The sequence below is a fragment of the Pyrus communis genome, chromosome 16 (assembly GCF_963583255.1).
Source record: "Pyrus communis chromosome 16, drPyrComm1.1, whole genome shotgun sequence".
Classification (NCBI taxonomy): Eukaryota; Viridiplantae; Streptophyta; class Magnoliopsida; order Rosales; family Rosaceae; genus Pyrus; species Pyrus communis.
In genome coordinates this window covers 2,526,153-2,662,726 of record NC_084818.1, presented here as the reverse complement: position 1 = coordinate 2,662,726, position 136,574 = coordinate 2,526,153, and the positions used below count along the sequence as shown (strand labels likewise).

General features: G+C 38.0%; 22 protein-coding genes, 1 non-coding gene and 2 pseudogenes across 39 annotated transcripts; 12 read left to right on the top strand and 13 right to left on the bottom strand.

Moving 5' to 3' along the window:
* Positions 1 to 5,013: 5,013 nt before the first annotated feature.
* Positions 5,014 to 7,183, bottom strand: LOC137720749 (BAG family molecular chaperone regulator 1-like). Its single transcript, XM_068459864.1, has 4 exons — positions 6,407 to 7,183; positions 5,994 to 6,250; positions 5,759 to 5,905; positions 5,014 to 5,676 (listed from the first exon to the last, which is right to left on the bottom strand). The coding sequence occupies exons 1-4, from the start codon at positions 6,642 to 6,644 to the stop codon at positions 5,302 to 5,304; spliced, it is 1,017 nt and encodes a 338-aa protein (XP_068315965.1). The 5' UTR covers positions 6,645 to 7,183; the 3' UTR covers positions 5,014 to 5,301.
* A 6,818-nt stretch (positions 7,184 to 14,001) lies between these two features.
* On the top strand, positions 14,002 to 15,967 carry LOC137719616 (dihydrodipicolinate reductase-like protein CRR1, chloroplastic; annotated as a pseudogene).
* A 7,350-nt stretch (positions 15,968 to 23,317) lies between these two features.
* LOC137719439 (F-box protein PP2-A13-like) lies at positions 23,318 to 25,158 on the top strand. Of its 2 annotated transcripts, XM_068458477.1 has the most exons (3): positions 23,318 to 23,821; positions 23,949 to 24,067; positions 24,651 to 25,158. In XM_068458477.1, exons 1-3 carry the CDS (start codon positions 23,510 to 23,512, stop codon positions 25,075 to 25,077), a joined length of 858 nt encoding a protein of 285 aa, XP_068314578.1. In that variant the 5' UTR covers positions 23,318 to 23,509; the 3' UTR covers positions 25,078 to 25,158. The 2 variants fall into 2 exon arrangements, 1 of the variants encoding a protein (XP_068314578.1); XR_011066395.1 differs by lacking the exon at positions 24,651 to 25,158 and having other exon boundaries at positions 23,599 to 23,720; positions 23,949 to 24,041.
* An 805-nt stretch (positions 25,159 to 25,963) lies between these two features.
* On the bottom strand, positions 25,964 to 32,104 carry LOC137720042 (probable transcriptional regulator SLK2). 4 transcript variants are annotated; one of them, XM_068459042.1, is made up of 10 exons: positions 31,993 to 32,104; positions 30,096 to 31,349; positions 29,716 to 29,847; positions 29,498 to 29,546; positions 28,922 to 29,136; positions 28,766 to 28,834; positions 28,154 to 28,254; positions 27,955 to 28,048; positions 27,776 to 27,845; positions 25,964 to 27,153 (listed from the first exon to the last, which is right to left on the bottom strand). In XM_068459042.1, the coding sequence occupies exons 2-10, from the start codon at positions 31,041 to 31,043 to the stop codon at positions 26,255 to 26,257; spliced, it is 2,577 nt and encodes an 858-aa protein (XP_068315143.1). In that variant the 5' UTR covers positions 31,044 to 31,349; positions 31,993 to 32,104; the 3' UTR covers positions 25,964 to 26,254. The 4 variants fall into 4 exon arrangements, with proteins under 4 accessions (XP_068315143.1, XP_068315145.1, XP_068315146.1 ...); XM_068459044.1 differs by having other exon boundaries at positions 30,096 to 31,096; positions 31,993 to 32,103; XM_068459045.1 differs by having other exon boundaries at positions 30,096 to 30,850; positions 31,993 to 32,102.
* A 12,261-nt stretch (positions 32,105 to 44,365) lies between these two features.
* LOC137721441 (probable methyltransferase PMT15) lies at positions 44,366 to 48,584 on the top strand. The gene is made up of 6 exons (XM_068460535.1): positions 44,366 to 45,146; positions 46,695 to 46,905; positions 47,114 to 47,411; positions 47,584 to 47,976; positions 48,068 to 48,145; positions 48,241 to 48,584. Exons 1-6 carry the CDS (start codon positions 44,421 to 44,423, stop codon positions 48,476 to 48,478), a joined length of 1,944 nt encoding a protein of 647 aa, XP_068316636.1. The 5' UTR covers positions 44,366 to 44,420; the 3' UTR covers positions 48,479 to 48,584.
* A 988-nt stretch (positions 48,585 to 49,572) lies between these two features.
* On the top strand, positions 49,573 to 49,974 carry LOC137719608 (protein MEN-8-like). The gene has a single exon (XM_068458644.1). The coding sequence runs from the start codon at positions 49,663 to 49,665 to the stop codon at positions 49,972 to 49,974; it is 312 nt and encodes a 103-aa protein (XP_068314745.1). The 5' UTR covers positions 49,573 to 49,662.
* Positions 49,975 to 52,814: 2,840 nt separating this feature from the next.
* On the top strand, positions 52,815 to 56,976 carry LOC137720660 (protein FAR1-RELATED SEQUENCE 5-like). 2 transcript variants are annotated; one of them, XM_068459749.1, is made up of 5 exons: positions 52,815 to 53,230; positions 53,665 to 55,987; positions 56,154 to 56,291; positions 56,377 to 56,436; positions 56,550 to 56,976. In XM_068459749.1, the coding sequence occupies exons 2-5, from the start codon at positions 53,669 to 53,671 to the stop codon at positions 56,604 to 56,606; spliced, it is 2,574 nt and encodes an 857-aa protein (XP_068315850.1). In that variant the 5' UTR covers positions 52,815 to 53,230; positions 53,665 to 53,668; the 3' UTR covers positions 56,607 to 56,976. The 2 variants fall into 2 exon arrangements, with proteins under 2 accessions (XP_068315850.1, XP_068315851.1); XM_068459750.1 differs by having other exon boundaries at positions 53,657 to 55,987.
* Positions 56,977 to 57,681: 705 nt separating this feature from the next.
* On the top strand, positions 57,682 to 61,735 carry LOC137720564 (protein IQ-DOMAIN 23-like). Its single transcript, XM_068459646.1, has 4 exons — positions 57,682 to 58,264; positions 60,139 to 60,339; positions 60,556 to 60,630; positions 60,860 to 61,735. The coding sequence occupies exons 1-4, from the start codon at positions 57,878 to 57,880 to the stop codon at positions 61,613 to 61,615; spliced, it is 1,419 nt and encodes a 472-aa protein (XP_068315747.1). The 5' UTR covers positions 57,682 to 57,877; the 3' UTR covers positions 61,616 to 61,735.
* A 1,673-nt stretch (positions 61,736 to 63,408) lies between these two features.
* Positions 63,409 to 63,759, bottom strand: LOC137721117 (putative non-specific lipid-transfer protein 14). The gene has a single exon (XM_068460229.1). The coding sequence runs from the start codon at positions 63,757 to 63,759 to the stop codon at positions 63,409 to 63,411; it is 351 nt and encodes a 116-aa protein (XP_068316330.1).
* Positions 63,760 to 63,982: 223 nt separating this feature from the next.
* TRNAV-AAC (transfer RNA valine (anticodon AAC)) lies at positions 63,983 to 64,056 on the top strand. Its single transcript has one exon. It is a non-coding gene; the product is annotated as a tRNA-Val (tRNA).
* Positions 64,057 to 65,508: 1,452 nt separating this feature from the next.
* LOC137720999 (RHOMBOID-like protein 2) lies at positions 65,509 to 67,994 on the bottom strand. Its single transcript, XM_068460129.1, has 4 exons — positions 67,520 to 67,994; positions 66,333 to 66,496; positions 66,051 to 66,214; positions 65,509 to 65,978 (listed from the first exon to the last, which is right to left on the bottom strand). Exons 1-4 carry the CDS (start codon positions 67,804 to 67,806, stop codon positions 65,610 to 65,612), a joined length of 984 nt encoding a protein of 327 aa, XP_068316230.1. The 5' UTR covers positions 67,807 to 67,994; the 3' UTR covers positions 65,509 to 65,609.
* A 1,334-nt stretch (positions 67,995 to 69,328) lies between these two features.
* On the bottom strand, positions 69,329 to 70,827 carry LOC137721115 (large ribosomal subunit protein eL24-like; annotated as a pseudogene).
* A 2,322-nt stretch (positions 70,828 to 73,149) lies between these two features.
* Positions 73,150 to 79,530, top strand: LOC137720344 (homeobox-leucine zipper protein ANTHOCYANINLESS 2-like). 5 transcript variants are annotated; one of them, XM_068459401.1, is made up of 9 exons: positions 73,150 to 73,367; positions 74,989 to 75,209; positions 75,361 to 75,478; positions 75,597 to 76,259; positions 76,488 to 76,589; positions 76,673 to 76,885; positions 77,959 to 78,133; positions 78,220 to 78,587; positions 78,673 to 79,529. In XM_068459401.1, the coding sequence occupies exons 2-9, from the start codon at positions 74,995 to 74,997 to the stop codon at positions 79,042 to 79,044; spliced, it is 2,226 nt and encodes a 741-aa protein (XP_068315502.1). In that variant the 5' UTR covers positions 73,150 to 73,367; positions 74,989 to 74,994; the 3' UTR covers positions 79,045 to 79,529. The 5 variants fall into 5 exon arrangements, with proteins under 5 accessions (XP_068315502.1, XP_068315504.1, XP_068315503.1 ...); XM_068459403.1 differs by lacking the exon at positions 73,150 to 73,367 and adding an exon at positions 73,955 to 74,090; XM_068459402.1 differs by lacking the exon at positions 73,150 to 73,367 and adding an exon at positions 74,109 to 74,446.
* Positions 79,531 to 80,275: 745 nt separating this feature from the next.
* LOC137721434 (protein ROOT PRIMORDIUM DEFECTIVE 1-like) lies at positions 80,276 to 82,208 on the top strand. The gene has a single exon (XM_068460529.1). It carries the CDS (start codon positions 80,343 to 80,345, stop codon positions 81,687 to 81,689), a length of 1,347 nt encoding a protein of 448 aa, XP_068316630.1. The 5' UTR covers positions 80,276 to 80,342; the 3' UTR covers positions 81,690 to 82,208.
* Positions 82,209 to 84,183: 1,975 nt separating this feature from the next.
* On the top strand, positions 84,184 to 87,781 carry LOC137720504 (E3 ubiquitin-protein ligase XBAT33-like). 2 transcript variants are annotated; one of them, XM_068459580.1, is made up of 10 exons: positions 84,184 to 84,539; positions 84,645 to 84,704; positions 85,039 to 85,110; positions 85,275 to 85,459; positions 85,827 to 85,987; positions 86,080 to 86,138; positions 86,221 to 86,267; positions 86,341 to 86,484; positions 86,677 to 86,768; positions 86,937 to 87,781. In XM_068459580.1, the coding sequence occupies exons 1-10, from the start codon at positions 84,363 to 84,365 to the stop codon at positions 87,476 to 87,478; spliced, it is 1,539 nt and encodes a 512-aa protein (XP_068315681.1). In that variant the 5' UTR covers positions 84,184 to 84,362; the 3' UTR covers positions 87,479 to 87,781. The 2 variants fall into 2 exon arrangements, with proteins under 2 accessions (XP_068315681.1, XP_068315682.1); XM_068459581.1 differs by having other exon boundaries at positions 84,468 to 84,539; positions 85,043 to 85,110.
* Positions 87,782 to 88,555: 774 nt separating this feature from the next.
* Positions 88,556 to 89,759, bottom strand: LOC137721243 (CEN-like protein 1). The gene is made up of 4 exons (XM_068460345.1): positions 89,559 to 89,759; positions 89,369 to 89,430; positions 89,231 to 89,271; positions 88,556 to 89,086 (listed from the first exon to the last, which is right to left on the bottom strand). The coding sequence occupies exons 1-4, from the start codon at positions 89,757 to 89,759 to the stop codon at positions 88,869 to 88,871; spliced, it is 522 nt and encodes a 173-aa protein (XP_068316446.1). The 3' UTR covers positions 88,556 to 88,868.
* Positions 89,760 to 99,128: 9,369 nt separating this feature from the next.
* LOC137721145 (leucine-rich repeat receptor protein kinase EMS1-like) lies at positions 99,129 to 103,288 on the top strand. The gene has a single exon (XM_068460256.1). The coding sequence runs from the start codon at positions 99,273 to 99,275 to the stop codon at positions 103,173 to 103,175; it is 3,903 nt and encodes a 1,300-aa protein (XP_068316357.1). The 5' UTR covers positions 99,129 to 99,272; the 3' UTR covers positions 103,176 to 103,288.
* Positions 103,289 to 104,321: 1,033 nt separating this feature from the next.
* LOC137721328 (heat stress transcription factor B-2a-like) lies at positions 104,322 to 111,304 on the bottom strand. The gene is made up of 3 exons (XM_068460427.1): positions 110,947 to 111,304; positions 110,795 to 110,855; positions 104,322 to 105,062 (listed from the first exon to the last, which is right to left on the bottom strand). Exons 1-3 carry the CDS (start codon positions 111,196 to 111,198, stop codon positions 104,482 to 104,484), a joined length of 894 nt encoding a protein of 297 aa, XP_068316528.1. The 5' UTR covers positions 111,199 to 111,304; the 3' UTR covers positions 104,322 to 104,481.
* Positions 111,305 to 113,316: 2,012 nt separating this feature from the next.
* On the bottom strand, positions 113,317 to 114,589 carry LOC137721114 (uncharacterized). Its single transcript, XM_068460227.1, has 2 exons — positions 114,569 to 114,589; positions 113,317 to 114,111 (listed from the first exon to the last, which is right to left on the bottom strand). The coding sequence occupies exons 1-2, from the start codon at positions 114,587 to 114,589 to the stop codon at positions 113,317 to 113,319; spliced, it is 816 nt and encodes a 271-aa protein (XP_068316328.1).
* Positions 114,590 to 115,694: 1,105 nt separating this feature from the next.
* LOC137719587 (uncharacterized) lies at positions 115,695 to 118,369 on the bottom strand. The gene is made up of 3 exons (XM_068458626.1): positions 118,078 to 118,369; positions 116,162 to 116,238; positions 115,695 to 115,981 (listed from the first exon to the last, which is right to left on the bottom strand). Exons 1-3 carry the CDS (start codon positions 118,286 to 118,288, stop codon positions 115,895 to 115,897), a joined length of 375 nt encoding a protein of 124 aa, XP_068314727.1. The 5' UTR covers positions 118,289 to 118,369; the 3' UTR covers positions 115,695 to 115,894.
* Positions 118,370 to 121,375: 3,006 nt separating this feature from the next.
* On the bottom strand, positions 121,376 to 122,105 carry LOC137720473 (uncharacterized). The gene has a single exon (XM_068459543.1). It carries the CDS (start codon positions 122,101 to 122,103, stop codon positions 121,507 to 121,509), a length of 597 nt encoding a protein of 198 aa, XP_068315644.1. The 5' UTR covers positions 122,104 to 122,105; the 3' UTR covers positions 121,376 to 121,506.
* Positions 122,106 to 122,232: 127 nt separating this feature from the next.
* On the bottom strand, positions 122,233 to 124,378 carry LOC137720474 (protein phosphatase inhibitor 2-like). 4 transcript variants are annotated; one of them, XM_068459546.1, is made up of 5 exons: positions 124,317 to 124,378; positions 123,815 to 123,883; positions 123,500 to 123,618; positions 123,125 to 123,304; positions 122,233 to 122,644 (listed from the first exon to the last, which is right to left on the bottom strand). In XM_068459546.1, the coding sequence occupies exons 2-5, from the start codon at positions 123,817 to 123,819 to the stop codon at positions 122,385 to 122,387; spliced, it is 564 nt and encodes a 187-aa protein (XP_068315647.1). In that variant the 5' UTR covers positions 123,820 to 123,883; positions 124,317 to 124,378; the 3' UTR covers positions 122,233 to 122,384. The 4 variants fall into 4 exon arrangements, with proteins under 4 accessions (XP_068315647.1, XP_068315645.1, XP_068315648.1 ...); XM_068459544.1 differs by having other exon boundaries at positions 123,500 to 123,624; positions 124,317 to 124,335; XM_068459547.1 differs by lacking the exon at positions 124,317 to 124,378 and adding an exon at positions 124,163 to 124,236.
* Positions 124,379 to 125,112: 734 nt separating this feature from the next.
* On the top strand, positions 125,113 to 128,101 carry LOC137720930 (uncharacterized). The gene is made up of 7 exons (XM_068460050.1): positions 125,113 to 125,228; positions 125,950 to 126,147; positions 126,304 to 126,444; positions 126,720 to 126,828; positions 126,974 to 127,035; positions 127,480 to 127,583; positions 127,774 to 128,101. The coding sequence occupies exons 2-7, from the start codon at positions 126,055 to 126,057 to the stop codon at positions 127,871 to 127,873; spliced, it is 609 nt and encodes a 202-aa protein (XP_068316151.1). The 5' UTR covers positions 125,113 to 125,228; positions 125,950 to 126,054; the 3' UTR covers positions 127,874 to 128,101.
* A 1,525-nt stretch (positions 128,102 to 129,626) lies between these two features.
* Positions 129,627 to 133,943, bottom strand: LOC137720709 (methyl-CpG-binding domain-containing protein 13-like). 4 transcript variants are annotated; one of them, XM_068459811.1, is made up of 7 exons: positions 133,756 to 133,943; positions 132,990 to 133,121; positions 132,792 to 132,887; positions 132,483 to 132,623; positions 132,231 to 132,348; positions 131,624 to 131,998; positions 129,627 to 131,380 (listed from the first exon to the last, which is right to left on the bottom strand). In XM_068459811.1, exons 1-7 carry the CDS (start codon positions 133,837 to 133,839, stop codon positions 130,233 to 130,235), a joined length of 2,094 nt encoding a protein of 697 aa, XP_068315912.1. In that variant the 5' UTR covers positions 133,840 to 133,943; the 3' UTR covers positions 129,627 to 130,232. The 4 variants fall into 4 exon arrangements, with proteins under 4 accessions (XP_068315912.1, XP_068315913.1, XP_068315914.1 ...); XM_068459812.1 differs by having other exon boundaries at positions 132,231 to 132,342; XM_068459813.1 differs by lacking the exon at positions 133,756 to 133,943 and having other exon boundaries at positions 132,792 to 132,894; positions 132,990 to 133,118.
* A 764-nt stretch (positions 133,944 to 134,707) lies between these two features.
* Positions 134,708 to 135,634, bottom strand: LOC137721111 (F-box protein At2g17036-like). Its single transcript, XM_068460224.1, has one exon. It carries the CDS (start codon positions 135,632 to 135,634, stop codon positions 134,708 to 134,710), a length of 927 nt encoding a protein of 308 aa, XP_068316325.1.
* Between the last annotated feature and the right edge of the window lie 940 nt (positions 135,635 to 136,574).

Genomic DNA, 136,574 nt, shown 5'->3' with positions numbered 1-136,574 from the left:
GACGTCAGAGAGTGGACTAAGTTAATAAAGCACCCAAAAAAGACGACACCAAAAAGATAAAGCAAGGAAGAATATAATTAATTAGGGTTAATTTAGTGCTTAGCAACGGGGAAACTGGCAACATCGGAGGTCGTGGCACCCTCCATGGAGACAATTGAAGAACACCGTACGGAACGAGCGCGTAGGGCTCAGCACACGGAGCAACCCGATCCCGAGGCTCCGAGATCCAGGCTGAGGCTCGGTCGCTATTCATTTAATCCCAGGCAAATTCAGCTCTCCAGGCCCATCATTCCCTCTCAACTTGCATTGGAGTTGGAGCTAGGGCTTCTGCCTCTGTTAGACTTACCCTAAATTATAAGAAGTTCCGTTTTGATCTCTATATTTTAAATGTTGGATTTGTAGATAAAAAAATAAAAATGTAGATTACAATTTAACAGATATTGAGATGAGAAAATCTACTTTAAGGATTACAGTCTTATCTTCATTGTATTTTATCACAACAACTAAGGATTTGTTTAGAAAATATTTTTAAATGATTAAAAGCATTTTGAAAATATTATTTTTGAGTTCTAAATGCACTTAAAATGATTTTCCATGATTAATTTGTATTTTTATTAAGTATTAGTTTCAAAAACATTTTTTTCAAAAACACTTTTAATCATTTGAACTACAAAAAAAAATAATAATAATAAAGGAATGATTTAAATCACGACAATTAAAAATACACAACCAAAACGGAACTTCGCCCAAACTACAAGAAGGACAAGGATTGTCTGTCCTCCCACTTCCGGTGCCCTTCCGTGCCCTCCTGTTTGTGTGGTCATGGTTAAGCCACGTCAACATTTTATATTACTATTCATTTTTGTCTTATTATCTCTATAAAAAACAAACAATATAAAATGTTGACGTGGTTTAACCGTGACCATACAAAACAGGAGGGCACGGGAGGGCACCGGAAGTGGGAGGGCAGACAATCCTTGTCCCTACAAGAACCATACTCTGGCCTAATCAATATGTCACTTTCAAATAATCATTACGATAAATGTAGTATACTATCTTATTAGAAAGCTAAATACTAAACCCTAATTTAGTTTGCTTCATTATTTTAAAGACAGCAAGTATGTTTGAACTTTGAACCAATTTAATTGTCAGTCATATACAGAATTTGAAGTTGTACAAAAGAGAGGGAGAATCTGGATTTGCATGGAGATTTGGGGACATACAAATACAATTGTCAATATATGTTTGCATTCAGTGAGATAAGTTGATTCACTTTCCGTTAAATTTTACTGGATCAACTGCGCATGCATAAATGCATATATTATGTAGGTTCAACGTCATTGTTGCCGGCTACTGACAAAACCACCATCTTAAACGGAATGGAGAGATAATGTATGGATCTATCAAATTCTACCACGATCGGATTAATTTAATTTAAACATTTGCAAGTTAAACAACAATTAGCTTGGCTTGCAATGTGCACGAGGTTGATTTTGAAATGTTTAAAAAAAGTATAATTTGACTGTGAATTAAAGCCATAGCTTCATGCACGCTTAAAGTCCAAAAATGGACACCCACCAATTAAAATATCCTCTCTCTCTCTCTCTCTCTCTCTCTCTCTCTCTCTCTCTCACGCCATGGGTTTAGAACATTTTCACCGTTTTATGTTTTTCCTGTCAAACGCTAATCAAGAATTTGGCCAACGTTAATTAACAAAAGAATTAAGGCTTACCTACTACAGAAATATTGGAGTTTACCTGCCCCAAAAGCAGTCAATAGTTAAAAACTAAAAATATAGCACTCTTCAACTAAGAATTAGACCTGCATATATTATGTGCCGGCTAGGACTTTAACTTCATGAAAAAAGTTTGTGAGCAATGCAGTCAGTGCATACGTTTTACAAGCAAAATGAAGCTCGCCTTCTAATTATTATTAATTATTCAAAGACCCGGAATCCGGCCGGAATAACAACAGTTCCCATGGTTCTTTAATTGTCTTTGGGGAGACTTTTTTTTTTATACAACGATATATTTATATTAAGGAGGCGGGGAAATAAATTGGTTGCGAATTCGCCACTTACAGAATTCAAATATAAGACATCTCATTTACAAGTAAAGATGAATATCATTAAACCATAGTACTAAACGACAAGTAGAGTTGTTTGATTAAAAAGAAAAGCATTAGAGGACTGGTCGATGGAAGTACATTCTTTCCCGAACTATGTTACATTTCTTTTTGTCCTAAAAAAGAGAGAACATTATATGTGAAGAAATATGTTATGGCCATGAAAGGACTTCACAAGGGATGGGTTATTTTTAGGGAACTTTAACGAAAAACTCCCGATATTGTTCACTTTAACGAAAAATCACATTTTTACACTAAAAAGTCAATCCCGGTACTATTCACCTTACCTTTTATTTTGTCCTTATCTCAAATTTTTCAAACCATTTTCATTAGTTTTCTTTTATTTTTATCCTTTCTTCATGTTGATGCAAGAGTTGGGCTTATTTACCTGAATAGATATGGAAAACCCTTAACAATTGAAGTAACTCATAGCCGCCTTGGGAATTGCTTTTGAAGGAGTTGAAAGTGCTTCTGGTAAATGAAAAACTCTTATGATGATACGTAGGCCAAAATAACTCAAAAAATCACTTTTAACTAGTTTTTTTTTTTCAAGAAGCACTTGGACCTGTTTGGGTAAAGTTTTGCTAAGTGTTTATAAAATAGACATGCTAGAATTTGGAAATGTTACTTAAAAAGCATCTGATAGACGCTTTTCCAGAAAACGATTCGAATAAGGCAGAAATATTTTTAAGTTTTGTTGTCAAACTTAGATAGAAGCGCTTTTATCTACCAAAAATGATTTTATCCAAGCAATTACACATGTCAGCATATTCCTAGTAAACATGTTTATAAACATAGTACTTCTTATGAAAACAATCTCAAACGAGCTCTGTTGGACTGTGAGTCTACGAGGCAGTGTCGGAATTTTCCAATTAAGGCCCAAGTGTCCAAGACACTTTTGCAGATCAACTGAACTATATGCTTAATAAAACTGGGCCTAACTGATACAGACTTCTTTTCTGACTTCTGTCTCTAGTTGGCAGATTGACACGAAACATCATTACCTGACTGAGCCCAAACACACACAGCCCGAGTCCAAGCACTTATGGGAACTCAATTTTTGGGAGAATTTGAATTCTGTAATATGTCAGTTACTCTATCCTCCGCAGAAAATGATGGAGAACCCCATGCCTATGCCTTACACGTTTTACATTCATTCAACCTCCTCCCTCCCATACGATCCGAAACGCTCTCTCCCTCCCCCTCCGTTGCATACGAGGCCAACCAAATCAACTGAGAAATCTCAATGCCTTTTTTTCACTACTCCATCGGTGCCTTCAAAATTCAGGTAAAGTGATAAAGCTTACTTCCCATCTTAGAGAGAACAGAATTGTTCTTGGCTTGATGTCAACTACTCTGGTAAAACCTGAGCGTCGAATACATGCATGTTCTTTTGTTCCTTCATTTGGATAATTTTTATACAAGTTACTACTAGAATTTATACGAACTGAATGAAGCATGTGCCCTTTTATCAACTTGGCGAAGTGATTCTTCTCGTTGTGGTTAAAAAGTGATCCTTTGGACTCGGGTGAAGGAGGCATGCACACTGCCCTAGTCAAGTTAACCAATTGGTTTAACCCGCATTTTGTTTATAGTGTAGAGTTGATTATTGTTCTACTTGGACAATTGTATCTCGGAGTTCTCTTGCAACGTTTATGTTATTTTAATTGGATGAAAAACCGCCAATCCTTTTTTCCTTTTGTACGACTTGCAACTAAAGTGAATCAACAGGGGGTGACCCCAAAAGCAAAACAAAGAGAATCCACTGCAAAGTGATTGATACGATATATTGAATTTATTTTTCGAACTCCCAACATTCACAAATTCTTGGTGTCCATTTTAGTTGCAGGAGAGGTTCCGGTGCAAAGTGGAGCTGCTGCATTAGCTTGGTTTGAAAGCACAGGTTGACATGTATGTATTTTTTTCATATCGAGCGATATTATAATCTAATCAAAAATATAATGCAAGGAGATTCGCACTTCACTATTAGAAGACCTCCGTAGGTTTTTATTTTTATTTTTTCCCTTGTTGTGATAACTTAATTGCATTACAAAGGAGACTAAATTGAAATCGAAATTGATTTATTTATCATTGACTTTGCCCAGGCTATATGTAGTGGGTGCCGTAGCCACCAAGTTTAATTGAATTTGGGGGTAAAAAAACATGAATTCTGAGATTGGAAAAGGTGAAGTGTGTTAAATAATCATAACAAAGGGGACATCTTCTCTTAATTATTATAGTTATTTACTGAAATCATGACATCTCTCTCGATTTTTTATTTTATTTTTTGAACAAACGATAGTATTTACACTAAGGGAAGGGAGTGGATTTAGCCTCACAATAGGCTAGACATAATGTGGTTAAGATTCGCCTTTGGCAAAAATCGAACTTAAGACCTTTCGTTTATAAGTGAAGAGAAATACCACTAAACCGTAACACTAAATGGCAACTCTCCCGATTTTATTGAGACTTAATTTTCATTGGATGGGTTGGTTGGTTAGTTCTCATTATATATAGATATATAGCCTTCATCAATACCTTAACCTTTCTCTTTGTCAGTTTGTAGCCCCTGCAGGAAGCAAGGTATGATTCATCATCAACTACCACATTTTCATATAGAAAATGAAACCCCCTCAAATTTATGATTGAGCTGCTTTACCCTGTCAGGGAAAATAACTTCCTTTCAACCCTCAAACCAATCACATCACAGTGCATGATAGGTTTGAGATATTGTCGCGGAGGCATCAGAAGTGTAGGTTAGTTTCTCTGCCATTGGGGGGATGGGGAGGGAGAGTGAAGTTTTGAGAGACAAATTTAAATCATTGGATTTAAGAGAGAGAGAGAGAGAGAGAGAGAGATGTAGATCTGAAAGTTTGGACACTAAATTCCTCTAGTAACAAATATACAGATAGCCAACTTTATAGAGTATAAGAAAAACCAGAACCACAGAAAATGGAAAACGAATTCAAGGACAACAGAATTCGAGAAACAACATATTGATAATAAATCCCTATCGTAATAAGCCCCATTTATTTCTGATGACCTAAATGGCAGATTGAAAGGGGTTGAAAATATTTTCTAAGTACAGAAAAGAATGTAGAAGATATAGCAAACCCATCGGAGACGACAATATCAAAACACATCCACACACACAAACAATACATTGTATATGGCGGCTTACTCGAACGATTCCCAATTAAACTTAGGGTACGGAGATTGATTGGCGGCTTTGGATGTTGAAGAGGTTGGGATCAATGCCGGGGCAGAATCGAATGTCTCCCACTGTGTGGTCACAACTACCGGCCCTGATGCCGAATGCCTTGATGGTTGTTCTTGCTGTTGCACTTGCTGATTATGTGTAGGTGGATAGTCAACCGAATTCCTCGGTTGATGCTCTTGAATTGGTGCTAGTCTATGTCCATTCCCATTGGAATGACCATCTGAATGCCTCTGCTGAACCCGCTTTGGAATCTGACTTCCATTGCTGCTAGGCGAGGAGTTCTTAGCTTTCAATACATCTAGAGTTTCGACATACTTCTGCACGCGTTTTACCTTCAAAACAAATTATGATCACATCTTAAAGCTGTACTTGAAGATGTCAAGCAAAATTCAGGACCATAGTAATCAAATGTACCTGCATCTTCCTCTGCAGTTTCACATCTCCGTCGCCCATGATTCCATCTAATTTAAGCAACTGGTTCATCAACTGCTCAATTAAAACAAGCACATCTTGCTCTGCAACTTTTTTACCTTTCGTGATTATTGATTCAAGAGCCGACACCTGCAATTCCGAAAACCAAATTTCAATTTCCAAAACACAAATTATATATATCATGTACAAATCTTTGCATACGCTTCTTTGACAATACCAGGCCAGCAAGCCTGTCTACTTCCAAGCTGATTTCAGAAATCGATTTCGAAGCCTTCTCCATCTTTGCATTGCGTCGCATCTCAAGATATCGCTTTTCTTGGCTAATAGGGTCCTCAACTAACACCATTTTCGACCGGTCCTTCACCCCGGACATGTCAAGAAACGCCTTCGAGTCCCTCTCCTTGTCTTTGAATATCAATTTCTGATCTTCATGGTGCAAACCTGTCGGTCCAACCAGCATTTTCTTCAAATCCCCTGCACAACAAAAGTTACACAATTTTACACACCACAAGTTATTAACAAGCATTAAAACATAAATTTCTCAATTCCAATTCAAAAATGTAATTTGCACAATGCTAAAAATACCATTTTCGAACACAATAAAGTTACAAAATTGAGAATAAAATTTACCAAAAGAAGACTGAGCACTGATGCTCATTTCATGGTAAATGGACCCATATTTGACCCGAACTCTAATTGTCGGTGGAGGCGCCGAGTTCCGATCAGAGTCCGGATTTCGCTTCTGAACCAGCATTCCTCCCGGTCTGAGCTCCCACTCTCCCTGCCCCGACTCAGCTCCTCCGCCGCCCGAACTTCCATTCAACTCGGCCAATGACACCCCTGTAGTCTTCGTCTTCATCCTCATCATTTTTACTCTCTAGTTTTCCACGAGAGATCTCTCAGATTTTTATCTGCTTCAAAAATTAGAAACAACCCAATTGAGAGAAAGGCTTGCAGATGAAAACCCTGGTTTCAGACTTCTCACGCTCTGACCCCAGCAGCATCACACCAACCGCTGAAAAGCCACAGCTTTAAAGGCGTCTTGAGAAAGAAATAAACGCAACAACTCATACACTTCTAAAGTTCAAGCCTTGAGGTTGAAGAAAAACATGGAAAGATTCACCGAACCGGGTCCGACCCAGGAAACACAACACCCACAAGGACTCAGATCTTCAGCCAAAAAATGCAGCCTAAGTCAAACAGAGGAGAAAACAAAACTAACCCAGTAAGCTGAAACCCGAGATTATCCCAAATTGGCTGCCGGAAAAATCAATGCAAAATCAGAATCTGATAGTTTTGTTTCTCTTCTGGTTCTTGAGAACTCGCGGAGGAAGAGGGAGAGGAAGAAAAATAAAAATAAAATAAAAAGAGTATAAGAAACAAGTGGCCAGCCAGCTAGCTAACTGAGCTGTTGGAACCCCATTTATATATATGAATTAATGATTAAATTATAGCTATAATTATGCATAAATAATTATATACTTAATTATTTTATGAAAATCATTGTAAGAAAATAAAATACAGAAAAATAAAATGAAAAAAGCCGCCAAGGTTCGCTTTAAAAAACGCGGAAACGAAAATTTTTGGGGTCATACAGCGAACTGGGTAGGGGTCCTGTACTTGCAGGCTTAAAAATATTAGCCGTACTTTGTTTGCTCTTTTGACACGTGCCCGATTCAGGGTACTTTATCATTTGTCTGGCTAATTAGGGAGGGTTTTAAGTCCAACACGTGGGAGATTAACGGAGGGTCGGCGCTAAACTTCGGGGTTAAACCGTGGCTAGGTGGTAAGTCGTCGCGAACGTGTCTCAGCTTTTACTATATTTTTGGCTGTGCAATTGTAAAAATATGCTTTTCAAGATTCGTTGTTCTAGCTATTATTTTTTAATAAACGATGTTATTTATATTAAAAAAATAAATTGATTTAATCTAATAATGAATTAAGTAATAAAGTAGTTCAAACTCATTCTTGATGATAATTGAACTTAAAACCTCTCACTTACAAATGAAGAAAAATATCACTTGACCGTACTAAGTAGCTGCTTTAGCTATTATTTACTTTATTTCAGATCACAGCAGCGTTGCATGACCAATTTGTGAATTTTTCCACCGTCAGACTGGTCATGGAGGACTCAAAAGCTTTGCTCTAAAGGATCATTGAAGTTTTTGTTATCAAGTAAATTTTGGGTTAATTTTGATTTCATAACTTTATTTTCGAGAGCATTAACTTCAAATCACAGCAGCGTTGCAGGACCAATTTGTGAATCTTTCCGCCAGACTAGTTGTGGAGGACTCCAAAGCTTTGCTTTGAAGGATCACTGAGGTTTCTGTTTCTAACACTCGCCGCCAGCTAATGAAGCAGCCTATTTGTACTTGCCCTAAGTTTCCTCTTACTATTGTTAATTTGTTAGTGACTTGTTGCTGTAGGAGATATTGTGACCTCTTTTGGAGGTCCTTCCAATCATTGTACTCGTTTATTATCTGGTTTCAATGATTATTATCGCTTTATCGCGCAGATTACTTGTTTTCTTATTGATTATACAAAACTATATATAGATTTTTATTAATACTATATGCATGACTAATCACATAAAGGGACAAACATATACAACTCATGTGGATAACAAAGTTGAAGATGCCAAAACAAGGGAAAGTTTCTTTGCAATCCCATCATAGTTTTGGGCATTTCTTTTTTCCACTTTTTATTTTGTGACCAATAAAACACCTAATTGCACATGACTTTATAAGAAAATAGACAAAGAATAATCCCCATAAAATAATAAACCAGACCAAGTCAAACTCTTTTTCTAAAATTGGATATTAATTTTTTTATAATTTAAAAGTAACAAACAAAAAATTAGTAAAACCTAGAAAAACAAATAGGAACATGAACTGTTTACGTCACAGGATAAACTATTACAAGGACGCACCGACACTCCCATACGTGCAGCCAACACGAGGGAGCTTCCAACCACGTGGCGAACTGTAAGCCATACAAAGAGTCGCAGCCAAGCATGAGCCGTGCGATTTGTTAAAGTTGGAAGTCTATGCGTTGCGTAGCTCGATGGGGACGGTGCAACCTTTTGAACATACGACATATTAAACTGGCCTCCCTCTAATAATTCTGATAACTAATGTTAAGTAGATTAATATTTTAAATTATATTTGTAAATTATATGATTTATGAATAATAGTAATTAAACACGTTAGTAATAATAACTAAACACGTTAATTGATATTTAGGTAATAATTTAATAATTAGGAACCATGTTATATGATTATAAAATATGTTTTAAATAGATAGAGAAATGCAATAGGGATTTTCTTTAAAGTGAAACTCTTATTATACTCTATGCCACCTCATATGTTTTGCACAATATTTCATAATGTTGGCACGAAAATTAACTAAACTATGAGATGACAAACTCTATGGAGAGTCTCATTCTAAAAAATCTCTCAGCACTTCCCATAAATAGTTTCTTTAGCATTATCCAATTACGATGCTCTTAAACATTTTCTCATTAACTAATATGTCTGCCCCTAATTTGAAATAATTAATAATTAGTTAGGTTATTTGCAATTTGCTTATATATATATATATATATATTTTTTTTTTTTTTTTTGGTTTTGGAAGTAGTTTCCAATAAGGAGTAATTTTAATTTTTAGTTAATTATATTTTAATCCATAGGTCTTGTCTTTGATTGGGGACAGGATACCGACCATTCGATGTGTATAGAATTTGGGTCATCGTGGGGACTGCCTTTGCATTGCATCGCAGTGGTTTTACATAATTCTGTGGGACTGATTTCAAATTGCGAGGCACGTGACATCCAGACAGACACACACTTCTTGTTTTTGTTCTTGTTCTTGTTCTTGTTGCTTGTGTTTGTTTTAAAACAAGGATGAATTATATTTTTAACGTGCATGGCTTCGTTGGAAAAAGATTTTATGTCCACTAATTTGAGAAAGTTTACATAAGAAGAATATAATTGCGTGAGATTTGAAAGAAAAAAAAAAGGTTTTTTAAATTGATTATACAAAATACATGTTTACACTCCAACTCGTACTATAACAATTGTTTTATTGTTGATGCACTATATCTTAAAATATAAACACATAAATTATTAATACCAAGTAACCACACTGGTCACATTGGAGCATTTCTTTATTGAAATCAATTGAAGTTTTCATATGTTGCTATAAAAGAAAATTGTATATAACAGGTAATACTGTTTTATATTGATTTATTTTAACAAACGATATCATTAGTGGGTTAAACTTTTAAATGTTAGGGAAGAGGAGGATCGATGAGGATTTAACACCACCGATATACATACGTATTATTACTTTTCGCCAATACAAAAAAAGTGTTATCTAACCATTTTATATTGTTTAAGAATAAAAGTAGGGTGAGAATTTGTTTTCAAGGTGTTCTTTACTTTTTTTTTTTTTTTTTTTTTTTGTGCCCGATGGTGATTTTCGCATTGAGGGGAATATTTTAATCAAGATTACGATTTTTTTTCTTTATTTTTACGTTTGAGTTTGAATGACTCTTTGGCTATTAATTATACTATCTTATGGTGTTTAAATAAAATATTTAATTTTAGAAAGAAAAAAAAATCTGAATGAAACATAATCATTTATATCTTGAGTTGTTAATACTTTGCTACCTCATAAATTTATGAATTAGATTATTTTGAGATAAAGAGGGTTATATTGACAATTAACTTTTTGGTCAAAAGGGTTATATTAACAATTGACCAAATGGACAATTAGTAAGGAACAAAAGCAAAAGAACAAAAATCCTACCCCAAATTGTGACAAAGTAAAAAAAAAAAAGGTTAAAAAGTATAGACCACGCTGTTACATGCGTAACCAGCAGCCAAATCCACACAAGAGCATGACGTACCAGACAGTCATACGTAGTAGGGTTAATATTTGTTCTGCTAGCTAGAAGCTAACCCTATAATAATTCGTTATAGATAAATGATAAGAAGACTTACTCAAAAAACTAATGAAAAGAACTTGAAAATTTTGAGTTTTAACTATAAGGACAAAATAAAGGATAAAGTGAATAGTACAATAATCAACTTTTTAGTGTAAAAATATGATTTTTCGTTAAAGTAAACAGTATCATGAGCTTTTCGTTGAAGTTTCCTTTTCTACCACTTATAGTTTAATGTTAATTTCGTACGAATTATTTGTCACCTCATGTTTTAAGCACAATATTCATAAAGAGTTCTCTTAACATTTCTCTTCAGTAAATGGGGAGGACTCATTTGGTAGTTGGTCAGCATGTAAAATAAGTATGAACCAATGATAAATTACTTGTTACCTAAATTTTTCATTTATACAACCAATTACTTTAATATTTTACTTAGTTACGAAGCCAAAGCTGCAACTAATGAGTTATAGTCTTGGATCTCGATGACTTTTTGCAACATATAAAGTAGCTATATATATTTCGACCCTTATAAACTGGGAGGCTTGGATGACATGGCAAAGTAATCATTGACTGTTCATACATGTACTTACCGGAGTTAGCAGAATAATAGGAAGCTTTTAGGTCCCTCATGAAACCTTAGGTTGTTGTTGGTGTTCCAAATTAGATGGAGGCACGTGGAAAGTGCATGTCTAAGGTCTAAACTCTCATCATTTTAGCTAATTGGAATGATTTGGGTTTTCATAAAACCCTACTGATACGAAAAGTTGAAGTAAATCTTACGATTTACATATTTGTCCATTTCTTAAACCCTACTACCAGAAAAGAGTCCATTTTCATAATATAAAACATGGTTTTTGTATAAATTAAGAGCATCTGAACCCTAATTGTGTTTTAGGAAATAAAAGGATGGTGGAAGGTATCTTTATTGGTTGGTTAGGGTTTAATTTGAAAACGAAAGTCCAACAACTGAGAAATAAAAAATTGGATGCCAGGTTTGTTTCTATATTGACTGCTCGAAACGGAGTCGTTTCAAAATTTCAATGAGGAAAATTCTTTGTTTTTGGTTGCGGAAAATGGCATTGCGTTGGAAAATGATGGGGCACTGGATTTGCACCTCACTCGCAACTCGCAAGCAAGCAAGCAAAAGGTCTGGCAATGGCATCCCCTAAAATGCTTGCTACACAAGGCAATCTCGCCTTCTCATGCGTGGCACCTTATACACGCAATGGGTTGCAAAGTCTGGCTGATTTTCTTTGCAATATTTGCCTGATTATGACGTTGTGAAAGTTAAGTTTTGTGGTAAGCTATCAAATTCTGACACCTCAAAACTCAAGATTACATTTTTATTTTTTGTAACTTTTTCTTGTTTTTTTTCAATTTGACGATATATTTACATTGAGAAGTTTGATATTTGGGTCAAGCCACGTAATGGGTTAGTCATAATATTTGGTATCAACTTGCTATCTAGAAAATTGAACTTAATAACTCTCACTTATAACTTATAAATGAAGATAAATATCAATAAACTCTAATTTTATGTTACTTTTTTTGGTGTCTTGATATAAAAAAAACTGTAAGGAGGGAGATATTCATGTTGGTATAATGTCATGTTTTTGGAAGGGACATCATCATTGAAGAATCAAAAGTGTAACTGGGCTATGGCCTTGTGTCCCTTATTAGACCTCTTTTAGGATAATTAATCATTTGATTCTTTCTTTAATTGGGTTGAATATTAAGTTAATTATGCTGGATCTTTGATCCACACGACCCAATTCAATTCAACGTGTTAATTCCTTGTTCAAACGTTAAAACATTAAAATATAAAAAGTGAAAATAAAGAAAGAATTACTGGTCAATAATCTTATTGTCTTCTTCTTAATTGTTCTGAACTGTTGATTCCAGATGTATCTTAGGTAAATACCAAATGAGCCTATTATCTTTTCTTTAATCAATTACAGTTGGTCACACGAATTTCTAGCAATATATAGAACTTAGTCCTACGCTACTAAATTAATTAGGAAGTCTAGGTTAATATTTTTAAGGCCATCTCCAACCGATGGTTGGCCAGATGGCTCGTTTTAGCCCTTTGGCCCTCCAAGATTCTTCAAGATATTAATATTTTAATGAACAGTACAGGACCATATTTGCATCGGTCTCCAACCAAGGGCCAAAGGGCCAGAGGGCTCGTTTTAACCCTGCTACAAAAAACCGTCTCCAACCGAGGGCCAAACATAATTTATTATTAAATGTTTTCTTTTATGTTCTATAATTTGTATGTTGGTTAATGTTATTTAATGTTATTTCATATTGTTTAATGTTGTTTTATGTTACTTAATTTAATTTGATGTTGTATAACGACTTAGGAAGTTATAGGATAATATAAATGTATTCCTGTCGGTTTTAACCGATAGGATTCCTAGTATTTCTGGACAACCCCGGGCTGCTAGCCCTCCAGCCCTCTTCGATTTTGTGGGGTCCTCTCAGATTCCAGAGCCTTCTGGCCTAGCCCTCGGTTGGAGATGGTTTTCGGGCTATTTTCGGCCCTCTGGCCCTCTGGACCCTTCGGTTGGAGATGACCTAAGGAAACAAACATGCAAAGCAAGGGTAAGCTTTTTTACAACCATCATACTGTCATAGTGTTATTAATTTACCAATGTTGTCACACACATACCTATTTATTAAAAAATATATATATCCTAAGTTCATAAAGCATCAACATTATTTTTTGTTTACAGTATAATACGTAAATTAATAACACAGTGCGTGAAAGCTTAATGTTTAATTATTTTATTCAAGTTAAATCAAATCAATTCAACCTACAAATTTATAATTTTGTTTGACAATGACGTGGTTGTATAGGGACATCTTTGACCCTATGGTTGCATTATTAGTTTATTACAGATCAGCACTCAGCATCCAATATATTCATCATAAGGTAGTGGGAGCAATGGGAAATACTCAAGTACACATAATAATAGGTGGAAAAAATTTGACAAATATATAGCAAATGTGCAGATAAAACGGAAGCATGTGGAAACCACAAAAATAATATGTTGCTTGGTTCCCAGAGACACATGCGCAAACATGCATGGCCCCAAAAGTAAGACACAAATTGAAACATGCATACCTGTCAATGTGGCAATTTTTGTCACACATTTCCCTCCAAACAAAACCAATCCAACTTAACGAAAACCTTATCTTTGAGAGAGACCAAAGAAAGTGGCTACAGGCCAAAATCCTTATCTCTTACTGTGGAAATTGCTGAACTGACTAAATAGCCATGGCAGCACTGAGCTGCAAATTTCATCACCGTATGGTCTGCAAAAATTAAAGACATGCCAAAGCGAAACCTTCCATCTGTTGCTCAATGCAGCCGTCACAAAACAGCATCAAGGTGTTTATATAATGTGAACTATTGAAAATTAAACTAAAATTTGTTGCTAAACGTGATCCTATGTCTTGAGATAGGTAATTATAAACGGAGCAGCGAAGGAAATTGGAAGGGCGGCTGTAACTGCAGTGACCAGAGCTAGAGGAATGGAGGTGGCTGGTGCAGTGGACTCTTATCTCGTAGGAGAAGATATTGGGAGAGTATTTTCACATTTCTTAATACATTTTCATTTTCTGTTAGTATTGTCATCAACACTCTCAGCATCTACTCATCACGAGAGTTGTTAACAGCGATCCCTATTTATACATTGTACTTTTTTAAGTAGCATGTTAACATATGGGGATAATTTGATCTTTCCTTCTAACAAATTTTAGGTGTGTGACATGGAAGAGCCTTTGGAAATACAGATAACAAATGATCTCACAATGGTCTTAGGTTCCATTTCACAGGTAACCAATTCAATGGTTGAACATTAATAAATAGATACACGTATGTGTTTATTCTGTTGATACTTCTCATTCCTCTGTGACAATTGGCAGTCTAAAGCATTAGGAGTAGTTGTTGATTTCACTGAGCCTTCCAAAGTCTACGACATGTAATTACACAAATACTATTTATGAAACATTAAAAACCCTGATTCCGTTTTCTCATTTGATTGATTATTTCTCTACTAGGCAACAGCATTTGGCATGAGAATTGAAGTGTGGTTTATGTGCCGAAAATTAAATTACATACAGTATCAACATTATCTGCATTATGTGACAAAGCCAGCATAGTGAGCACAGGGTGAGACGTACTTCATACAATAAGTTTTAAGAGATTTTTTTTTAAGTTTTAAGAGATTTTTTTTTTTCTCCCTCTTTTATCACATAATTAAACCATACATTTGTCACTGATATGGAGCTGCAACTGTGTATAGGGTTGTCTCGTTGCACCGACTTTGTCCATTGGATCGATACTTCTCCAACAAGCTGCAATTTCAGCTTCCTTCCATTACAATAATATAGAAATTATGGAATCAAGAGCATCTGCAACGGTAAATTTGGTTACTCATTCGTAAAAATGGCAAACTCTCACTTTGTTATATGTATGAAACCATATAATTGTATGTCCTATGTAACTCGTAACACATATTTTAATGTCCCCTATAGCTGTTTGCCCTTGAATATGTAACATCAGAAGCCTAGTTATCCTACACATGAAGATCATATGCTAAAGTTGAATTTGGGGTACAGGATTTTCCATCATCAGATGCAACCCAAATGCCAACAACCTGTCTAACCTTGACCAAATCTACAACAGAGAAGATATTTCAACCGATGTTCTAGTAAGCACAAGTACAAATTGTTGTTTATTGGTTCAAGTTTTATGCCTTGGATTGGAACTAATTACTACACTTTTATCGTATGTGCATAAGGTAAGGGGCCAAGTTCTGGGAGATGGAGTTCGAGTGCATAGCTTAGTCCTTCCAGGGCTTCCGGCTAGTACAACAGTTCATTTTTCTCGTCTCGGAGAGGTTTACTCTCTGAAACATGACATCACAGATGTTCAATGTCTCATGCCAAGCCTTCTCTTAGCAATCAGAAAGATTGTGCGCATAAAGGTAACCAATTAATACATTTGTATCGCATCGCATCTTTTATAATTTTCAAGCATATCCTGCTTCAACCGATAATATATCTTCTGTCTTTGTTTCTTTATTGCAGAACCTGGTGTATGGCTTGGAGAAATTTTTATGAACCTTCAGTCTCACTGATCTTAAACCCAACCACATAATTTCGACTTCCATGTAACTTAGAAAAGAATGAAGATTTTGTTAACTAACTTTATTGTGTTATGCTCCATTGCTCATAGAAATTGGGACTATCTCAAAATTTGTCTGACCTGGTCTTACTCTTGCCAAGTCACTATTTTGAGAAAAGGCTCTTTGACCATGGACTAGAAAAACACTATTGGATGAAAGGCCCGCTGACTCGCACTCCATTAGAAGACCTTTTGGCTATTTGACCAAGATTAGATATTTGTTGATATTTAGATATTTATTTAATAGATAGAAAGAGGCCGATTCACCACTCCATATATATGGACCACATACTTGACCTTCCTTGAGAAGGCTTGGCTGCCTACAAAAGGAAGGCATGAGCACCATTGTATGATCTTCCATGGCAGCCCTACCCACATTATCACAGAGACAATATAGCCTAATTACCCCAACCAAAATTGCAATCTACAAACCCTCCACCCTGTTTTTGGCAAACATGGACTTCGTGCTTTTGGAGACTGGACCCGTGCATTTCTTGTTGTTGCATAGCTTGTATGATTTCTTTTGCCTGTTATTGTAGTGCTGCTCCAAAGCTGCCCAATGCCTAAAGTACATGCCGGTGCATATGTTGCAGTTGATCTTCTTACCCGAACCAATGTGTTTGTCATCTTTGTGAGCCACCAAAAACAGTTGAGTTGGATGAAGTGAGCCACACAATTCACAAGCAAATTCCTCAGCAGCCTTTTCCATTTCCTTTTCGCAAGTTGCAGCCCTTTCCATTTTCTTTTGGCAAGTTCTTAGATGAAAGAAGATTAATTTGGGGAAAGCCTTATCAAAGACAGTAGAATTAGTAAATACCCCAACCAGTTCATTGATTGAAGAGGTATACATGCGACAACCATCAGGTTTTGTGGATTCTCAAAAGGGTCGTCTCTGACAGTTTGGGGGCTTATGTGAATTTCATAAAAAGACCCTCCTAATTATTTAAAAATAATAATTTCTTAGACAATATATTCATACAAAGTTCAACTATCAATATTGAAACTTAATTGAAATCAGGATCTCACTCTTACTAATTGAATAATCTCCAATTACCATGAAATCATGATTTAGGTTCATCTCTGAAAAAATGGAGCACAACTGAAAGAGAGATATGAAAATACGTTTGTGGTGGAATAAAGTAATAATCACAAATTAGTTTTTTGTTGCTTAAGAAAAGTAGAAGAAAGTAATACACAAGTTTTTTATTGTTAGAGAAGAGTAGAAAATTAATATATTAAGTATAAGCTCCACTTAATCAATTGTAAAATCATATGGTGATATTTTTTCTTTTAAGTTAAAATTTTTATTATTATAAATTAATACTCATATGTAATATATATAGGAGAATAAAAAGTTTTGGGGCCTGTCAAAAATTCGGGGCCTTGTGCCTTTTGCACACTCCCAAAGCTCCTTTTGATTCTCAATATCCTTCACATGTCTGTAAATTATGTCGGTCTCTTTATGGCCTTAAGCATGCTCCAAGAGCTTGGTTCATTGTCTTTCATATCATCTTGAAGACTTGGGTTTTGTGGCCTCACAAGTAGATTTATCATAGTTTACATACTGTAATGGTCCTATAGTTATCTATTTACTTATATATGTTGATGACATTTTGGCCACATGCAACAATAGTCAACAAATTTCAAGTTTTATAATGCAGTTAGGCAAACTCTTCTCTATGAAGGATCTCGACCCCTTTGCATTATTTTTGGGAGTGGAACTCACTCGCACATCTGCACTTTTGCTTCTAACTCAACCCAAATAAATTTTGGATCTTCTGAAACGAACCAAAGTGAGTGATTGCAAACCCCTTTCTACACCATCCCTATCTAGTTGCCGCCTCAGTTTGCATGAGGGTGACCCTTTCTCGGATGCAGTGAATTTCAAAGTGTTGTGGGTGCTCTCAAGTATCTACTCTTTACCAAACATAAAATTGCATTCGTGGTGAATCAAGTATGTTAGTGCATGCTGTTAGTGCTCTCCAATATCTACTCTTTACCAAACCTAACATTGCATTCGCAGTGAACCAAGTATGTTAGTACATACATTAGTAATGGATCAACTATGTCAATACATATATTCGCAATGAATCAAGTATGTCAATACATGCATTCTCCTACAACTTCACATGCATTGGGCTGTTGTAAAATGGATATTCAGATATTTAAAAGGTGTTGCTGATCAAGGTATTGTTTACACATCGAGTCCTCTCACTCATACTACATATGCTAATGCGGACCTGAAGAAAGTTGAGGTTCTGTTTCTCCTTTCACTTATGTTAGGGCTATTTAACCTTCATATCCTTACACGTCCCCTCACATATGGTGAATTTTCAAGCCAAACATATGGACAACATGATTTGGGTTACATGGAGCACGTGTAGCCGTTGGGCTTCACACATAGGCCAACATGCTTTGATACCATGAAGAAAGTTAAGGTTTCATTCCACAATAAAACTAATTGACTATATAGGGAGTAGCCAACCTCTTATAAGCCCTTGCAAGGTTTCTCCTTTCACTAATGTGAGACTCTTTAACCTTCCCATCATTATAGGACTATATGCTGGCCATCTTGATGATTACCGAATATCGCCAACTTGCCTACTCTTCTGCTGCCTTGCTTTGGTTCAGAAATTTATTTCGTGACTTGCGCCATTCTCTCGCACCTCTACAATTATGGTGTGACAATATTAGTGCTATTGTCGTTGCCTTCAATCCACTACGTCAGGGAGAAAGTAACCAGACATGAACTCGTTGTTGGCTATTTTGCTTCAACTGATCAAATTGCAGACTTGCTAACCAAGGGTTTGTCTTCCTCGTTTTGCATTCCTATTGTTCAAGCTTTCCATTCGCCAACGTCCTCTCAGGTCGTGGAGGAGTGATCAGGGCCGTCTCTGAGATTTTGGGAGCCTGAACAAAATTTGTAAAAGAGGCCTTCCTTAAGATAGTTTTAAGTTTTAAAATAAGTATGACAATGTATTGATACTAGAAAACAATTACTTAAATCAAAACCAAGCTACTTAGTACTACGATTTAGTGGTATTTCTCTTCACTTGGAAGTAAAAGGTCTTAGGATCAATTATCGTCAAAGACGAATTTGAACCACATTATTGTTAGCCCATTGTGAGGCTTAGCCCACTCCCCCACCCCCTTAGTGTATATAATATCGCTTGTTCAAAGAAAATACAAACAAACAAACAAATTTTAGCACTCACTGATTGCATGTTTACAAGTGTCCTTAATGATAAGTAAAAAGATCTACAAACATAACATTCACTAAATAATCAAAAGCAATTTTATCTTAACAATCAAACATGAAAAAAATAATAAAAAAAAAAAAAAAAAAAACTTCAAACCTCTAACTTTAAAGTTTTACTTGAATATATATTGTTGTTATATAATAAAATTAAGAAACTATTGTTTTTTTAGGGTGTTATTAGACACTCAAAATATCTCATTATACTCCAAGTTTTTATATTTAGAAAAAAAAAAGAAAAAAAAATCTCTAATAAGGAGTGCACAATGCGGTTTTAAAGTGCTAACAAAAGCAATTTTTTTTAAATATAGAACATTATTAAATGATGTTAGATGGCAAAAATTTAGAGGCCCCTTCAAATTTAGGACCCTGTGCGACTGCACCTTTCGCTCCCCCGTCAACGCCTCCTCTAGACGTGATAAGCCAAGACTGTCCGAAATTGAAAACTCCATCTCTATCTATAACTCCTCCACAGTCCATCTCTATCTACAACTCCTCCACAGCAGTTAACTTCTCTCTGTTATTTTGTCTTGTGTATATTTGAATTATTTGTAATCGGAGATAAGTATCTCATGTGACAACCTGGTCGATCACTTGTTCTATATTCATTGAGTTGATAAGCCAAGGCTGTTTAAACCTCACTCAAGTATTCAATGAATTGATTTTAGGCTACAATCCAAAAACCTTAAACATGATTTACAATTCAAAACCCTAGTCTGATACCTTCAACCTTTTGGCACCCCTGCTCTCTCTCTCTCTCTCTCTCTCATATTTTGTAGAGTTCAATTTTATATTCTACCCTCGTAGCTTATATTTCACAGCCGTGGTGATGGAAAATTGGAATCCAATTGCCATAGAGAGAGAGAAAGAGATTGTCCTTGTTAATTGGTGGGGGATAAATGACTTATTGTTGGCTAAAAAAAACTGGAAGGGGATGAAGAAGATGCATAGGGTTTTTCGTTTTTTGTTTTTTCACGTGTAATGCAATTTTTTTATTTATATTTTTAAAGGCTCTTATTTTTATGTTTATAAGTAATTAATTATAAGGGCCAATTTTTCCCTTTGCATCAAAACATTGCCTGACGAATTTTTTTGTCCTGCAAAATATTTTTGTTGCAAAGCCTTTGATAAAATTCTAAATGTTGACTAGGTTTGCCTGACCAATGTTTTTTTATCTGATAAAGTCATTTCACCCCATGAATTATGGTGCATCCGGCAAAATATGATTGGGTAAATTTTAATTTCCAGTAGTAAATGGTACTTTTTTAGAGTTTTGGTTAACAAATAAGATTCTACAATAAAAAGTTTAGGTAATATATAGACAATCCCCAATATATTTGTGTTAGGAACCACGAGCTAGTGATCTAGTAATAAAGGACGAATTGCGAGGCTTCCTTCAAATTAAAAAATGGAGGTCTTGGGTTCGAAATCCAATGCTAGTTTGCAAGCCAGACTTGTGGTCAGGGAGATGCTGAAATACCTATGTGAGTCTTCCTAGTCTCCAGAAGGGCTGGATAACCATGACTTCCTACCAATTGTCCTATTAAAAAAAAATAAAAAAAATAATATATATATATATATATATATATATATTTGTGTTAGGAGTTGAAGTTTCTTGAATTAGTGCCAAGTCGCACCTAGTTTGGGTGAGAGTGCTACTGTATACACATGATTCATGTGAAGTTGTGAACAAGTGGACAATGTCTTGGTGATTTAGATCATAATTAAAAATTATTGATAATATATATGTATATGGGGCAGATGACACGACGTTTGACACAAATTTTGACACCACTCCTAATCCATTATGTTAATGTTGAGATTTAATTATCTTTAATATGCAATCCTTTGTATTTCAAAAAGACAATAAAAAAATAAGATGTCGCAAATTCGTCCGATATAATTTAAAACTTATGTTAAAAATATCATGTCACAAATTCACTCGACATATTTGTATTAAGCCTCTTGGAACTTATTAATCATATATATTTGTTACTCATTTTTAGCAGTGAAACACAAATTTTTATATGATATCATGTGTTTGGCACATCACTAGAATATTAATAAACGATGTAACTAAAATATGGGAGCGGGGACCCTGGTTTCCTTTGACTTTAGAATCTCTTTAACCTAACAATATTACGACCATGGTTTCTTCAAAGCATATGGTAATTAACGTTGGAATGTGTCAAAGGTTTGGAAAAACAAATCTTTGTCGAAGGTTTACTAAACCAATAGGTTTAACCTATAAAACGGGAAAAATATTTTCCTACTAAAGCTATAAGCATGGTGTGGATTCTTACCCAGCTATTAGGATTCTGCAACGATGGGTAATGCATCTCTCTTTTGCACTAGAGATAGGCCCGCGGAGATGAAGAAGATGAGTACCTATGGAGTTGGTTGATAAAGGAAACCAAGAAGATGGAGACCACTCACGTAAAAAACAAGAAGATGACGATGATATGGATGACTTTTTGGACATCTTCATTCCAAATATATAAATATAATTTTCCATAAATCATGTTAATTAAAGTCTTGTACCAAACAAAACAAATCTCTAATTGAAAAATTAGAAGCGTAAATTATGGAGCTACCACTTTGAGTACAAATGAATGAAAAGTTCAGCAATATTTAGTGGCTGACTAATATATATGGGAGAATAAAGAAAATTTCCGGAGATGGAAATATAGTCAACTAGTCTAAAGATTTTATTTAAAATATGCTTTTGCTTCTTGGTTTAAATGTAATTTATTGACAAACTGTTTTTTAAAATGATAGATGCATGCCATGAGTGTGTATATATACTAATCATATAGAATTGACATGTGAAAGATTTCATAAAACCCAACATCAATAAACTTGTTTCAAATTGGAAGACTGCTAGGTTGTATATTAGCTCACGGAAACATCTTTTTCTTTGATTTTTTTTCAATCTAAAAGATATCAATAAACAAAAGTATAGATTAAAAAAATAAGTGAAAATTCATTTTTCTCGTATAATTAAACAAAATTCCTTGTGTCACAAGACTTCATAGTTCAATACAGGAACAAAAGCAAGTAGCCGCGAATTAAAGGAAAAACACAAGCCTTAATTAATAATTGAAACATATATAAACAATTATCAAAGTCGAACAGCATAAAAATCTTACCATGTGGGAACATTTTGCATCCTCTTGAGGTGTCCATAAATATAATATTATCAAATAACATGCGAATTAGCCACGCGAAATTCTGATTAGGAGATCACATTCACACCTTATGAATAAAAACATGAATTAATTCATCAGCGTGAGAAAATAAATGAGTATGCTAATCATTTTGTTAGTGGTACGAGAGCACCACTTTGATATTTAGTTTACTTTAATTTTTGGCCATGTGCAACTTGCGAACTTCCTGACAAATATAAACAGATTTTGCTCCACTCTTCATACCAACTAAATCTAATTAGTTGATAATGGATTATAATAATCTCAGTGTATATAAGACAATCAACTAAGCTAAAAAATTTCCATTATATCCAGATTGTCCCACTACATCTTTGTATCCCAACCCTACTTAAAAAGAACGAATTTTCTCTTCTCATAGCAAAGATTTAGGTTTTAAAATCATTCTTAATTCACAATTTGTTTTCTTTTCTCGTTGATGTAACACGGTCATGTGTGTGCGCGCATTAATATAGGAGAATATCTCACCCCACATTGGTTTGGTGACTGATTAATTTTCTTTTTCATGCAACCTTAGTATTGTATGAGGCGGCATAATATTTTTGATCCTCAGATCAACAGATACATCAAAATAAAGCTAGTGACCCTAAAAATTACATTTGTGGGAGTTCAAACTCGATTTGAGAACTTCTAACTCTTTGATGCCCTTGCTTTCCACGAGGAATTTGTGTGTGTGTGTGTGTGTGTGTGTATTCGATGTACGTAATATAATATATCATCCATGTCTCTCATCTGTAGGATTGGATGCTCTACTGGCACTACGTACCATGAACTAGGCGATGTTTGTCTACACGCTCACAGCTATAAACATGTGGGAATATACATAATACTGTATTAAATAACATTATCAAATATAATTCTGACAAAAAGATTTATATTCCTTTTAATTCCGTGTAGTCTGTCTCATTTGTCACAACAGCCTTTCGCATTTCTTAAAACCCATGGCAACGACTTTATCTCCACCGTATACATGAAGAATATGGTGACTCCAATATCATCAATCTCTCCTCCTCTTCCTCATCAACATCTCCTCTATCACCTCCTTCTCTACCTCTCCGTACCATACACATAAATTTGGTTATATAACATATATATACATACACATATATGTATTATGGGGACTGGTTTCTCCTTCTTTTCTAGGGATATTCCCAGTTCTTCTCCTCCAACAAAACCTGGTCTTGGGGACTTACCAGAGAGTTGTGTTTCGTCCATTCTTATGTCCTTGGATCCACTTGAGATTTGTAAATCGGCTCAGATTAACAAGGCTTTTCGTGCCGCTTCTTTGGCTGATTTTGTATGGGAGTCAAAGCTGCCTTCAAACTGTAAGTTTCTCGTCGACAAAGTTCTTGATCTTGAAAGTTTGCCCAAGAAAGAGTTATACGCTAGGTTGTGCCAGCCCAATCGTTTTGATGGTGGCACCAAGGTACCCTCAAACCCTTTTGTTTGATCTATTAAAAATAAATATTTAAGATGTATTTAGTGCTGCTGCTACCAAATAATTAGTCAGTTATTATTTGTATATGTAAATGGTTGTTTTGTTTCCCTCACAGGAAGCTTGGTTGGATAAGAGTTGTGGACAACTTTTCTTGTCCATTTCATCAAGGGCTTTGCGGATAACAGGAATAGACGATCGAAGATATTGGAGTCAAATCTCAACTGAGGAATCGAGGTGATCAAAGTTTCAATTTGAGTAATTTTTTTCTTCAAAAAATGAAATGACCCCTTTTTATTCACTAACCATGATTAATAAGCACTATTGTATTAATCTTGGTATACCTCCAACTAATAGGATCTCAATGGTTAGGTGAATGTAACCATCTCCTTGCACAAATTATATATAAATTCCCCTTTTTGTAAATTCAAAATATTTGAGAATATCGCTCTGTTAAAAAACAAAAAAATTGGTATGTAGCACCAAAGAATAATGACTATATCTCAAGGTGGGCTCCTTGGAATTAGATTTCTCTCTATTCATCCTTCATATCTAAGCTTACAAGATTTGATTCTTAATCAATAACTTGCCATGCATTTTGGTGGCATCATCCTTGAGAACAAGCCAAAATATGATAGTACGAACCTTATGGAATCTGCCTTCCAATAGCTTGAAAACTTGTATAATTTGCATGCTTACGCAAAGAACCCTATATTACACGTCTTGATTAACCCTCTTATACATCAAACATGCCCTATAAATCTGATTAAATAATTAATTAAATGGGTTTTAGTTTGTTTTCTGACATGTAATATCATAGGTTCCACACAGTTGCATATCTTCAAAAATTTTGGTGGGTTGAAGCCCTAGGTGAACTGGAGTTTGAGTTCCCCCCAGGGAGCTACAGCCTGTACTTCCGGCTTCAGCTAGGCAAAACTTGTACGAAAAGATTTGGCCGGCGAGTATGCACTGTTGATCAAGTCCACGGGTGGCAGATCAAGCCGGTCCGATTCCAGTTATCGACCTCCGAGGGCCAGCACGCTTTATCCGAATGTTATTTGCATGAAGTAGGCAGCTGGGTTCATTACCATGTGGGTGACTTTGTTGTCAACAAGCCTAACATGCCAGTCAAGATCAATTTTTCAATGGTCCAAATTGATTGTACACACACCAAAGGTGGTCTCTGCTTAGACTCTGTGTTAATAACCCCAAGTAAGTTTAGAGAAAAGTTAACAAAATGTACGTAGTACGTCTGTACGTAGAGATATATATATATATATATATATATATGTATGTATGTATGTATGTATGTAATTAATTATTATTTAGAGAAGCAACCCTAACCGAAAGCATGCAATTTGTTCTGTTTGGCATCTGAATTTAGTGAGGGGGTGGCTCAGATAACATGTTTAAATTTGAACCAAAGTAATGTGCATATGTCTTTTGCCATATTCTTATTCTTTTGTGTTTCAATGTGAATGGCTTCCCCAAACCAACGCGTGGGAATGGCTTTTTCATATTCTTTGGTACTTTGGAAGAAAAAAATAATAAATTAACTCTATAATTTCATGATCACAAGGAACTTTCATAGAATAGATACACCGTTATCAGACATTTTAAAGTAAACTACATAATTTCATGTAAGGACTGACTGACTAACGCATGATAAGTCATTGAAACTAGATATTATAGTAGCAGTGAACTTATGAAACTTATTTCATATAGGTTGTCCAATCTTGTGGTTTCATGGCAATGTAGAGACACTGACACGATTATTTGGCCCACTGAGCGACGTCGCATAAATTACTGGTTTACTGCACAATCTGCCGAGTCATTTGTAAATATTCATCATACCTGATCCGTGCACGGTTAATGTATATACACCAGAAAAACTGCTTCAGTATAATTTAAAAGGAAAACTAATAAAAAAATTTGAAAACTTTGAGTTTTAACGATAAGGACAAAATAAAAGATAAAATGAATAGTACTAAACTTGCCTTTTTAGTATAAAAATATGATTTTTCATTAAAGTGAATAGTACCGCAAGCTTTTCGTTAAAACTCCCTAATTTAAACGGATGAAGACTTCAGAAAGGAGAACACTTGAAATTGTATAATTTGCAGAAACCAGAAGTGAAATATGTAAAATATCATATAACTGGGAAATTTAAAGCTGTTCTCAAGAGTTGTTTTTGATCCAATAGATTACACTTGCAAGACATGAAGACACATAAACACCTTCAGAAAACACAAAAAATTCCTACTCAACTGAACTACCCAAGTACAAGTGCACGATGTCACAACAATACTGAGACCAAATCGAAACGAAAGGGGGTGGAAAACTGCTATTTTAAATTGTCCTGTACAAAGATATATGCCGGCCACATACCCAATGGGAGCGAATTGAGGCCAAATTATGTTAGCATCACGCCTTCCAGCCATACATGGTATCGTCAAGATCGCTGTTAAAGAAACCATTTTCTGTGAATTCACGGGCAATGTCTTGTACCAGATCCTCCTGCAAGTGAAGGTTTGAGGGTAAATCCGGGGCTCTCTGGTTGTAGGCATTGTTACCACCACCGCCTCCTGCGGAAGAGTCACTGTTTGCAGTGGCTTTGAAGCTGTTACTCCTGCTTGGAGCAGGGCCGTGACTACCAGACACATTGGAGGTGGATGGAGCTGCCGCTGGATTGTTGCCTCCAAAACTCAATCCATTCCTTCCCACACTCCCATTTGTGCTGGGACTGGGAAGAGATTGTTGTCCTCCCCCGCTGTTATTGGACATCTCCTGTAGCAGTTGCTGGATCATCTGTTGCTGCAAGGTCTGGTTGCCTTGGGAGCCAGTTGAATGATTTTGTTGTAGCAAGCTATTGGAACTAAGTGACCGCTGCTGCAGCTGCTGCGGCTGTCGCGAGGGTAGATGGGGACTTGACAAGGCACTACCAGGTAAGCTCTGCATGGATCCCGGTATTAAAGCAGCGGCACCTTGGAATGTTGAAGATGGGCTGTGATTGGAATTATTGAAGGAAGAAGATGCCTCCTGTTGAAGAGAGTTCGTATTTGAATTCATTGAGTTCTGCCTCAAGAGCAGATTCTGGTAATTTAGTGCCAGAGCAGCTTGTGCTGAACCGCTCATAGCTCCACGACCAGCCATCTGGTGGTTGTTCATTTGGTTATTCAGTCCAGGATGCAATGCCATTATCTTATTGAGTGTGTTCCTGTCGGTGGGCAAACCCTGAGCACTTGCTAACTGCTCCATTTCCTGCATCTTTTGCATCTGGAGCTTGGCCGCGGTGGCATGCCGAGGATAAACCTTCAAGCCCTCTGCAATTATCAACATAAGTTACTAAGAAAATAAATCATTATAAAAAATGTCAGTCATAATTGTTGCTAGACAATTTAATAATTGTTGCTAGACAATTTAATACGCAACTGATTCAACCAACCAACAGACTACGTCAATGGACCACTGTAAAAGGGGTGAAAGGAAAACAGAAACACAGGAGAAAACAAAAAACTAAGCAACCAAGTACCAAATTCTTCACCGCATTAAAGATTGACTTGAACTAAGGCCAATACTGAACTAAAGAAACAATGACAAAACTACTTCCTACAGGAAAATAGGTTGGAGATGACAGGTCTGGTGACGGGAGAATGTTAAGAGGCCAAATCTCCATTTATATAATCAGACATAATACTCAAGATGTATATTTAGCTCAAAATTGAAGATTCCACAAGATAATGCTTATCGCAGTATGACTCAATAAAGCTACAAATAGTAGCAAGTAGAGTATCAGTTGTGTAATCATGTCATGGTTTGTTTAAGAAGCTCGCTAAGATAGTGCTGTGCATGCATGTAAAGCCAAGATGGTACTAACAATCAGTATCCATGCAAAGCAGCAGCAGAGATTTACAACATGGCAATATGGGGTCAAGGGAAACTAACCAATTGGCCCAACTTTGTTCTCCCTGCAGAAGTCAACCAAGTCCTTCATGCTATTGACAACCTCTGAGATCTGTCAACAGCTTTCAGTAAGCAATTAAGACAAAACTCGGAATAAGAAAATATAACGTAAGTTTATTTCTTAAATCAGAACTCATGTCCATAAATGCAATAGCATATACCTGCAAACACCTCACATATCTTTTGGAAAAACCTAAGTCATTTAACGACTGCAACTCCAAACTCTTTGCAAGCTGCCGTCCAGCTGTCAGTACCCTGAAGAAAACAATCAACATCAGAGCAGCCCTTCTGAAAGGAATCAAAATCTAATACCCAAGTACTGAAAAAAAAAGGCATTCACTGATCCATTCATAAACTCACATATTGCTGTTTGTTTGTAGATCCTGCTGAGAGATCCCGTCAGATCCACTTTCAGCTATTGTGCTTTGACATTTCTGAGCAACTTGAACCAACTGATTCACCTGAAGAAAAAAGCATGCTTCATAAGTGCGAGATATAGAGTCTGCCCAATTTTATCTACTTTTATTTTCTGCTAACATTGTGATGTATTTAATTATAATGAATCACTGAACAGAAAATACAAAAATTAGAAAAATATTCCCAGCCCAACTAAAATCAAACTAAGATGGATCATAGGAATACAACCATATCAAGGAATAACAACACTATACCAATTTAACATTTCTTAATAGATTCCCAAAAGACCTTTACACATGCATTACAGTCTAAGAGTTAAAAATGTCATTACAGGTTCCAGAATTGCACATTTCTCATAACACATGAGCTAAATCACTGGATATCACTACCGATCATCATATTCTCACCATCACCAAACTCAAAACTGAGAAGTACCAATAAAAAATAACGATTACAATGAAAAAAGTGCTTCTAGCTAACGCATACATAAAGTATAATGCATGTCAACCATCCAAATAAGAAAAAAACTTAAATAAGGCAAACATAGACCAGTACCTGCGGAGCAACCAACCTACGAGGAAGAAGTTCTTCATGTCTTCTTGCACAGAATTCCCAAGACAATATCTGATAAAGCATAAAGTAGAAGGTTTGAAGCAGGTTATTTTCCAAGTCACAGAAACCAACAGTCAAAATTAAGAATTCTTTTCTTACCTTTAAATCTTGCGTAAATATAATACGAAGCTGACCCTCCCGAACAACACGAAGTTGCTCATATACACTCTCTTGAACTGCTTTCCCATACTCCAACATCATGACACCAGAAGGAAATCTACGTTCACGTGGCAAGTCCAAGAACAAAAGCTCATCGATGACTCCACTGCCAAATTTGATTTCATTAAGTCTAGGAAGCACTTCAAATGTCGCCTCTGTAACCATGACATGAAACTAGTTGGTTAGTTTCAGTTTAAAATACTATAAATACTTTAAATATTTCAAAGAGGTGATGCCATATGAGATCTCTATACATTTCTAAGTTACTTGGCCACAGAAATGTTTTTCAGGAGACTAGTGAAAGAAAATGGTCGACTGTAAGGGGCATCAGAGCAGAAACTTAAAAAGACAATGAGGGTAGTGTCCATCTATGCAAAAAGCATAAAAAGTGGAGCAAGAAGTACCTCAAGACAAATAAGAAGCAAGAACTAATTGTTTACCCAAAATCATTGTTCTTGTTTTGTAAAACCCTTGGCAAGGTCCCAATAAACTAACATAAAACTTCAGATTTCTTACCAAAACCCCTTCCAGATTTAGAACCACAAATGTCACATTGCCACGCGTCCTGACCAAAAAGAAAGAGAATATTCACATGTGAGAACAGTTGACGTTAGGCGTTAACTATGCAATTATATAGATAAGGGTATCACTTGTAGATACAGACACGGTCACTTATGATTATAGAAGAAACAAATCACATGACTGGACAGGAGTTAACTAACGCATATACTGACCATAGCAGCCTGAGGGAAAACACCGAGTGCGTGATGCCCAACATTATCATATAATGACAAGCACCATCTTTTCTTTGCACGCGGAGAGTAATACTCTGTAACAAACTTCCTCCAATAAGCAATACTATTGTCCTGTCAACAAAATCCACACATAATTAGATAAACCTAAGAGTTTTATAAAACTTTCTTGATGTAAAAAAATGTCAATAAAAGATCCCACTGAACTGAAATTGGACCATGAATCTAAGAAATAGTATGAATGTATAAATAACATATTTATAACAAAAAGGAAGACATGTCTATAATATAAACCCATCTAAAATGGAACTGAAGAGGGAAAAACAGTTGCACAATGGAGTGCATTAAACAGGGGAACTCACAGCAGGACGTTGCCGCTGGTGGTATAGATATTGCATCAGCCTACGAGCACATACGCCACCATCATAGGGGCGCTTAATGGAAGATACTGGCTGCATTGCTTGTTGTTGAAATTGCTGTTGTCTCAACTGTTGTTGTTGTTGCTGCTGCTGCTGCTGCTGCAACTGGGCCCTCTGCAGTTGAGGCATTGACTGCAAAATCTGTTGCTGTTGCCGTAATCTCTGCTGCTGAAGCATGGCTTGTAACTGGGGATTTCGACCTTGGAGTTGCATTGGATCCTGTCTTTGCAGTAACTGTTGTATCACCTGTTGCTGTAGAATATCTTCCTGCTTGATATCCAGACGGGGTTTTTTCTCGACATGGGCCAAATTGTTTGGATCCTGAATAAAGGTTCCAGGTACTCGCGCTCCCATGGGAAGGGAAACCTGACCAGTTTGGGATGTTGGTAAGGAAGTAGCACTAGAAGGCCCTTGCTGCCGTTGGTTCTGGTGTTGCTGATTCTGCTGAATTTGTTGAGAATTCTGGTCATGCTGAGAACTCTGTTGCACTACGGAAGACCCATCCACAATCGATGACCCTGACATGCTAATATTGTTGGAAGAGAAGGACATGGGTGATGCTGGTAAGCGCATGTATGACTCGTTATTGATGCTTGCACTTCTTTGCAAATGGGGACCTCCAGAAAGTACAGAGTTTGCATCTGTGACCAAAGAACTTGCCCCAACACTTAGACCTGAATTCGCCACACCGCTCAAAACTGCATTATTCATGTCCCCAGAAACCGGACCGAGATTTGAACGCCCAGTTCCGGGAATGGAATTAGAAGAGTTCCCGAAAGATGAACTCAAGTGTGAGTTAACTACAAGCTGAGACTGCCCATCCCCTTGGAAGAAAATTCCAGAACTTGGTGAAGACTGAGCTAATCCTCCAGCCACCCGAGAAGGCACCATAGGAGGCACCGCCCTTTGGTGGCCAGAGTCTAAGTAGCTCTCCAGAGCCAGGCCTGACTTAGTATTTTTACAATAATTAATATGCTCAGCCCACTCAATAGATACAAAAACAAAAGAAACAAGCAACCCCTCTAAGAAAAAGGCTCACAAATACAATCTGGGCACTCTCACCAGTATAAATACAAACAATTTCAGACACCCCACCTCACTGTCACTAATTTCACCAGTTATTCGATAAATATGCTACCCAAGATGGTGCACAATATTTATTTTCTGTATGAGCTTTCAACAATTTCTCATGGGGATCTAAGATAAACAAGAGGAAACAACACTATCAGCAGTAGGACCAGGAAAAAAAACTAAAAATAGAAACTAAACTATATTCCAAACCAATACCGGCCAGATAAGTAAATTTCAGCAACGAGGCAAGAAACACGAAATCCGACTCAAACCCAAAGCCCCCCTAGGGTTCCAAACGTTGATTCTCTACTGAGCCCACAAAAACCCTAATTTCCAACCAAGCTACCCTTGAAACTATGACATTAGCTTATCAGCCCTGAACCCCGTAATTTCTAGAGGATCTAAACCCAACCCAGTTCAACCGAATCAAAAATTAACAAAATATAATTGGAATAATCAATTGTTTAGCTCAATCTTTATCAATTAAACTGATAATTACAGACTAAAGACGAACTTAAAGCAGCTCCAGCTCAAATTTTGAACAAAATTAAACTAGTAAAAATCGTAATCAAGCAGAAAAACAAGAAGATCGAGCAGCGGAAACGAAATTTCGAAGACTAAGTAGAACAAAAAATCAGTAAGCTTTTTGCAGTCCAGAGATCGATCAGAGCACAATTTAATTAACCAAATTAGATAACTTGAAATAGCAGCAAAAATCGAAGCAAAAAACAGAAAAATTAATCGAGATAAATGTACGGCAGCTACTGACCTCAGGAATCGGGAGCTCTAAAAAGCCGAAACGTTGCCTTAATTTGAAAAAAAAAAAAAAAAAACAAAAGCCGAAATTTGCAGAGAAGTTTTGGAGAGAGAGAGAGAGAGAGAGAGAGAGAAACGGAGAGAAGAAAGAAGTTGGAGGGGCGCTGCTTATATACTACCGCGAATCGCAGAGGGGGACTGACCGGCTGCATCGGTGCCCTACCCTATATCACCGGCTTCAATCGGTGAAAGTAGGGACACGTGTCCTCTCATCGGTTGAAGATAATAGTCGGTGGTAGATCGCGCGATGGCGACACGAAGACTAGAGACACGTGGTGGAATGTGATTAGCTGATCTCTAGGTTACTTATTATGGGCTATGAGGGTCGTACCTGGATTAGCCTGTACAAGCTGCGATCGAGTGCATCCGGTTGTAACTGAATAGGTCTGCAGTCTTTCCCCTTCTCGGTAACGGAATCGAGGACAAATATGACAATTCGCAAGGTAATTAAAGAATATTGGACACGTGTGGTTATCCTGCTGGATGGTTTTTCCGTTCCCAACTGTGTTCGATTTTTTATTGTAAAGTAATGTTATTCACTCACCATTTTTTTTTCTTTGCACCCATTATCTCAATTTTTAACTGTCAAATTAAATAAATTGCAAAAGATTAATGACAGAAAATTAACGAGAAGTGTGTACGAAAAAAATGAGTGTGAGAATATAACTGTCTTCACCATATAGGGTTAGCGGATAGAGACAGACTACCGTCTGATTTTCCCACGTGTGGCTTCTGTTCTGTTTAATTTCGTTAAAGATTGCCAATTGACTAATTTAACCCCAAGGACAGAAACACAGACAATGGCGATCTTAGGATGTTTCAAGATGATGTTTCTGTTACCCAACAAAGTCCAACAAATGCAGGCGCGATGTCGTTTTCTTTAAGGCCCAACAAAGTCAAGATTCACACCCAATTGTAATAGGCCCAACAAACTTCGCTTTTTCAATTTTTTATTTTTATTTTTTTGTTTTTTTTTTTTATCATCAATACTACAATAGGCCCAATCCGATTTAAGGAGAAAATATCCAGAACAAAAGTATCAGACGATATATTTTTCTGTATCTATATTATGACATGTATCCGTTCGTCTTCTGAGCATGTTGAAAAATCTCACCCTATTCAAGAGTTTTTTATAAATAAATGGAGCATGTTGACACCCGACTTCAAATTTGTTTTGAACCAATTTTTTTTTGGTAAATAAATAATTTACCGATGATATTTCTTTTCTATGGTCCATAATGACTAAATTACAAAAAATAATAATAATAATAATGACTAAATTACAACGTGAAATTTGTAAATTGTATGCCTTGCACAAATAAATGAGGAAAGCATAACAATTTACCAATGATATTTATTTTCTGTGGTCCAAAAAGATTTTTTTATGACTATATATAGAAGAGTAATATAACATGAATTTAATTTCAATTTTAAATCACAGAAAATTCATACAAATATTTATGGAGCTAGCTGCTGGCGACTGTAATTTTCTCTTCCATGGCTCAAGGCATTACCTCCTTTTTGCAGATGCAGCATTTCTGAAAGAGGGAGAAATAATTATTAACAAAATTAAAATATTTTTTTCCATCGTCTAATCATCTCTCAGAATTAATAAAAAAATCTTAAACATTTTAAATACCTTATCATTCTCCAACCATTTTTTAATGCACTTTTCATGATACCGGTGCGAACACGGCAAAGTGGTCATCGCATCGCCCCTTTTATAGTCCATCATACATATAGAGCACCTACAAAATGATATAATATTATTCATCCAATTAAGCCAAAGTAATCTCTTTTTTATCACAGTTTAGCATCAAGAGCGATCACATGTTAATAAGGCGTCTCATTTTATGAGGGTCAGGACGGGGGTGTTAATTATAACAGACAAGCTAATCTGTTTACATATCTTTACTTTGTAAACGGATTTATACAGTTTCAAACTCGTGACCTTTTGGTCACAAAAGAACGACATATCCGTCGCACCAAGGTTCAGCGCTCACAGTTTTGCATAAAATAAAAAAAAACAAAAATTAAGATCACAGAGAACTGGTCTGTCTTACTCTTTGTTACTATCATCTGTCGAACCGACTTTTCTCTTTGGTGGCTTGTACTTGTGAGATGGCAATATAGAAAGAATCTCTTCACATAGTCCTTGGTCAACACTGCCGTTGGTTTCTTCTAAAGCTTGCAATTCCTGGTACGTAGTACTGATTAACACTAATTGGGTTCTTATTTAAGTAATTAAAATCTTCAATACAAGAGAGAATTCGACTATGCCACTAGAACTATAGGTCTTATGCAACAACAAAAAAAAAGTGTCAATGCGTCACCTCAATTGAAACTTTGTCGCAATGATATGATCTCATACTAAATACATGCAATTTTTTGAATGCAAAATGAAATATATTGCTTTTATTAATTTTTCAGGTTGAATATATTTTACGGAAAACTCAAAATATCCTCTAAATAGAATAACATCATAACTCATAAAAATATAATGTTCATATATTATTGAATTTACCTCATAATTCATGTTATCTACATCGACATTATCTTGGATTTCATCCTGCAGTTTTAGCGAATTGAAAAAAATGTAGGCCAATTAATCAAAGGTGGATTTGTCCGGTCGATGGAGTATTTAGAGAAGGAATAGCGTTTGTAATATAAAAAACATAGAACTCTATATACCCTATAGTGTTCTGCATGGAAAAATGCTGATAGTCGTTCTCCAATTCCTGCATCTGCAACGCGTGAGCTAACGCTTCATCTTCAAGCAACTGTCGATTAAAACTTCTGCTGGGATATGAGGAGGACCCCAAGTGACTGCTTTGTGCAACACCAAAGGGTTGAAACCTGTTTGCACCGCTGCTTCTATTTGGTGGAGCTAAAATCACTACCGGTACAGGCTACATAACATGTTTTATATAATCGAACAAAGATTAGTAGATAATTACTTTCCGCCGGCCGGCCATAACAAATTAATTAAGCTGCATTACGCTTAATCTTGACTTAAGTACCTGATGTGGAGGAGGACCTGTGGCTAGGGGAGTGTTGCAGTGATCACCAAAAATGTACCTGGAAAATTCTACGGCTTCGGGTGGGTATTCGTGTTCATCTGAACGGCGAGTTGGAATTCGATTTCCCATCCCGACAGTGTAAATTATTAGAAAATTACCCCAAAAAAGTACGAGATTTCTCAAAAATCATATGTCGGGATATTCCAGTCAATTAATCTCCATGGATGAACTTGGCATATATATTTAGCAGTTGGGTCTCTTAATCATCAGCATGGGTTAATCTTTAGCCATAATGCAAAGGGATATGTCGTGAAAAGTTATTAATTAGATCATGCATGGTATTAAGAGACATGATAAAGATTTGGTGCACAAACAATGTACACGTACACACTAGGACTAAGGTACTTTTTTTTGGGTTATCCTACAAACTTGATCAAAATTTATTTACACTAAGAAAGTGCGGGAGTAAATTGGTTGTCTTTACTTACAAGTGAAGAGAAATATCACTAAACTGTAATACTAAGTAACAACTCGATCAAAACTAGTAGGTGACCTATTTAGGATTTGTTGGAAATTCAAATCAAAATAGGTTGCTATTGTTGAAAATCAATGTCAAAGTTAGGCATTGAAAGTTAGGCAATGTTAGGTATGGTTGAATAAAAATTATTAGGTGCAATTAATGTGTTTTGTGTGGTAATAAATAATCTTAGTTTAATCATTTGGTTTGCTATAAATACCCAAGTTCTCAAGCATTGTAAATCATCCCATCCAAATCCCACTTCCAATTGTGAAGAAGCTTGTAAGCTTTCTTATTCCAACAATTTGTAAACCTTTTTCATATATCAAAGTCCAAGTGTTTTGCCAAAGCTTGTTGCTTCCCTCCTTTCTCTATTTCTTTCTTTGTCCAATTTTATTTGAGAGTGCAAAGTGAAAGAGGTGTGATAGAGTTTGTAAACTTATCACCCACATATTTTGGTATTGAGTTAGTAAACTGTCAAATACCAACAATTGGTATCAGAGCCAGAATACCATTCTGGCAGGTGCAGCAGTTATGGCGTCCAACTTAGTGCAACTCCAAGTTCCCACATTGAAGAAAGAAAATTATGAAAGATGGTGCATCCAATTCAAAGCATTGTTTGGATCACAGGAGCTATGGGAAGTTGTCAGTAGTGGGTATGTTGTACCCACTGCCGAGCAAGAAGCCGTATATACTGCGGATCAAAGGAACACTCTCAAGAACTTACGAAAGAAGGACCAAAAGGCGATGTATCTTCTATACCAGGGTTTGGAAGATTCAACGTTCGAGAAGGTTGTAGAAGCAACAACGAGCAAGCAAGTATGGGATACACTCAGTACAATCTACAAAGGAGTAGATCGAGTCAAGAAAGTGAGGTTACAATCACTTCGAGCAGATTTTGAAATTGCTCATATGAATGAAGGGGAGAGCATCTCCGACTATCACTCAAGGCTCATTGTGATAGTAAATCAGATGAGGAGAAATGGCGAGAGACTCGATGAAGTACGAGTTGTTGAGAAGATACTCCGGTCACTCACATCTAAGTTTGAGCATGTGGTGACTGCCATTGAGGAATCCAAGGATTTGGAGGTGATGAGCGCAGAAGAGCTACTAGGATCCCTCCTAGTTCACGAGCAACGCATTCAGAAAAATGCAAGCCCCACAACGCTAGAGCAAGCTTTGGAGTCAAAGTTGAATATTGACAAACCAAATAAAGGTCGTGGGCAGTGGAACTCACGTCGTGGGAGCTCATCCAACCGTAGCCGAGGACGAGCCCGAGGAAGAGGTCGAGGCTATGCACAAAATCAAGGTCAGTCTCAGGAGTGGAGATCTACTCGAGGAAAGGCGCATATCCAGTGTCACAACTGTAAGCAATATGGACATTATGCCAATGAATGTTCACATAAAAATGGTGAGCATGTCAACATGGCAAAATCAAGTGGAAATACTGATGAAGAACTTACAGTCTTACTAGCACACCATGATTCCAGTAGCCAACAAGATGTTTGGTATTTGGACTCTGGTGCAAGCAATCACATGTGTGGAAAGAAGGAGTTTTTTGCCGAACTCAAAGAAGGGGCCTATGGATCTGTAAGTCTTGGTGACTCCTCAAAGTTGCCAGTTGAAGGCAAAGGGAAGATCAAGATCATCCAGAAGGATGGAAGAGAAGAATACATCTCCGATACCTACTACATACCAGGTATGAAAAGCAACATTTTGAGCATTGGTCAACTGCTCCAGAAAGGGTACATTATACATATGGAGAACATGCTTCTCACTCTCACAAATGCAAGGAGAAAGCTTATTGCACGTGTTCGAATGTCAAAGAACCGGATGTTTCCGTTGAATTTGAACACAAAGATTGGAAGCTGCAACATCGGTGTAATGGAAGATGAGTCATGGAAATGGCATCTTCGATTTGGCCATCTTAATTTCAATGGCCTAAAGTTGCTGTCAAGTGGAGGAATGGTTCGTGGTCTACCCCAGATTGAAGCCACACGCCAAGTATGTGAAGGTTGTGTGCTTGGCAAGCAAGCACGACTATCGTTCCCTGTTGGTGATACATGGAGAGCAAAGGCACCACTGCAGTTGGTGCACACAGATATATGTGGTCCATTGGATCCCATGTCTTATGGAGGTAATAGGTATTTTATTACCTTCATTGATGATTTCAGTAGAAAGACTTGGGTCTATTTTCTCAAGGAGAAGTCAGCTGCCCTAAAAATTTTCAAGGAGTTCAAGGCACTCACAGAGGCAGAAAGTAACCACAAGCTTGTGGCTGTGAGATCAGATAGAGGTGGAGAGTACACCTCCAATGCTTTCCAAGCATACTGCAAGGAGCAAGGAATTAGGCATCAACTTACTGCTGCCTATACCCCACAGCAAAATGGGATAGCCGAAAGAAAGAATCGAACCATCCTTGACATGACAAGGTTCATGCTTAAGGAGAAGAATTTGCCAAAAGAGTTATGGGCAGAAGCTGTAGCTTGTTCGATTTATTTGTTGAATCGATGTCCAACAAAGAGTGTCAAGAGGATGACACCACAAGAGGCTTGGAGTGGATACAAGCCGAATGTTACACACCTAAGAATTTTTGGGTGTGTTGCATATGCTCAAGTTCCAGAAGCCAAGAGGAGGAAACTTGATGATAGAGGTGAGAAGTGTGTGTTTATGGGCTATAGTGAAGAGTCCAAGGCATACAAGCTCTACAACCCACTAACTGGCAAACTAGTGGTTAGTAGAGATGTCATCTTCAGTGAGGAAGAGACATGGACGTGGAACAACAAAGAAGTCAGTAAAGAGAAGATCGTCTCCACTGATTTTGAAGAACCAGAAGTTGTACCACCGATTGAGCAACAGCCTGCTCAAACAATCACAACAACTCCAGTGCACAGAATTGCAAGGAATGGTCCTACATCTAGTGAGGAAAGCAGCTCCTCAACTCCAGTGAGGTTAAGGAGTCTCACAGAGATTTATGGACAAGAAGAAGAAGAAGAAACCAACCTTTTCTGCTTGTATGCAGACCACGAGCCTTTCTCATTCAATGAAGCTGTGGAAGAAGATTGTTGGAAGAAAGCCATGGAAGAAGAGATCCATGCCATCGAGAAGAATGACACTTGGGAGCTGACAAAGCTCCCACCAAATCAGAAGGCTATTGGTGTCAAGTGGGTTTACAAGATCAAACGCACTGCAGATGGGAGTGTGGATCGATACAAATCAAGGCTTGTAGCAAAGGGCTACAAACAGAAGTATGGAGTGGACTATGATGAAGTCTATGCTCCAGTTGCGAGACTTGACACGGTAAGATTGCTAATCTCTCTTGCCGCACATCATAAATGGAAAATTTATCAACTAGATGTCAAGTCAGCCTTCCTTAATGGAGTACTTGAGGAAGAAGTGTACGTGGAACAACCGGAAGGCTTCCAAGTACAAGGAGAAGAAGATAAGGTGTATCGTTTGAAGAAGGCTTTGTACGGCCTCAAGCAAGCACCACGAGCTTGGAACTCAAGGATCGACAACTACCTTCACCAAAATGGATTTCAGAAATGTCCATACGAGCATTCAGTTTACATGAAGAATGGTGAAAAAGGGGAGTTCTTAATTATTTGTCTCTATGTAGATGATTTATTGTTTACAGGAAACAATGAGGCAATGTTCCATGAGTTCAAGCAATCCATGTTCAGTGAATTCGAGATGACTGACAATGGATTAATGTCATACTTTCTTGGCATAGAAGTGAAGCAAGAAAGTGATGGTATCTACATCTCTCAACAAAGGTACATGAGAGACATATTGAAGAAGTTCAATATGGACAAGTGCAACACTGTCAATACCCCAGTCGCAACTGGATTAAAGCTGTCCAAAGGAGGAGAGGGTGAGTTTGTAAACTCAACAATGTACAAAAGCCTCGTTGGAAGCCTAAGGTACCTTACAATCACAAGACCTGATATAGTTTATGGTGTTGGACTCGTGAGTCGATACATGGAAACACCAAGGGAGTCTCATTGGCTGGCCGCCAAGAGAATTTTGAGGTACATAAGAGGTACTCTAAACTATGGTCTATTTTATAATTTTGGTGAAGATGCAAAATTATTTGGTTATTCAGATAGTGATTGGGGAGGTGACCAAGATGAAAGGAAAAGCACAACTGGCTATGTGTTTTTTCTAGGATCAACAGCTTTCTCATGGACTTCAAAGAAGCAATCAATTGTTGCTTTGTCATCATGTGAAGCCGAGTATGTTGCTGTAGCCTCAACCGTGTGTGAGGCAATTTGGTTAAGAAATCTGTTGAAGTCAATGTGTCATCCACAAGTGGAATCGACTGTGATTCATGTAGATAACGTGTCTGCAATCAAACTTGCAAAGAATCCTGTTCAACATGGAAGGAGCAAGCACATTGATACCAGGTTCCATTTTCTAAGGGACCATGTGAAGCAAAAGACAATTGAACTTGTCTACTGTCACACCAAGGAACAAGTGGCAGACATCTTCACAAAGCCATTGCCAATTGAAACATTCCGGCTACTGCGTGAAATGCTAGGAATGAAGGCGTTTTGATTTGAGGAGGTGTGTTGGAAATTCAAATCAAAATAGGTTGCTATTGTTGAAAATCAATGTCAAAGTTAGGCATTGAAAGTTAGGCAATGTTAGGTATGGTTGAATAAAAATTATTAGGTGCAATTAATGTGTTTTGTGTGGTAATAAATAATCTTAGTTTAATCATTTGGTTTGCTATAAATACCCAAGTTCTCAAGCATTGTAAATCATCCCATCCAAATCCCACTTCCAATTGTGAAGAAGCTTGTAAGCTTTCTTATTCCAACAATTTGTAAACCTTTTTCATATATCAAAGTCCAAGTGTTTTGCCAAAGCTTGTTGCTTCCCTCCTTTCTCTATTTCTTTCTTTGTCCAATTTTATTTGAGAGTGCAAAGTGAAAGAGGTGTGATAGAGTTTGTAAACTTATCACCCACATATTTTGGTATTGAGTTAGTAAACTGTCAAATACCAACAGGATTTACATGTTAGTGTCCTTGGCTATATTGGTTTACTTTGTTTTCTTATTCCCCAAGCTTCTATTCTTAAGTTTGTGGAATGACATTCATGATTTTTTTTAATTTATACGACTACATTACTTATAATAACGGTTGAGAATTTGAGCAAAACCAGACAATAGGTATGTCATAATAATTTCATATTAAACTCGTCATCTATTGAAGTCAAACTTAAAATTTCTCACTTTTAAATGGAAAAAAATATTACTAAACTATAATATTAAGCGGCTACATTCAACATCTTTGAACAAGCATTTTCAGGTGGTCAAATTGAAACACAAATTTCAATTGCCCAATGATACTACTCCTGCTTCAGTATTACTCGTATTTTCTTTGTAGATTTATTCACGTCCAATTATCATGATATCCTAAGTCTGCATAAATCAAATTGCATATACATATATTTTGAAATTCTGGGTTTTTTTATATTATGGTTGCATATCATATGTATATAATGGTTTTTCATAATTATCGAATTGAAGTTTTGGGTGCACTAGCCACAAGTTATACACAGATAGGGTGAAGGTGTTTTTTTATCGTTAAAGATGAATTTCATTTACAACAACAAAAAAGTAACATACACATAAAATACAAATCAAGGAGAGAAGGAAAATATGATAAGCATGGACTTTTAAAAAAATCTTTTGGCTTGAAGACCCCCGATGTGGAGGCACAATCCACCAAAAGGAAATTTGCCATCACAAACAATCATTGACTCTGTAACTCCGATTCCGCCTCCAAAAATGGCGTCAGCCACGGAGGAGAAGTAACATGATTGAAACCCAACTTAGACGCAAGCAGAAGTCCTTCCCTCGCTGCAATCAATAATTCCACAGCTGGAGAGTAAAAGGACTTTGTTTTGATCAAATTATACAGCAGACTCGCAGAGTTAAGTATAAAGTCAATAATCGATGTGAGTGCCACGAGCTTCTGGACCTGGCCATTTTTAATCCAAATTTTTTTTATCCAAATTTACGAAGGATGCATTTCGTTATTTTGTAGTTTGCACCGTTCCACAAAACTCTATGATATCAAATCATCTGTCTTCTTGGATTGGGCGAATTTGCCCGTACAGCTTTTGTTTATGATTTTCGACAGATAGTTGACGATTGATGGTCGTTTGCATGCCACGGCGTTGTATGCTAAAGGACAGAATAAGTAAATGTGTTAAGTTGACAACTCCACTGCTCTTGGTTTCTGTGGATCTAGTTCAATAGATGGTTATGATTTCAGAAGATCCGAATGACTGCATTTTTATGGTTATGTAGGAGTGTTGTAGTGAATTGGGTTCGTGGTTGTGGCGGCCTATGGCGTCGTCGTCAAAGGCTGGCCTCCACGAATGTCGTTGCTGTTGTCCTTGCTAAAACTGTGACTCACACTGCCTGATGTGAAACTGTGACAGCTATTGGTGCTAACAAACCTTATGTAGGCTTATGGGTTCGCGTTGGAGCTACGAGGCCGATGGTGGTTTGGGCTTAGAATCCCTTTACCACCAATCCTTATTTGCGTTGTCCTGTCTACAACTGGAATCTCATGTGTCTTTGCTAGCCACGCCTTCTGCCAACTCTGAAGCCGCCTGTCTTATGTGGACACGTCATCCGCCCTAATTTTATTTTTTTTTAGTTTAGATTATGCTTTTGTTTATCGTTCATAAAGAGAGTTACGTAGTAGATGTTGTTTGTGTCGATATGGCGATTCGGCCTCATTATTTGTAATGGCTTTATATCAGGGTTTTGGTGCTAGGTTTGTTGCGTCTATCATCCTTGTGATGAATCTGCAACGTATCTTTTTAGTGGTATGTATGGTAGTCGCATAGCGGTTTCAAATTCATTAATTTGTGTTTTGAGCGATTTTCCTGATCAAGAATTTGACCACTGAAAATTGTACTCTTCTGACACCCTTTCATTTTTGTAAACAAAACAAAAAAATAGACTTAAGCAACCGTCAACTTGGTTTCAGCCTGTTGAAATGTCTGACATTGACCGTATCAATGAGAAAAAAAAAAGTTTAAATATCCTAACCCACTCCAACTAACACCGAAACATTTTGTGATAAAACTCCACACCTAACGAATAGTGCAGGTGGTAACCAAGTTGGGGATAGTATCGGTGCTGTTAGAAGTGGGCCCTTGACCCGCCTCTCTAATAATTCTACATGGTATCATAGCCAAAGAGCGGGTCCGTACTGTCTTGCTACGTGATGGGTGGGTCCCCTTGGGCCTACGCGATGATGGTGGGTCACTTGGCCTCGCGTGTAGGGTGAGTCCCCTTGGCTCCACGTGGTTGTCGATGTGTGAATCTTCCACATGGAATCTAATTAGTGGGTCCCACATGAGGGCACGTGTTGAAATGTGTCACACAACCGTATCAATGAGAAAAAAAGAAGCCAATGTTTAAATGCAACGAAGTTTATATGTTATGACAATATTTGAATTTTTTTTATCATGCAACTTGGTACCGTTTAGCCTCAATAGCCCGATCTCGATCTTACGATTTTAGGGCCATCTGCGTCCTTGCGAATTGAATTTCCCTATTCGAACTCCTTACTTCTAGGAAGAAGAGAGGGGTTAGGTGAATCAGTTGATTTGCTTATCTTCTTCGCGAGATTACGAAACATTGGTGTAAAAGATTCAGTGGGATCTGTGATCTATGCAAGTGCAATACTAGTTGAGGTTCATTGGAACATGCAGCTACATACACCAGTTGATACGTGAGATATATTTTAATGACAATATTTAATTTTTTTTTCTTGCAACTTGGTACCAGGTTTTATGTAGTGCGATACTAGCTGAGGTTCATTTGGAGCATGTAGCTACATACATACACCAGTTGATATTTGATATATATTTTCTTAATGACAATATTTGACTTCTTTTTTCTTGTAACATGGCATTGAGGCCATATAGAAACGAATACGTTCTGTATTAATTGTATTTTCCAATTTGTTAATGAAATATTTTAATTTTAACTCTCATTCGATTACAATTTATAACAACTCACTTATGATACGATTTAACCAAATCTACACATCTTAGTGTAATATATTAGTGTTTCTACACAATGATGGATATAATCCAACTAGGTAGACTAATGGGGGGAGGACATTAAAAAGAAGGCTTATTATTTGAAATGCTCTCTGAAACTATCATTTAACCCAAATTTACCTTTTAAAGTTGGTTTTGTCTCATCTTGCCCCTTGAAACTAACATTTTCAATTCTTTTGGCCTCACTTTACTTGTTACACATTTATTTACCTTTAGCTTACACACTAAACCAATCTCAGTTCCATTTTTGACAACTCTAATTCAAACCCAATCTCAGTTACATTTTTGACAACTCTAATTCAAACCCCATGAGTTAAGGCGTTTTATTATTTTTTATTTTTTGAACAAACGTTATTATCTACACTAAAGGGGTAGGCTTAGTCTCGCCATGAGCTAACAATAATGTTGTTCGAATTCGTTTTTGGCAAGAATGAAACATAAGATCTCTTACTAAGTGGCAAGATAAATTATTCAATCAATAAGAAATTCCGCACCGTGCCCTCTCGAGCAAGCAAGCAAGAAGAACCAGATTAACCTGCCTATACTTGGCAGGTCTATTTCAAAATCCAAGCCCCAATGTGTTGGTAAATTAGACAAACACCACCATCCCACATGCCGCAACGTGCATCATAACCTTATTTATCTAAGCCCTTCACTGCCTCCACTTCCCTCAAATCTAAACCCTTTTAAATTCCAAGGGAAGAGAAAGAAAATCGTCAAACACTTTCCTCCACCACCACCATACATCCATGGCTTCTAAGGACAACCGCCTTCCGTACCACCCAACCTCCAAGCCCTCCAAACCCTCTCTATTCCTTTGGAAAACACCCAACGTCTACACCTTACCCGTCGTCCTCTTCCTCTGCCTCTGCTCCTACTTTTTCGGCCTCTGGCAACACGGCGGCCCCACCGCGGTCACCAAAACCGCCTCCACGCCAACCTTCAAACTCCCATGCAAATCCCCCAACGAAATCCACACCACAACCACAACAACCACCGTGTCAGCCTTAGATTTCACCTCCCACCACAGCCCCAACTTCAGCACCGCCACGTCCTCCCACGCTACCACCACCAACGTGTTCCCGCGCTGCGATGCAAAATACAGCGAGTACACGCCATGCGAGGACGACAAGAGGTCGCTGAAGTTTGACCGTGACAGGCTCATATACAGAGAGAGGCACTGCCCCGAGACGAGCGAGCTCCTTAAGTGCCGCATCCCAGCACCGCACGGCTACAAAAACGTGTTCCCGTGGCCGAGAAGCCGGGATCTGGCTTGGTACGCCAATGCGCCGCACAAGGAGTTGACGGTGGAGAAGGCCGTGCAGAATTGGATCATATACGAAGGAGATAGGTTTAGGTTCCCTGGGGGAGGCACCATGTTCCCTAACGGTGCGGACGCGTACATTGATGATATTGGCAAATTCATCAATCTCAAAGATGGCTCGATTCGGACCGCCATTGATACAGGCTGTGGGGTAAGCAAGCTTGCATTATCCTCATTTGTTTATTTACAAATTAATACGATTAGATTTACTAATTAAATTATATTCCTCATTTGTTTCTTTACTACTTAATTAAGATTTATGATAATATTTTGTCTTTCATTAACGTATTTTAATACTCCTAGTTGTCCTTATTGAGAAATTTTTTATTATGATTGGAACACGGGTGATATATCATGTGGTTTTATATAAGTAGTGGAAAATTTTATTTTTTAAGTTATTAACTTTTTTACACATATATCTCACCATTTGTATAATGACACGGATATACCATCCCGTATTCCGATCACATTGAAAAATCTCTCATCCCCATCGTCCACCAAGTGATTACTTGTTTAGTCTAACACACTTGGATAAATAATTGTTTTTAATTCGAATTATTGAATGGTTATTTTTAGAAGAAAACTGGTGATGGTATGTGAATTAGGACAAATTTGGATAAAATATGAATTTAGCTGTGGATTAGTTGGTAATTGATGGTCACAACTAAACAACTTTAATATCCTAGTGATAAAATAAGAAGGAAAACAAAATAGGAAGGGTAGGGGAGGGGCAGTATAATTTCCCAAACTAGGACATTGCCTCCCTCCTAATTTTAGCAATTCAAATTTACAGATTAACTCCCAACTTGAGAAAGGAATCTCGCAGGATTTGGGGTGTTTTCAATTGAGATTTTGAAATATCTTAATTCTTTTTACAAATCCAGGTGTATCGATTAGGATTTAAGTGATTATCTGAAAGTTTAGGGGTACTTAATCAGGATTTTGAAGAAGTGTATACCATTTAAGTATTCAATTAGAGATTAATTTTGAAGGATTTATAAAAGTTGGGGAATTCAAAGGAATTTGAGAGATTTCGTAGTGTATTTTAAGCATTATTGAATATCACCTCTCCCCCTGAAAATTTGAGGAAATTCACTAAAAAATCTACATAGAATCTCTAAAATCAATTAAACTCCATCAAAATCCATGAATTTATAAATTCATTAAAATCCTTCAAAATCTCAATTGAATATACCCAATCCTATCATCAAGTGCAAATAATATACGTAGTTAAGACTTATTATGTATAATTTGGTCAACCATGAGACTAAATTATTGGTTCCTCAATCCGAAATAAAACATTTCGATTTGGAAAATAACTTCACCAAATCTGATATCACCGAGCTGATCTGTAATTTATGACAATTCAATTTTTAAGCAAGAAAATTTTATTCATTGTTGATATGTCACGGTGTAATATATATTCAACGTAATCCTTACCCTGATATCAAGATGAAGTTGATCTTGTGTTACAATGTTTTTCAAGAGATAATTTTTTACCTTGTTTCAAAGGTGGTCTTAATCTTACGCTATAATATTTTTCGAGAAACAATTAATCACACTTATTTTCTCCTTCTGCATTTATCGAAAATAATTTTCTTTTCTTAGCGGAGTCATCCTCGTTGACTCGAGAGGGTTCCACGTGGCAGCCACGTGATTTTAATTTCTTATTTTCTCAACGTGCGTGCATGCAACGCAGGTAGCCAGTTGGGGAGCGTACCTGTTGTCCCGCGACATCCTCGCCATGTCGTTCGCGCCGAGGGACACGCACGTGTCGCAGGTCCAATTTGCTCTCGAGCGCGGAGTGCCCGCCCTCATCGGAGTCATTGCGTCGAAAAGACTTCCTTACCCTTCGCGAGCCTTTGACATGGCCCATTGCTCTCGCTGCCTCATTCCCTGGGGCCAACACGGTAAAACTTCTAAAGTCACTTTTAACTTTCAAATTTTAGTCGAATCTTTTACGTGACTTTTACACGATTATATAATATTATTAATTTAGACAGTACGTAAATCTATTTACTAATATTATAACATATCATTCATGTCATAGTTTATATTACAACGTTTGAATTAGTAATTACGTACTTACACAATTTCGCACATTTTGAATTGGTACAGATGGGGTTTACTTAACGGAGGTGGACAGAGTTCTGCGACCGGGTGGGTACTGGATTCTATCGGGGCCGCCGATCCGTTGGGCAAAATATTGGAAGGGTTGGGAAAGAACCAAAGAGGATTTGAATGAAGAGCAGACTTCCATTGAGAATGTAGCCAAGAGCCTCTGCTGGAAAAAGTTGGCGGAGAAGGACGACATTGCCATTTGGCAAAAACCCACCAACCATTTGAGTTGCCAAAACAACCGCAAGTTCGGCAAGGCTCGCAATTTCTGCCCCGCTAATGATCCTGATACCGCTTGGTATGTGTCCGCTTTAATTTTATCTTTTAAAGTTACAGATGTTACTGTCTTTATTGAGATTAGTGTCATGTGCACGTTTTTAATGAATTTCGTTAATTTAATTAGAAAGAAAAACATAACTGAATTATTTTTCGTTAAACTCATCCATTTCTTTTGTACAAAAATGTTGAAGGTACACAAAGTTGGAGACTTGTTTAACCCCATTGCCAGAAGTTTCAGACAATGAAGAAGTTGCAGGAGGGAAGTTGGCAAACTGGCCACATAGGCTCAATGCAATCCCACCAAGGATTAGCAAGGGAACTGTGAAAGGTGTGACGGCTGACGTTTTTAAGCAAGATTCGGAGCTGTGGAAGAAGAGAGTTTCGTACTATAAATCGGTGAATAATCAGCTCGGAAACCCTGGAAGGTATAGAAATATTTTGGACATGAATGCACAGTTGGGTGGATTTGCTGCTGCCCTAGTTGATCTCCCTGTCTGGGTCATGAATGTGGTTCCGGTGGAGGTTAAGTCTAACACCCTTGGAGTCATCTACGAACGAGGATTGATCGGAACATATCAGAACTGGTAATTTCATAACATTTTATCATACATCTTCTATGTGACATACATCTAAATTTTCAAGGCTAACACGCTTGGAGTTGTTTTAAATTCGCAGGTGTGAAGCAATGTCTACATATCCAAGAACTTATGACTTCCTTCATGCTGATTCAGTGTTTAGCCTCTACAAAGATAGGTAAAACCTAAACATTTTCCAAGTCATTTGCATATTATTTATGTGTGACTAAATACCAACATGTACCAATGTGTGTCACATTATTCGAGTTGCAGATGCGAAGCGGAAGACATTTTGCTGGAGATGGACAGAATTCTGAGGCCGGAGGGGAGCGTGGTCATCCGAGACGATGTTGATGTGCTGGTGAAGATCAAGAGCATCATCGACGGAATGGAATGGGACAGCCAGATTGTAGACCACGAAGACGGTCCTCTAGAGAGGGAAAAACTGCTGTTCGCCGTGAAAAAGTATTGGACAGCTCCTGCTGCAGCTGAAGATAAACCTTCCTCCTAGCAATGGCGTTTTGTTTAGCTTTGTTTTGTACTTAAACATTCATGATTCTTTTTGTGAAGCATTTGCTCCTCCAGCTGATAGCAGCTGGTTTTTCATTTAATGAAAGGTTTCTATCCAAATCTCAATTTTCTCACACTGGATATGCTCTTTGCTACCCAAGGTACGTGATATATTATCCAAAGGTCAATTTCCTAGCACCAAGTTGAACAATTATGATGATTCTCTTTAGATGTCTTTCATCCGGATCCTTTAATTCTCTACGTTCTCTGATGGGTTCTGGCTCCAATTGCCGACCCACCACGCCCACATGTCTTCTTGCCTCCGATTGCCCAAAACTGGTACCAAGTCCTCCCACAGAGAGAGAGAGAGAGAGAGAGAGAGAGAGAGAGAGAGAGAGAGAGAGAGAGCAGGGGGGAACAAGATGAACATGAAAAAGCAAAAAAAAAAAAAAAAAAAGTTAATTAATTCATGGTGGAGATACGATTGAAGGATTAGGATAATCCAAGTGAAAGGGATCTTGAGAGGATCCTATTCTAGATGCTAGATTCAAAACTTTATTATTTTATGTAATATAACCTAACAGTTTGGATATGATACGAACACATATTCAATACGACACATATTCAATATGAACACATAAAAAATCATCATCGTGGATCATTAAGTGGCACATTTGCACATTGAGCGGTGTAGCACTATTTCAAGTGTTTACTACACAATCTAATTGGTCCAACACATTACCTGATACATTATTTGTGAATTTTATACTTAATAGTTGGTATCCTAAAAAAAAAAAAAAAAAATTTTAATAAAACACTTCTGGTACTATTCACTTTTAACGAAAAATGACATTTTCACCTTTCCTGGTTCTATTCACTTACACCTTTATTTATCATTTTTCATTAAAACTAAATTTTTTTAGAACTTTTCATTAGTTTTCCTAAAAAAATAGCAAAATTTAAGAGATTTTGTCGATGTAGATTTTGGGTGGTATACCATTTAAGTGGATCATGAGACATACGTCATTTTCCCCCACACGAAAATTGTTCATCGAGCCTAGTAGTAATTAGGTGATTCATACATGAAGCCACCTCTTCCTATCCCAATTGCCAACTATAAATGGACTTGATTATCTTACAAGATAAACCATAGTTAATCATAAAGCTTATTCCTAAGCCCTAATCATGGCATCCTTCAAGTCTCCTATCAACTCCTTCAGCTGCTTCCAAGCTGCTACAACCCTTGTGTTGTTGATTGCCCTGAGCCTCTCAGTGCACACTCAGAAGGCTGATGCTCAGAGCAGCAGTTGCTTGGCTGAGCTGAGCAGCCTAAATGTGTGCGCACCTTTTGTGGTGCCTGGCTCCACCAACACCAACCCGAACTCTGACTGCTGTGGCGCGCTCCAAGCCGTCCATCCTGAATGCCTTTGCAACGCTGCCAGGGTCGCCGCTCGCCTCCCCGCCCAGTGCAATCTCTCCCCCATCACTTGTGGTTAGTCAACTAAAAGTATATGTTTAACTGATCATCATACACTAATTACTATTTGTAGTATTAATTAATATCATCTTATACGTTTATCATGTGTTTTTTTTTCTTTTGCAGACACCAACTGATGTGCTACGACAATGCTGTCAAGGGAATAATGTTGAAGTTTCACCATTTTGCTTATGTTGTTTTTTTTTGTTTCTTTTTTTTTTTTTCTTCCTTCCCTTGAATGTATGCTCTGATCTGCGATGATGATACGGGGATCAGAGAGAGAACTTAATGTTGTTGAATAAAATGGGGACAATGTTTCGACTTTGTGGAACAATATATGTTCTTAATAAATGGCACCAATATATGACGTTATCGAGAACATCTGATTACAGGTTTACAGATAACCGTATATGCAAAACAATCGATCATTAATTTCACATAACATAAAAAAAGCTCTTTGAAGTTGAAAAATTATAGTGAGGCAGCAAGGGTACCTCAGTGAAAGCAAGTTATGTTTGAGGAATTGTCAGTCTTACGGAAGACATTGTTCATTACCTTATCAGATAGAGAGGGGCTCAAACCTTTTCTTGATAGCAATATCACTATTGAGGAAAATTCCGAAATGAGAGAACGAGAGATGACGCGTTACGGCTAACATAACAATCAAGGGTGACCTTTGGACGTTGTCGTAACGCTTTGGGTACGAAGGTTGTCGCGGTTTAGGTTTATGGGTGGATTGAGTCAGAAAAAGTCCCCATACTCGATCAATATCAAGATGTCGTGATCAGTTAGGCTTGGTTGATTTTGTCAAAAAAGAATTCAAAATATTCGTGTTACTTTATCTGCATTAGTTTGTATATGAATGCATGAATTATACCAAGTACTCAGTAAATTATAGACCACTTCAAATCTTCGTTTTCAAGAAGAATAACCAACTCTGCAAATATTTTCGTAAGTTCTTAATTCGTTGCTTTGTTGCTTTCCATCCCAAACCTATGTTTGCTTAGTAAGTAAGCTTGAGTTGCGCGAAATGTTGCATTTTTCATTGGGAAATTTTATTTAAACCCATGTAAACTCTTTCTACACCAACTTAAATTTTAAATGTTAATGTCTATTTCATCCTATTGCATAATTACTATTAAGTACAAAGTGAAATTAATACTAAAACTCAAATTTATCAATAAACTCAAACACTATAATTAAAACCTACGCTCACTCTTTATTTATCCTATGTTCATTCCGGCTAAAACCCTAATAGCTCGCATAGAGAAAAATAAGTTTTTTTTATTGATGAATGGTGATTTTGAAGTTTTGAATTCTTCAACCAAGATATGACTCAATTTATGAATTTTTTATTCGTTTGATTTCAATTTTTTAGAGTTTAGAAGATGAGTATTTTGGTTTTAAATTTTTTTAAATCAATCCTGCATAGTTTGTTTATCTTTCTGCAACAGCAAATTGCTACAGTCACTCAACAAAAAAAACAAAAAAAGTGTTTCAATTAATAATAGAAGCCATGTTGAAATCGATTGATTGAAGGAGAAGTCCTTGCGTAGCTCCTGCTCTAATTCAATGCTTCTTCCTGATTCGCGTACAGCGATTTGTCACTACCACCACCACCTTCTCTCTCATCCTTTTCCATCTTTTGCACTGATTTTCCTTTTTTCTGTAGTTGCCTGCAACTATGTGAAACCCCACAATCATTAAAAAAAAAAAACAACTTCGATAAGACACAACCTAATCACCTCAAACCCTACCTAATTTATTAATTAACCAAAAATCATCATGAATAAATTTTAAGCTCATCAATTTATTCAAACTTCCAATCTCCTTTCATATATGGCCTTTTATTGAATTAAAAAATAAAAAGGGGGGGAACTGGAAGAAAAACAAAACCAGAATAATGCACCCGTTGATTGATAATGCAAAGGGAGAGATGGTGATACATGGTTTTTGTCAACATTTATAGAAGTGTTAGTCTTGTTGTCAGCCATGGCTGAATTCACATCCTAATTTTCAGTGTTCATTTCCAGACGGTGTAAAGATAGAGTTAAAAATCAAATAGGTGTAAACAAAAATCTACATATTGAATTGGGTTTATGGGGGTATAATAGGTAATAAATTTGGGTTTAAAGAGATATTAATAGTTTAGTTAAAAATCAAATGAATACAAAGAGTAAATTCAGTATAAAAATAGATTACATGAATTTAAATAAAGTTTCTCTTTTTTATTTTGTAATTAGCCTAACCCCACACTTCGGGAAATATGTGGGAGAGAGAAGTTGGAAAAAATGTGAAAGACAGAGAGAAGACGTTTGAGTGGAGAAAATTTATATTTACATTTTTATTTATTAAAATTAGAGTTATTCTATGATGACATGTGGGTAGAAAAAAAAAAAAAATTTGTGCAAAATAACATTACTGCCAACGATTTTCTTTTATGATATAAGATTAAAAGTATTTTTATTTTTCAATTGACAAGATTAGGCAGGCCCATCTTGCTGGGCTTAAACGCTTACCTTATTATTATATTTCTTTGTAAGCTTACCTTATTATTATATATATTTTTATAAGATTACCCTATTGTTAATTGGAAAAGGATTTGGCCGGATCTTCTTTGTGGGAATCCAGAGATCAAACAATTACAATCGTTCATCGTATATTATATGGTCAGAAATCATTTTAAATTTTAAATTTTAAATTAAATATAAATGATATTTAACAAAAACTAATCGTAAGATATACGATGAACGATCGTGATTATTTTCCGAATTTTGTGGGTCCTACGAACATCCTTTTTCTTAATAGATAAAGAGGAAAGTGGCATTAATATTTTACCCTGTCAAACGGTTCGTCCCCACCCAAAAAAATAAAAATAAGAAATAAAAACCCAAATAAGCACCTTCATCACTGCAATTTGTGCTCAAATCTCTCCCATTTGTTCAATATCTCACTCCAGATCCCCAAAATCCGAATCCGACCGTTAAATCTAGGGGTTTTCTCTTCAGCCTGAAAGAGGACTCTTTCTCGGGCAAGCAGATTTTGTAGAGACCTTCAGCTAAATGTCTGGCAATTTGGAAATTTAAATTCTAGTTTTCTAATCTCTTTCAGATTCTGATACTACCCACATTGGATTCGGCATTGGAAATTTGATGGGTCACTGTCAAAATCCGAGCTTGTTGCTCCTTCTGTTGCAATGGCGATTTCTATGACGAACGGAAATGCAGTTGGGTGAGCTCAATTCATCAGCAATCACTGTGTGTAGATTTATACATGGTAAATTTTCATTTACCCACATGCAGTTTACTTTCACTACTTCCCCTGTTTTTAGTAAATTTTACTACTTTGTTCTTAGATGCAAGCCGAGCATATGAATACTTCTTCAATGTAATCTTAAACCAAAGCATATGAATACCTCTGTTGCAATTGTGCAACTTGATTTTTCCTAGAGTACTTGGATCTAACAGAAGACATGACACAGAACCGAGTGCAATGGGGTTCTAGGATTCATATAGCCGAAAAGGCTTAGTTGTTGTTGTTGATTATCTTGTCCTGCCAACAATATTATGCAGTAAAGTCTGTAGCCATACTAGTAGGAATATATGATTAGGGATGAAAAAATCCGATTTTAGTTACCAGAAAAGAAAGCGGCTAGTCGCCTTTATTTGCCATTCTTTTTAGTGTTTAATATTATCTATGTAGTAATGCAGGTCCATGGAAAGGGAGGATGAAGATTTTGGTGGTCTTCATGAGGGTGTCATGGATGTCGGACTTCAAACGGCAAATAGGTTGGACTTGAATGTAGAGCAAGTTTTTTGCAGCCCAAAATTTGTATCTATCAATGCTACTCAGCCTAATATTTCTTCCATAGGTGCACACAGTATAGATTCAGTTTTAAAACTTGGTTCAGAATTCGAATCTGATGAACATGCTTACAAATCTTACAAGAACTATGCCAGGTTGGTGGGTTTTAATGTTCGAAAAGACTGGGTCAATAGGAGTAAGGTACATGGCCAGGTGGTATCGAGGAAGTTCACTTGTTCTAGAGAAGGTTATCGACAGAATGACAAAAGAGATGCTAATGTAAAGAAACGTCGCAAGGAAACAAGAACTGGTTGCTTGGCGCATGTTATTATTACTCGTCAACCTGATAGTAAATACCGGGTTACGCAATTTGAAGAACAACACAATCATGACAATATAAATCCAAGTATTGCTCAAATGTTACCACCACAAAGAGAATCCAGTGTTCCTCAAGCAGCTGACTTGGTAGAAGACTTCGGGCCACTGTCGAAATTGGCTTTTGACTTGATGAGTAGACGACCTAGAATAAGGGAATCTGCTGATAGTTTTGCCTTTGATTTTGACAATCATCTTCAATCTGAAAGGACTCGAGATACGAAGGAGGGAGAGGTGGGACGTTTGCTGCATTACTTTCAAAGGCAGCACTTTGAAAACCCGTCGTTTTTTTATGCATTACAGGTTGATGCTGATGATAAAGTGAGTAACATATTTTGGGCTGATGATAATATGGTATCAGATTATGAACATTTTGGGGATGTGGTTTGTCTGGACTCAGTTTGCAGAACAGACACGAAGTGTCTGCCATTTGTACAGTTTATAGGCGTAAATCATCACAAACAGGTAGTTATTTTTTCTGCTGCACTTTTGTATGATGGCACTGTTCAATCTTTTGAGTGGCTATTTCAAACTTTCTTGGAGACAATGTCAGGGAAGAAACCAAAGGTCATTCATACCGATCAAGATCCAGCACTTGTTGAGGCAATAAATTCAGTCTTACCGGAAACAGACCATCGCATATGCACATGGCAAATGTGCCATAGTTCTCTCAAGCATCTTCACCACGTAGTAGAAGATACTGAGGCTTTTGTCAATGATTTTACGAGCTGTATATATGACCACAAAGATGAGGATGATTTTGTTCGTGCGTGGGGAGATATGCTGGATAATTATGGCCTTCGGAAGAATGACTGGTTAAAGTGGATGTTTAGGGAACGAGAAAAATGGGCTGTGGTATATAACAGGAATACTTTTTTTGTTGACATGAAAGGGTCACATCTGGTTGAGAGTTTATTCAATGATTTGAGAAAATACCTAAACTCTGACCCAGATGTGCTTCGTTTCTTTAAGCATTTTGAAAGGGTGGTAGATGAGCAACGTTGCAAAGAAATAGAAGCTAGTGTTGAAATGAACCGTTGTATTCCAAGACTGATGGGAAATGTGATTTTGTTAAGGCATGCAAGTAATGTTTACACTCCAAGAGCGTTTCAAGTATTTCAGCGAGGATACGAGAAGTCTTTAGATATTGTTGTTAATCAATGCAGTGAGAAGGACTCATTGTTTGAGTACAAAACCAACATCTTTGGTAAAAGTACAGAGCACACAGTTACATTCAACTCTTCTGATGACATAGTCATTTGCAGTTGTAAGAAATTTGAGTCTGTTGGGTTTCTGTGTAGCCATGCTCTTAAAGTGCTTGATCACCGCAATATAAAGGTTCTCCCCTCCAAATATATCTTGAAGAGATGGACCAAAGATGCAAGGTTAGGGAGTGCAAGAGTGAGTGATGCCATCAGTGATAACCCTAAGCTTATTGTGGGAAGCCGTTACAAAATTCTGTGCCACCGGATTCTTATGTTACCAGCCAGGGCTTCTGAATCTGAGGAGGCTTTTCAGTTTGCTGTTAGACAACTTGATCAAGTGATGGAAGGTGTGGAGAAAATCTTAACATTAAGGCCTGAGGATGCTCAAGCTTTGACTTCAAGTAGCACGGCTGCAAATGTTTCTGATACTGAACATGCAAAGATTTTTCTAGATGAATTTGCAATCAATAATCAGGATGACAATAGAGTAAAAGGAGCCGAGGAAAAGGATGGAGCCGTTCTAGACAGAGGTCCATTAACAAATGTTAATGGCGATTACAATGCATCCATACAAAATACTGGTTCCTGCATTTCAAGTCCGCTATTGTACGCCTCACCTCAAGCTGCAGCGGAAAATGATATTATCCAGGCAAGTCCGGGCTTGCATTTATTGCAATTATACGAAATGATAAAAGTGCCGTCACATGTGGTGGTCATGTTTAGGTTTCATGCTCTGATATTCTATATGTAAAGCTTTGATATTTTGTGTTCACGTTTTCTTAGCTGGTTTTGATCTTTCCATGTTCATTACACAGGGTTTGTACAATTTTGAAACGAACCAGGTGGTTCAGTGCATGCACGAACAAGATAGCCTGGTGATAAACCAGCAAACTGATCCTAACATTTTCTTTTCTAACGAACATGATTCACCTGGTCATTCTCAACTACTGCAGGTAGATCTTGTAGACACTTAACTGTTCATGTTTTTCTTTTTTGGAGGTATCGTTGTATGAGAGTTGCATACATGTTGGCATGCAGGAACCTCTGATCAATGGTGTGTACCAAGAGCCCGTATCAAGCACCCCTGAAGTGAGGCAGGTAAGTAAAGAGTAAAGGTCAAAGACTGAAATAAACCGGTTCATATTTTGTTTCGTATAAAAAAATGACAAAGTACATGAATGTTGATTAGTTTTGGTTGTGGTTTCCTGCAGGCAATGGATCTCGATGTCCAAACTCCATCGTCGTTCTTGGTTTTTGATGGCAGATAGAGAGCTTCGGACGCTCCTCCGTTAAAATATGTATGTTCTATGTTGTATAGTGTACTCTGTAGATTCTCAATTGTCTGAAAATGCCTATCTCGATGTCCAAACTCCATCGTCGTTTATGGTTTTTGATGGCAGATAGAGAGCTTCAGACACTCTGTTAAAATATGTATGTATATGTACTCTTACTCTGTAGGGTTTCAAATGGCTGAAATGCCTGTTTTTTTATTTCTAAATATTATTAGATTTTGAAGAGTCTCAAATGTCTGTAGCAGAGTCTCAAATCTCAGAGTGTTTTTTCTAACTGTTACATTTTATTTTTGTGCTTTCGATCAAAGATCATCAAACAGTTAAGAAATTATAAATATTCGATATTCTGGAGCACCGTTGAAAATCTCATTGTTCAGAACCAATTTTGCGTCTAAGAGTTGAATTTGGCCCAACCTTTAACAAATGGATCAATGTGCATATTGTAGCCCAACTAGAGATGTAAAACACAGGATTAAGGGCCGACATAAAAAGGTGTACTTCTCTCCTGCGTGAGAGCTCTCTCTCTCTGAGTGTGTGAGTGTTTTCTTTCTTAGTCTCTGGTTCAGCCGCCGGCCTTAGCTTCGGCCACGGCGGTGGCAGTTCTTTTCGTTTTTTTTTCCCGTTTGCTCCTCTCTGTTTTTAATTGGAACCGCTCTTTTGGATTAAAGGCCGACATAAAATTGAAAAACACTCCAAAAGTTCTTTGTATTGAATTTGAGAATTTTTCAAGTGTAGACAAGATAATCTGGTACACTAATTATAGTAATAATTAGTCAATTTTTTTATTTTTAATTTAGGAATTTTAACGAAATATTTTCAGTATTGTTTATTTTTAATGAAAAATTATATTTTTATATTTTTCTAGTATTATTTATTATATCTTTATTTTTTTATTTTTCATTAAAACTAAATTTTTTTGAACTTTTCGTTAATTTTTCAACTAAATATATTATTACACTTGTTGTATCGAACCTGTCTTTTGGCACATTGAAAAATCTTTCGCATTTTTAATGCACCGGTCCCATCCATCTGTGCGACAAAACTCAACCTTTGTCCATCTTCCCCAGTGATTTCTCCAAACTAAAACACTTGTCCATAAATCTCTGCTTTCTTCTCTATCGCTTACTCACTTGTCACTCCAACACTGCTTGCATCTGCTTTTGGCTTTTGGCTTCTCACTCACGACCACCTCACAAATTCCCCAACTTCTTCGTCTCATGTACTTCTTCTTCCTACTGCCATGAGAAATGGGCTTTTTCGGGCGACTCTTCGGCTGCAAACTCTTCAAAAACAACCCTTCTCCGACCACCAAGCACACCAACGAGGAAAACAGTCAAAAGACTACTACTTCTGGGTCTAACAAGCACAAGCTCGGTGCCTCCGCGTCAGCAGATGCTGCTCAAGGATGGGCGGGCCTGGACGCCAACAAGCACGCGATTGCCGTAGCCGCCGCTACGGCCGCCGTTGCTGAGGCCGCTCTCGCGGCGGCTCATGCGGCGGCTGAGGTCGTTCGCCTCACTAATGGTGCTCCACCCGGGACCTCCTCGCAAGTTAGCCATCCCGCGGCGGCCCCGTCAATTGTCCGACGCCATCTCGCCGCCGTGAAGATACAGTCGGCTTTCCGGCGATACCTGGTGAGTGACTTCCCATTTTTGAAATTCTTTTCCGTTTCTGCCCCTGAGTTGTAGCTGAAATTACCTTTGGAAATGTCAATTTTTCATTTTTCCAATGATCTTCCATTCCTTTCCTCTTTCGTAACCCAATTTCAAAAGGTTTTCTCGGGAAACAAGCTGGACCGTCTTTGAAGTTTAAAGCTTCGTAAACGTAGATTTTCTCGGAAAACAAACAGGGGCTTAACTCTGTTTCACAAGAAATTTTTCTTTGCGACGGGAACACGAATAGTACACACAAGTGATGAAATTTTTTATTTTTTAAGTTATTAATTTTTTAAAACACATATCGCATTATTTATATAATAACAAGTAATGTATTATCGTATGTATCGGTCATTCTAAAAAATATCTCTTGTTTGACTTATCTTCCTCTATAAAGATAATTGCCAAAAGAACTCACCCAAAGTTTGACTCTTTTACGTCTTATGATTTTGACAAAATATTTTATAATATTTGTACAAAAATTGTGGTTAAAGATCTAATCAATGTTAGAGAATTCACGGGAGTTGCGCTGTGGAGAGTGTATTAGCATTTCTCCAAATTAAAATTTAGATATCCGCCGACACAGTTTCTGTTGATGTGTCAACTCGCTGGGTTTCTGTCGGAGTGTTCGAGCAGTGATTCCCTGCGATATCCGCAGAATTGTTTTACTGTACATCGACCAACTGTAGATTCGTACGTGTAATCCGTACTTACATTGTTCTGGGGGATTTATTCTTTATTTCTTACGTAAGGGTTATTATCGTCTTTTGGACTTGTATTTGGAATGTCCAAGATGACGTGGGCGCAGCTGATTAGAGAATTAAGAACCATCCTTCGTCTTCGTCTTCGACGAGAAGAGATGAGATAGCTTTTCGGATCTCTTTCATCAAAGTCATCAGATCAAATGATCTGGATCTTTAAAATTTCGTCTAATGGTAAAAAATTTCAAAGATTTAAATTACTTAATTCGATGATCTTGATGAAAGAGATCGGGAAAGCATCTCTTCTCGTCCTGGACAATCTATGCTATTCTGCTTTTAGCCTGTCACCAATGCCAGATTATACGGGGAAGGACAAAACTGTCATTTTGTAGAAATTTGACCTAGGTATAATCTTCCGGCTAAGCTGGTGGGCCCATTCCATCCTTTCTGGTGACATGATGGCTTTCACTTGGAGAAAACTGATCCCATACTTTTCGACCTTTGCTTTTTCTTTTCCACTTGAGTTCGAATTCAAACTTTAGTGGATTTTGATCAAGTTGGAATTTATTCACCTTAATCTTTGATTAATTAATTGAGTAAGTAGCATAGATTAGCTGGATGAAATGGCAATTGGGATGCTCTTATTTATGGCCCGTTTCAGACTGTTTCTGTAGGAATCACTTTTACTCATAAGTTCTTTTGTTGGAAGCGTTTTTCTTGCTAGGTGATTAGAACACTTCCAAACGAGCCAATAACGTCAATCAAAAGCGATTTTAGACTTTTAGAATCAAACATGCGTGTAATATGTGACTTTATTTAACGTAGATGATGAGTTTTTTGTTTTATATTCTTGTTCCTTCTTTTGTTTGATTGTTTGGTAAGGATGCTTTTGTGAGTGATATCATTATTTCTTCCACAAGCCTCTCGCTTTCTAAAAGTTGTACGCTAGAACTCGAGTTGAGTTGCTAGTGTGTCCTACCTAATTTTCAAATTCACCGTAAACAATGTTGCGGTTAAGAACTTAAAAAAATTGTAATTGTAATACATAGGTTTCATACATTCGATTTGTATTTTGTACCGTATTTTGTTAATTCGTAGTATGCTGCAATATTGATGGTCCGATTGTCCGAAACTTTGTGAAACTGTGAAAAGGCAAGAAGGGCCCTAAGAGCACTCAAATCACTGGTGAAGCTTCAAGCTTTGGTGAGAGGCCGCATTGTGAGAAAGCAATCGGCAGACATGCTCAGGCGTATGCAGACACTGGTCAGAGTCCAAGCCCGAGCGCGTGCAAGTCAATCACTCATGTCTGAAACACTACATTCTAGCAGTAAATCCTCACTATCGTATCACCCGGTGAGCAGAATTTTCTTCTCCTCCTACCACATTCCATTTATTGATTCTTTTTGTCGAGTTTAATTTGATTCAGATTTTATATCGTTGTCATGAATCCGCGATTAGTGTTGTATTGGTTCATCTTAAGGACAAATTTGACTACTATTCACCATATTGAGTCCAACTTTGCTTGGTGCAACGTAATTGGTATTCATTTTCTTTGATGTTTACTTGCAGCTGCCAGAAAGCCCTGACAAAATTGGATACCAGCACCGCACTTATAGCAGCAAATTTGAGCCCTCAATACTGCAGGTATTTACTTTGATCGCTGTGTAGGATTTCATTCAGGCCTCCTGTCCTTTATGATGTTTTAGATGTAATTGTGGGATTCCTTTCAATCAAATTTAACCACTGTGAATGATGTTCAATCTTATCTTGAGACATTTTGAACTTCCTTTCTTCGATACTTACCTCGATTTCATTTGTAAAATTTAAATGAAACTTGGATTTTAATCAAATTACTGCACACCGTTATTTTTAGAGATGCCGTTCAAATTCAAACGTAAGGGACACCATAAATCTAGATAGAAGACGGCTGGCATCAGGTTGGTTAGACCAGTGGATGGAAGAAAGTGCATGGGACAACCGCCGAGATGGTTCACTGAGATATGAGCACTCAGATGATGTGAAGGTTGACAAAATTCTTGAAGTAGATACTTGGAAGCCTCGCTTGGGTTCCCAACGTAGACCCCAAACCTTTCAAACAGCACATCGCGTTGTGTCGTCAGATCATTCCAACCCAAACTTTATGACATATGACTCTCCATCAAAACGCTCGACAAAAGGATCAAACCTTAATCCAAGTCAAGCTTCAATCAACGCTGTTTCACTGCGATATCTGAAACATCCCTTGGCAACGGATGAAGCAGCTTTTAGGACCGCCCCGAACAGCCCACAAGCATTTTCTGCCTCCACTAGACCTGGAAGCAGTGGTAGAAGAGGTCATCACTTCACGCCAGCAAGGAGTGAGTGCTCGTGGGGCTTCTTTAATGGGTATGCCGGTCACCCTAACTACATGGCTAACACGGAATCATTCAGCGCTAAGGTCAGGTCACAAAGTGCCCCTAGGCAAAGACTTGAGTTTGAGAAATACTGTTTGACCAAGAAGTCTGTTCCGGAGTTTTGCAATGCAGGAACTTATTCAGATACGAGCTTCGCTGAAGATGGTGGCCTCCGAAATAAAGCCTTTTCCAGCTCCAGCCGCCTGAATAGAGTTGGAAGCTTCAATCCGCGGTGATGTTGCGTGTCTTCTTTTATATATGTATTTCTGCTTATGGCTGCGATGTTTGTGAGTTTAATCACTTGACCTTAGATGTACAAACACTGTTCTTGCTAAATCAAAGTTTGGGACTATGGATGTCCAATGATGAACATCGTCTCCGAAACTGTTAGTCTACCTTTATGGATTCAAACTCCGTTGCAATGTAATTTTGATTGTGTGCTTGTTTACATATCGAACTTTTAATCTGGTATTGCTTGTAAACCCACTCGAGTCTTTAGAATAATTTCCCTTTTGTTATACCAATTGGCTGTCTTTGCAAAGCAAAGATAGAGCTGAGTACGATATACATTTTCTCCGATCCTTGCACATCAGAAAACCTTATTGACTCGGGATCACCTTTTTTTTTTATACGAATTGGTTGTCTTGCACCAAAGAATAACTTGATTACACCAGAGATATTTCCCGGCCTCCGCATCTCACTCATCATGTGGGTAGGGAGTGAGGATGTATCATCCATGTGCAAGAGAAAAGTGTTCCTTGACACCTGATATCACGTGATGGGGATATATATATATATATGATATGGACAGATATCCTCTTCGGATCTCACTGTCCTGAGTTCAAGGACTAGACAATCCAAACTACTCAATTTGAATCCAACGTTTTCTATTTACTCATTCCGCTAACCCATCTCACACAAACCATAACCTTCGATCGTTCTTTCACTCAAACTAAAAGGTCCAAATTTCCTAATTTTTAAACTTCGGATAGTAAGGTCCAAAGAAGATCCAAATTCATGTGATAATCTACCAAGTCATTTTCAACACAAACATTCTTTCCGATTTTCATGCATGAATCGAATCGCACTGTACGTTCACGGAGAAAATCCTTTCACTTTATTGCTGGGATTACGAATCACTGACCCTTTCTGTCCTCTGTGGGTTTGTGAGTCTGTGACAAAATGCACCAAATGTGAATAGATATTGATTGATACATATTGCCAACCAAATCAAACCAAATCATAATTAGCAACATTCTTTATTATATTTGGTCGTGGAATAATTTTGGACCCCGTGAACCAAAAGCTTCCCGTTTGGCTCATTATGTTCCCAATTTTTGTTTTGCTACTTTGCAAAAGGTAAGATAGCCTTGTCTTATCCGAGCACCGTTAACCAATAATTATTCGAAAAGTTTAGATTGATAAGGAATGATACCACGGGATGACTCAATGGTTAGGAACGACTTTCAGTTCTTTTTTTCACAGAGTAAGTCCTGGATTTGATTCCTGACATTGATGAATCACGCGATATTGGCCAAAAAGAGGCTTAAATGCCTCTGAGTCTTCCTGACCTCCGAAATAGTAAACTTCCGTGATGAAGTTACCAACTAATTTCCTTTTTATTAAAAAAATAAGTTTTGTTTAACATAATTATTTCCATAATTTGTACAATCAGCAGGATCTATGTATAGAATACTAAAATCATCACTTATTCATATTTTTAACAACCTCAAAACCGAACCTAGCTCCCTCCTCTGCAGCTGAATGCCGACTCTTTATTTTGGTCAAATTTGTGACTCACAGTATGCTGCACCATCATGTAAACATCATTACACATCCATCCCAAACCAAAACCATAAACAAAATTTGTGAGAGAACTTTGCTTACACGGGATGTCATTGTGACTTGTGAGGATATCTCACCAAATCACTCAGTTAAACATAATAATATTTGACTAACTTGAGATACCATCACAATAACATATCCGTTGCAAAAACTTTATTCTCGACAAGTAGCCATGTGAGACTTACTAGTTGCAATCGGTATTAGGATCGATGTTGAAGCCCAAAGAGACTTGACAAAAGTCGGGCAAAGTGGCAATGGCATAGGCATTTGGGTTGTACGTTGCAATGAGGCCCATCAAGCATCTACATGCAAATCTCCGGTTTTCAATGGTGTCGGCAATAATTTTGAGACTGGCCATAGCATTGCAGCACGGAGACCCCGGAAACGGGTCCGGTGTCCCGTACGTGATGAACGTGTAGCACGTGGCGACAAGTGACGTCACGGAAGCACATTCTTCAGTGCTAGACACCAATGTCACCGATGAAAACAACAACGTTAGGGTCGCCCCGATCATCATCAATGTTCGGCTTCCCATTTTGCACAATTCCATCAACCTACACCTCACTGTACTAGGTTTGATGTAGCCAAAAGCACCGAGTGCGTTTTTATATTGATGTGATCGTTGGGTTGGTGTAAAACAAAGAACGTGTGGATCTTCATGAATGCTGAATAAGCCATACAATTGTTGACCCAAAAAAAAAAGTCAAACAATTAAATTCACGCGTGAAATTGGTGTGTTAGGACAAAAGTGACAACTTGGTTTCGTGGTGTAGTTGGTTATCACGTCAGTCTAACACACTGAAGGTCTCCGGTTCGAACCCGGGCGAAGCCAAATCATTATGTTTTTTTTCTCCACTTTTTTGTGTTTTCAGAACAGTTTTTTTGCACAAATAATTTTTTGGCTAAATTACACTTTACCACCTCATGTTTAAGGTCTATTAATCTCATACAACATTTTCAAAATATTTCACTTTCATACCTCAAGTATTATTTTATTTCAATATAATACATTTATTACATTTTCCACTCATTGTTCTGTTAAGAGTTAACATGGTTGCGACATTTGTGCCACGTGGTTTGCCAAATTTGTGCCATGTGGCAAAATTTTTTTTTTATCCATTTAAAATATTATAATAATTTAACCTATTAAAAAGAGAAGAGAGAGAGAGAGAGAGAGAGAAAACCATCTTCTTCCCCGAGCCCTTCCCCTTCCCTGCAACCCAAACACCCCATCCCTCCCCACCCCCACAACCCCTAAACAACCCCCCCTCCCTTCTCTTTCCACAACCGACGGGCCCCATCCCTCCCTACCCCCACCTCCCCCACAACCCCTAAACAACCCTCCTTCCCTTCTCTCTCCACGACTGACGCCCCCGCAACCTTCCCCATGCCATCGTGAACCTGGTCGACGAGATTTGGGTGATCGTCACCCTTGAGCTTTTCATCTCTGAAGTCTTCTTTGAGCTTCCGCTTCAAGCCTCTTCTAGTAGTGACAGTTCACGTCTGAGAGCGCTCCATAGAGGACGGCATAAATGGTAAATTTGGAGAGGGGTCAAGGATAGTTTAGGAATAAAAGTGTGGTTGATGCGATTTTTTCTGGGGTTTTTGGATGGGAGCGGGAAGGAGGTAGAGGAGAAAGGAGAAAGGAAAGGGTTGAAGGATGTGAGGTCGCTAACGTGGTCAAATTCGAGGGATTGGTGGAGCGAGCAGTCTAAGGTTAGGTCTCTAGGGAGGTGGGTCGCCAGAGGGGTGGGAATGGGTTTCTGGGTTTTTTTATTTTTTTATTTTTTATTTTTTTAAGGGTAAATTATTATAATATTTTAAGGGGTGTGATATCTACACACCTCATTTTACTTCTCACATACCTTTTTAATTTTTGATCGTCGGATTAGATGAATTGAAGAATATCAATGGATATAAATTATCAAGGGGTGTGGATAGCACACCCCTATTTTAAATGCATAATTTTTTTTTTGCCATGTGACACAAATTTGGCAGCCATGTCAGCACAAATGTGGCAACAACGTCAACTCTTAACGAATCAATTGATGGAAAATGTAACGGATGTATTATATTGAAATCAAATAGTACTTGAGGTATGAAAGGGGAATGTTTTGAAGATGTTGTATGAGGTTGTAATAGACCTCAAACCTGATGTGGTAAAGTTTAATTTACCCTAATTTTTTCCCCCTCCATATTTAGAATTCGAAATATTAACAAGCAAGAGGTCTTTTAATTCAAAACAATTTAAAGGAGAATAACTGCAATCACGAACAGGACCATATGAAAAAAATTTGAATATCCAAATCCACGACAAATACATTGCAAGGAGAAAACCAGTTTCTAACCTTCGAAAACAACTAATTAAAAGTTTACATAAGAGTGTTAATTTTCTTCACAACGCCATCTAGATGTGGGAACACAGCTGAGGTAGTGACACCAACGGCAACGGTCATGTCCGTTCTCTCCGCGGTAGAGCATCGACAATGCAACCGTGAATCCGACGATGAGCAGAACGAGAGAGAGTATCCATAGCACATATTGGTACGCCTTGTACTTGGACTTGACGACACTGATTCTGGCAGGAACATTCGGGTTCTCCAACCACCCAAAGCGAGGGCGGGGCATCAAGATAAAGCCGATGAGGAAACCGGTAAGAAAACCGCCAATGTGAGCAAAATTATCAACGTGTGGTAAAATTCCAATGGCGAGGTTGATGGCAACGATGACCAGAAGTGTGAGAAGGGCTGCAACCTGTGGAAACAAAAGCAAATTAGCAAGTGCTAATAACAATGCCCGTACTAATTCCATGTTGAGGTGATTAACCTTGTTGGTATAGATTGTCCAATTGGTAATTAGTTCCGAAAGCATTGCTCCAAGAAGCCCGAAGAGAGCGCCGGAGGCACCAACCGAGATGCTTTTTCGAATAAAAAGCGAAGAAAGTATGCTCCCTCCAAATCCAGACAATAGGTATACAATTCCAACTCTCACTGCCAAATTACGATTATATGACATATGAGTAACTAATACTATCATTTCTGCATAATCATTCTCAAACGAGCCCTCAGCTTTGACATGTATTTAGAAGTAGGAAAATGTGAGACATACCAAACCCGAATTGCTGCTCGAGGCGGATTCCGATGAAGACGAGGCTGAGCATGTTGGCAACCAGGTGGATTATGCCAGCATGCAACCAAATACAAGTGACAAGCCTCCATCCCTGATGTTTATGCACAACTTTTGTCCACTCTAAAGCTCCTAACTTCTCTAATCTTCATTTAAACGTAGGACAAACCATGTATTAGATATAATAAGGTAGCTTAACTGAAAACATAAACAACAGACGCCGTCATCTTCTCCCACTAAGTGGGGTTGGCTGTATGAATCCTAATCAATATCACAGCTTACATAAACAATAACAGATAATTCATTCTTATCTTACTAAATAAGATCGGCTGTATAATATCTAGTAAAAAACAACGCCTTAATTAAATGAAAACATAACATAAAAGATTGGTTGCTTGAAATTAAATTCAAAACAGACCAAATGAGCTCTAAAAGTATGTGCAACTTAGTCAGTAACTCCATTGGAAGAGCCAAAAACTTCTGACAACATTAATATTAATAAGCATGTGTAAGAAGCTGACATTTTGGGATGCTTGAAATCTTGTCTCCGGCCGTTAGCTTTCACAAGCTCGAGGTTTAGCATCCAATGGCTACTAAATTGTACAGTTTGCCAGAACTTGCTACAACCGTTGAAGCATTTCACATATTTTCTTAGGGGTTTCTCAGCATTGAAACTAAATAGGGAAATTTGCACGAACACCGCCCTCCTCCCGCTTCTTAAATTTAGTTACTGGAGTTCGTTTTTTGTCTTAGAAAATAAATCTAAGTCATAATTTGATGGGTACGTAATGTAATGTAAAGCAATGAAAGTATTATTGTCACTTCAAAAAGGTCATCCTTCACTCCGTCCTTGTAAGAACATATTGAACTTCCAAGAGCGCAAGATGACTTTTTTGAAGTCAATAGCAACTCTCCAAGTGATGATCCCAATTTTCACCAAAAATCAAATCACATATGCCCCAGATTATCAAAAGGTTTCCCAATCTGATCTCCCAATTCAGCTAAATTATTATCACAACAACATGCAAAACTGGATCACTAAAATTTCAAGTGGATCCCAAAGACCAGAATTTCAACCACCAAAACACAAACACCAACAAATAAAAAGCAGAAAATTGGAAAGTGGGTATGAATTTACTGAAGTAGAAAACCAGAGAAAGTAAAGTTACGTGGAAGAAGAAGGGCCGAAGAGAGGGTTCTCCTTATACGGCTGAAAAGACAACCTCCCAAGAAACCTGGCCGTGCACTTCCCCTCTGCCGCCGCATAATTGTTCTTGGGACAGTTATTGACGTACATGGCCACCAGAAACACACCGATATTCGCCACGACAATCATCGGCACCAGCCAAGAAGTCCATTGGGCCTCGTCGTTCTCCACCGCGTACGAGGACGACGAGTAGCTCTGCTGTCCTCCTCGGTTTTTCACTCCCCTGTTTTCCACATCTTCTGCAGGCATTTTGTTTGGTTTTTCGCGACCAAAAAAAAAAAATGGTGTTTTTTGTTTTTTGGGGTTCTCTGGAACTCGCTGGGAACTGGGAATTTAATGGAGTTGTTGGGAAGGCGGTTTAATGGAGGGGGGAGAGTGGAAGAAAGTGGTGGGCTCGCCATTTTCCGGTTTCCAACTGCGCCAGTCTCCGTCATTGGCTGTTCCATAAGCTGCTGAGCCCAACACCTGCACGTGTTTTACGGCCAATAATTGCTCTCCACATCATCAGTCACGTGCCATCGCACGTGATCACCACTGGTGAATTGGAAAGGTATCGACGTGGCTTGAGTGGATTGGTTGTGTTGGGTGTGGGACACCATGCAACTGTGGACTCTCGTTTTCGACCGAGTGACCAATAACTGGAAGTTACCGTTTCGTTTTCGTTTCTTGATATAAAAAGAAAAGAAACGGACGCATAACACTTGGCTTTTAAATGTAATGGACTGCTTGTACGCGTTTTAACGTGGAAGGGGCTCCCTTCTGGGGTCCAATTCCAAGCAGAAACTTAATAGGGAAAAGGAAAATATCTGCAATTAAAGATTGAATTATTTTGTTTGTATCTGTCTAAAAAAATTAGTTTATCCTCTAAATCTGTGGAAAGCAAGTAATCTGGTTTGTTGTTTCATGATTTTCCTACCATCATAATTCTAAAAGTTTCCACTTTATTCCCTACCTTTAAACATGAAATATATAGCTAGCTAGTGCTGCATGATTCTTCTTCTTTTCATTCGATGATGACATTTTAGGGAAGTTCTCTAATAGTGTTATTATCGTAGTAACTTAATAATATATCAAAAGTACCGACAATATACGAAAATGATATCTTGATAAAATGAGACTATTTGCTACTGCAACTAACAGTGTTATTTGCAATTTGAGAACGATGGAGGGTGAAACAGCTAAATCAGTCTGCAGGAATCATGCTAACCTTTTTTCTTTTGGAAAAAAAAATTATGTTGGTCGATCAGAATTATGCGGTTGTGGAGTTTTGTTGGGTAGATCTGAGGTTCTTTTATTGCTTTGCTTACTTTTATTTATACCCTACTTCCCCACTTTTAAAAGAAACCCCAAGACTAAGATTGATTAATCCAATTGATTTTACTTTTCAAGCATGCCAATCATTGTAAAACAAGGTTTACTTTAACCTTTTAAAGTAGATAAACTACTTTTATGTAATCGTGATACTTGCAAGATCAACAAATCTTAAAATCAAGAGAAGGACTTTCATGCAGCAAACGCACACTCTCAAGCATACGGACTTTCATGTGATCGGGATACTTGCAGATCAACAAATTTTAAAACTAAGAGAAAGACTTTCATGCAATCGGACACTCTCAAGCATATCTGTTATTTTAACTTACTGCTAAAAATGCAGACAGTTTGTCACTCCTTTATTTACCTACTCAGCTGTAACAATGATAAAAGTTCCATGAAAGAACAAACCAGACTAGATCCAGGACAATCAATTATCAATCATCAGAGATTATCAAGTTCAGCGCTTGCCCTTGGCCTGCCAGCCACCAGCCATGGGGCCCTTGGGTCCTGTACCATTTGGCAAGTTCCCTTTGCCTTGAGACTTTTGTGACTTGGCCATTACTTCTGCCTTCTGTGCCTTCTTTTCGTCCTCGGTTTTCTTAATCCTCTCCTTAATCTCACTGCAGACTGCATACATGATCAAGTGATATATATATATATATATATATATATATAATTATAAACTACTAATCATTGCTTCTTAATTAAGCCTATATTTGTTCATAAGATTGATTAATGATGACATATATTGTACCATATACTAGGCCTTAGTATTTGGGCCTTATGACCGAGCCTATTATGTATGTAGGAGGTAAAGGAAATCCTTATTCTATAATAGGGGTCCTTCATCCTCATTGGAAAATGATAGAAAAGGGAACCCTAGCCTCTATAATCTCCATGTACATTGTAACCCTCAATTTACATAGTGAAACCAAAATGATACCAATGTGGACGTAGCCTCAACTTGGGGTGAACCACGATATATCTTTGTGTTCTTGTGCGTTTGTGTGATTCACAGTTGGATTTACGTTGGTCCAAGATCGACTTGATTTTGTGCATCAACAACATAATTTAACATCTAAAACATATACTTACCAAAGTGCAACCTCTCTTGCAGTGTCTCGAACCTAAGGTTTCTCACTTTTTTTCTTCTGTATGACCTCCAATGTAGCTCCCCACAATGGACCTTGAGTATGTCTTTTTCGTGCTGCGACGGCATTTCTTCACAGTTTCCGCAGCTATGTCCTTGTACTGTTTTTCAGACATAAATTAGCAACGTACGAAGCACCAAAGCGAAGAGATTTACTAGTACTACAAGTGATAAATCATGTTTTTTTCTTTTTTCTGATCAATTCAGGAATTAGTTACCTTCTTGTGCTGCTTTCTGTAAATTGATGTCCAAACAAGTTTAGCTGGCTTCAGGCGGTTGTAGAAGTATCTCTTTCATTTAGAGTTGGCAAACATGAACACCTTAAAATTGATCAAAAGGAAATTCACAATTGATGTAGTTCTAGGAAACATGGAGATACAGTAAGCTTTATGTTATTGGTAAAGCGCTAACGAGCAAGAAAACATATTTGCATTGCATCAATATAACGTCTTTCGGACAGCTCAATCTCTTGTGTTGTTGTTACTTGGAATCAGATCGAACATATCTTATGCCCTTGTTAGGGCATATCCTAAAGCGACATAGTTCAGTCCTAAAATCATTGCAACAATAATTACATTAATTAACACAATTTTTAACGGAAATTACAAATTCACTGAAACAACCAACACATTAAACCCTAATTAATATAATACATGTTGTGGAAAATGGAACATACAATGCACCCAAACCTATCAAAGTATCTACTTCACCCTTTTTGTTAATATTGTTATTATTTGTCCATCATAGTTTTCTCAACAACCAACCAAATCGATCAATAAACTGCACATGCAAACGTACAGCTTCATCTAATTCTTACCCACCATCATGAATTAACATAAACCAATAACCACACATGATCTTCATCAGCTACAATACGCATTCATCATATAACCACAAAACCAAATGCAGATATCTCAGTTCATTCTGCTTGCATGTACATATACGTATATATATATATATATATATATATATATATATATGTAAAAGAAATGAAAATTAATAATGATAACAGCGAGTCTTGAGAATGTGAGAGAAATATAAATTAATTCCCGAAAATAGTATGAGCAAATATATTATGAAATTTTCGATTCAGATATTGGGAAGGGTACAATGCTTGGCTACTAAAAAAATGATAAAGAGTTAAATTAATACTCCTACTCAAATTTTTTCGTGTTCAAATCACAGAACCTTGTGCTTATGATTAGAACCGTTCATGATATAAATCATTCTGTAAATATCATCTCCATAAACAATGAATTAAAACTAAAGTCACTTAGCAAATCTATTATAGTAAATACATAGACGATTCATGATGATTTTACCAATTTCGTTCATCTATTTTTATGCAGTTAGATAACTAAACAACTTTAATTTTAATTGATTTTTTATATAAATGATCTTTGTAAAGTAAATTATAATACAAATATTTTTTATTATTAATAGGAAATTCTATAAATCGATAAAGAGCAATTTTTAGAAGGAACTCTTAATTATTATCTGAGTAAACAAGTATTATTGTTCGGGAGGGTTTTGAGTCTTGGCGTTTGACCAGGGAGGTCAGCAATACCCGGAGAGAAGAGGCCCACGTAATTATTTTGAAAAGCTAAGAATTTTATGGGCCCTAAAATTTTCTTCTGTCAAAGCAGAAACCCTGACAGGCGGTGCCAACTTTGGAACAGTAGGCTGGGCTTCAGAAGTTTCTTTTTTTTTTTTCTCGTCAACTCGAATTGTGTAAAATGTGAATCCAACAGCATTCAGAGAGGAAAATAAATTATATATTCGATTTTAAAGAGAGAGAAACATAATGCTATATTTTATATAAATCAGTTTAATTAGCAAATCTTACTAGATTATGGTCATCTGTATTTGTGTAGCTTAATCTTAAATAAAAAGAAAATTGGTACAGATATGGGAATTTTCATGCTAAATAATTAAAAAAAATACTTATAGTTTTTATTTGTTAGGTTTACATTGAGTGTTGAACTTAGGTTTACACCATCAATAATGGCGCCATTGAGTTAGAGTTGGTATGGACAACACTCATAATATTTTGATACAAAATTCATGCGTCACCATAAGTTTTTGTTTTTTTGTTTTAAAGGAGAGTAGCTAGCAATCCACTTTTTAGGCCGAAAAGACTTACATAGTTATTTCAACCTTCTTATGTCCATTATTGTATGATTCCTCAGTGTCAGGAATATGATGCATCATAAGTTCACTTGTAGAGTGATAATAGGCTTAAGATTAATTTTTTTATAAGAAATAGCAAAAAGTAATTATGAAACTTAGAAATGGAACCAAAGTGGCATTTCAATAAATTTCGAGTGAAAAAAAAAAAAAATTGCAGTAAGATAAGAATTAAGGTACAAAAAAAAGGGAAAATGAAGTCAAATTACATACACACGTGGATATGTTATCGTAAAATAGAAACCAATTAAATATAAAACAATCGTGATTTTCTTTCAGTAACGTGTTTTAATCAAATTTCATATCTTATACGACCATGACCACATCCATTCTTATCTGAGAAAATGAGAAGGTCAATTATTGCGATTAATAAGAGAAAGTTCAATGTATTCGACTAAAAATTTCAAGTTCATAAAATTTTAATTAATAAAGTAATTCTAACGGAAAAAATAGTACAAATTGATTTTTGTAAAAGAAATTGAGTGGATTTGGACATCGTATGCAGATCGTAATACTTGAAAGTTGAAGGGCATTTCTGTAAAATAAAGAAGCTATATCCGGTAATAAAAAGCAGTGACGTCATACAGAAACAAAAGTACACCAAACCCTGCAGTCTAGGTGGGCGTTTAGATGCAAGGAATCCGTAACCCTCTTTACTCAAATGACCATAACACCCTCCAAAAGCCCCCCGCCTCATTGGTCAAAACGGAGTCAATGCACCGACAACCGATGTAGCGTACACACCGAATCAAAACCCAGCGAGAGGCAAAGTGCACAAAAACGAGAGCACCGCACGCGCGTGAAAGCAGATTTGGGCGGATTTCACGAAACCTGTGGGCCCCCCGCCACGCCCCTTCCCATTTCTGCCTCTCTTTCTCGCCTCTATATAATAATATGCGTTTATTGAGAGCTAGAGAGAGAAAGTTTTAGAGAGAGAGAGAGAGAGACTCTGGTGTCCATGAGCGGGGAGGGAGGAGGAGGGAGAAGGTGAGGAGGAAGGAAGCAAAACTTTAAGGCATTTGGGGTCTGAAATTTTGGTTCAATCAAGGCATAGAGGTTGTGAGAAGAAAAAGGACAAACAAAAATAATTTAACAAAAAAAGGTCCATTGACTCTTTTGGATTTTAATTTTTTCTTGTCTGAGAGAAGGAAAGAGACTTGTAAGTCAGCAGCAAATCTTCAACTCCCTTTGTTTATTGCCATTAATTGTTTTATTTTATTGGTTTAATATATATTTTTGTTTGTAAACTTCACAGAATCACAGTTGCAGAGAAAGAAAGAAAAAAATAATATATATATATATATATAATGTATACGTATATGTATTTTTTTCTGTTTTTGTTGTTTGTGGTCGATTATCTATTTTCCTTGTGAGAAAATACATGATTTTCTCACTAACAAAGTGAAAAATATGATTTATTGTTTGTCTTTTTTGTTGTAATATTTGCCTGTCTTCTCTTCCACAGATGGCATAAGAGTGCGAGGGGTGTTGTAAAAATTCATTAAAACATTTGGTTGGCTGTGTGACATAGACAGAGGGAGGGTTTTAGTATTTTGCTCGCTGCAAAGTTGAAAGGTTTAATCTTTTGGCCGTACTGGGTTGGTTTGCATGTCATCCAACTATACATCTGCAACTTTATAGATTGTAGAGAGAGAGAGAGAGAGAGAGAGAGAGAGAGTGAGGGAGGGAGGTCCACCGAGTCTTTTTTTTGGCTTGGATTTGGTAATTATGTAATCCAAAAGTCGTAAGGGTAATAGTGTGAATAAGATAAGCTTTTTCTTTCTTCCCTTTCAACTTTTGGTGCTTGTTTGTTTTCCTTTTCGGCTTTTCCTTCTGCCATGCTTTTAGAGACCCTTTTGGAGTTAACCTTTTCCTTTGTTAGGTATTTTCCAATCCTGCCAAACAATTAGGGTTTGTTCTCATGGTATTTGGGGGAAGGAAAGAGATGGGAGAGGAAAGGAGATTGTGGTTGTGTGTGAACTGGGAATCAGAAAATAAAGGGGTTTTCTAACTTTTCTGTCCTGTTGTTCTTTTTCTATCCTTTATCAGTAAACAGATTCTAGAGAGAGAGAGAGAGAGAGATTGTATGTGTGTGTATGTGATGCATGGGGGTTGACAAAGGAAGCAGATTTTTCTTCTGTTTCTACTTGGAATGCAATTCCCACTTTTTTCCGTCTTTGGCTTAGTCTGGCAATTTGTTGGGTTAAAGGTCAAGGATTTAGAATAAAAAACTCACAAGTATGTACCCTTTGTGAAAGTGATAGTGATTACTTTTCATGGCTATGAAACCCTGCACAGCCAGCTGAGAGAGAGAGAGAGTCTAACAGTCAACAAATTCAGGGAAAAGCTATAGAGTCTTAAAGGGTTTCAAAGTTTCGATATTTTCAATCAGTTTTTTTTCACAAATTTTGATGAGTTTGGGAGGTTTGATCAGTAGCAGTGGGGGTGGAAATAGTGGAGGTGGGAGGGCAAGAGTTGTGGCTGAAATTGCTCCACATGCCCCCTCCTTCATGCCCAGTGGCACCATTGCACACCCACGCTTCCACCCTTCTTCCCCAATCCCCAATTCAATGCAGATTTCCTCCTCTGCCCTCTCTCTCTCCATTGTATGCTGCTTTCTCTCTCTGGAAATCAGTCACCTTTTCCATTGATTCATGCTTCAAAACCCCATTGTTTGTTTTGTTTTCTGGTTTTTTGATGTTGTTGTTGACGATGTTTCTGTTTGTGTCTGGTCTGTTGATGGTGTTGATGATGTTCCTGTTGGTGTTTGGTTTGTGCAGCAGAAGATGGACGGTCACGGGGAACTTGGTTTCGCAGAGAATTTCGACCCCGTGATCATCGGAAGGCTGAGGGATGATGAGTACGAGAGCAGGTCGGGGAGTGATAACTTTGAGGGCGCATCTGGGGATGATCAGGACGGCGGCGGCGGCGGCGGCGACCAACGGCCGAGGAAGAAAAAGTACCATAGGCACACTCCTAATCAAATCCAAGAACTTGAAAAGTATGTTTTTTTCTTCTCACAAATCCTTAATTTTTGTCAAAAAGTTTTTTTTTTTTTTTTTTTTTTGTTTTTTTTTTGTTTTGGTGTTTTGTTTGAGATTGTGGACTTGATTTGTACTAGGGGTTTGCTTTGTTTGTTTGTTGTTGTGTAGCTTTTTCAAAGAGTGTCCTCATCCGGATGAGAAGCAAAGGTCGGAGCTCAGCCGTCGTCTCAGCTTAGAGACGAAGCAAGTCAAGTTCTGGTTTCAAAACAGAAGAACTCAGATGAAGGTTATTGTCACATTACTTGGCTACTTTGTGGTTTGTTGGTAATTTAATTTAGTATTTTGTTAGATTTGGTGTTTGATTTTGTGAATGATGGAAATGTTAATTTGTAATTTTGAATCAGACACAACTTGAACGCCACGAGAATATAATTCTCAGGCAAGAGAATGACAAGCTGAGAGCTGAGAATGGTGTGATAAAGGATGCTATGTCAAACCCGGTTTGCAACAATTGTGGTGGTCCGGCCATTCCTGGTCAAATATCGTTTGAGGAACACCAACTTAGGATTGAGAATGCTCGACTGAAGGATGAACTGAACCGCATATGTACTCTCGCAAACAAGTTCTTGGGCAGGCCCATCTCCTCCTTGGGCAATGCCTCCTCCGGTTTGGAACTTGGTGTTGGAAGAACTGGGATGGGTGGTATGAATGCTGTAGGCGCTGATTTGCCACTGGGGCTTGATTTAGGAGATGGGATTTCAAGCTCTTCCCCTATGATGCCTCTCGTTAAGACCTGTTCAGGCATGATGGGGAATGAAGTACCGTTTGAGAGATCTATGTACATAGATCTTGCATTGGCAGCTATGGATGAATTGGTGAAGATGGCTCAGGTAGATAGCCCCTTGTGGATCAAAAGTTCAGATGGGACAGATATATTGAACCTTGAGGAGTACCGGGCATTTTCTTGCATTGGTATGAAACCTAGCAGCTTTGTAACTGAAGCCACTAGGGACACTTGTGTCGTAATACTAAACAGCTTGGCTCTCGTTGAGACATTAATGGATGCGGTATGCTATCCTAGTCTTTGTTTCATGAAGCGTTTGATTATTTATCCTGACTTATCTGTTAGACTGTTAGCATGAGGATTGATAAATATTGATGTCGTTAATATTTGAACATTGGACTTCGTAGATTAAGATGATAAGTTTCGTCTCTTGATAAATTTTGACTATATTCCAAAAAGTAAAATAATATTTGAAGCTGACTTATTTGAAACCATTTTTTTCTTTGAGTAGAATCGATGGGCAGAAATGTTTCAGTGTTTGGTTGCTCGAGCCTCCACCATTAATATGATATCCAACGGCATGGATGGGACTAGAAATGGTGCTCTTCAAGTGGTATGCATCTCATTGCTCCTCTCTTATCCGCCTTCTCTTTCTTCTGATGAAAAATTGGAACTCATTATGATCTTGTTCTGTAGATGCACGCTGAGCTTCAAATGCTATCGCCGTTGATCCCTGTTCGTCCACTGAAGTTCCTCCGTTTCTGCAAGCAACATGCAGAGGGTGTTTGGGCTGTAGTTGATGTTTCTCTTGACATCAATCAAGAAGGTTCCAATACAAACCCGTTTTGGAACTGCCGGAGGCTTCCTTCCGGATGCATTGTGCAAGATATGCCTAATAATTGCTCCAAGGTAATTATAGCCGATGCCCTTCTTTACTTGTTACATTTAACTTTCCATGCAATCTTATGGTTATTTATGATTATTGAGTTGGCCTTTGGCTGTCTGTATTTTCCTTCTACGATTTAAATATGGTTGTTGAGTTACATAATTCGAGTTTGTTGAGAACACAACAAGGTGAAATTATTATGGGCAGTTAAATTCCCAGACCTAGACTTGAACTTCCAAGAGTTTACACTCTCAATTTCACCCAACAAAGTTGCTTTCTCTTTGATGAGATTGCTCCTATTGTAATGCACGTAGTATTTTACTGAAGAAGATGCTTCTTCCTTTTTCTTAATATATAGTCTTCGAATTTCGAAGCCAGGGTTGCTCATTGTCTGTATTTAATTAGCTTACTGCTGATCTAAGAGATGAGAAAATCAAGAATGCTCCCAGTTTAATAGTAGAGAACCGTTGTATCTATTTCCGCGTCAAAAATATAAGATATCCATAAATCCTTATGTGCAGGTGGAAGTAACATAAACCAAGTATTTGATGCTTCTATTCCTATCTCTCTTTCGGTCTTCAGTGTTTTCTTTATCGTCCACAAGACAGAATGACCTGGATCCAGTTTCATTTTGTTATATTTTGAATTCCATGCAATGTGATTTTCTGTACACTATTTTATCATATTGTTCGCTTCTCCACAAGCCGCAGTTTTGACTTTTACGCTTTATGTTTTCCTCAACCTTGTTTACTGCACATTTAGTTTATAATCCGCTTTTGTTTCATGTCAACTCATCTCTTTGTTTCATGTCAACTCATCTCTAGGTGATATTATCTTGACCCTTACTGTCTTTCTCCGATCGATCCTTCTCTCTCACTCTCTCTTACTCCCAGACACATTCATGCACATGGCAATGTTTTTGGTTGTTGAAAAAATGTTTGAATTCGAACTTGGCAGTATGTGACAATTTTTTCTTTGCTAAGTGTGAAAGCTGAAAAGGGTCACTTTGGTAAATTCATGAGGTGGCTGCATGGCCTGATTGATCATAAAACAAGGAGCAGTTAAAACTTAGTTGTTTTTCAATTTATTTTTGTAGGTGACTTGGATAGAACACACTGAATATGATGAGAATGTCGTCCACCCCCTCTTCCGGCAATCACTGCGTTCGGGTATGGGCTTTGGTGCACACAGGTGGCTTGCCACTCTGCAAAGGCAATTTGAGAGCCTGGCATTCCTCATTTCGTCTGCCAACTCCAGTGAAGATCACTCAGGTCACCCCACTGCCTTCGATTACATTTCTCTAACAAATATGCGATGTCTCATATTCTGTATTCTGACAAATACGTATGTTCAACAGGGATAGGTGTCAACGGTAAGAAAAGCATGCTAAAGCTTGCACAGCGTATGGTGGATAACTTCTGTGCTGGGATTTCTGCCTCGTCTGTGCGCAAGTGGGACAAACTTTGCTTTGAAAATGTTAGTGAAGATACGAGGGTTATGGCCCGGAAGAGTATGAATGACCCCGGCGAGCCACCAGGGATTGTGTTGAGTGTTGCAACAACTGTTTGGGTTCCGGTATCAAGGCATAGGGTGTTTGAGTTTTTGCGAGATGAACAGTTTAGGAAGGAATGGGACATTCTGTCCAGCAACGTTCCAATGCAACGCATTGTCCAAATTGCGAAGGGCCAAGGAGGTGCCAATGGTGTTTCTCTTCTTCGTGCTAACGTGAGTGCCTTCTATTTACTTTTCTACTCGTTCTCTCCCATATACATCAGTTGTCTTATTTCGTGTGTTATTTTCCTGATTTCAGGAGACAAATGCCAACGACAGTAACATGCTGATATTGCAAGAGACGTGGACTGACCCTTCGGGCTCACTTGTAGTGTATGCACCAGTTGACACTGAATCAATAAATGTCGTGATGCGCGGTGGAGATTCTGCTTATGTAGCTCTTCTGCCATCAGGGTTTGCAATCCTTCCCGGTGGCCCACCTGGCTATGAAGTGGTCAAATCTGAAGGCAATGGCAGTGATGGCAGCAACGGATGTTTGCTGACTGTTGCATTCCAAATTCTGGTTAGCAGCCTTCCGACGGCCAAAATCAACATGGAGTCGGTTGAGACAGTCAGCACTCTCATATCTTGCACCATTCAGAAGATAAAATCATCTCTTCAAGCAGCATAATGTTTGGAAGACCATGCATGCATGCCTACCTGCTTAGCTTTTGTTTTTGCGTTTTGCGTTTTGCTTTTTGGAAACAGAAATATATGATACATGGGAGAACATAAGAGGATTAGAAATGGATGTGATATATAGTGAAAGAAGTCGAGATTGAAAGGTTTTGCGAACAGGGGTTTCGAGTCAAGAACGAACCGCTTTTAAAGAATTTCTGTGTGGTAAATTGCTTAGTTGGGTTTTTGGTGTGGTTTTCAACTTGGAAGAACGATAGTTCGTTGGTTCGGGTATTGACTCTGTGGACCCGAAGGTTTGAAGGTAGCCTCAGCTCGGTCTGAGTTTCAAAGAAATATTACTGACATTGTTGGAAGGAACCTTTCGTTTCTGCTAATGGTTATATTTTGGATTTTGATGACAAATTTTGCTTGGTTTGCTTTTCCTCTAGGTTTTTTTTATTTTTTATTTTTTTTAATACTCTGGTTCTCTTGTTAATTTTAATGTTGAATGCTACTCTCCTTTTGTCTAAACCACCACGAAGTAACCTAGTTGTTAGTGACGAGTTCCAAGTTTGTATTCCACACGGCATTTTGTGTGTTCGATTTCTGGCATTGTTGAATTACACAATGATGGTCAAGGAGAGGCTAAAATGCCTACATGAGTTTTCTCAGCCATCGAAATGATGGAATGTCGTGGTGAAGTCACCAGTTGATCCCTCTCTTAAGAAAAAAAGTCTCCCTTTGTCTCTCTTTTACCTTAATTGCCAATTGTTGAATTCTAATAAAATTACTACAGACAATAAATCGTGATTTATGTACAACTCGTTCAGAGGTTGGCCAAGTCTCAAAAAAGGAAAAACAAACAAAACTCATTTTCAAAAGGAATGTACTCTTTGATATGCCTCCGTGACATCACAATCTATTGCACAATGTTACGTGAACAAGTTAAAACACGTAACATTCCACTATTTGTATGGAACATCAGAGTCTCATAGTCTAAATGGGAGAACTAGGAGGACTTTCAAACAAATGAAGGTCCAGAATAAAACTGTGGCCCAAATTTCCTAAATACTATTTTCTAGCCCAATTTTCAAAAGCAGTCCTTCAAATCCAATGCTAACATAGTTTCGTATTCGCGCCTCACAACTTCTAGTAATTCATCATTTCCCCACCACATTTCAAACTCCCTTCCATTTACACCCCCAATAGGCCCACTAATTTCCCATTTTCCCTCGCCTGTCGTCTCCTACCTTCGCAGCATCGTCATCCCCAAAAACCCTGCGCAAAACCCTAAACCCCCAACCACCCAAAATGCGCATTTTCTTAACCTACTCATCCAATTTCTTGAACCCAAAGTCAAAAACCCTAAACCCCATCACTTTCCTCCTCTGCAATCTCACCCCGACACGACCCAAATCGCAGTCGACCTCCATCCCCAGAAAACAAGCCAGAATCCGCGACCACGGCTACGACAACTACATGGAAATCGAAAAGAAAACCCGAAAAGTCCTCAAATTTCAGGACCTCATCCTGTCGCAGCCCAACCAAATCATCCAAGTCTCCCGCCTCGACCTCCTCGCCCGCCGCTTCGGCTTCAAGCAGCACGAGGCCGGCGTTTTTGTGCTCAAATTCCCCCACGTCTTCGAGATTTACGAGCACCCGGTTCAGCGGATCCTCTACTGCCGGTTGACCCGAAAAGCCCACCTCCAGATTGAGCAGGAGAAGCAGGCACTGGTGGCACAAACTCCTGACGCCGTCACCCGCCTGAGAAAGCTCCTGATGATGTCCAACACCGGGCGGCTCCGCCTCGAGCATGTTCGGATTGCGAGGGCGGAGTTTGGGCTGCCGGATGATTTCGAGTACTCGGTAATTCTCAAACACCCTGAATACTTTAGATTGTTTGATGCTGAGGAAACTAGGAACAAGTACATTGAGGTTGTTGAGAAAGATTGTAGCTTATCTGTTTGTGCAATTGAGAAACTTAGGGAGATTGAGTATAGGGGGAGAGGGATTGATGCCGAGGATATAAGGTTTTCGTTTATTGTGAATTTTCCACCCGGTTTTAAGATTGGGAAGTACTATCGGATTGCCGTGTGGAAATGGCAGAGACTTCCCTATTGGTCTCCGTACGAGGATATTTCCGGTTATGACTTGAGGTCGATTGAGGCGCAGAAGCGGATGGAGAAGAGAGCAGTTGCTGTGATTCATGAATTGCTGTCGTTGACGGTGGAGAAGAAGATCACATTGGAGAGGATTGCTCATTTTAGAATGGCGATGAATTTGCCTAATAAGTTGAAAGAGTTTCTGCTTCAGCATCAGGGGATTTTCTATATTTCAACTAGAGGGAATCATGGGAAGCTTCACACGGTGTTTCTCAGGGAGGCTTATAAGAAGGGGGAGTTGATAGAGCCAAATGATTTGTATTTGGCGAGAAGGAAATTGGCTGAGTTGGTTTTGATTAGCCCTAGGAAGGCGAGAATGGATAGCGAATTGGTTAGTTACCGCAGAGATTGGGAAGATGATGAGATGGGGCACATTGGAAGAGAACGCATTGTGAATGCTTTTGAGGATTTAGGAGGTGGGGATGATGTTAGGCGGGAGAGGGATGTGGTGGGTGGTACAAAATCAGATAATGGTAGTGATTATGACTCTGATTGATGACAATGATCCATTGTGGTGAAACTATGGACAAAAAGGATTTCCATGAAGCCGAGTGACCGAGATAGAACTCATATTTGCTGCTTGAATCATCACAATCGTGGAAGTTTCAGCACGAAGGAGGGCAATCCACAACTGCATCATCTAACCTAAGCGTCTGTGAGACACTGCGGTTGGCCGAATTGCTTATTCGCAGACAGCACCTCATATGGAACTGGATCCTATGATATTGGAGGGCAAAGTTCTGATGTCAGTAGCCCTTTAGGCTTCTGCAGAACTTGACGAGATACCGAAATTTAAGCTTTTGAGGTGAGTTAAACTTCGATTGTAGCTATCTTTTCACTACCATTGCCTCTTTACCTTGTGAATTCGAAAGAAACCATTTTTGAACCATTTGAAGACATTGAACTTAAGCACGAATAAGTGGAAAAGTTTTGGTTTGGGAGAATGTCCTGGCAGGTTTCCGAAATCAACCAACACCATCACCACTGCAATGTTGTATTTTGTAAGATTTTTACTGATAATCCGAAATTTTGGGTGAATGAGTGTGTTAGGTGAACAGAAACATCGATTGTCTCCATGCATGAGTTAAGCCAATTGGCCATAGCGATATCAGTAAGCATGTCCCCTTGCATCCTAGTTCGAATGCCACGTCATAGATTGTTGTAGTTTAAATGTCAAACAAGAACCCATTGATGGTCTCATGGCCAATTGGTCCAATTGGATCCACCAGAAAAGCCCATTTGGTTGGAATTTATTTGTCTTGAATTTGGACCAACCCAATTTATATTGCCACTTGTAGTTGTAGGTAAACATTCGACTACAATAAACAGGTACATAAATAAAAACAAAGACGACGACGACGACATTGATCAATTTTGCACATTTTTGTATTGTGTTACGTAGGGCAAGAAAACAGAATTGTTTTTCAAAACCGTGTTAGGCTAAGCGTAAGCGTCGGTGTCGTCGTTGTCGTCCTCGTCGTCGAGTTTGGTAATCAAAATTTGTATATGTTCAACTTAATGTAAACAATACACAATATTTTGTTGAAAGTGAAATATAACCTAGTTTTTCAACCACAAATATTGTAAAGACACTTTGCCAAGAAAATTGTGTTTGTAGAGCAATCCTCTTCAATCTATGGCCCATGAGAGAAACTTCTATGAGACGGGTTTACCGTCATCAAGATGTTCAGTGCCAAAAATATAACGATATGTTGAAAAACAATAACATTTAGCATTATAACAGTACAAGACGTTACAATGTACTCGTATCTTGCAAGTTCTCTGGTAGAGGGAGAAGCTCACAAGCGCAACGGGCCCACATCCAGACCAAACTTTCACCTAATTCCTTGCGTACGCGTCGACGTTAACTGATGAGAAAAATCTTGAGTCTTACACTCACACCTTTCTCACGTGAAAGCGATCCCCACTCCCTTGGTTATGAATGCCCTCGTCCCTCAACCGTCCGATCTCACCCGATCGATTTTTACTAACCGGCAGTCGTTGTAGTGAGTGTGTCCCACGTGTCCGTTTTCTGCAAAAATCATCCAGTTGGCATGATGTGCATTCACTTTCTCTTTTTGGTCGAGTTCTGCACGCATGATAATCGTGACCTGCGGACCACCTGATCACTTTTGCCACTTATTTTGTTTTTTGTTTTTATCCGACGATAAATTTTGTTAGATTAAATGTAAGATTAGTTACGAACGGAGTTCGAATCAATTTTCATTCTTCACAATCAAGAATTTCCAAAAATTTAATTGAGAAATTTGTAGAGAACCATTCGCTTTCTTTTTTACACTCATTATTAATAAGTAAACGAGTCATATATTGTATTTTATTTATTTATTATTCTAATTTATGACTTTTATACGAAAACATTTGGAAAGAAAAAAACTTAAAAAAAAAGAAAAAGAAAAAGGGGAGCATCTCCGAGAACACCCAGAACCGAAATAGTAAAAAACAAATGCTTGGCATGCCTCATGCGTCCTACCCCAAATACAAATATTGTCAACATTGTAACCAGTAGAAGAAATAGCATCTACAAAAAATAGCATGTGCATGAAAACTAACTTCTCTATAAACATGTTCCTTAAAATTTATTTGATACATTTTTTTTTCCTTTCAACGCTTAATTTACCTTAAAACCGAAAAAATCAATTGACCAAATTATTTCACGACCTTCTCAATTTATGAGTGAATTCAAGTGAGTAAACGTGTCAATGATGTTGATAATAATCGATCTATATTTCAAGTGAGTAAACGTATCATTGATGCTGACAAAAATCAATCTAAATCTCCACTCTATATGAAGAAATTATCGATCTACATCTCGTGAACGACAATTGTCGATGATTAACAGATTAAAAAGAAAATTATTAGATAAAATCACATTTCATATTTTTGAGTAGGCCCAAGGGCCAAGGCCCACCACCACAGCTTCGCCATTCCTTCTCATCTCCATTGATTGTCTGTCAAAACCAGCACACTACTCCCCAACAAAGTCAAACCCCCAAGTCCAAAAATCCTCCATTTTTCCATCCCATTTGTCGTTCTTCCACGACGGTTGACCTAAATTATCCTTTTCTTTTTCAATTTATTTTCCAAATTCCACACGCTTTCGTATTTATAGGTATAGAGAGATAGAGGCGGAGGTTGAGAGAGGAAAGAAATGGGCAATTCATTCGGGTGCTCTGCCTCCGGCGAACGGCTGGTTTCGGCGGCGAGAGACGGCGATGTAGTCGAGGCCAAGATGCTCTTGGATTGCAATCCTTGCCTTGCCAAATACTCCACCTTCGGCGGCCTCAACTCCCCTCTCCATTTCGCCGCCGCTAAAGGCCACAACGAGGTGCTTTTTCCGTCTTCTCTTCCTCTTTCCATTCCTGGGTTGTTTTTTTTTTTTTATTGGTTATCCGATTTCTGATTTGGGTTTTCTTTTCTGGGTTTGATTCAGATTGTTTCTTTGCTGCTGGAGAATGGAGCTGATGCCAATTCCAGGAATTACTGCGGGCAGGTACGAAAGTTGGTGTTTTTTCTCATTTAAATTTTGATTGTTTGTCAGACAGTAATTAAATTTGTGTTTTTGGATCCCCATTAGAGTAAATTTGGCATTTGGGTATAGATCTGGTTAGAAAGGTTGGTGATTGGTTTCTTTTTCGCATAAATCGAACCATCTTATCGAAAAAATTGAAGCTCATGGGGGATTGAACTAATTTCATGCCTAAGTTTGTTAAGGCGACAGATTTCATTCTAAACGCTGCTGGGATATTTTCCTTTATGTGCAACGGAATTTTCATACCGAGTTTGATACGAATGTTGATTAAGTTATTTGATTTCTGTGTTTAAAGACAGCATTGATGCAAGCGTGCCGATATGGACACTGGGAAGTTGTACAGACCCTCATGCTCTTCAGATGCAATGTAAGTTTTGATTGTCTCTTTTTTTTTTTTGGTTGCTATTTAACTGGATTCTAATATTTGAGTAATTAATCTTTCATAGTGAAGCTAGATATATCAGTTATGCTTCGGAAAAAAAATTTGATTCGCGATCCAATATTTAATCATAGTATTTTCCTTTGTACTAGGTTGCAAGAGCAGACTATCTTACGGGCAGGACTGCTCTTCATTTTGCTGCTGTAAATGGGCATGTAAGATGTATAAGACTAGTCGTGGCTGACTTTGTTCCAAGTGCTCCTTATGAATCTCTGACCACTCAGACAGATAGCGACAGAGGTGATAGTGCAAATGCCGTGAACAAAAATGAGCAAAGGTATGTGGTAGCTTCTGTTTTCTTTGTCAAGAAGATCTATTATGAATGTAAATTCTTTCATGATTGGAGCAATAATGGAAAAGAGTAATGATATGGGATTGCTTTCCATTTCTACGGATTCAAAGCAGCTAAGTTACTAAATTCTTTTTCTGCATGAAGTTTTCCGTGCACTATGTTAATAGATGCAAACTCTGTTTAGCCCATCCAAATTCTTGCTGGAGTTATATCGCCTGGATATTTATATTTGTTTAGGTTTCAAACAAACCGTTATCGGATAGGTTATGCTTACCGGGTGACTTTAGATTGTACAGAATCATTTGATCTACACATATATTTCTTGGTATTTATCCATTCTATTCCAGTGCAGTGCTCTATCCAAACTTGTAAATAAGGTAGCGGATTGTGGTATCACTGCTCTCCATATGGCTGCATTGAATGGATATTTTGATTGCGTACAGCTCCTACTTGATCTTCAAGCAAATGTGTCTGCTGTGACGTTTCATTACGGGACTTCTATGGATTTGATAGGTTTGCTTTTTGTTTAGTAACCAGTACATTAACCAAAGGAATATTGCTTTCCCATCCTGCTTCAAACTGAAGTGGAAGTTTATTCTTTGTAGGAGCTGGAAGTTCTCCACTGCATTATGCTGCTTGTGGGGGTAACTTAAAGTGCTGTCAGGCAAGAACTTTTTTGTTTTGACGGCGTGTGTAAATTAGTTTCTCTCTTGGGATTTAAACTGATGGTGTCCGTATTTTTTCAGATCCTCCTTGCAAGAGGTGCCAGCAAGACGACTTTAAACTGCACTGGGTATGGGTCTTTTGGTTTTCACAATAATGTTCAGTTACTATTGAAATGATTAATGTGAAGCATATTCTTTCAGGTGGCTTCCAGTTGATGTTGCCCGAATGTGGGGGCGCCACTGGCTTGAACCACTTCTAGCACCCAATTCTGACTCGACAATACCCGCGTTCCCCCTATCTAATTACCTATCCTTGCCTCTCATGAGCATACTGAATATAGCGAGGTAACTCTTCAACCAAGTACATCTATAGATGCTAACACATGTCAAGTTTCTGGATATCTTGTGCTTGGTGTCGAGAGTTTCACCTAAAGGATGCCACATACTCATAGACAAATTCGAATCCTTAGTTAAGAAAGTTTTACCATGTGTATTAGTGCCACCACATAGACTCAAGTTCTTTGGAATTTACTGCAGGGAATGTGGATTTAAGTCCGTTACAACATCAACCGACGACACAGATACTTGTGCTGTCTGTCTGGAAAGACCATGTTCGGTAGCTGCAGAAGGTTTGTCCCGTAGTGGTTATTTTTCATGTCTTATGTTTTCCTGATACTTTACAAACTACCCTTTCCCATAGTATAGCTGAATAAGTGTCATATTAAGTGTCTAGATTATAGAAATTCAGTTTTTTTATGTACAAGATATACTCATCCTTTGTTTACTTGTACCTTCAGGCTGTAAGCATGAGCTTTGTGTAAGATGCGCACTCTATCTTTGCTCAACGAGCAACATACCTTCGGAAACGGTGGGCCCACCTGGGTCCATTCCATGCCCGCTTTGTAGGCACGGAATCATCTCCTTTGTCAAATTGCCTGGCTCCCCAGCAAAGGAAAATAGATTACAGATGTCACTTGGCCTTTGTACCCCTTGTATACTTCACCCTCGTGACCCAGAGCGTCTTTCTCCAGCTTGTGCACCAGAGATCCGAAAGAACCGTGTGGCTTCAGTTTCTTCGGATATGCTCTGTCCAGTCACATGCAGTCCATTTCCTTCTGTCACCATTCCTTTGTGCACGTGCAATGATGGACCATGCCCCTCATTTGAAACCCGGGAGGCAGAAACCCAAGATGAATTGCCCAGGCGGCCCCAAGCAACATCAGCAGACCAGGAAAAGATGGAAGGGCCGAGACTTGGAAAAACAACATGTTCAAACATGTTTTGGAGCAGAAGGAGCTGCAGCAGGGAGCATCAGTGCAATGCTGAAATAAATGCTTAACGAGTTTGATCACGATGGTGTGCCTTCTCACGTGTCTCAGTCAAAAGGAATTTTTGATTTCACATCAGCATCGTCGAACGCGGTTTGTTTGATCCCTTCTGGCCGTGAAGTTTATGAAATTATGCAAACCCGTGTTTGCCTCCGGTTTTTGTTCGGCGAGCTACATGGTGGATTTGGGTGTTGGCAGCACAGTGTAATGTTCTCATGTGGTATTTACGGCGGCTGTAAAGTTTGTATGTTTGGAATAACATTGATTGTAATTGAACGTGAACAAAGAAAAGAAGAAAAAAGATCATTTCGCTACATCTTTCCTTTTTATTTAACTTGGTTTTGGACCGACTCATTAGGATGTTTTTCGAAACCTTGATTTCAAATTTAAACCTAAATAGGTTGTGCACCTAAATCGTAAAACTCCTCCAAATTTTGAACCAATTCCCTTCTTTGAGAGAGATTGTGCACCAAACAACTCTTTATGCATTTTTCATCTCTAAATCGTTTGTCACCGTGAATTCTTCAACTATTTACCCTGCTTCTCAGCTCATTGGGTGTCTACTCAAGGATCTCTTCCGGTGACACACTTCGGTAGTTGATAGCTTTAAAAGTGCAACTTGCACTATTCGGTCGGACTATGGGAGTGTTCATAGCGTGGGCGCTTGTCTATCCTCATTTTCTGTCTATTCGTTTGGTTTGTTGGGTCCTTATTCTAGGCGGTGGCAACTTTGTGACGATGGAGCTGCTAACTTGATAGAGGTGGTTGCTTTAATTTTTCAAATCTCCGTTTTTTTCGTTCTTTGTGTTGCTATGAGCTGTTTTGGGCCTTTTTTAATGTAATTTTTTTATTTATGTGGATTGGTGTTTTGCTTGCCTGTTTTGGACTTTCTCTTTGATTTGTTCTTACATTGTACTAGCTTTCTCTAAGTAAAGAAAGTCAATTTTGATCTGCATAATTCAAACACATCATTCTAACGAACTTGGTTATTTTCAAATCAGCATGCTCTTTTGCTTGATGAAAGGGTTTTGAGTAACGCTAGAAGAATTATACTATGAGTATCACATTACATTAGCAGTCGGGACCAATTACCTATATGCATACCACGTCCCAATAGCACGGTGACACGTAGCTATGATGCCTAGCTACATGAGCCGTATCACCAATCAACAATCAACAGATAACCAAAAAGCGACATATGGGACCTACTACTGTCCCAGAAACCTGGTACAACCTAGTAAGTTGTTACCTATGTGCGTACAAAATAACAAACCCTAATACGTACCATCATATGCATGCCCTCCCTGCACGCTGTAGGGAAGACCAGCACAGCAGGAGATACAAGTCTCCAATCTTCTTATGACATTTTTAATCTTATTTATATGCAGTAGTAATTAATCATCATCTTCTTCTAGCAGCAGTTTCTCGTTGTGCATTGAAATAGACGGCAGCCACAGGCAGCCCAAGATCGTTCTCCTGCGAGAATTTTCTGGTGTTGAAATTGTCCCTGGAAGCTGGAGCTCTCACTGTTTGTCTTCCTCTCTGCTTGAATAGCAAGAACACGTACCTGTGAATGCCTACGACCGGCTTTGGAGTTTCATACTCCACAGTTTCTTTTCCTGTTAATTATATAAAACCCAAAATACTATATTTAGCTAAGAACAAATCTTCATTTAGCCCTAAACCCTATATATATATATATATATATATATATATATATATATGAATGTATTATTCATGTCGGGAATGACTTAGTTACTTACCAAATGAGACATCAGTGGTCCCAGGAATGTCTGTGACCATCCTGAAATATATAGTTTTGTGAAAGTTAAATAATTAAGGTACAATATATATGTAAAACTGTAGTATGTGAGCTTATATGACAAGCAAAATATACAAACCAGTGGAGATGCTCTTTCAGGTATGGATCGCTGGGGCCTGGATAATCTGGGTCTGTCATTAGCTTCATCAGAAGTTATGATCCGAAAAAAAAAAAAAAAGGTTAGTTATATCACACTAGTACCATCAATGTATCATATTATGTTGCCGCAGCAAATAAGCAATCACAAATTATTGGTGAAATTAACTTACTAAGGTATAAGCAGTCCTCATATCGTCACCGCCGATGTCGACGCGAGGTTTTGCAGCAATGACAGAAGGCATGAGCTCATGTCCATTAGCAACTTGCTTGTTTGGATTGTAAACTACATTCAGTTTCACACTTGGGGTGAAGATGTCGACAACTTCTCCTATCACTCTTCCTACAGTCAATGGCTCCATCGTCCTCGACATGTATACAAAGAGAAACGGAGTGAAAAGAGTACAGAAGATGTGTTATCTTAATTTCTGCTAGAAAGTTGATGCAATGCATTGGAAGCGAGACTACGTTGGCTTTTATAGGCACAAGAACAGCCCAGCAGGAAGCATAAATTAACTAAAATTAGTTAATATTCCTTAATTAATTACTGTTCTGGAGCAAGAAGTTTATAGATTAATTGATTAAAAGCATTTATTCAGGCATCTGATGTTCCGAGTTTGATTCCCGATGTGGTCTTAAAATTTCTATTCGGGGAAAGGACATGTGAAATAAGCTTTCAAATTCGAGCTATCTTTTGATAGATATGGTAAGAAGCCATTAGAAGGATGAGTACTTTGTTGAGTTTGAGCAAAGAGATCCCTCTGAAAGCATAAAGTTACATATATTGGTGTCTCTCCCTATCTAATGTAGAACGAAGAATATAACCTTTTTCTACTTAAAAAACATATCTTGAGAAAATGGGAATTCATCTTTTACAGGTGCTTGATAATTCTCTGTATGCACATCCTTTCTTTCCAATCTCTTATCAACAAGCCTGGAAAAAGTTTTACAATTTAGAATCTCTGGCAACCAACGGTATGGGTGTTCAACGATGCAGCTGCACTCTTATCTCTCCCTTTCCAAATACTACAGCTCTGGCTGTCGACTAAGAAATTCTCTCCTTTCATCAATACCACACGTGTCACATCGTTCATTGGACATGTAGTGCATTTTGTGTTATTGGACAGTGACGTTATTGAGACTAAAACTTTCTTATATTAGAGAACCTCTCTTACGGATCATATATTCATATGGTGTTACAACTTCATATATATATAGTATTAATGAATAGTATTATTATCTGTCATGGTCCTCAAGTTCAGTTTATACGCATGTTATAACTTAAATAAATTTGTAATATCACTTGATGGTGTGACTTCGACACTAAACATTACCTGCAAAATGCCAGTCCCTTCTTTAAGCACAACTTTATATATTGTAATGGCAAAGGTCTCAAAAGACAAAAACCGATGGAATTTGGAAGATGGCAACCACTTGTCCGATGGTCTACGATGCATGAATGGGAATCAACCACTCCAAACTTGACACCTCATTCGACTACAAAACCTCAAGACGCTTTCATTTTTACTCATTTTATTCTTGCAATTGACTGCTGTCATGCTCACTCGCAATTTCTCCAATCATCAGCACAAATTAGGGCAAATCTGAGTCTTTCTGTCCTCGGCATTTGACACGTTTCACATCTTTTGGGGAGCTTCACTTTTCTGGTGAATTATGTCCACGTGGCTTTTTCTTGGACGTTGATTCCATTTCTGGGAGTTGTAGGATTGGCTTCTATAAAAACGAAAAGATTAAATCTTCTGACTTGTTTTGTATGTGACTTCTTTATGACATCTATAATTGATTACACTCATTAAATTTATGACAACAAACTTAAGGGGGATTAAATTTACCAACACACGTCAATCAATTATAGAATCTATAGAGAAACCAATAGAAACCGAGTGCAAAAGATTTAAACTCTAAAATGAAAGAATATAATCTCATTAGCCTTTCTGTCACATCCCGGCCTAGGGGGACCACTTCCCGGGCCCGCTCCACCACTGTAGCACGATATTGTCCGCTTTGGGTCCCGATCACGCCCTCACGGTTTTGTTTTTGGGAACTCACATGAGAACTTCCCAATGGGTCACTCATTCTGCAAGTGCTCTCGTGCGCTACTCGCTTAACTTTAGAGTTCCCATGGAACCCGAAGCCAGTGAGCTCCCAAAAGGCCTCGTGCTAGGTAGGGATGAGAATATACATATAAGGATCACTCTCCTGGGCGATGTGGGATGTCACAATCCACCCCCCTTAGGGGCCCAACGTCCTTGTCGGCACACCACGACCAGGGTTAGGCTCTGATACCAAATTGTCACATCCCGGCCTGGGGGGGGACCACTTCCTGGGCCCGCTCCACCACCGTAGCACGATATTGTCCGCTTTGGGCCCCGACCACGCCCTCACGGTTTTGTTTTTGGGAACTCACACGAGAACTTCCCAATGGGTCACCCATCCTGGGAGTGCTCTCATGCGCTACTCGCTTAACTTCAGAGTTCCCATGGAACCTGAAGCCAGTGAGCTTCCAAAAGGCCTCGTGCTAGGTAGGGATGGGAATATACATATAAGGATCACTCCCCTGGGCGATGTGGGATGTCACACTTTCTCTATGAATAAAAAGTTAATTAAACACCAGATTTTCCCCTTTTTAACACGTGTCTTTTTCTTGGACGTTGATTCCATGTTTGGGAGTAGTAGGATTAGCTTCTATAAAAACAAAAAGATTAAATCTTCTACACCCGTTTTGTGTATGACTTCTTTATGACATCTATAATTGATTACACTTACTAAATTTATGACAACAAACTTAAGGAGGATTAAATTTATCAACATACGTCAATCAATGACAGAGGCTATAGAGAAGCCAATAGAAACAGACTGCAGAAGATTTAAACTCTAAAACGAAAGAATAGAATCTCATTAGCCTTTAATCTCCATGAATATAAAGTTAATTAAACACCACATTTTCCTTTTTTTTAACACGTGTCTTTTTCTTGGACGTTGATTCCATGTCTGGGAGTAGTAGGATTAGCTTCTATAAAAACGAAAAGATTAAATCTCATGCACCAATTTTATGTGTGACTTCTCTATGACCTTTATAATTGATTACACTTATTAAACTTATGACAACAAAATTAAGGAGCATAAAATTTATCAACACACGTTAATCGATGATAGAGGTTATAGAGAAGCCAATAGAAACCGAGTGCAGAGGATTTAAACTCTAAAACAAAAGAATAGAATCTCATTAGCCTTTAATCTTTATGAATAAAAAAAGTTAATTAAACACCACATTTTCTCTTTTTTTAACTGTTACAAATGCAAGAATGCTCAATATGTCACTTGAATTAATAATTAGTTGCATCAATTCTTGCTCCGCTTCAAATTTATTGTGAAAATGAAGTATACATGCAACGCAAGGGTAATGCTATGTCATTTAGTTTACAAAATTTTATCAAAATTTTTTATCTTTCTAGCACTACCAGGTTGTTTTATATCAGGTTGCGTTCGAGGATTGAATTTTCTATCCGAATGAAAAACAACAATGTCCCAATACGATCAGAAGAGTCTCAGTAAAGTCCAATGTATACAAGTTAACCCGAAATTGGTCACAATTGAATATTGGATAGGTTCACATGCTGACAGGCTCTTGAGGGGCTTGAAATATTGTTCATGATCTTCGGCCCAGGCCAGCTCTTGGGTTGGGTTGGGTTGGTTGGCCTTCATAACTCTTGCAAACACTTGTTGAAGGGCAGAAGCCCGCAAGTGAGGGCTCGTGGAGTTTTATTTTGGTTCTTGATACTTCAGACATGGAATTACATGGACACATATTTCTTCGTTTCGTTTCTTCCATGTTCGTAAACATATATAAAGTCAGGAATTAAAATGATTTTAGTAATAGTAAACCAACAAGAAGCATGAATCGAAAAATTCAATTATTCGTTTTTATTATAACAAACAAAAAGAAAATAAATTCGTCTAAATTATGAAGAAGAAAAAAATGAACTAAGCTTAGATAGTAAAACTTAAACACAATGTATATTCCAGTGAGACTCTCTTACCTCTCCCTTGCTTCCCCTCATCTTTCCTCCTCCTATTACGTTTTGTGACCTTTCTCGCAAGTGTGGTTGTGGAGGCTTTGGTTATTTGTAGATTGATTATGCGCAACACTTTCAGATCTAGTTTTTCATTTGGGTGCTCTTTTCATTTTGGAACGATGTCTTCCTTCGCAGAGGAAGTGGCGACGGTGACTGTGTTTGGCAGCTGGAGATTAGGGTGTATGTTGTTACTTTTTTTATTATTGTCTACGGGCCTAAGGTTGTGTGTGCCTCCTTTTATATTTTGGGTTGTAACTCTTCTTTGTTTGGGTCTATCTTATATTTTATGTCTTATTTTTTGTATGTATGGTTTTGTAATTTGTTTGGACTTGAATTCATCTATCACAATTGTGGTTCTCAAAAATAAAGTCTTTGGAAAAAAGAAAGAAAAAAAGTATTAATCCCGTGAACCATACGCAGCCAAACCCAAAAAGAAATAGTTTAATCTTCTCTCATCAATAATACGAAATTAAACATCCACATACGATCTAATAACACGTCAACGAAAACACACAGTGAGAAATCAAAACCTATCATCAGTCATCGTCCAGAACCAGAACCACTCGAGCAGGGAATCAATAAAATCTGCGGTTGTCTCACAGTCACAGATACGTAAGAACTCACCTCAACAGTTGGGGAAAAGAGCAGCTTTTGGCAAAAGCACTGCCAGTCGCTCTGCTTTAAACCCTAAAAGTGATGCCGAATTGCATAGCCATATTGAGTTTTCTCACCTGCTTTTCTCACGCAAAGTCACTTCAGAAATCTTTCTCAATCTTCCGTTTTTGGAATTCCTTCACGCACACCAAAAAGAAAGCTTTTCTTTTTTCCATCAATCCCAACCCTTAAAATTTTCCCAAAATCTAGCAATAAATCCTTCTTGTTTCCTCTTCTAATCAGCTCTCTCAAAACGTGCACGTCTCAGCTCTTGTTATTACTGTTCTTGTTCGATGGACTGGTGCAGTGCAGTGCGCAGTGCAGACTAGACATGTGGCCATCCCGAAACTTTCCCTCACTGCTTGCTGCCATTAATGGCTTGGGTACTTTCTTAAGGAACCTCGTCTTGCTAGGGTTTCAATTTTCATGCAATATATAGGTGATGTAATCTGCCTCTCATCTTCTGCGTTCAGCCGTGGCTATTCATTAGCTACACTACTAATCAAAAAGTTTAAAGACTAGTGATTATTTCACACAATTAGGTTATCCGATGCATTCATGCTTATTTTTGTTTCTTATTTTTCACTTAATTTAATTCTGCATGTATAAGTTTACTTTATGCTGTTGATTCTAAACCTGAATAAAAAAGATGGGGGAGTGCATTAAGTAGTCAACAACCGACACTTTGTTATTCATGTCGATTCCCTATAATATGAATCTTAAACAAAATTGCGCTGAAAAAGTACTTTGATTTTGCTAGACGAGTGAAATCAACTTTTCCTAAGGCACGCAAAAAAAGTACTTTGATTTTAGTGGATGACTGAGATCAAAGAAGTTAGGACATGAAGGTAGGATTCAAAGAGAGTAAAATGTGTTTAGTAATATGGAATATAAGAACCATAACGGAAAAATCTATGGAATTAGTAAAATTTTTACTTGATTTAGTCAATTTAAGAAAAAACATACACACGATTGTCAAATATTAAAAGGTGTTAGGTATGTAGAAATCACTTACAAAGTTTAAATTATGAAATATAATTGTTTGTATACTCATTAAAAATTTATTTATTTAATATAACATGTGAAATAGTAATATCATTTATAAATGTGATCTGGACACCAAAAAGTTTCTGCATCAAAATACAAAAAGAAAAATTCTATGGACAAATAATGAGTGGGAAAATTTGCTTTGAATTTTTTGGTCCAAAAGAAAAAGGGGATCAAATGTTTAATAGTTTTGGTGGCAGAAGATTCTGCACAAGTGATATAAGCAATGAACATGATCTCTGAATTTTTTGCCTGAAATCTGTTGTCTGTTGGGACACTGGCACTGCCACCACCAACTATGCCATACACTGTAATTATTTTCATCAAGAACAAATGCTTCAATAAGACAAGACAGATGTAAAAGCTTTCTGCCAGTACCAGCCTATTTCAGCAGACAAAAAACAAACTGATCCCCCCTACCTTCCTTTTACTTTTTATCCGGTTAAAAGATATGGCTATGGAACAGAGATTTAGGATCGAAATAATAGGGAAAGACCTACGAAGATTTTGAAAGAAATTTAAAAAAAAGATTTAAAGTACTTCGATCTAATGGAATACATGATACAGAACTGAGAGACGTTATAAGATTCATACAGCCGACCACACTTAATAAGAAAAAGCTTAGTTGTTCTTGTTCTTGTTTTCCACATCCCTATAATTTGTAGTTTTCAGTGAATGCTGTGGCACAATTGAACGTTGGGCTTGATCTACTGGGCGCAATATTGGAGACTGGTTATTGTTGAGTATGATCAAACGACTTGAAAAAGGGGGATACTTAATGTATGTATGGATCAAAGAAAAATTATGTGAAAGCTTAGAAGATGTAGGCTTCGCTTGAATTGAGTCACTCTAGCTCTAATTTTCAAATATGAACGAGATACTTGAGAACCTTTGTGGTTTGTTTTAGAGAGGCCGTTGGATGTATGTATGGCTCCTTTGGGATTTATACTAAATTGTTATGATTTTATAAAGTTGATTTTATGAATACTATTTATAAATTGTGATCGATGAACTTGTTTTATGATTATTACATATTTCGCATTATTATCACTCACACGAGCTTTGCAACTTATCTGAGTTGTTAATTTGCCAAGTGCACCATTCCCATGGTGTAGGGGTGATTGTACATGTGACAGCTTAGTTGATACAAGGAGCCTTTGGGGTAGCGGTCAGAGGTTAGAGAGCTTGGAGTGCTTAGATTATACCTATATCTTTCATTATATATCTTTTGGCAACATACCAACGTTAGTTTTGTTGTACAGTTGTATATTTGTGACAGAGACCTCATTACCTTGAAAATATGGTGAGTTTAAGTTTAGTACTTCTTACATGTGTTCCCTTGTACCCCGTACAATCGAATATTACGTATCAATCTTGGATGTATGTTGAAATTGGAACGTAATAAAATGTGTGAGGTGCATGGGTGTGGCATCAAAAAAGAGAAAATTCGAGTTCTTGGTTTGCTTCCCGCGAAGGGACAGATCAGCCTCAGGCCAGTCCCCCTCCCCTCCCCCCCTACAAACTTTCATGTCTAATCATATATCACTATCCCACCCCAAAGTTCAAAACACCCACGTCAATGACCAAAATAACCATCCTCCATGTCAATGTCATAGCTGCCTCAGTGACTCAGTCACTATCCACTCCAGGGCCTTTCGGTCAGTTCATTCCATAGGTACCACACCTATCCGTAGCGTCTAGGAGAAAATTTTTGGGGTAGGGGTTACCCTTCACTTCATGTCAACTGTACTCTCACAAAATTTCAAGCCCCTTTGTATTTTGACCTAACATAATTTTATCTGGTGTTATTCTATTTGAACTTATAAGGTAAAGGTTATTGATTCGTCAATGATCAGACTCGTAACATATAAACGTGAAATTCGTAAGTAATCACTGAATCACTAGTTAAGAGTTACGATGGATAAATGTTCGACCTGTACCACTTGGTGATTCCAACGCAATTTACCACTGTTTCTCTAACATAGTAATTTTAGGCATTTCTTGTTCCACATAATAAAGAGATTCTGGGATTACCAATGTTGGAAATTTGAGAAATTATTGTTCTTTTCTTGATTAAAAAAATACTTCAAATTGACATGCCTGATGATACTGAACTAATTTTTGTCAAATTAATGGATCGTTCAAGAAATTAACATGCCTAATGATACCAAACCAATTTTTGAACAAATAAAAAAATTTGAATTTGAATTTATCTGTAACCCTATGAAAAAGTAGAAGTTGGGTCACATTTTATCCTTCGCCTTTTGGCGTTGAGCGGCAAAGAAAGCTCCATCTCGTCTCCGAGTAAGGACACTCACACAACTCGCGTTTCCAACCTCACTCCTCTTACTTCTTTTATTTATATTTCTCACCCAAATCGTGTGGACCCCACATTCATGCTAGCGTACCAAAGGTACCAATATTTATGAATTTTGCCCCATCAACAATAAATACATGGTAAAATTGGGACAAATATTTATGAACTTTGCCCCCATGAACAATAAATAAATGGTAAAATTGATCAATTGTCTTCTCAACTTGTGATGTTGTTTCTATATGTCCCTCAACTTTTAATTTGAGCTCCTTTATCTTATGAACGTACTGATTTGCCCACAATTGTCAAATTTATTGCATTTATTAGGTTTGACAATTTCTTACATGACTCGTCACAAGCAAAAATACATGAAAATAACAGGTTTTAAGTTAACCCATTAACGAGTCAGATTATTAGTGGGTGACCTGTTAAGAATCCGTTAACGATTCGGACATGACACGTAAACGACCCGCTTGTCAGGTCTAGACATTAGGCCTAACAATTTCTTACATAACCGATAATCTGACATGAAACGACACGACTCGTTAATAGGTCGGGTCGTTATAAGGTCACCTGTTAAGAACATGTTAAAATAACAAATTTGACGCAACACGATCCGTTAAGATAACGAGTATGACACGAACACGACAAACTCGATCCATTTGCCAAGTCAAGCATTTTTGTTAGTTTTTTCCAACTCTATTTAACGAGAATAAAGCTATTGATGAACAAAATGCAATAGATGAACGTAAGGAAAAATTGATATGTTTAAAAAGATTAGAATGTCCAATATCAAAATATAAATTCTTAGAGGATAACTAAAATAAAGTACTAAGTTCATTAGGCATCACTAACTCTATTAACAAATTTAAGATACTTCAAGATTATAAGACAATAGGATAGTAGCTTAGTTAATTAAAAACATTCTTGTTTGCACTCAAATTATTTACTTTGAATTATCTTTCATACAATATCGTTTGTATCCCATAAAAGAAAAACGAGAATTGAATCGGACAAAGTAGAGTAGCATAAAAAGAAAGATCTAGTTAAACACCCATAAACCCACTTTAAATTAGAAAATTTAGTCCATACAGATCGCATTCGATTCTTGAATTTGAGGACTTATTAAACTGTAACTTGACTTAAAAGTAGATTAATTAACCTAATAATACCACTATAAAATAATTAGCCAACAACAACAAAAAGTTAAACAAAAATACATTATTCTAATTAACCATTGCAATTACATCCATACGTGGTGCCAAAATAGAATAAGGAAAAGAGATGGGGACATGACAAGCACAAAAACCAGAACCCCTATTTTCCGATGCACCTGCACAATTGAAAATACAAAAGAAATGCCTAAACGAGACAAAAGCCGGATTCTCTGAAGCTGCCAAATTAGGGCACTACTGGATCTATATGCTAGATATGGTAAACATTGTGCGGTCAAAACGTAAATTCAAGAAATATGTGGGTCATGAAAGGGGCTCATTTGCAAATTCAACAGAATCGCCGTTGGGAGAGTACAACTGTACAAGTCACGTGAGCGGCGTGCCTTTCTTCTCTGACCGTATTAATAACACTCCGTCGTCCTTGTCTTGTATCTTTTATGGCCTCCATGGCAGACACTCAAACTCGCAGAGAATAGCTACGGCGTTCAAGCTTCTTCTCAGCTCCTGGTGAAATGACGTACTAGCCCTCTCTCCAACGCCATTTTTCTCTGAAAAAACTCAGCTTCCGACCCCTCTTGCTTCTTCTCAAACTGCCCTTTCATGGCGTCGAAAAAGCTCCTGTTTTTAGTAATTTTCTTAGCTTTTGAGTTTCTCTTTCTACTCGCCAATGGAGTTTCCCACCAAAATGACCAAAACCAAGGAATGGAAGCCCTTCTTTCCTTCAAAACCGCCCTCGGAAACCCCGCAGTTCTCTCCTCGTGGCGGCCCTCCGCCTCGCACTGCGACTGGGTCGGCGTTTCCTGCCAATTTGGCCGAGTCACCGCCCTCGCCCTTCCGTCCCTCTCCCTCAAAGGCCCTCTACCTCCCTCCCTCTTCTCCCTTTCAAACCTTGTCGTGCTGGACCTTTCCTCCAACCTACTCCGCGGCAAAATTCCACTTCAAGTTCTCAACCTCAAACGCCTAAGACACCTCTGCCTCACCGATAACCAGCTCTCCGGCGAAATACCCACCGAACTCGCCGAGTTAACTCAGCTAGAGACTTTGAAGCTCGGAACCAACTTTTTCGCTGGAAAAATCCCGCCAGAACTTGGAAGTTTAGCACTGCTTCAAACCTTGGAGCTCTCCAACAATGGCATCCATGGAGATATTCCGACCCAGATTGGAAACTTGACCCGGCTGCAGTTCCTGGACCTGGGCAACAATGTCCTCTCAGGATCTCTTCCCTCTTCCCTGTTTCCAAAACTTCTATCTTTAGCTTCCATGGACGTTTCAAACAATTCATTTTCCGGCGCAATTCCACCTGAGATTGGTAGCCTGAAGAATCTCACCGAGCTCTACGTTGGCATCAACCATTTCTCCGGCCCGTTACCCCGCGAAATCGGTGAGCTTTCGCGGCTAGAAATTCTGTACGCTGCTTCCTGTTCCATAACAGGGCCGTTGCCGGAAGAGATTTCTAAGCTGGAATCTTTGACCAATATTGACCTCTCGTACAACCCATTGAGGTGTTCGTTGCCAAAAGGCATTGGGAAGTTGCAGAAGCTGACTATTTTGGATTTGGTCTTCACTGAGCTCAACGGGTCTGTTCCTGCTGAGCTGGGGAACTGTAAAAGTTTGAGGACTTTGATGCTTTCGTTCAATTCGCTTTCTGGGACGTTGCCTGAGGAGCTCGCTGAGCTTCCGGTGATGACGTTTTCTGCCGAAAAGAACCAGCTCTCCGGCCTGTTGCCTTCCTGGCTTGGAAAGTTGAAGCAAGTCGGATCGATTCTGCTTTCCAGCAATCTATTTTCCGGGAAAATTCCACCGGAGATTGGCAACTGCTCTATGCTGAGGTCACTTAGTTTGAGCAATAACCTGTTGACGGGTCCGATTCCGGAAGAGCTTTGCAATGCGGGTTCGCTTTCGGAGATTGATCTCGATAGCAATTTTCTCTCGGGAACAATTGACAACACGTTTGTCAATTGCAAGAACTTGACGCAGCTCAACTTGGTGAACAATCAGATCGCCGGCGCAATCCCTGACTACCTCTCGGAGCTTCCGCTGATGGTGATCGACCTTGATTCCAACAACTTCACGGGCACAATACCGAAAAGTCTTTGGAATTCGGAAAATTTGATGGAGTTCACAGCTTCGAACAATCAGCTGCGAGGTCTGATTTCGAATGAGATTGGTCGGGCAGCCGTCTTGGAAAGGCTTGTCCTTAGTAACAATCAGCTGACAGGCACTCTTCCTAAAGAAATTGGAAATGTCAGCAGCCTTTCTGTCCTAATATTGAGTTCGAATCTCCTGGAAGGGAATATTCCGGCGGAGCTTGGCCAGTGCACCGGTCTTACTACATTGGAGCTCGGAAACAACCAGCTCAGCGGGTCTATCCCGGCGGAGCTCGCGCAGCTAAGCCAATTGCAATGTCTGGTACTTTCTCACAACAATCTATCAGGTTCAATTCCTTCGAAAAAATCGTTGTACTTTCGACAAGCAAACATCCCGGATCTGAGCTTTGTGCAACATGTTGGAGTGTTTGATCTGTCCTACAATAGATTGTCGGGTGCAATACCGGAAGATTTGGGCGACTGTGTTGTTTTGGTGGATGTTTTGATCAGCAACAACCTGCTCTCCGGTGAAATTCCAAGGTCCCTCGCTCGTTTAAGAAATCTTACAACTTTGGATTTGTCTGGGAACATGCTCAGTGGTTCAATTCCTCCAGAGTTTGGTGATTCGCCGAAGCTTCAAGGCTTGAATCTGGGAAATAACCAGCTTACGAGCACCATCCCCGGAAGCTTAGGTCGTTTGGGAAGCTTGGTGAAGCTTAATTTGACTGGTAACAAGTTGTCCGGTGCTGTACCTTTGAGCTTTGGGGACTTGAATGAGCTTACTCACTTGGATTTAAGCTCGAACGAGCTTGATGGCGAGCTTCCTTCGTCGCTGTCAGGCATGCAGAATCTTGTGGGGCTGTATGTTCAGGAGAACGGGCTTAATGGGGGTGTTGATAAGCTGTTCTCGAATAGCATGGCTTGGAGGATCGAAAAGATGAACTTGAGCAATAATCTCTTTGATGGGGAGCTGCCCCATTCTCTTGGTAATCTGTCATACTTGACGGATTTGGATCTTCATTCAAATTCGTTTCGAGGAGAGATTCCTCCAGACCTGGGGAATCTGATGCAACTTGAGTTTTTTGATGTTTCAAATAACAAGCTCTCTGGAAAGATCCCAGATAAAATTTGCAGCCTCATCAATCTGTTTTACGTGAACTTGGCGGAAAACAGGTTGGAAGGGCCGATTCCTAAGAGTGGTATCTGCCGGAACCTGTCAGAAAAATCGCTTGCCGGTAACAAGAAATTATGTGGGAGAAGTAAAAATTTGGATTGCCATGCCAAGAGTTTTGATAAATCAGCACTGTTGAATGCCTGGGGAGTTGCTGCTGTTGTGGTTGGAAGTGCTCTAATCTTTATTGTTGCAGCTTATGCTGTAGTAAGATGGATCACCCGAAGCAGCCGGCGTGATCCTGAAGAAGTTGAAGAACGCAGGTTGAGCAGTTTCATGGAACATAATCTCTATTTTCTCAGTAGCAGCAGCAGATCAAAGGAGCCTCTGAGCATCAACGTCGCCATGTTTCAGCAGCCGCTACTCAAGCTTACTTTAGTTGACATTCTTGAAGCCACCAACAACTTCTGCAAGACAAACATAATAGGAGACGGAGGCTTTGGAACTGTGTACAAGGCCACATTGTCGGATGGGAAAACAGTCGCGGTTAAGAAGCTCAGCGAGTATAAAACCCAGGGCCATCGAGAATTCATCGCTGAAATGGAAACCCTGGGGAAGGTAAACCACCAGAATCTCGTTCCATTACTCGGGTACTGCTCTCTTGGCGAGGAGAAGCTCCTTGTTTACGAGTATATGGTAAATGGGAGCCTGGACATTTGGCTGAGAAATCGGACTGGGGATCTTGAAGTCCTAGATTGGGACAGACGTTTCAAAATCGCAATGGGTGCAGCCCGCGGCCTGGCTTTTCTTCACCATGGATTCAGCCCCCACATCATCCACAGGGACATCAAAGCCAGCAACATCTTGCTCAACGAAGACTTCGAGCCCAAAGTTGCAGACTTTGGACTCGCAAGGTTGATCAGTGCCTGTGAGACTCACATTAGTACTGAAATAGCCGGAACATTTGGCTACATTCCACCGGAGTATGGACAGAGCGGGCGGTCTACCACAAAAGGAGATGTCTATAGTTTTGGCGTGATACTGCTCGAACTGGTGACAGGGAAAGAGCCAACCGGACCCGATTTCAAAGACTTCGAAGGCGGGAATTTAGTCGGGTGGGTTTTTCAGATGATGAAGAAGGGGAAGGCAGCTGATGTTCTTGATCCGGTAGTACTCGACGCGGATTCGAAGCGCAGGATGGTTCAAGTGTTGAAGATTGCCTGTGTGTGCCTCTCTGATAACCCAGCTCAGAGGCCTACGATGCTTCAAGTGTTGAAGTTTCTCAAAGGGATTAGTGATGAGTAAAATGTAGAGTTTTATGTCAAGAGTGTGATAACAATGATCGTGTAAACTAATTAAGGTATGATTAGTCTGCTAATCTAAGCAAAAGCTGGGGTTTCTTAATAAACATCGTTTAGTTTTTTATGCGTTTGAAGAAACCATTGAAACAAAGTCATTCTCTTCCATTAAAAAACCTAAATTTTATATTTCAATGCGAATCAACTCCAACTCAAATATGAGTTTCATCCCGAACTCGAAACTTTGTAGGCCTCGATTAACTAGCATTACGGTTTGGTGGTATTACTTTTCACGTGTAACTACAAAGCTCAATATTCAGTTATAGTCGATTTATGGTATCCCTCAAAATTTGGTTCAAGTTTAACAAACTATAGCCAGTTGGATATTTTAGATACGAATTCATTGGTAAAGTTGAAAAATAAAATGACAGAAATAAAATTTTGGATGTAGAGACGAAACTCGCCAATGTTCCACAGGTTAGTGGGCCCTTGCTCTACGTAGATTAGGAAAATGATCTTCGTTGGATTTTTTTTTAGAGATCTCGTGGTCGTGACCATTTATCATATATCGTGCGATTAGAAATCATTTCAAAATTTAAAATTTAAAATTAAATATAAATAGTACCTACAAAAATTAACCGCATGACGTACGATGAACGATCACGATCACTATCACGAAATTTCTAAAATCTCTAGAAAAATAATCCGGCGAGGATCATTTTCTCGTAGATTAAAGGTGAACACTCATCATTCATGGCAAGCACCTTTAACAAGCAAGTATCTATCTTCCACCTTACTTAACAGCGAGGCGTGGTATACACTAGAACCTATTGCTGGTAAGAACATTTATCTGAGGCATGCAGAACTGATTTCATAACCACCATCTATCACCAATCACATCCCACTTCCAACTTGTATATTCTTCGGGTTAACATAAACACAATTGGTACATTTCAAAATAACCGTTACTCAATAAGATCTACTTCTAACTTTTATGTTCTTCGAGTTAACAAGAACACAATTGGTACGTTTCAAAATAACCGTTACTCAGTAAGATCTACTTCTAGCTTTTATATTTTTTGAGTTAATATGAACACAATCAGTACATTTCAAAACCATCATCTTCCATGTGCAAATATTACGCAAAATCAGAGGCAGAAAATAAAAACAATAGTATTATTTCTAAAAGCAAGAAAGAGTAGAATGTCTGAGAAACTTCTCGAAGGGAATGGGCCCCTAAATGCTGACCACGCACGTGAACCCACTTTTACACGTGCTTCAATCTAATATCTACCGTAACTTCTAACTAGTAATCAATTACACACCGTCTGACTAGCCATGTGGCACTGCTTCAGCCACGGCGTTTCCTTATGACCAACATCCAACGGTTCTGATTTAACCTCGCTATCACTTGGTTGCTGAAGCCGCAAGTCGGTCTCATCCTCCTCCGAGCCGTGGCCGCTGGCCTCTCTCGGGCGCTTGGCCCCTAACTCCACACCGAAAAGCTTCGGTCTCGCCTCTTCTTCCTCTTCCTTCTCCCCCTTGACGGAAAACCGCTTCCCGGGCATCAGATCGAGCGGTTTCAGCTCCGGGAAGCCGCTTTCCGATTGGGAGCACGCGTAATTCGAGACCATGCTGAAGATACTGTTGCATAGGGACTTGACCTCTGCCAACTCCTTGGTGAGGTGCATGTTCTCCTTCCTCAGCCTCTCGTTCTCGTGCATGAGTTTCGACGGAGCTCTGTTCGGCGACGAGCTCGACGATATCACCTGCTCGTCGCTGGAATTCGACGGCGACATCATCGGTTTCGCCGTTGGAACCACCCATGCCGACGCCACCGGCGGTGCCGGAGGCGTGATTCTCCGACGTCGTATTTCGCAGAGAAGCCGCTTCTATTAACCGAGTATATGTACATGGGTATTTTAGTCATATGTTTGTATAAGTTAGCCAGGTGGTTAAGGTGTTTAGCTAACTTAGTTATTAAGTTTTGACAGCTGTCAGTTTTGTTTGGTTAGCTATATATACTGAAATATGTAAGCAATTGTTTTCAGTTAGACAATACAATAACATTTGCAAGATATTCATTATTCTTTCTCTCTGCTCTAATATTCGTTGTTCTTCGTTCTTGCTTTTTGATGGAGATTCATGGCTTAATCTGCCATAGTTATCATGGTATCAAGAGCTGAGGTTCAGTAAACCGGTGAAGAGGATCCTGGTTAGTTCGTCAGGCTTACGGTTTTTCTGCGGCTGAATCTTGATCACGCTCAGATTGGGGCTCAGATCGGGATCTTTGATCGTTGTTGCGAAATCAGGTTTTTCTGTGTGGTTTTTTGATCTTCAAAATTGAGATGTTGCTTAGTATAATTGTGGAATTCTTACTTCGCCGTCACGAAGAATTTTGGATGTGTGGCTTGATGTGGTGATTTCTCGAGCACGAAGCTCCTTGTTATTTTTTGATTGTTGCTGATTTCTAGGGCACGAAGCCTATCATTGTTTGATTACTGGTGATTGATTTGAGCACGAAGCTCCTTGTTGTTGCTTCTTGATTGTTGCGGTTGATTGTGTCGTTGAAATTACTGTGTTCTTCTCAATTTTTGGAGTAATGGCGATGAATATGGTGAAGGTTGAAAGTCTACTTGGAATGTTAACCATTAGACTTCAGGAGGATAATTTTGTGAAGTGGTCATTTCAGTTTCGATCTGTCCTTGAAGGAAATGATGTGTTTGATCATTTCGATGGTACATCTGTATGTCCACCAAAGTTTGTCTTTACTGAAGACGGTGGTATCACTACTGAAGTTACAGCAGCTTATAAGGAGTGGATTAAAAGAGATAGAGCTCTTGTGAGTCTATTGCTTGCTACTTTGGGAGATGAAGCAGTTGAATATGTTGTTGGTAGTCGAACTGCACATGAAGCTTGGATGAATTTGCAAGATCGGTTTGCTACTGTTTCGCGGGCAAGAGTGAATCATCTCAAGACTGAGTTACTGACAATTAAGAAAGGTTCGGATAGTGTTGAGAAATACATGTTGCGAATCAAAGTTCTTAAGGATCAACTTCTTGCTGCTGGAGAAGTGGTCTCTGAGAATGATCTTATTGTTGCTGCTTTGGCTGGATTGCCAGCAGAATTTAACATGATCCGTACTGTAATTGTGGCTCGTGAAACTCCTATTTCTCTCAAAGAGTTTCGAGCTCAATTATTGGCTGCAGAGAGGACTGCTGAAGATTCCCACTCTACAATGACTTTTCCTATGTCGGGCATGTACTGCCATGGTGAATCTTCAAATGCTAATTCTTCACAGAGTCAAAGCTCGGCTCAACAATTTTCTGGTGGTTATGGTTTTGTCAGTGGTGCTAATGCTCATTCTCAGAATAATAATCAAAGGTCCACTGGGGAATTTGTGTCTCAGGCTTATCTTCCTCAGTTTCATCAACAAAATAATGCAAATTCTCAGAATAATAGGGGCTATCAGAATTATGGAGGAAATAATGGAAGGGGTAACAACAGGCCTAGGTATAATGGGACCAATAATGGCCGGTTCTCAGGGAATTCAAATTCCTTTGCTGGAAGCACAAATAATAATGGAAGCTCTAATTTTGGATCTAAAGGTGGTTCACCTTGGCAGCAGTGGAATGGAAATAATGGTTCCAAACCAACACTGATTCCTGAATGTCAAATTTGTCATAAACGAGGCCATACTGCTCCTAATTGTTACTCAAGGTATGATGCAAGTTCCAGTTCTGCTCCTCCAGTTATGGCATGTCAAATTTGTGGAAAGAAAGGCCATACTGCTCTCAACTGTTATCACAGAGGCAATTATGCATACCAAGGTGATCAACCAGCTTCTTCTCTGACTGCACTTACTGCCCAAGCTCAGCAGAATTTTGTGTCTTCTTCACAGCCAAATTGGGTGTTAGATACAGGAGCTACTCACCATATGACTGCTGACCTTGATAATTTGACACTTGTGACACCTTTTGAGGGCAATGACAGGATTACAGTTGGCAATGGAGAGGGACTTCCTGTTGCTAACACTGGTTTGGGTTCTCTTTTAACCTCTTCTAAATCTTTAACTCTTCAAATGGTGTTGCATGTTCCACAGTTAGCAGCTAGTTTATTATCGGTTTATAGACTATGCAAAGATAATCATTGCTATGTTATACTTGATGAATTTGGTTTTTGGGTGCAGGACAAGGCAACCAAGAAAATCCTCATGAAAGGAAGGAGTAGTAGTAGTGGCTTGTATTACATTCCTCAGCAGCAATTCTACAAATATTCTCAGCTAATGAATAATACACCTCAAGCTTTGTTGGGGCAACTTGTGAAGACATCTATCTGGCATCATAGACTTGGGCATCCCACTAATGAGGTTCAATTAAAAATGCTTCAAGACTCTCAGATTTCTGTTTCTTTAGATAAGTGTTCTCAGTTGTGCTCAGCTTGTATTAGGGGTAAGATGTCTAGACAACCCTTTCCTTCCAAGTGTAATAAGTCCAGTATTCCTTTCGAAAAGGTGCATACTGATGTCTGGGGACCTTCACCTACTGTTTCTGTGGAAGGTTACAGATATTATGTAATTTTTGTTGATGAATGCACAAGGTTTACTTGGATTTTTCCACTTGTTAATAAGTCTGATGTGTACACTGTATTTGTGAAATTTCATGCTTTTGTTGTGAATCATTTCAAAACAAGTATTAAGACTTTACAATCTGACGGAGGGGGAGAGTACATGAGTAAAGTGTTTAAGACCTTCTTGGATACCAATGGTATTTTGCATCTTGTTTCTTGTCCATATACACCTCAGCAGAATGGTCTTGCTGAGAGAAAAAATAGACATATTGTCGAAACTACTGTGACATTACTGAGTGCAGCCTCTTTACCTCAACAGTTCTGGTTTCATGCGTGTAGTCATGCAGTCTTCTTGATAAATAGAATGCCTAGTCAGACTTTAGGCATGATATCCCCCTATGTGAAGTTGTTTGGACAATCCCCTTCTTTAGGGTCTTTAAAGGTCTTTGGTTCTGCAGTCTTTCCTTATTTGAGACCTTATAATGTTAATAAGCTCCAAGCACGCAGTGATGAATGTGTATTTTTGGGATATTCAGTAGGTTACAAAGGAGTATTGTGTTTTCATATACCTACCAAAAGGTTATTGTTGTCTAGGCATGTCATTCATAATGAACATGTATTTCCTTTTAAGACATCCCAATCTATACCTAGTTCTCAATCTGTGTCTACTTCACCAACACAAAGAGCGTTACCCAGAGTTGTTTCGGTTGTATTGTCTCATGAATCTGAGCAACATGGGGTGAATGATGTGGTCAATAATCCAGACATGGAGCTGCATTCTGTTTCGTCTCAGTCTTCTGGTACAGCATCAGGTTCAGGATTGTTACCATTACAAGCTACTACTCTACTTCCAACTCCTTCCTCTCCAAGGTTGCCTGTCCATAACCCTTCCCAAATTCAGGTACCTTCTAACTCTGCAGATTTATCTCCAAATATTTGTTCTACATCTGCCAATATGGTTGGTATTTCATCTGTTTCTCCCAATGTTGTGGCTGGTACTTCTTCAGTCTTTGTTCATGATGTAAATGATTCTGAGATTCATAATGATGTACTTGATGTGCCTTCTGAGCATAATATGATTACAAGGTTAAAAAGTGGAGCTTTGCAAAGGAAAGATTATTCGGGTTATTATGCTTCTGTATCCATGACTCCAGGTTCTTCTTTATCATCTGGTGATGATATTATGTTTAGTGGTTTTACTGCTATACTGGATGTTCATGAGTCTTCAGAACCCACTCATTACAAGCAAGCTGTTTCTTCTGTGCACTGGCGTAATGCAATGCAGGAGGAATTTGAAGCTTTGCAGAAACAAGGTACTTGGGAATTAGTACCAGTTCCACCAAACAGAAATGTTATAGGCAGCAAGTGGGTGTACAAGCTTAAGAAGGATCAAGATGGAAAGGTCTCCCGATACAAGGCAAGACTTGTAGCTCAAGGTTTTAGCCAAGAACATGGTCTGGACTATGAAGAAACATTTAGTCCAGTGGTCAGACACACAACCGTAAGGCTAGTCTTGTCACTTGCAGCAATGCACAAATGGGATTTAAGGCAATTAGATGTGAAGAATGCCTTTCTTCATGGAGAATTACAAGAAGAGGTGTTTATGAAACAACCTCAAGGGTTTCAAGACTCTCTATATCCTACTCATGTCTGCAAGTTACATAAGTCTCTTTATGGCCTTAAACAGGCTCCCAGAGCATGGAATGCCAAGTTTACAAGCTATTTACCTACTCTGGGGTTTCAATCTTCTCATTCTGATCCTAGTCTGTTTGTGAAAATCAGTGGTTCTAATGTAGTGATCTTGCTGTTGTATGTTGATGATATTATCATCACAGGGTCTTCTTCCACGCTAATTCAGCAAGTCATTGATGATTTAGCTAGTGTGTTTGATATGAAGGACATGGGGAGGCTAACCTATTTTTTGGGTTTACAGATTGCCTACAGAGACAATGGAGACATTTTCATTAATCAGTCTAAATATGTTACTGATCTTCTTAATAAGGCAGGTATGATGCATTGTAGATCCTGTTCAACGCCGAGCAAGCCACACACTCAGTTATTGAAGGATGAAGGACAACCAATGGCTGATCCAACAGTGTACAGAAGTATGGTTGGTGCATTGCAGTATCTGACCTTCACTAGGCCTGATATTGCCTATGCAGTCAATTATGCATGCCAATTTATGACAACTCCAACTGAAGAACATTTTTGTTTGATTAAAAGGATTCTTCGATATCTTAAAGGTACATTGCAGTGTGGATTGACTTATTCTGCTCAGGGCAAAATGGAACTACTGGCTTATAGTGATGCCGACTGGGCTGCTGATATAAATACTAGACGGTCCACCACAGGCTACATTGTCTTTATGGGTTCAAATCCTGTCTCCTGGCAGTCCAAGAAACAAGGAAGTGTGTCTCGCAGTTCTACTGAGGCAGAGTATAAGGCATTAGCTAATGCTGCTGCTGATGTCGCTTGGGTTAGATCTGTTCTCAGAGATCTGCATGTTTTTCTTCCATCTGCACCGTTGTTACATTGTGACAATCTTTCAACGTTAGCCTTATGTTCTAATCCAGTTTTTCATACTCGGATTAAGCACTTGGATACTGACTTCCATTTTGTTCGCGAAAGGGTCCAAAAGGGAGATCTAGAAGTGCAATATATTCCTACAGAAGCTCAGGTTGCAGATGTCCTGACCAAAGGTTTACACAGTCCTGTGTTTATTCATCACTGTACCAATCTCAGACTGGGATATCCCAGTTGAGATTGAGGGGGAGTATTAACCGAGTATATGTACATGGGTATTTTAGTCATATGTTTGTATAAGTTAGCCAGGTGGTTAAGGTGTTTAGCTAACTTAGTTATTAAGTTTTGACAGCTGTCAGTTTTGTTTGGTTAGCTATATATACTGAAATATGTAAGCAATTGTTTTCAGTTAGACAATACAATAACATTTGCAAGATATTCATTATTCTTTCTCTCTGCTCTAATATTCGTTGTTCTTCGTTCTTGCTTTTTGATGGAGATTCATGGCTTAATCTGCCATAGTTATCAGCTTCTGGCCTCTTTGGAAGCAATCGTTCGCAAATTCCCATCGGTCCGGCCCAACCTTTCGAAATCCCTGAAATTCGAATACAAAACATTCAGAAATTAATAAATTCGAACCGGAAAATCGCCGGAAATTGAAGAATTTGAAACCGAAAGATGCTTACGTAGGTGTTGAGCTGGCGGACGAAGCTGGAGAAGTTGTTGTGCTTGAAGTATTTGGGGAGCAAATCTCTGGCGAAGACGGTGGGGTTCCAGACGACGAAGCTAGATCCGTCGTCGTTCCAGGAGATAACGTCGTCGATTGAGGGATCGTCGACGAGCCGATACGTCTTGGTCAAAAACGGCGTTGGCAGAGCTCGCTGCAACGACTCGCCGTACGTGGACTCGCCATTCGGCTCCACCGGCGTCGGAGCCATATCAAAAGCCGCGCCTCTAACGGAAAAGGAAAATTAAAATGAAAATTTGGAAGATGATGAGAGCAAACCAGAGAGAGAGAGAGAGTTGGGTAGGAGAAATGGTGGTTCTAGAAGATTCTTGGGGAATGTATAGGGTGGGAAGTTGGGAAGAGAGAGAGAGAGATGATGATGAGAGAGAGAGGAACTCACACGAAACTCTTTCATTTTCGAGAAACTTCGAGGTCAGATTTTCGTGAAATTTTTTATTATAGCGGAAACATGAGTAGTATATCAGGTTTTTTTTTTTTTTTTTTTTTATAGCGATGAGAGATTGTATTTTTTAAGTTGTTAACTTTTTATCATATGTATTTCATCATTGGTAAAGTAATACGTGATGTACCATTTTGGATTTTAATCACACTAAAAAATCTCTTGATTTTCTTCAGTTGCGTGTACGTGACGGCTTATTAGAGGTTGGTAGGGATGGAAGAAGTTCGTGCGGAAATTGTATTGTGGAAAAATACCAAATAGATTTTCTCAAAAATATCACTCTCTATGAAAGTGGCTGCCGTATGAACTGAGTGAAACTAAAAAAGATTCAATAATTAGTAATCGGATAATTCATGAATCATTCATTTAAATTAGATTTCAGAATTGGACAAATTATTCATTAACACAAAAAAAATGCAAGATCTAAATACAATTATAAATCAAATAGGAAAAATTACAACAGACAACAAAAATGGATTTATAACTTCTCTTTTATCATACAATGTTTTATAATGTTCATATGGAATTGACGTTAAACAATGTTTTATATAGTTTTGAAATTCCATTTACGACTTTCATTACGTTTACAACGCATGCAAAATCTAAAAAAAATTATAAAATATAAACCACAATACGTACTTCAATATCTAAATTTGTAAATTGTCACATAATATTACTAATTAATCTCTATCATAATAATATAATATGTTTATGACTCTCGATTTATATCCTCCTTAGTGTTACATAAGATTTATAAACACTAAGTAGTCCGGCTTTATATTAATTGAAATTACAAGTATTTAGTCCAGTTGGTTGAAAACATTTGTTTTTGTACTTGAGGTAATTCAATGTAGATTACCTTATTGTTTGACAATAATAATTTAAAGCATCTAAGTTTAATTATATATAAATGATCACATAACATATTCGGAAAATGATTTTTACATTCATCGTTATATTTAGCTTTTAAATTGGATAAAGCAATACAAAATTAAATGGAGATTTGAAAAGGATTGTGAATAAGAAGAAGAAAAAAAAAAAAAAACACGTGGAGAACGTATTTCCCCCTTCTATACGGAAAGTGATATAAAATCGTGGTCCTTTTTACCACTATTCATGAGGAGGAGCATCATCACTTTGTAACATGAGTATCTATCAATTTAATCACATTAAATGGTACAGTGGTAAGGGTATAAATTGCGGGTCCTCAATAAACAAAAAATGTGAAAGGTCTTAGGTTCGAGGCTTCAAGTTGGTGAGTGCGCTTGAATGTGGCCACGGACAGGGTGAAATTTCTCATAGCCTCTCCGGGCTCTGAAGAAATGGATAATCGTGACTTACCACCAGTTGTCAATTTTCAAGAAATGAAATTAAATCGTCGACTCATATCAGGATTGTAAACATAGTCTAGAATATTTTGATAAACAAGATAAACAAAATCTAGTCGTTTGGGACAGCAGAAAGAAGATACTACACATTCTTAATTTTGACTGCAGATGGCCAAACTGGTGTGCAAAAATCGCAATCTTTGACGCAAATATTTACCATGCGAGACGCAGGTTAGGCTAGTTAATCATAACAATATTTCCGTCACAATATAGTATGTCCCGGGAGGAAATCTACCCTATTCTGTGCAGATTTTAGTTTGTAATATGGTTTTCTATAACACGTAGTAAACAACAGAGGAGGTCAAGGTATATACCAGATAATGCGTTTGATCCTCTCTTCCCCCTTCCCTCCGGGAGGCAGAATTACACAGATGAAGTAATCAAAATTCCGTTACAAAGCGCAACAACGCTCTCACTCAAATTTCGTGAAAAGTCCATCTCAAGGATTAGTCTTGAAGGTTGAATCAACAGATCAAATTCGTCAAGACATATGCACAATTGGCGGTCCAAGAAACTGCAGAACTACGAGGCATAAGTAGTGATTGTGCAAAAACACCTTAGCCCTACTGAAATCCAAGTCGGGAACCCTGCTAGCATGCAGACTTTGATACCAAGATAACAATGCCTCATTCAGATACATTTGTATGTTCGGGCGTAAAGCAACAATCTGCAGTAAACTCGAAGCCAGCGAGCACCAAATCCTGAACTTACCAAAATCCGAAGGTGAAAATCCGACATTTCCAATCAACATATCTGCACTTCCAGCCTCGCCATCGATGTTCTTGTTCACAAGCATTCCAGCCAAGGGATTAATCCACAACAAAACTGTGAACGCAATCATCATATAGTTCTCATACAGAACAACTCTGCCAAACGAATCACATGACAGCATTACCAAATCAGACCTAATCTGATCCGTCCCAAGCCAAAAACACCTCGCACTCTTCACCGCTGGTATAAACAAAAAACCCGAAAAGCATCCCATCAAAAGAGCAATAAACATTTTCCCAAACCCATCAAGAGACTCCAAATGGAAATCAATAAACTTGGGACTAAACGTGTAGCAAATCACATTTCCTAAAGCCAATCCCGCAGCTCCTAAAAGCACACTCAATTGCTTCTCGGACGGCCTCGAAGCGGATTTCTCATAAGCAACTTTACCATGCAAAATCAACAGCTTAGAAACACCGGCAAATCCCAGCTGAACCGGAACAAAAACCCCATTAACTAAAAACCCAGAATTTTTGTCGTCCGATTCGTTATTCAAGTACAACAACTGAAGCAAAAGACATGAAATTGCAACGAAGGAGAAAGTGAAGGCATTGGAATAATCATTGAAATACAGGCGGGTTTGGAGGTGAGAGTTAGAGTATTAGATTCTTGTAGGTGATCAAGAATTGGAGCATTGTTTACTTGGTTTGGGTTTTGAAGGACCAGAGGGTCCAGTCCAGTTGGGACAAATGCTTGGGAGTTGGTGGAAATTTTGCATTGCGATGGGAATACGGTGCTACATCACGTGTTTTTATTTAAGTAGTGATAAATTTTATTTTTAAGTTATTAACTTTTTAACACATAAATCTCACCATTTTAATAGTGACACGTGGTGTACCACCTCGTATGATGAATGGTACATCATGTGTTTTTATGTACGTAGTGGTAAATTTTATTTTTTAAGTTATTAATTTTTTAACACAGAAATCCCACAATTTTAATAGTGACACGTGGTGTATCACCTCGTGTGACGGATGGTACATCACGTGTTTTTATGTAAGTATTGATAAATTTTATTTTTTAAGTTATTACCTTTTTAACACATAAATCCTACCATTTTAATAGTGACAGGTGGTGTACCACTTCGTGTGCCGATCACATTGAAAAATCTCTCGGAGAGAGAGAGAGAGAGAGAGAGAGAGAGAGAGAGAGAGAGAGAGAGAGAGAATGTGGAGGTTTGAGATCTTAAGATCGATTGGCTTCTAAACTTCTTCAGAGGTTGTTGAAGTCAAATCGAATCCTCTGCATGCTTTGATCTTGTTGCTCAATGTTGTTGTCAAGGTCGTACTTTGCCTTAGAATAGCCCACATTCTATCTTGAGTTAGCCTAAAGGTGGAGAAATTCTTTGGTCTGATAGATAGAACAAGTCACTCGTCTGACTACAGATACAAACATAACCTTTTACATTTGAGTATAACCCACGTAACATCGTTCAGGACCATACTGTAAGATAATCAACTCGTTGCATGGGCCGTAGAACAAATGATGTGGTTCATTGGGCGGACCTCAGAATTTATTCTACAAGTGAGGTTACATGGCATGTCATAATTTGCACATTGGTGTAGAAGTCGTGAATAAACAGTCCAAGTGATTAAAGTTTGGTAAGACCAAATGCAATGACTAAATTCATACATAATTCTTCACGAATTAAGAAATTTCATTTCAATGAATTATGGAAACAAAGCAATGGAAATTTATTATACAAATTCATTAATATTCATAAACATCTTACACAAATAGGGTTTGAATTATGTAATCTCCCCATTGTATATTGATCAATCCACACAACACACATCCGATGACAAAAATCTCTGTCCAAGTCAAATTCACCCAACTATATCCTTAAATATAAGATTTGTCCCGGAATTAAAGATCAAGATTTGAGAATCGAGAATCGAGATCCTCTTCGAATTTAGAAGTCGGAATCAGAAGACTCAGAAATCTGTTCTGTTCAAGGGAGAGATCCGAACTTCTGATTTACGTGAGATGGACCAGTAGGTTGGTTTAATGGTCTCTATACAATTTAAGACGCAGATATCTGAAGAGGATCTCAATTCAAGATTTGGTACTGTTCTTGATCGATTTCTTATTGTCCTTTTTCTCTTGTTTCGTTGAAAGGTTCCCTAACCCATCACCAAATTAATGAAACCTTTTGTCTCCAAAAAATCAATTACACCATCGCTATCGTTTCCCCCAAATAAAAGAAAACCCTAGAAATAATTAAAAACGATAAGATTAACATTAGCAAGAACTAATCATATACATGGATGGGTGGGTGATCTCAGTTCTTAGTTGATAGTTGCAGACAGTGCCAGCTGAGGTCCATTGTGGTGCTCTTCATCATCAACCGTTCTGATCTTAATTTGTGGGACCACCTGTGGCGGGGACACGCAATTAATTAAGAAAAGATCAACCCACATACTTAATCAAATGGTATTTATCAGTTAGAATAATATTTTGCTAGTATTTACTGGTGGCATTCTATCAGTTAAACGTTTGTTAAAATGTATGTAAAACTGTAAATAGCATTACTAATTTCAGTGTTAATTGCCAACCTGATCTTCTGATGCAATGGACGGCTGAGATGATAACGTCCTCGATCTTTTATGACCTCTACCGCCCATTTTGCCACCTAGACCAAATATCATTAACGGAATAAGTACTTTTTATTACCACTAAGAAAACTACTAAGCGAAAATTAGCAGAATAAAGCACATAACTTCTAACTTGCACCGCATCTCAAAATATCACAAGGTATATTCGATCTGCATTTTTTTTTTGTAACATAAGGGGTGGCCGTGGATCACCCAAAAAACAGCTCAAATAGTTATTACAGAAAATTCGAGTCCTAGAAACTCTACCACATCTTATATGACTGAGTTCTAATCTAATCAATAGTTCTCAAAATAATGACACTCAAAATCCATATTCGACTTGCATTTACGGTTTTTGTTTTTTAAACATTTTATGTTTACTGTTTTGTTTAGGTGCTGTTTATATATATAAAGCCATATATATTAAACGCATATAAATTCAATTTCTATAATATTGAATTAAGGATCATTTTGGTTACGATTCCTAATCAACCTAATTGTTAGACTGAAACCTTGTTTGTTTAAATATTTTGATTGAGGTCCTTAGCCTCATTTAAGATATTGAATTCATGAATTTATGCATTTAATGTTCCACAAATTATGAAATTTAAACAAAATTCAAATTATAATTTTGAATATAATAAATGCTTAAAAATAAATTTTAGAGTAATATTGTTCTTCACAAAAATTATAGCAAAAAAATAATGTACCAACATAATTATTAACATATTTTTAAAATTAACTATTGATATATTTTAAAAGATAAAATAAATACATATAGCATGGGTACATTTAGCAAAATTAAACATGGGTACAAATAAATTAAAAATGTGAATACAAATACAAATAAAAGTTTAAAAAATATGTGCACAAAAAGGAATTAATGTATGAGTACAAAATAAAACTAAAAATAAAATTGGTACAAATTAAAAAAAAAAGGTTGCAAATTAAAAATGGGTACAAAATACAAAATAAAAATATATGATAAAAAATGAGTGCTACTAAACCCACCACAGTGTCTTATTTTCTCACCCAGATGATAATCTCACCCACCATAAAAAATTAAAAAGCGTAAAATGGTATTTCCCCACCCACCATTATTCCCAGAATAACCATAATATATATATTTTTTAAATAACTCAAATATATCTTTAAATAATATTATAAATAAAGAAATAAAAATAGAAAAAAAAATGAAAGAAAATGCAAGACCTAAGCTTAGACATTCATCATCTCCTTCAAACCTAACGCCGTCCTGCAGAGACCCCAGATCTCCAAACCACTCTTCCTTTTTTTTTGTCAAAACCACAGATCTCACACCCAATTCTCTTTTTTCTCCATTGAAGTTTCTCGCCTCCATCTAGCACACGCCTATTCCTTCCTCCAACCTTTTCGTCGATTCTAATCTAAATCTTTCCCAACCTCTTTCCACCAAAGATATCACACCCCACCCACCATTATTTATTTATTATTTTAAATTATTTTTTGTTTTTTTCAAAATTTTAATACTGAATTAAATAGGAATTTAATAGTCTTCTTTTAAAATGATAAATATGTTATTAACATTTTCATTAAATGGTGGGTGAGGAAATAAGACATTGGGGGTGAGAATATCACCACTCTAAAAAATTTAGCCATGAATATAAATATAACAAATATAATGTTTCTAACACTAAATGAATATATTTAGAAATAAAAAATATTTTATTATTGAAATAATTAATGGTATTTATTTAAATCTAAGGATTTGATAAAAATTGAAAATAAGTAAAATTTTAGTCAATAGAGTAAGAAAAATAGGGAAAATAAGTAAAATTTTAGTCAATAGAGTAAGAAAAATAGGGATGAGAACCTAATTTTTTCCTTGAATTAATTACCTTGTGAAGAGTTATGGTTTTTGGAAATTCTGCTGTTGGTTTTGAGATCTAGGGTTGAGTCGGAAGTGTCCGGAAAGTACCGGTCGAGACGAGGAGGACAACGGTGATCCTTCTTCTTTTCAAACATGGCACGCACGAAGGATTCCTCCATGCTGTTCAAAAACTTGACGTGCTTCTCGTTCGTCCACGACCTACTGTTCAACAACTCCATTCTTACTAGTTCCGATCTTAATTCCGCCACCAGCCACGGAGGTTTGGAGAGGAAGTAGCTGGGTTATAGCCACTGGCCGCGCTGTTGGATGATGGAAAATTTTGAAGGCGTATGTTGGTATGTCTTAGTTTTGAAGCTTCGATGGGTCTGTGTGTGTGTGTGTGTATGATATTATATATAGAGCATATGTTTTGATTGATATGTAATATTATTTCTTTTCGAAAGGAAAAATACCGGTTATGTTTCAGACACACTGAAAAATTTCTTTGAGAGTTTGGAGGAGTATAGAAAGTAAACCTACTCGCTCTCCTCAAGCGACATGTGTTTGGCTCATCAAAATATCACTATTCAAATATCCCGACTCTCTCCAAAGATATTAATCGTAACAAATTTAGATTTTGTGTGTGTAGGATTTATTATTCTTTGGAAAGATATTTGGAATACTAATTAGTGGACTGCAATTCAATTAATTCATTAAAAAATTAATCGACTAGATGATATTTTTATAAGTGAAAATTCAACATGATATTCATTAAGATATTGGAGCAATGCTTTGAAATGCGATATCTTTAAAAAAAAAACAAATAATGAGTTTGAGAAGGATGACTAAAACGGACAGAATTCATACAAATAACTTTAAAGATGAATGGTTCATTTTTAAATAATTGAAACCGCTTATAAAAATAGGATTTTTTAACTTTAATCTTTAAGAAGATTGAAATTTAAAAAAAAACTTTGTGTTAGATTACATATTGATTATAATTCTTTGATGTGTCTTTAATTCAAAATAATTAATGTGCACTTTATTTAATGTCTCCCATTAAATATTTAAATTTATTAACATACAAATTTTAATTTGTTTTTTGACCAAAAAAAGAGTTTTTTAATTTATTAATTTTGTTTAACATTCTTCAAACTTGAAAGGTTCAATTAATGTACCTAAATGTATGTACCAAAATGTATTATATTGAACTAATGCATTTAAATTTTAGTACCAAAATATATGCACCGAAATGTATTATATTAAATTAATGTACCTCAATGTGTGTACCAAAATGTATGCACCGAAATGTATTATATTAAATTAATATACCTAAATGTGTGTACCAAAATGTACGCATTGAAATGTTAGTATCAAAATGTATTATATTGAATTAAGGTACCTAAATGTTTGTATTGAAATATATGTATTGAAATGTATGTACCTAAATGAAGAAGACAAAGTACACCAAAATATATTATATAACAAAAATTAGTTTATCTAAATGTTTACAACAAAATATATTACGATAAATTAAATGAAAATAAATGAGGTTATTAATGTACCAAGGGACTAAAAATTAGATTTTGATCTTATTTATGGTTTTAATCTAAAAATCATCTTTATCAAAGATTAAAATGAAGTTTTCTAAATAATTTTTTTGAAATCCATCTTTATTAAAAATACAAGTTAAGTTTGAAAAATATTTTTTTCTAAAACCGCTCCCAATTATGTAAAAACACTTTTCAAACGAAGTACATATCGTGAAACGGTTAATTAGTGGACTAATTTGTTTTCTTATTTTCGTTTATAAAAAAACAGATATTAATATCTTTAGACTTTGGAGGATTTAACGAGTGGTCCACGTTAGCCTAGCGTGCACAACTCGATTATCAAAAAATCAAATTTCCAAAAAAAAATGGAGATGGAAAACAATGGGCCGAAGGGGCTAGTAACGCGAGCACGAAGCTTTTCTGCAGTCGAGGAGGTAGAGAGAGGAGAGCACGTGGCTGAAAATATCTACGAATAACTTTTATGAGAACTTTAACGAAAAGTTCATGGTACTGTTTATTTAACGAAAAATTATGTTTTTACATTAAAAAATTAATCATAATAATATTCATTTTACCCTTTATTTTGTCTTTATCGTTAAAACTCAAAACTTTTAAGTTCTTTTCATTAGTTTTCTCAACTTTTATTGGTAAAGGAAAATATCTAACACAACTTTATACGTTTTATATTTTTGGTCAAATGAACTTTATATGACCAACTCAACTTATATGCTCCGACAGATATTTTGGGATGACTAAAGACGGTAGGACTAGGAAAGAGTTAAATTACGAAAATATCTCCACATGTCCCTATTAAGATATGACGTATTTTTACGCACCACGATAATGTTAACTTTTTTCATGTGTTTACTATAAATCTAATTATCTACCACGTGTCATTTTATTTAATTCTAGTTAACATTTTTAAAAATTGAAAAAGAAACATTTAATGTGAAAATTAACCAGAGTTAGGTAAAATGATACATGTGGCTGATGATTAGGTATATGATGAATATACATCATAATTATAATGGTGAGTAAAAATGCACCCTTTAAGATATTAACATGATTACTATACTCCAGTGGTCTCATGTGGGCCTTGTTGATGTACAATCTAAGCAGAGCGATAATTTCAGACATGACAATTTTGGAACTAATCATTCAATAAGCATAGGACGATTAACAATTAGATATTGATTGCCATGATTAGAACCCGACTAACACTGACCCAACCCCTAGCAACGGGTTGTGAAAATTGAAAGAGAAAAAAAAGAAAGAAAAATTTACTAAAAAGGGCTTGAAAACTTTGAGTTTTAACGATAAATATAAAATAAATGGTAAACTGAATAGTATCAGAATTGCCATTTTAGTCTAAAAATGTGATTTTTCGTTAAAGTGAACAGTATCGAAAACTTTTCGTTAAAGTTCCCAAAAAAGAACTCAATTGACATTGTTCTTATGAATTCTATGACTTTTGTATTAGAGAATTGTCGTTTTTATATTTTTGCATGTTGATTAACACGACCACGGCCCATTGCCGCCCCTAGTTCCGAATCTTCCGACCCCTTATTGTTCAATATTTTGTTATATAAAGTGGTATAAAACTAAAATACAGGTGATGAAGGTCAAATATTCGTTCCTATCATTAGATATATATTCTACAGAAAATAATAAACGCACATCATCTTTTTCTTCCCACTCACCTTTGTTTAGTTATGTCTTTTATTTGTGTTGTCCATTCAATTCGACGATTATAAATAAAACGGAATGTTGTGGTTGGAGCTAGAACGATAGAAAAAGTTTATTATCATTTTTTATTACATTCTGTTGGGCCTCTAAGGCCCAGAATTTCAACAGAAGAGAAAAAGAGAGCCCGTGATGGGCCCACATTCAACAGGTAATCGCGGTCACTCGAGGTTGGTGTGGCGAGCTCGTACGGCTTCAGGGCTCTGACCCAAAACCTCACCCAACTTATACACCACCATCTCAAACAACACAAACAAAGCCCCCTCATACACGCTCCCCATCGGAAGCAACGGCCGAGAATTCATCACATCCCCATCACCACCCGCATCATTCGCCATGGTCTGCGCTGGCACATAGCCCACCACACTAGCGTGCCTCACGCACGATCCGGTCTCCGGCTGGGCCGTCAGCAGGAGGACTCGACCACCGTTCGATCGAGCAACGGAGCAAAGTGCATCCACAGTGAAAAACCCACCTGGGCCGGCTGAGGCAATGAGTAGATCGGCAGCTGTGATTGGGGGAGTGGTCATGTCGAACACCATGTGGGCTGAGAGGCCTAAGTGGGCAAGGCGCATGCACAGGGCCTTCACCATTAGGCCCTCTCGGCCCACCCCATAGAGAAAGACACGGCCGTTTCGAGCTGCTGTGGAAGAGAGCTCAGTAACCAAAAGGTCGAGGACCGGTGGGTAGGGGTGGGTTGGAACGGCGAAGATAGAGGCTAAGTGGCTGCAAATTTGGGAGGCAAGCTCAGAAGCCATCGCTCTGAGTCTCAAGGATAAGAGACTAGTGATCAGTGTGACCTAAATATGTGAGTGAGGTGTTGCCACTAAGTGACACGTCAGCATTTAAACAAAAATATCTCTCGGTCTCGGACATTTTTATGAAAAGGAAATGAAGTCGAACTATTTACAAACCAAAAACTTAATAAAAAGATACAAATTGCAGTCAGATGAGCATATTCTTATCAAGAAGGAACCAAAAACTGTAATCCAAATGTCAGTAAAATGATCAAAGGAAGTCTTAGCTTTGGCTTGATCTTCTAAGCGCCATTCGCCGGAGGTCCGGAAGAGTTTTTGGTTGATGAGGTACCATCTTTGTCGATATCTATTTCTTTGACACCGGCAGTTAACGAAGAGGAACCAGATTTCTTCTCCTTCTCCTTATCTGTGTCAAGGTTCTCGTCCTCGTCCTCCTCTTCATCATCGAGCAAAGAAGCTTTCCGCCTGAGTTCTTTTACTTTCTGGAATTCATCATAATGGGCTCTTCTGTGCTCCCTAAAACTCTTGCTTTTCTCAGAATCTGGCAAAGTCCGACAGCAAGAAGGCAGAATAGACAGCCGCAAGTCAGTACAGGATTGTTGGCAGATGAATAGTATAAATGCAACTGAGCGGTAGAGGAATTTGAAAAATATGCCCGATTTTATGAACTGGGCACAAGGGAAATGAGAACTAGACGAGGATTAAGCAATATCGGAAACATAAGTTCCGCCCATTAACAGATTATAACGAGGGCAAGTTGAGAAGCAATAATAACCTCTAAATATGTTCATTGGGATCTTATATCATGTGTCTTACACGAAGTAAATTAATATCATCTGATGCAACTTCAATCATATCCATGTATTGAACCACTTGCATTAGTATTCTAAGCAGCGGATGACTAAAATATAAAACTAATCAGTCCACTGTATTGAAATATAGTGAAAAGTCGTAAGTTGTAACAAATGCCGATCGAAAGGGTTAACTTAAGGGGAAAAAAGAAAAGGAGATGAGTGAAGACCTTCATCATCTTGTTCCATAGCATCAGCCTCATCCTCAGATGATGTCCAGCCAGTAGACCGTTGGGTGCTCTTTCCACTTGATGATGCCACATCACTCAAAGCAGTTCGTATTGCTTCTGCATGATCTGCATCACCAACACACTCATCGAAGGTACCCCCCCGCATAGGAGACAGAGATCCTGCCAAGATTGCAGTGCCATCGGAAATGATAAGTTTCGACATACAAGAAAACGTTTTCTTTTTTTCAGGAAACAAGTATTGAAAACCTATAATGAAATGAAGCATTACCATTTGAAAAGGTATAATCATCAAAACTTAGAAGACAAATAAAAACACGGGATTCATGCATATACAGTTGACATAAACCAACATACCATACTCATCATCGGTCATCATGGGGTGGTATGGCGTCTTCGGCTCAGTAATTTTCTGCCTTACAGGTTTATTTGCTTCAATTTCTCCAATATTAGCCTCGTCCCATCTAACTCGGCCTCTGCCACTCAATAAACAACATCTAAAATCAGTATACCTATAAACTTCAACCATCTAATAACAAACAGAAAGTAAGCAGAATTTTACAAAAACCGAAACCATTTCCTAAAGCATGACTTAATGCAACATTTCTAAGAATTTAACATAAACCAAACCCGAAAAGTATAACGAAAACAGCAGGAGACAGATTGAATTACTTCATTTTGCTAAGCAGCTGATTCCGCAAAAGCACCCCAACAAGCAACTGATCAACTGAATCCAATTCTCTGAAACAAAATCGCAAAATTAGCTGTTAAATTCTCAAAATTAAGCATAACAAATCACAACCGCATTCTAGGTCATCAAAACTGCATTAACGATATTGAATTATATACACACAAAAACCTAAAAACTTAAAAAAAACAGAAAAATTCAATTCAATTTCTCACAAATTAATCCACGTCTAGTAAAAATCGCACAATAAGAACAATATACAATCCAGCCACAGATCAATAGCGCATTAAAACCCTAATCAGCCTAATCCTTCAAAAACAAAGAAAATGAACCTTCGGAAACATGTCAATTAGCAGCAGTTGGTTAAAGGATCGGAAAAAATCCCTTTTCCTTCATTTTCCTGCGTTTTCCGGGAAAATTTAAGCGCAAAAATCAAATTAAAAGTAGGAAAAAGAAGAGAGCAGGAAATTAAATAAATTTTGATACCTTCGTAATTTGGAGAAATTGAGCGTTCGTTCGAAGCGCTGAATCGAATTTTTGTTTGCTGCTTTTATGATTTTCCAGGTTTACTAAATTACCCTAACGAATAGCATTTAATATCGATCGAAGCCATCCAAGGGCTTTCCAGAGTGTGCAGATCTCGGACCGTTAAATACAAATTACAACCGCTATGATCTAACCACGTCAGCCAAGGATTTTTGGAATTTGATTGAATTATGATGTGAATTTGTGAGAGAGAATTTTTACATTGTTTAGCTAAATCACATAATGAAAAATCTTGATTAGTTAAACTAAGTATTAAACTCGTCATTTGTAAAAATCGTTTCAAGAATGTAACTAAACATAAAGCAAATAACATTTGTGAGTTATAATTGACGCAATAACAACTTTAAAAAAAAAAAATTTGACGCAATAAAAAAAACAATAATAGGTTTTTTGTTTTTGTTTTTTTAAGAAAACAACAACAACAGAAACAGTATGGTGAGGAGTGATGTCTTTGCATTAATTCAAACTCCATCGATTTCCTGATCTAACATCTAATATAATAAATCAATTTATCTTTTATCAAAAAAAAATAAAGAAGTTTTTAACGAAATACTCATAGTACTGTTTATTTTAATGAAAATTCAAATTTTTACTTCAAAAAGTGACTTATGGTATCATTCACTTACAACATTTTTTTTTATCATTATCATTAAAACTGAAAAAATTTAAACATTTTTTCATTAGTTTTCTTAAAAAAAAAAAAAAAAAAAAAAAAACGTAAAAGGTAATTACAAATCTGGGAAATAAAAATATAAGAGAGAGAGAGAGAGAGTGGAGCTTAAGAAGAAGAAGCTGTTATTTGGGGGCCCGATTGCGGACATAGAAGAGAAGCAGCAGCTCTTCCCTCAGACTGTAAGAATTCGAGATTTTGGTTTCGTAGGTGAAATTTGTTGGTTGATCTGGATTATTTTATTAAACCCGGTTCTGTCTCTGAATTTTACGGCTGAACGGAATTGGGTCGTGTTAATTTTCATTTTTTTTTTTTAATTTTTTGGGTCAAACAGGTTTCTGGATTGGCGTATTTCGTGAGGTTAATTGGAGATCTCTTTTTTGTTTTTGTTATAATTTTATGCCGTTTTAATGTGTTGTTGATGTTCTTCATCTAAATAAGATGTCAATATTTTGCGAATTGGATTTGGTTGTTGTTCTGCATCTGGAAAAGGTTTTGATTTCTGTAACTTGTGTTGATTCCGGCAATGTGATAAGTGGAATTAGAATTGTATATTTGTGACAAGATTGGAGGGCGAGCTTGGCGCAACAGAAAGGTTGCTCTTTTGTGACAGAAAGGTCACGGGTTTGGGTCGTGGAAACAGCCTCTTTGCAAAGCAAGGGTAAGGCTGCCTACGATAGACGTTCCTTGCAAAGTGGGAGCCTTGTTGGCTTGGGGTCGCCTTTTTATATTTGTAAAAAGATTGGCCATTTTTATTGAGTGCGTGCAATGTGAGAAGTGGAATTAGAATTGATGAGGACAGTGAGAAAGTTAAGCTGCAAAATGTATTGAGTGCGTACGAATTCCATTCAGATTTCGGAATGTATATTTGTAACAAGATTGGCCATTTTTATTCTGTTTCAGGCGGTATTTTCGTAGGGTTGAGGAAGATAAAGTTGTTATCGGTTCCAGAGGAGGAACTTGAAACTTGGTTGGGATAGTATAGTAATCAATTTACACCAGGCAGAGATGTTTTCGTTGTTTTACGGACTATGGAAATATATGTTCAGTAAGACGGAGTTTCATGTGCTCATTCTTGGAATCGACAAGGCTGGGAAGACGGTAATACACCTTCCTGTAATCTTTTAGTTATTGTGCTTTTCGTTGCCATTTTGAGATGCTTTTATCTTTGGTCACGTTAGTGGATTTTATTGTTCAAGTTTTTAACGATTTTTCAGAAAGATCAGATGTAATTTTTAATCTGGTTTTACTTTGTAGACTTTGCTCGAGAAGTTGAAGTCAATGTACTCAAACTTGGAGGGTCTCCCTCCTGATCGAATTGTTCCAACTGTGGGACTAAATATTGGTCGTATTGAAGCATCAAATACCAAACTTGTGTTCTGGGACCTAGGGGGTCAGGTATGTGAAATATATCCTTGCCATTTATCTTATTTCATCTATCATATTCTTTCGTTTAACATAGATTTTCACTCCTTTATTCTAAACCATAAACTGCTAGCATAAAAATTCAGATGTACTTTTCCTTGGAAAACATTACTAGTTTAGCAGTAGTAGATTGTTATCATGTACCAGGATTGATATAGTCTCCAAATGTTGCGAATCAGTCGCTTTCTCTAGTATAAATTTTCATTTTTGAGATGGGCAGTCACAAGGGTTGTTTGTTTTACTGTCAGCCTGGTCTTCGCTCAATCTGGGAGAAATATTATGAAGAAGCACATGCTGTGGTCTATGTAATTGATGCCACTTGTCCATCACGTTTTGAAGATTCAAAATCTGCATTAGGTAGGTGGTGTTCAATTGCTGAATCTTGTGAACATATTCTGCGGCGTTTGTAATTATCGTATCCTATGATAGTATAGCTATTGAAGTTGAGGAATAACAAAATTACATGATGCACTGCCCTGATATTACTACTTTTGAAAACCAGAAAAAGTTCTTCGGCATGAGGATTTGCAAGGAGCTCCTCTATTGATTTTGGCCAACAAGCAGGTGAGAGGCTAAATTGTTCTCCGCACAAAATCACAAGCAATCTAGTGATGAATCTTTCAGAAATTTTTGGCTTGCATGTCTTTTTAAAACAGAAGTTTCATAAATTTCGCATTTTCTTCAGAATGTACACGCAGAAATCCATGTGCATAAGTCCTTATTGGATGACATCTATGTAGACGGGTTGTAATTTGTTGTGCATCCTCGTCCCCAATATATGGAACTGTTTTCTTTTTATATTTGATCTAACCATGTGTTATTTCCTCCGCCATCTATCTTTTTATATTGTATATGGTTTTTATTTTAAATCTTGTAATGTGAAATCTAGTTATGGCATCCGTAATGTTGATTTAAGCTGCTTTTTAATTAAGATAATAATAAAAAGAAAAATATGCTCAGTAAATCTCTCCTTTTTGTCACTTCATTGAAATGTCTTCGCAATTGCAGGATGTTGCTGATTCTGTATCAGCTGAGGAACTTGCTCGATATCTGGATCTTAAAAAGTTGGATGAAAGGGTTTTTATGTTTGAAGCCGTTTCAGCATACGATGGGTAAGTGGATCTTTTCTAGACTCCATTGCTTCACCAAATAGGCAGATAGTTAACTCTTTATTTGCTCCGAACGTGGAAAGGGTAATTTGTCACTTGATGAACCACATTTCACATTGAAAAATAATTCTCAGCACTGAGATGCCGTAAAATACAAAATGCAATAGCTCAGCACTTCGACATTTGATTGCAGGATGGGGATTAAAGAAAGCGTGGAGTGGTTGGTGGAGGTAATGGAGAGAAGCAAGAGAACCGAAACACTGAGAGCCCGAGCAGGCCCGGCTTCTGCCTAGAATGGCATGTATGAATCGACATGCAGTTTTCTTGCCTTGCTCTGCTTCTGTACCAATTGTGTAAGTAAATCAGGCTTTTTGAATTCTAATTAAATTACTACATGATTCAAAGTAAAAAAAAAAATCAAGATTTCACTTGTTTTCTTCCTCCTAGTGTGCTGCTAATTACTGTTCTGTGGATCTTGTTTTTGAAATATCGTTTCCTGCTGAATGGATCATTGAGCAAATTACGCTGTTACGAATCAAGTTGCAGAGTGAATTTTGTGTCGATATCACCGTTACAACTTTCTCCCATAAACGATAAGAAACAGAACCGGTAAACACAAAGCACGGCAAAATCTAACGATGCGAATCATGAGAAAGCTTATTGTTCGAAATTCTAATACATTTGTTTCGACTCCTTCACTTTCTGGTAAGGTTGAAACTGCTTCAGTTTTCCAGGACACTTGGTGTAAACGGAGCTTGTGCGCTTTTCTTCACTGCTGGTTGGGGTTCTCTGCAAACCAGAAGAAAAAAAATGGGTCAATGTCATAATTCCATAATAGAGTAAATTTTAGGAATGGTCTCTCAACTTTAACTCAATTAGAGCAATGATCCCTCAACTAAATATATCTATTATCATTGGTCCCTCAACTCATCAGAATGTGCAGCTATAATCTCTCAACTAAAAGTTCATTACCATTGGTCTTTGAACTTCTCAGAACGTGCAGTTATGGTCTCTCAACTAAAAGTTCATTACCATTGGTTCCTTAACTCTAATCCAATTGGAGAAATAGTCTCTCAATTTTAACCCAATTGAAGAACCATTGGTCCCTGAACTCTAATCTAACTAAAGAAATGGTCCCTCAACTCTAATCCAATTGAAGAAATGGTTCAACTTTAACCATATTGTAGCAATGGTCTTTCTAATATAACTCATTTGGACAAAATTTTGACAAAATTGACGAAAAGAACCATAGTTACACATTTTAATGAGTTGAGGGATCAATTATAGCAATGGTCTTTCCAACGTAACTCATTTTAACAAAATTCTGACGAAGTTGACGAAAATGACCATAGCTACATATTTTGATGAGTTGAGGGACAATGGTAATGAATTTTTAGTTGAGAAACCATTGCTCAAATTTAATTAAAGTTAAGGGACCTTTACCACAATTTACCCATTCATTAAATTCCCACCCAAAATCCAAAATTCCAAAAGTAATAGGGTAAAAAGAAGAAAAGAATGCGTATTGGAAATAAGGGCCAAAGGTCTGGTCTTGAACAAAGTACGGTGGCGGATGATTCCAGTGACTTCCAATCCCACCACTGCGACATGAGCACCGTCATAGAAACCATCTTTGGGGCGCTTCGTTTTCTTTAAGACCAAGAGCGGCTTCTTGAAGGGCAGTTTAGTCCCTGTCAGTTCGTAGCCGATAGTAAACGTGTAGGTTTCCGGCGACGAATGGCGGCAGAGAAGGCCGATGTGGAGGTTGTGGAGGCCATCTTCAAATTGGGGCTGAACTTCTACCACCCCTTGCAATTCCAGCACCGCCATTCCCGGCAGTCCTCTTCGCTATGATACTAAGTCGGGAAACAAGAACAGAGAAAGAAAACCGAAAAAAAAAAAAAAAAAAAAAAAAAAAAAACTGATACAGATTTAGACCCGACCGCACACGGGTTTGGAGCAGCCACGAACTGACTTTGACCGGTTGGATCGAATAGTACACGGTCAAAACAACCAGTTAGCCAGACCGGGTCTTGCCGAACCGATCGGATCGACTAGGGTCATCGTTCTTATTCAATTAGGTTAATTAGGTTTATTGACCTCTAAGAAACAATATTAGCTTAATTAGGTTTCCCTGGGATCATTGCTGCTGCTATTACCTCGGGCGGCGACGATTATTCATCAGATCGAATGGGCATGCCTTCCTCTCCCATTTCGTTTTGGTTCTATAAGCTGTTGGAAGTTGGAGACGAGGTTCTCTTCGTGGGCGCAAATCAGTCAATATATGTTTAATGGCATATTAATCTCTGCCAGTTTAGCTGCAAACGGTGATTCCGGCCGTGTAAATTTGCAAATAAAACTTGAGTTCTCCCTGACGGTCTTTGCCTCAGGTTTATCAATGGAGTCTATACATGTTTCCATCTTAATCATAATTAGTGAACAAACACTTTGCCAATGCAACGAAAAAATAGCTTGAATACTTCGTACTAAGGTTACAGACACTAGGGTTACACATACAGAGATGCAAACAGGAGAAAACTTCACCGAGGCGGTCTCTTCCTAAAAGATCAGCACGAGAGAAGTACAAAAGGTTAGGGGTGGCGTGGAAGGGGGTTGGTACAAAGTGTTCTAGGAGCTGTACAAGGGTTGAAGTCAGTGTCTCTGCCTCCCCTTTTGGTTTACATCTGATCCACTGGAACTGTGTAAACTTCCACTCCTGGTGTGTCGAGGTTCAGAAAGCGCTTGTTTCTTATGCACAGGGACCTCCGCATGACAGAACTGCTCGCACAAATCATCCGTTTGGCAGAAGTTATCTAGACCAACATTTTTCAAGGTCAAGTCGCTAGTTCCTTGAGTTTTTGATGAGCTTAGTTGCTGCTGAAAGTACTCCTCAATATGCGGATCGTAGTCTAATGGGATTGCACCCGTGAGAGTTTTTATAGCAAATTCAATGCATGGATCGGGCCATGAACCCCCAAAAGGCAACTCAGTAGGGGATCCTGAGTTCTGTCCAGCATCATCATCCTTTCCAACTTTCCCCCATTGTTCTGGAATCAAAAGGTTGCCGCCTTCCTGCTTCCCACTGCTCTTATTGTCTATGTCCCCATGATGATCTTTTGGTGTAGTTAGTCCTCCTGAAGAATGGTCACCATCGCTCCTGGCATTGTCAAAACCTATTCCAGTGAGAGTCTCTATTGCAAATGCAATGCAAGGATCTGTGAAGAAATCCCCGAGAGGTAAATCTGGTTGAAGTCCTGGCTTCTCTTCAGCCTTATAATCGGTTTCAAGTTTTCCTGCATGCTCTTCTGGGCTGCTTCGGCTCCCCAATGGGAAAACAGAAGCACACCTTTGCTTAGCGTCGCCATTAATTGCTTGTTCCACATTTTGAATATGCTTTTCTGGCTCAACCTCATGATAATCAGGCTGCTGGAATGCACAACTAGGCAAATTACCAGGGGAAGAACCTTCAGTTGTATGGCATACTCCCTCCCCTGACTGTTTAACAGCAAATCGACGTGCTGAAGTACTTGGTTTCACTTCTGGAACTGGACCAGCTTCAACTCCAGCCAGTCTCATTGAAGCACGGCGAGGAACGATAAGCTCCACCTTGTTCTTTGATTTGCAAAGGTCGAGATGGGTCTTTTTCCCTTCATGTTTTATCAGACCAGTTTCCAGGCATTGCTTATCTGGCAGGCCTCCACCTGCAGGAACTGAAATACATTCATTTTTTGTGGAATCACAGTCCTGTTCTTTTTGCTCTGAACCTTTGGATTCTGGAGGATTTAAGCTGCCCACCTCACCTGCAGCATGTCGTGAGTTCATATCAGATAAAAGCTTATTAACTTGGTGTTGCAGAATAAAAGGTTGGCCTTGGAAATCAGTCGAATTTCCTAAATCATTACGACAAAAAGGAAAATAACTAAGTCAATTTTCAGAGTCTCAACTCCCACTCCCACATAAAAGAAAGAGGAAAGAATAAGGAATATATCTATGAAAGGACAATACCAAGGGATTGTAAACAAGACATGAAATTTGAACATTACTCTGATCAGAACTGTGTTCAGGAAGGGACGGGCCTTCGGTTGTATGGCGCGCTCCCTCCCCTGACTGTTCAGTTGCAACTCGACGGGCTCGAGTACTTGTTTTCAGTTCTGGAACTGGACCAACTTCAACTCCAGCTAGTCGCTTTGAAGCACGGCGAGGCAAGATAAGCTCTTTCTTGTTCTTTGACTTGCAGAGGCCAGAACGGTTTCTTTCATGTTTTATCATCCCACTTTCCAGGCATTGGTTATCTGGCGGGTCTCCACCAGCAGGAGCTGAAATACATTCACTTTTTGTGGAATCACCGTCTTGTTCATTTTGCTCCGAACCTTTGGCTTCTGAAGGATTTAAGCTGCCTAATTCAGTGCCCACCTCACCTGCAGCATGTCACAGGTTCATGTCAGTTAAAAGATAACTTAGTGTTGCAGAATAAGGGTTGGCCTAGGAAATCACTCAAACTTTTCTAAATCATCAGGACAAAAAAAAGAAAAGAAAATAACTTTCTCGCAATTTTCAGTCTCAAATCCCACGAAAGATGAAAGAACAAGGAATATATCTACGAAGGATGATACCAAGAGATTGTAAATAAGATGTGAATTTGAACATTACTCTGATCAGAAGTATGTTCAGGAAGGGGCGGCCCTTCTCCGTTACATGAACAATTAAGTATCTCTCCATCCTTTGTTGTCTCGTTGAAGTTCAAACTTGGGTTGTCTAATTTCTGTTTCTTGGTTACAGCAGCAATCCAAATAAGCAAAGACATCGATGAAAATCTATAAGTATAATTTTTACTAACAATCAAAATTAATGGCAGGCGCAGTAACGTTTAAAATCCAGACAATCCATTTTGTAGTAACTTACAGAGGATTTTTCATCTTCCAATTCCTTATCACTGCTGCCACTCGGCTCGACATTTAACCTTCCTGGCTCCTCATTTTCAAGATAGCGATGCACATCCCTGAGAGAGCGGAATACTTTTTCACTTACAGGAGCAATATAATGCTGCACAGAGACAGAATAGTATTCAACAGAGGAGTGACCTTTAGGGATGACCCGTGATAAAGAGAATGAGTGGAATGAGCTTGAAACTGAAAGACCGTGGAAACTCTTAACGAGGCCATACTGCGCACGCACACACACTCACTCACAGAGAGAGAGAGAGTTCATTACCGTATCTCTCCTAATCTTACGAGCCTTTTTCGTCATCCGGATTTCTTTGATCCATCCTGGAGGCAGTCCTTCTGCTACAGTCTTCTCAACTACAACCTAAATGCTTGAAAAATTGAAGTTTCCATATCTAAATGAGTAAAATCTGATAATGTTAAACATCTAAATGTAGATAATAAGTAGAAGTTTGAGTCAACGGACATCATCTGAAGGTCGCTTGAGAGTCTCCTCAATTTTCTGTTTGTCTTCATGACTGGTATTGGAGGTGCTGAGATAGCGAGATACCTCTGCCCTGGAACTAAATCTATGTCCACTTGAGGATTCGTAATAATACTGCAACAAACACAAAATATAAACACCTCTACTAAATCATCTATCGCAAAACATCGTCCATATCTCTCTCCCCAAGAGTTAAAAACAGTGTCAAACTTTGCTCAAACCGATTGAAACGAAAATAGCTTTCAAGTTGCAAGTGTAGTTCCCTATAAATAAGGATGTCGAATTAAGGAACTTGAAACTTTCGAAATTCGACAGTACAAAGCTCAGAGAAGCATAGTATGTTCCACATATAACAAATTCAAAAACAGCAAGCAAAGGTGTCAGATTTAATCCTAAAGTCGAACAGACCTAGGAAATGTCTGGTTCTAAGTTCATATCGAAAATGCACACCTCAACATTACAACTAAATCTCCAAACTTTAGCGGATGTGCTCGAATCCCCTTCTTCGCAGTTTAGATTAGTTTAAAGTAAAATATCGCTCGTATCAATATCCAAACTTCCAATCCTCCTCCACTCTTTTACAAGCACAAAAATTGGTTCTTTACCAACTTACAGAATTGAAATTAAGCTTAAACTTAACTAACTACCAAAATTACTTAAGGATCTTGCAGTTCTACTAGTTTTCCTAATCAGGGTTTGAGAAGTAAATAAATAAATTAAAAGATAGAAAGGAGTGTAATTTTCAGACCTTGTCTCTTCTGCCATTTTTTCTAACTTTGACCTCCACCGTCCATCCAGCTGGGAGCCATTCCTCAGAGTTCTGGTCCGCCATCGCCGGAGACTGATTTTCCGGGAAACCACCGCCGGAGTATGAGCCGCACTCTCTCCCTCTCTTTCTCTCTCTCTCTCTGAGTGAAAAGCTTGGAAGGTCTTCAGACCCACGTGTTTCCGAAACTGTATTGCGCGAGGCGCAGAAATTAGAACATGGCAGTTAAAAAGCTGCTTGACGAAGTTGTACCTAAAGGACGGTGCTGCCCTCTGTCTTTTACTAAAAGACACTTTTGACTCCAAGTACAATGTTACAAAGCGAAAGTTTTAAGGGAGGGTCTGAGTGGGGACGCAGAGGATTGAAGTGCGCCACGTGGAATGTGCACTTTCTGGTGGATCAGGACCCTCTCTCTTAGGGATTCTAGGAGTGTGGGTCGTTGGATGAAAATCCAACGGGTACAAACAGAAGGTCTCTTTAAAGTTATAATAATTATAGCCATTGAATTTTTATCTAATGGTTCACGCTTCTTAATCATGAGGATCCTCATCTTTAGATCAAGAGAGGATGCTGATCCCTTTCTGGTGACGGAGATTCAACTATTCTACCAGCAAAAGGCCGACCAGTTAACCTAACTTATCCATTAGCCAATGACACGTGTTGCTCGTTGGATTGCTTACATTTGCTCCCAAATTCACATGCTGTAATAACGCTGAATCAAATATAAGAATTTTAATTAAAGATTTTCGGTACTGTTTATTTTAACAAAAAATTATATTTTTACATCAAAAAGTTAATCATATATACTTTACCCTTTATTTTGCGTACAATGTCTCTTTGCGTCACATTAAAAAATCTCCACCTTCTCAGCCCACCACTACCTCCATGAAACCCATCACCTTCCTCGTTTTCTTCTCTCTCCGTTCCATTCTCCCTATCTCACTTTTCTGTACGCAAGCTTGATGCCGGAGCCAATATGCATAAAAGTGACAGAAGTAAGGAATACAGATGAAGAAATATAATACAACCGCAAGGTAGGCACGACCCAAAATGAAGGTTGCATGGTCTTTTCTAAAAGTTTCTTAGCCTCTCGGGTATAAGGCTGCGAAAAGCTTCGACTTTCCACATTATACACGCAATAATCATCACTTAAGCGGTTTTTTGGATAACTGTTGATACGATCATAAGCGTAGTTGAAGTATATGCAATTTGGCATACATCCTGGAAAATTGGAAGCCTTAACAGATATGGAAAAGTTATCACCCAAAAAGAAAGCAAGATCACCTAGGGTTTTTGTCTCAACCCACTCACACTTATCAGAATTCAATTTAAATATCCTGACTAACGTTGCCACACGACCAGTATTAAATTCAAAACCCCTTTGAACCATCCACAATTCGTTATCATTTAAAACCACGATATACGCCTTTACTATCTCATCGAATTCCATGGAATCGCCGGCAACCAATTGTTTATTGGAGATGGACTGAGTAGTAATATCAAAAGAAGAAAGTCTACCCCATTCTTCGACAACATAAAACTTATCTCCAACATGAACAACATCTTGGTATTGGATATTGCGTCTTTGATCAATGTACGTCCATGGTGATGTATCTTTATCCTTGAGTCTAATGAAAGTCAATTTACCGTGCTCATGTATGACCAGAACAATACATTTATCGACATCTAATATTGGGTCTGTAGACATTGTCGCCTTGATCACAAAAGTACAGTTGATCTGAACAGACATTTCTCTTTCAGGCAGACGAGCAAGTGGTGGGAGATCAATGAGGGAATCTTCTCTCTTTTTACGCCCTTTGATCCATAAAAAAGGATTTATAAGGGTTACGACCAAATCCATATTCATAGCTATTAACCATCCTTTTATATTTGTAAATGTTGCTATCATATTTCGGCGATCTTAAGTGAGCTTTTTGTTGCTTGATCCTTTTATATTTGTAAATGTTGCTATCATATTTCGTTTTCTTGATTAAGGATCCGGTGTTATTGTACTTCAGGTTGATTGATTGTGATTTATAATTCGATAATTTGAATGTATAATAACAAAGAAATTAAGTAAAAGAAATAACTTAGTTATCTATATGAAAATGTTACTTGAAGCAACAATTGGAAATTCATAAAACTAAAGTAAAAAACCACTTATCAAGCTTAAATCTACGATTAAGGTATAGATCGACACTAGGGCTTAGTTCTTGCCCCATGTTCTTGAGAGCAATTGTGCTGCTCCTTGTCCTTTTTATTATAATATAAATTCCAGCAGCTCATGCAAAAGAACTGGCCGTCAAGCTCTTTCTTATGTTTATTCTCCGCGTGCTTTATAACTCCATTCTTGAGCAGAAATTCTTTGTGTCATAAATAGCAGCGATGGTGTTCCGCTTGGACATGCTGTAGTCCTTCGTGTTTGTCGAGCTCTTCCTTATTAGTGCTATAGAATCACACTTATCACAGTTGCATGACATCTATAAAAATGCAAAAGAAAAACATGATGACATGTAAACGTTAAGCAAAGGACAACCATACAAAAAAGAGAAGGGAAACAGAGACAAGTAAAAGAAAACCATAAACATAAACCTTTCGATAGATAGATACGAAATGCACAGATCGGAGAATAGTTAGATATCAGTAATTAAGCAACTCTATCAGGTCATATAAAGGCAGATTCTGGTCTTGAAGAATGCAAAAGAAATAGTATTCTTTCAATATGCATGACTCAGTTTGGAAGGTGAAAAATAATGTTTCCGTTGCATTGCATTAACATACAATTGTAACCCAAACCGAAA

Coding starts and splice junctions, on each gene's coding strand:
- LOC137720660 (XM_068459749.1), top strand. CDS start 53,669: ATGGAAAGGGAGGATGAAGATTTTGGTGGTCTTCATGAGGGTGTCATG. Junction 55,988..56,153: donor CGGAAAATGATATTATCCAG/GCAAGTCCGGGC, acceptor TTCATTACACAG/GGTTTGTACAATTTTGAAAC. Junction 56,292..56,376: donor GTCATTCTCAACTACTGCAG/GTAGATCTTGTA, acceptor GTTGGCATGCAG/GAACCTCTGATCAATGGTGT.
- LOC137720749 (XM_068459864.1), bottom strand. CDS start 6,644: ATGATGAGGATGAAGACGAAGACTACAGGGGTGTCATTGGCCGAGTTG. Junction 6,251..6,406: donor CAGTGCTCAGTCTTCTTTTG/GTAAATTTTATT, acceptor TTTGTTGTGCAG/GGGATTTGAAGAAAATGCTG. Junction 5,677..5,758: donor AACTGCAGAGGAAGATGCAG/GTACATTTGATT, acceptor TTTGTTTTGAAG/GTAAAACGCGTGCAGAAGTA.
- LOC137719439 (XM_068458477.1), top strand. CDS start 23,510: ATGGGGACTGGTTTCTCCTTCTTTTCTAGGGATATTCCCAGTTCTTCT. Junction 23,822..23,948: donor GTTTTGATGGTGGCACCAAG/GTACCCTCAAAC, acceptor TTTCCCTCACAG/GAAGCTTGGTTGGATAAGAG. Junction 24,068..24,650: donor ATCTCAACTGAGGAATCGAG/GTGATCAAAGTT, acceptor GTAATATCATAG/GTTCCACACAGTTGCATATC.
- LOC137719608 (XM_068458644.1), top strand. CDS start 49,663: ATGGCATCCTTCAAGTCTCCTATCAACTCCTTCAGCTGCTTCCAAGCT.
- LOC137721441 (XM_068460535.1), top strand. CDS start 44,421: ATGGCTTCTAAGGACAACCGCCTTCCGTACCACCCAACCTCCAAGCCC. Junction 47,977..48,067: donor ATCGGAACATATCAGAACTG/GTAATTTCATAA, acceptor TTAAATTCGCAG/GTGTGAAGCAATGTCTACAT. Junction 48,146..48,240: donor TTTAGCCTCTACAAAGATAG/GTAAAACCTAAA, acceptor TTCGAGTTGCAG/ATGCGAAGCGGAAGACATTT.
- LOC137720344 (XM_068459399.1), top strand. CDS start 74,620: ATGAGTTTGGGAGGTTTGATCAGTAGCAGTGGGGGTGGAAATAGTGGA. Junction 74,815..74,988: donor CTGCCCTCTCTCTCTCCATT/GTATGCTGCTTT, acceptor TGGTTTGTGCAG/CAGAAGATGGACGGTCACGG. Junction 75,210..75,360: donor CAAATCCAAGAACTTGAAAA/GTATGTTTTTTT, acceptor GTTGTTGTGTAG/CTTTTTCAAAGAGTGTCCTC.
- LOC137720504 (XM_068459580.1), top strand. CDS start 84,363: ATGGGCAATTCATTCGGGTGCTCTGCCTCCGGCGAACGGCTGGTTTCG. Junction 86,485..86,676: donor AGCATACTGAATATAGCGAG/GTAACTCTTCAA, acceptor AATTTACTGCAG/GGAATGTGGATTTAAGTCCG. Junction 86,769..86,936: donor ATGTTCGGTAGCTGCAGAAG/GTTTGTCCCGTA, acceptor TTGTACCTTCAG/GCTGTAAGCATGAGCTTTGT.
- LOC137721111 (XM_068460224.1), bottom strand. CDS start 135,634: ATGGATTTGGTCGTAACCCTTATAAATCCTTTTTTATGGATCAAAGGG.
- LOC137720709 (XM_068459811.1), bottom strand. CDS start 133,839: ATGGCGGACCAGAACTCTGAGGAATGGCTCCCAGCTGGATGGACGGTG. Junction 132,349..132,482: donor TGGAAGATGAAAAATCCTCT/GTAAGTTACTAC, acceptor GCTGTAACCAAG/AAACAGAAATTAGACAACCC. Junction 131,999..132,230: donor TGAACATACTTCTGATCAGA/GTAATGTTCAAA, acceptor GACATGCTGCAG/GTGAGGTGGGCACTGAATTA.
- LOC137720564 (XM_068459646.1), top strand. CDS start 57,878: ATGGGCTTTTTCGGGCGACTCTTCGGCTGCAAACTCTTCAAAAACAAC. Junction 58,265..60,138: donor CGGCTTTCCGGCGATACCTG/GTGAGTGACTTC, acceptor AACTGTGAAAAG/GCAAGAAGGGCCCTAAGAGC. Junction 60,631..60,859: donor TTGAGCCCTCAATACTGCAG/GTATTTACTTTG, acceptor CGTTATTTTTAG/AGATGCCGTTCAAATTCAAA.
- LOC137720473 (XM_068459543.1), bottom strand. CDS start 122,103: ATGGCTTCTGAGCTTGCCTCCCAAATTTGCAGCCACTTAGCCTCTATC.
- LOC137721243 (XM_068460345.1), bottom strand. CDS start 89,759: ATGTCGAGGACGATGGAGCCATTGACTGTAGGAAGAGTGATAGGAGAA. Junction 89,272..89,368: donor CTGAAAGAGCATCTCCACTG/GTTTGTATATTT, acceptor TATATATTTCAG/GATGGTCACAGACATTCCTG. Junction 89,087..89,230: donor GACCACTGATGTCTCATTTG/GTAAGTAACTAA, acceptor TATAATTAACAG/GAAAAGAAACTGTGGAGTAT.
- LOC137720999 (XM_068460129.1), bottom strand. CDS start 67,806: ATGCCTGCAGAAGATGTGGAAAACAGGGGAGTGAAAAACCGAGGAGGA. Junction 66,215..66,332: donor CGAGCAGCAATTCGGGTTTG/GTATGTCTCACA, acceptor GTAATTTGGCAG/TGAGAGTTGGAATTGTATAC. Junction 65,979..66,050: donor GGACAATCTATACCAACAAG/GTTAATCACCTC, acceptor TTGTTTCCACAG/GTTGCAGCCCTTCTCACACT.
- LOC137721145 (XM_068460256.1), top strand. CDS start 99,273: ATGGCGTCGAAAAAGCTCCTGTTTTTAGTAATTTTCTTAGCTTTTGAG.
- LOC137721328 (XM_068460427.1), bottom strand. CDS start 111,198: ATGGCTCCGACGCCGGTGGAGCCGAATGGCGAGTCCACGTACGGCGAG. Junction 110,856..110,946: donor TCCGCCAGCTCAACACCTAC/GTAAGCATCTTT, acceptor TTCGAATTTCAG/GGATTTCGAAAGGTTGGGCC. Junction 105,063..110,794: donor CGATTGCTTCCAAAGAGGCC/AGAAGCTGATAA, acceptor TACTCGGTTAAT/AGAAGCGGCTTCTCTGCGAA.
- LOC137719587 (XM_068458626.1), bottom strand. CDS start 118,288: ATGGAGTTGTTGAACAGTAGGTCGTGGACGAACGAGAAGCACGTCAAG. Junction 116,239..118,077: donor AAACCATAACTCTTCACAAG/GTAATTAATTCA, acceptor TATTTGGTCTAG/GTGGCAAAATGGGCGGTAGA. Junction 115,982..116,161: donor CCATTGCATCAGAAGATCAG/GTTGGCAATTAA, acceptor TCCCCGCCACAG/GTGGTCCCACAAATTAAGAT.
- LOC137720474 (XM_068459544.1), bottom strand. Junction 123,305..123,499: donor GATGACCGATGATGAGTATG/GTATGTTGGTTT, acceptor CAATCTTGGCAG/GATCTCTGTCTCCTATGCGG. Junction 122,645..123,124: donor TATGGAACAAGATGATGAAG/GTCTTCACTCAT, acceptor GGACTTTGCCAG/ATTCTGAGAAAAGCAAGAGT.
- LOC137721117 (XM_068460229.1), bottom strand. CDS start 63,759: ATGGGAAGCCGAACATTGATGATGATCGGGGCGACCCTAACGTTGTTG.
- LOC137720930 (XM_068460050.1), top strand. CDS start 126,055: ATGTTTTCGTTGTTTTACGGACTATGGAAATATATGTTCAGTAAGACG. Junction 126,148..126,303: donor TCGACAAGGCTGGGAAGACG/GTAATACACCTT, acceptor TTTACTTTGTAG/ACTTTGCTCGAGAAGTTGAA. Junction 126,829..126,973: donor AGATTCAAAATCTGCATTAG/GTAGGTGGTGTT, acceptor TTTGAAAACCAG/AAAAAGTTCTTCGGCATGAG.
- LOC137721434 (XM_068460529.1), top strand. CDS start 80,343: ATGCGCATTTTCTTAACCTACTCATCCAATTTCTTGAACCCAAAGTCA.
- LOC137721114 (XM_068460227.1), bottom strand. CDS start 114,589: ATGTACCATCCGTCACACGAG. Junction 114,112..114,568: donor TGTACCATCCGTCACACGAG/GTGATACACCAC, acceptor CTTTTGCTTCAG/TTGTTGTACTTGAATAACGA.
- LOC137720042 (XM_068459042.1), bottom strand. CDS start 31,043: ATGGTGCCTTCTCGGGTGGCTGGAGGATTAGCTCAGTCTTCACCAAGT. Junction 28,835..28,921: donor TATTTACGCAAGATTTAAAG/GTAAGAAAAGAA, acceptor ATGCTTTATCAG/ATATTGTCTTGGGAATTCTG. Junction 28,255..28,765: donor GTAGGTTGGTTGCTCCGCAG/GTACTGGTCTAT, acceptor TTTTTTCTTCAG/GTGAATCAGTTGGTTCAAGT.